General features: G+C 38.5%; 7 protein-coding genes across 18 annotated transcripts; 3 read left to right on the top strand and 4 right to left on the bottom strand.

Annotated features, from left to right (window-relative positions):
* The first annotated feature begins 282 nt into the window (after nucleotides 1-282).
* Nucleotides 283-2,416, top strand: LOC124402165 (red-sensitive opsin). Its single transcript, XM_046874950.1, has 6 exons — nucleotides 283-528; nucleotides 617-913; nucleotides 1,002-1,170; nucleotides 1,270-1,435; nucleotides 1,519-1,758; nucleotides 1,862-2,416. Exons 1-6 carry the CDS (start codon nucleotides 426-428, stop codon nucleotides 1,961-1,963), a joined length of 1,077 nt encoding a protein of 358 aa, XP_046730906.1. The 5' UTR covers nucleotides 283-425; the 3' UTR covers nucleotides 1,964-2,416.
* A 2,799-nt stretch (nucleotides 2,417-5,215) lies between these two features.
* gnl3l (guanine nucleotide binding protein-like 3 (nucleolar)-like) lies at nucleotides 5,216-32,563 on the top strand. Its single transcript, XM_046875150.1, has 15 exons — nucleotides 5,216-5,364; nucleotides 5,454-5,494; nucleotides 9,632-9,742; nucleotides 10,137-10,253; nucleotides 12,067-12,150; nucleotides 12,248-12,383; nucleotides 12,583-12,686; nucleotides 17,232-17,376; nucleotides 17,453-17,540; nucleotides 17,626-17,803; nucleotides 30,432-30,574; nucleotides 31,478-31,614; nucleotides 31,715-31,863; nucleotides 31,984-32,152; nucleotides 32,339-32,563. Exons 1-15 carry the CDS (start codon nucleotides 5,352-5,354, stop codon nucleotides 32,404-32,406), a joined length of 1,683 nt encoding a protein of 560 aa, XP_046731106.1. The 5' UTR covers nucleotides 5,216-5,351; the 3' UTR covers nucleotides 32,407-32,563.
* Nucleotides 32,564-42,382: 9,819 nt separating this feature from the next.
* ccdc120b (coiled-coil domain containing 120b) lies at nucleotides 42,383-68,684 on the bottom strand. Of its 3 annotated transcripts, XM_046874486.1 has the most exons (10): nucleotides 68,397-68,683; nucleotides 68,119-68,262; nucleotides 64,809-64,910; nucleotides 64,078-64,208; nucleotides 61,240-61,347; nucleotides 57,993-58,113; nucleotides 55,889-55,948; nucleotides 44,918-45,074; nucleotides 43,637-44,659; nucleotides 42,383-43,536 (listed from the first exon to the last, which is right to left on the bottom strand). In XM_046874486.1, exons 3-10 carry the CDS (start codon nucleotides 64,855-64,857, stop codon nucleotides 43,437-43,439), a joined length of 1,749 nt encoding a protein of 582 aa, XP_046730442.1. In that variant the 5' UTR covers nucleotides 64,858-64,910; nucleotides 68,119-68,262; nucleotides 68,397-68,683; the 3' UTR covers nucleotides 42,383-43,436. The 3 variants fall into 3 exon arrangements, with proteins under 3 accessions (XP_046730442.1, XP_046730441.1, XP_046730443.1); XM_046874485.1 differs by having other exon boundaries at nucleotides 68,115-68,683; XM_046874487.1 differs by lacking the exon at nucleotides 55,889-55,948 and having other exon boundaries at nucleotides 68,119-68,684.
* Nucleotides 68,685-76,278: 7,594 nt separating this feature from the next.
* On the bottom strand, nucleotides 76,279-88,635 carry mbd1b (methyl-CpG binding domain protein 1b). Of its 2 annotated transcripts, XM_046875575.1 has the most exons (18): nucleotides 88,429-88,635; nucleotides 88,203-88,317; nucleotides 87,565-87,663; nucleotides 87,132-87,454; nucleotides 86,854-86,991; nucleotides 86,617-86,746; nucleotides 85,064-85,413; nucleotides 84,712-84,794; nucleotides 84,470-84,501; nucleotides 84,238-84,381; nucleotides 84,080-84,130; nucleotides 83,911-83,949; nucleotides 83,137-83,166; nucleotides 82,994-83,044; nucleotides 81,537-81,698; nucleotides 81,162-81,353; nucleotides 79,517-79,654; nucleotides 76,279-77,670 (listed from the first exon to the last, which is right to left on the bottom strand). In XM_046875575.1, exons 4-18 carry the CDS (start codon nucleotides 87,428-87,430, stop codon nucleotides 77,203-77,205), a joined length of 2,307 nt encoding a protein of 768 aa, XP_046731531.1. In that variant the 5' UTR covers nucleotides 87,431-87,454; nucleotides 87,565-87,663; nucleotides 88,203-88,317; nucleotides 88,429-88,635; the 3' UTR covers nucleotides 76,279-77,202. The 2 variants fall into 2 exon arrangements, with proteins under 2 accessions (XP_046731531.1, XP_046731530.1); XM_046875574.1 differs by lacking the exon at nucleotides 87,565-87,663.
* A 766-nt stretch (nucleotides 88,636-89,401) lies between these two features.
* Nucleotides 89,402-94,788, bottom strand: cxxc1b (CXXC finger protein 1b). 2 transcript variants are annotated; one of them, XM_046875793.1, is made up of 14 exons: nucleotides 94,551-94,788; nucleotides 94,076-94,188; nucleotides 93,900-94,000; nucleotides 92,691-92,818; nucleotides 92,394-92,549; nucleotides 91,762-91,899; nucleotides 91,541-91,648; nucleotides 91,277-91,455; nucleotides 90,963-91,170; nucleotides 90,760-90,870; nucleotides 90,609-90,658; nucleotides 90,422-90,518; nucleotides 89,777-89,929; nucleotides 89,402-89,667 (listed from the first exon to the last, which is right to left on the bottom strand). In XM_046875793.1, the coding sequence occupies exons 1-14, from the start codon at nucleotides 94,551-94,553 to the stop codon at nucleotides 89,521-89,523; spliced, it is 1,692 nt and encodes a 563-aa protein (XP_046731749.1). In that variant the 5' UTR covers nucleotides 94,554-94,788; the 3' UTR covers nucleotides 89,402-89,520. The 2 variants fall into 2 exon arrangements, with proteins under 2 accessions (XP_046731749.1, XP_046731750.1); XM_046875794.1 differs by having other exon boundaries at nucleotides 94,076-94,183.
* Nucleotides 94,789-95,126: 338 nt separating this feature from the next.
* mon1bb (MON1 secretory trafficking family member Bb) lies at nucleotides 95,127-106,099 on the top strand. 4 transcript variants are annotated; one of them, XM_046874892.1, is made up of 5 exons: nucleotides 95,127-95,258; nucleotides 97,398-98,021; nucleotides 98,250-99,042; nucleotides 99,380-99,527; nucleotides 102,646-106,099. In XM_046874892.1, the coding sequence occupies exons 2-5, from the start codon at nucleotides 97,451-97,453 to the stop codon at nucleotides 102,811-102,813; spliced, it is 1,680 nt and encodes a 559-aa protein (XP_046730848.1). In that variant the 5' UTR covers nucleotides 95,127-95,258; nucleotides 97,398-97,450; the 3' UTR covers nucleotides 102,814-106,099. The 4 variants fall into 4 exon arrangements, with proteins under 4 accessions (XP_046730848.1, XP_046730846.1, XP_046730844.1 ...); XM_046874890.1 differs by lacking the exon at nucleotides 95,127-95,258 and adding an exon at nucleotides 96,181-96,960; XM_046874888.1 differs by lacking the exon at nucleotides 95,127-95,258 and adding an exon at nucleotides 96,913-97,049.
* brpf3a (bromodomain and PHD finger containing, 3a) lies at nucleotides 105,554-118,897 on the bottom strand. 5 transcript variants are annotated; one of them, XM_046874885.1, is made up of 14 exons: nucleotides 118,534-118,893; nucleotides 118,347-118,444; nucleotides 113,194-114,697; nucleotides 112,912-113,065; nucleotides 112,476-112,607; nucleotides 112,100-112,228; nucleotides 111,654-111,692; nucleotides 111,215-111,527; nucleotides 109,476-109,748; nucleotides 109,146-109,221; nucleotides 108,930-109,015; nucleotides 108,759-108,826; nucleotides 108,522-108,676; nucleotides 105,554-106,940 (listed from the first exon to the last, which is right to left on the bottom strand). In XM_046874885.1, exons 3-14 carry the CDS (start codon nucleotides 114,678-114,680, stop codon nucleotides 106,742-106,744), a joined length of 3,111 nt encoding a protein of 1,036 aa, XP_046730841.1. In that variant the 5' UTR covers nucleotides 114,681-114,697; nucleotides 118,347-118,444; nucleotides 118,534-118,893; the 3' UTR covers nucleotides 105,554-106,741. The 5 variants fall into 5 exon arrangements, 4 of the variants coding, with proteins under 4 accessions (XP_046730841.1, XP_046730840.1, XP_046730843.1 ...); XM_046874884.1 differs by having other exon boundaries at nucleotides 118,347-118,893; XM_046874887.1 differs by lacking the exon at nucleotides 109,476-109,748 and having other exon boundaries at nucleotides 118,347-118,895.
* Between the last annotated feature and the right edge of the window lie 417 nt (nucleotides 118,898-119,314).

The raw sequence follows: 119,314 nt of genomic DNA, 5'->3' as shown, positions 1-119,314 counted from the left end.
TAAAAGTCCTGGCTAAAGCTCCATGGCATGATGTTTCGACTTTATCTACACTTTAGCAATCCTACATACTGGAAGTAAAAGTAGCTTAGTCCTTTGTAAGCTAATATATTAATTGGAGTCTCCTTTTTTCCTAGTCACCTTCTGTTTTTTTTTTTTTTTCAATACCACATGCCCCCACTGACTTTATCCAGTCAGAAGTACCAATCCTGACCCTGTTTGTAGGTTAGTTTGACTCCACCTACAAATTGTCAGATTGCATATAAAACCACATAAAGATACAATAGGAGATCTACAGGTACCCTTCAGAAAGAGATAGCCGAGGGAATAACAAAAAACGTTGTGGGAATAAGAAAGTTGCAGACAAATTAGAGGGTTAGATAAGGAAGCAATCCAGGACACAAGTAAAAAACGTTTAAATCCTTACAATGGCAGAGCAGTGGGGAGAAGCTATGTTTGCAGCCAGGCGACGAGGTGATGAAACTACACGGGAAGCAGCCTTCACATTCACAAACAGCAATAATACCAAAGGTGAGAAGCCCTCCAATACATAATGTTCTCTGTATCTGCTATGAAGTGCTTCACTGAACTTGACAGAAGCTTTCTCTTTCTTTTTTAGATCCATTTGAAGGACCCAACTACCACATTGCCCCACGATGGGTGTACAATGTTTCCACAATGTGGATGCTTTTTGTGGTTGTTGCCTCAACCTTCACTAATGGCCTGGTACTGGTAGCCACAGTCAAATTCAAGAAGCTTCGTCACCCTCTGAACTGGATTTTGGTCAATCTTGCAGTAGCTGATCTTTTAGAGACACTGCTTGCCAGCACAGTTAGTGTCTGTAATCAAATGTTTGGCTACTTTATCCTTGGACATCCACTTTGCGTATTTGAGGGTTTCACTGTTGCTTGCTGTGGTAAGCAGTCTTGATTAAATATGTAGGCAAAGTACTAGCACCAAACTGTCTTTCTGATTCATAAAAACCCTGCTAATTAATTCTGTAGGTATTGCTGGTTTGTGGTCTTTGACTGTCATATCATTTGAGAGATGGGTGGTGGTGTGCAAACCTTTCGGAAATGTAAAATTTGATGCTAAATGGGCCGCTGGTGGCATTATCTTTACTTGGGTCTGGTCTGCATTTTGGACTTCACTTCCTATGTTTGGATGGAGCAGGTACGTTTACATCTTAAGTGTTAATTGGTATTTCATTTATATAGCTAGTAAACTAATGTAAAACAGAAAAATTATCTTTACATATTACTTGTCTTATAGATATTGGCCTCATGGCCTAAAGACCTCTTGTGGACCAGATGTATTCAGTGGAAGTGAAGATCCTGGAGTCCAGTCTTACATGATTGCACTTATGATCACCTGCTGCATTATACCTTTAGGCATTATCATTCTCTGCTACTTTGCTGTGTTGATGGCCATTCGTGCGGTAAGAAATCCCATTTTCAATACAATGTAACTATATTCACCTCATTAGAGTTCAGTCATCCTTAGCATATCTATTTTTCCCAGGTTGCCGCACAACAGAAGGAATCTGAATCAACACAAAAGGCTGAAAAAGAAGTCAGCAGAATGATTGTTGTCATGATTGCTGCTTATTGTTTTTGCTGGGGGCCATACACTTTCTTTGCCTGCTTCGCCGCTGCTAACCCAGGTTATGCCTTTCACCCACTTGCAGCAGCCATGCCTGCTTACTTTGCAAAAAGCGCCACCATCTACAACCCCATTATCTATGTTTTTATGAACCGACAGGTAACAAATGAACAGTCACTGTTGTAGATGTCTAGATAGTGATATTATTGCATTATGTTTAAATATGTTCAATCAATAAAAAAAAAATTCTCTTTCTTTGTAGTTCCGTTCATGCATCCTGCAACTCTTTGGGAAAAAGGTTGATGATGGCTCTGAAGTGTCGTCTACCTCGAAAACAGAAGTCTCCTCTGTGGCACCTGCATAAAAACTATAAAAATCTACTTTGTGAAAATGAAATGAAAAAGATTTTAGCACACTGAACATTTCGATTTCTTCACTTTTTGTTACCCTTAAGTCTGAAATATCCAAGATTACAGAATCAAACTGCAAACTGTGTCAGATTTATGTATTTTGTAATTTGTATTTTTGCAACCAGATTTTTGGGTAGTTCAGTGGAAAAACTGAACTTCACCGAATTTTTACACGATAATATTGTGGATGAACTGTTCCCCATAATTATTTGTTTATACAAACATACTTTTAAAACAATGATACTCAGTATAAATATGTATTGTTAATGGATTTCTGTGATTGCTGTCAAGTTTTATAATTTATGTAGGATTGCAAATTATCGAAAACAAAACAAAAAAATAGAGAATATACAATTTTTATGTAAACATGTTTTATGTCTCAAGTAAATATGCAGCAGATGACTATACTAAAGTGGTCTCTCTGTCAATATAAAGTCCATTTCAGAACAGGTTATAATTTGTGTCTATAATGATATGTATTCTAAAAATACATTTTGTGAGCATTTGGAAAAAAAAATAGACCCACAACAAATGGGGTTTAGAAACCTTTCTATATAACCATTAGAAGTTATATTTTTTAAAGGTATTATTATTATATTATTAGAGGGACAGTGCATGTAGGACATTTTGGAGACAAGTTGAGGGAGGTGAGATTGAGATGGTTTGGACATTTGCAGAGGAGGGACATGGGATATATCGATAGGAGAATGCTGAGGATGGAGCCACCAGGAAGAAGAGAAAAATAGGAAGGCCAAAGAGGAGGTTTATGGGTGTGGTGAGGGAAGACATGCAGGTAGTTGGTTAAAGAGAGGACAGGGGGGTATGGAGAGGGATTATCCACTGTGGCGACCCCTAATGGGAGCAGCCAAAAGAAGAAGAAGAAGAAGAAGAAGAAGAAGAAGAAGAAGAAAAGAAGATTAAACAGGACCTCATGAGTGAGCTCATATAAGCTCCTAAACACTCGTGCATACATTGTGTACCAAAAAAAAGCGTTGGCGATATAAAAAATCATGATACAGATTTTTGTTTTAAAAAAATTCTTTAATTTTTTAATAACTGTAAGAGTTAAGATATCTCAATTTACTTTCAGTTTGAGATTAAGCTAAAGTTATTGTTATTTTAGCTGTATACCACAATATATTGGAGTTTTTATTAAATAATGGTTATGAACGTGTGATATTTTCATCTTTCTGATAGATTTCTAAAATCTTTTGTGGTCTTAAAGATGATTTGCTTTGGAATTTATTATGACAGATAAAAGCAATATATTTCAAACATAAATTTCATACTTTCTTTTAATCGAAATAAGGAGCGAAATACACACTTGGTGCCTCATTTATCAACAGCATTTGGTACATACACACATTTTCGTGCAAGAATTATCAGGTTTTGCTTGTTTCTGAGGAAACACATAGTCCTTCATGAGCAGGAACCTTTAGTGGTTAAATAGTGTAATAGTGGGTAAAGCTTAGTGGATATTGGGTAAAAAGGATCTGTATCTATAACTGTTGAAAGTAGTGAGTGGATCTTTAATTGATGCAGTTTTGTCCCTGGGTCTACTTATGGTAAGTATTACCCTTATTCATGTTGCTTATGTTGTATTACATTAATTTTCCAAATCCAACAGAGAAAATAAAATGCAAACAAGTACACTCTTTTGGCATCCAGACAGTTCAAATGAAATACTTTGCTAGTGACTGGGCCATGATGGATAACACTTCAGCTCTGTTTGCTCTCTAAATAACATTTACAGGGCTTGGAAAGTATGCTTTGAGTCATTGTCTTGTATGCTAAAGTTGGTCAGAACGGAACTGCATGCAGTTAAATTGTGGCATGATGAAATAAGATATACCTTTATTTTTCCCACAGTGGGAAGATTTCTCTGTTACAGCAGCAAAGAAAATTAAATGTGCAAATATATAAAAGAATAGAGAGATAATACAGTATACAGTATATACACAACACAATATAAATACAAAAATAAGTAAAAAGAGACCATGTTTTGTTTTGCACAGTTAAACAGTAATAATAGTGTGCATTATGGTGACTGGTTCACTGGGAGCAGCTCTGATTGTAAAGTCTAATAGCAGCAGGGAGAAAATACTTTCTGTATCGCTCCTTCAGACTCTTAGGATGTAACAGCCGGTCACTGAAGTAGCTCCTCAATGATGAAACTGATTCATACAGGGGGTGAGAGTTGTTCTCCAGCAATGATGATAGTTTAGGTACCATCTTCCTTTCTCCCACCTCCTGTACAGTGTACAGGGGAATCCCCAGGACTGAGCTGGCCTTCCTTATCAGCTTGTCCAGTCTCTTCCTGTCTGCGGTAAAGATGCTGCTGCACCAGCAGACCACACCATAGAATATGGCTGAGGCCACCACAGAGTTAGAAAAGGTCTTTAGTAGCTCTCCCTGCACTTCAATGGTAGATGTCAGTTCAGTATTCCTTTTACCCAGAATAAGTCTACAATCTTTCATACTCCAAAACAACCCCAAACCATCAAGCTTTTAGCTCCATGTTCGACTCTGGATGTGAGGCAGATTATTAACATCTGTTCTGTTTTCTGTCATAGATCAGTTCTGTTCAGTTCAGGCCCAACAATTTCTAATTTCGACTCATCTGTCCACAAAACTTGCATCCAATCATTCACCGTGCTTGTGTGTTTTTGCCTTTTACCTAGTTTGTTGTATATAGACAAAAGGAACAAACACATAGATGTTTCCAAACTATTTGAAGGTGCTGTAGAAATAGCTGTGAAGGGTCAGAATTATGAAGATGATTACTGAGGCTTTTGGTGAACTTTGTTTTTATGATTTTACCATGAATTTCTCTGTCGCAGGTGCTGTTGACAGAATATAATTCTTAAAACTCTCCAAAAAATTAAAATAAAATAAAAAATGTCAACTTTTTTAGAAAAGGTGAGCAAAGTATCAGGAAGTGTGGATTATGTAATTTATTCATTCTTATTTAAATGAACATGCAGCTTTAAATTCTAAAACACATACAAGCTTGTAGTCAGTACAGGTTTTTAGGCCTACTGTTGTGGTAACTATCAGGTTCGTAGGAAAACCATTTTTAGAAAGGAAAGTGTTTTTCTAAAAGAAATGTTACTGAAATTTTTTTTTTTTTTTTTTTTTGCAACAGTGACGAGGAGTAAAAGACAGGAAATACTGTACTAGAGTTGCTTTACGCGTCTTTCAGCTCGGTAGGTGGCAGCAAGTCTTCGTGTGAATATGAAGCTGTTTCAACCGGAAGAAGTCTAAAAGACTTTTACACTGCAGTAGATTGATAGTTTTGCTGGCATTTCACGCCGATGCTATTTTATAAACACGTGTGAAGCCATGTCCAAAGCTAGTGAGTACACTTTATATTTGTATGTTATTTTTGTCAATCCGACATACTATAATCATAGCGAACTTTACATTGTTTTATTCATTTTACAGAACAAAAGCGAGCAAAAAGACTGGGGTTCCTTGGTAAAAAGGTGCGTAGTTCGTGCTTACAAGCTTCCCAAGAAAATAACTGTGATTAAGCAGGTCGCTCTTACACCTCAATCACCACGCTGTTTTTCACAGAAGGCACGTCAGTTGCAGCTGTTTATGTAGCGTATCTCTGGTTTATCGACCCGAGTGTGTTTGTGGTCATGTTCAATGTAATGATGTCATCGGCTAAAACACACGTGGAGTTCACTTTCCCGGAGAAGTGCGCACCAGGGTACGAGTTCCGTTCAACTCCCGGTGATCGCAACACGGTTCCAGTGCAGTCAAACCAGTCGTGTGCTACCTGAACCAGTTTACCGCTTAATACCATTATTATTATTCTCGCCTCGGTTATATAAACCATCAATATTATACAGACAAGCACAATAACAGTGCTCTATCACAGACGGGTATCTAAACACTCAACAAGTCTCCTTTCATTGGAGCCACAGCTGCATCTCCCGCATACAGCATCTCTAGCAGAAGCATCAATATAAACCCAATAAAATGACAAAAAATCGAGCCACCCCAGGTTCTTTGTACATTTTTGTAGTACCATTTCAGTTCTTTGACTATGGAAACCACAGGGATTACAGTTATTCTGGGGATTTGAAATTAAGCCAAAATATTTTTTGTGCAAATTATACAGGAAAGAAAACATGATTCTAAGAGCCTTTGTTGGTCATATATACACTGGAGATCAAAATTAGAGAACAATGTGTAAACAATTGAACAATTCTGAAATAATGTCATCTTCACTGCTCAACAGTTGGAGTTTTTGTCCTGTCTATACCATGCTACCAGAACACCTTTTCCACAAAATAACTAAGGCATTAAAAAAAAAAACATTATTTTGCACAAAACACACTGATCAAAATTATAGAACAACAATGACAGTAGCATGGAAAAAGATTACAACAAAATTTTCTGAAGGTTACAACAGACAGTCCAGGTGTTACCACTTCAACATCTGATTGGTTAAAGCAAGTTTTGAAACTCTACCGTAAAACATACACTGCTGAAAGCAATGCAACCAAGAGAGCAGCTTATAAAATCAAGAGAATAGACTATTGGGAATAATTTAAAACATATTCATTAAAAAATGTATGAAAATGTAAGTCAATGATACTGGTAGAGCAGAGAAGAACCTTGCTGGTTCTAATATTTAGTCTTGGTACCGCAGTACACATCCCGAAACGTACACTCACTTTTTAACTACTTGTTCTTCATGTCTGTTTTGGACCAAAATGCCATCATGATCCTGAAAGACGCATAACATTCGACAAGCTTAATCGTGATTTCAGGAAGAGCATCTGGCTTAACTGTAGTTGAAGACATGGCATGTAAATATTTATTTTCTGAAGTTTTTATTTGTAATGTGTAACTCTAAAAGTTTAATGGGTCAGTGTTCTTCTGAGGGACAGACTTTTTAATTTTTATAAGAAGAACTTTATTTTGTCATTTAAATTACAGCACATTGAAATTCCTTTTTTTGTATAGCCATGCTTTTTAGGAACATTTGCTTATTTAAACCTGCGTTCTGCCCCAAATGTTCCTAAAAAGCATGGCTATACAAAAAAAGGAATTTCAATGTGCTTAATTATTCCTCTTGAACAGATAGAAAAAAGGTCCTTTCTCTTTTTCTTACCTTCTAATCAATAACCCAGCATCTTTACTTAGTGTCATTTATTTTGTGACATTATCAACAATCATTATATCATTCATAAATTAGGAGTGCTTTTTTGTGCAGATGTGAAGCTTCTACAAAGTGCTGCTTTTCCATCTTTAACCCATGATATGCTCTTTTATTGTCACCGAAGCAGTCATGTGTTTTACTTTTGCAAGATTTAAGTGAGCGAAAAAGTCATATGTACATGAAAATAAGCTACAATTATTTATTTACTTGTTCAATCAATCTTTATTTCTATAGCACCTTACATCTACCAGGTAGCGCCTACGTGCTGAACAAAGTACAAGAGGCCATGTGCAAAATAGTAATAAACAATTGTTAATTTGAGAACAAGATATGAACAAAGTATGCATGGCCTTGGACATAACTGTACATAGCAACTGCAAAGCATTTAAGAACATCTTGAACTTAAACTTAAACGGTCACATACTCTATAAATGTTCAGTCAGAACTGCATAACATGCATAACATAAAATTGCTTATCGTTTTATTAACGCAGCTTATTATTATTAACATTTGTGATCATCAGTAGTGCCTGCTTGGTTAAAAAATATATGAAATAATGTTTTATAAAAATAAAATAGAATAAATCAAATTAATTAAATTAAGTAATCAAATTAGCACAAATTAAATATTTTGTTAGACCTCATTTGGGTAATACAGATGTGTGTGTCATACAGATGTGTTTTACATTTAATATTTAATTTCTACATAAAAGTTGTGTGCATTCTGTGTTGCCAATTCTCCTTCTCGCCTTCTGTGCTTCCACAATGTGTGTACACAGTGCTGAGTTTACTTACAGGAGCACACTTTCTCCCGCCAAGTTTTTTAAAATTATAATTTTTTTTTTTTTTAATAAATCACAACATTTCCATGGAAAGTGGCACACGTTTATAAATGAGACTCCTGAACAGGTGTAAACACAGAAGGACATTCTGGCCAAAAAAGCAAAACACAGTTTCCAAAGTTTGCGATCATTTCAAACTAAAACTTTAAGAAAACACCGTACCGTGCATTTTTATTTTCCTTTTGAAATTTTTTTTTTCAAGTAATTTGAAATATATTTATTTTTGTTTTTTTATTTGTATAATTTTTATTTGCATTTTTATGTAATATGGCAATTAAATGCACTAAAGAAGTTTAGTTTTCACAGATTGCGATTTGTAAAAATTTTTATTTTTTTAAAAAGGAAAGAAATGACCCATTCATTTGAAGCGACCTGTCTTATTTTCTCCTGTATATGTAGTATTGCTCTTTAATGAAGAAAAATACTTCTTATCTGATGAATTGATGGATTCATTGGTAAAGTACTTGATTACTAAAATAATAAATAGCTGTAGCCCTACTGTCTTTTCTCCTTGTACAGTAGCTGTAGTAGCACTAACAGGCTATTGACTCTGTACCCACCCCCTCTGCACAAGAAAACTGATGGTCTAAAGTGCATTAAGATGGCAAAAAAAATCATAAATCAACTCCAGTACACACGCATGTGAATTGAAAACCATTTAAATTAAATCGAATTAAATCGAATTTAATTTGTCACATACATACAGAGTACGACATGCAGTGAAATGCTTTGTACGACTGTCTGGCATGAGGGAGTAGGATGGGGAGAAGAAATGATACAAAGAAAAAAGAAGGCAGATAAATAAAGAGAATAAACTATGTAAAAGGTGACTACCGTGTAGTCTTACTTTCAGGTGACTACCTTGTGAATCTGATGAGAGCTTGGTACACTCATGGCATTCTCTCATCAAAGCTAAATGTAGCTATTTGTAGCCACAATCTAAAATATAAAACAAATTTTGGGTTGTTTAGTCCTTTTTATTTTACTACATAATTCCATACATTATTTAATAGGATGCCTCCAGTTTGAATTTACAATGTTAATAAAAAAAATAAATAAAGAAAAACTACTTAAGGAGTGTGTCTAAACTTTTAAATGACCATGGGGATCATTCAAAGTTGGGGGATCAAGAGATGTGTGCATAAATGAACTGAAACTGTTATATGGAATGGTGGACCAACTAAGTATGAAAGCCTGATGATCTCCTACTGCAAGTTAATGTTGCTTAGTGGTTGGTTAAATTGTAGAAATGAATTACACAGTGTACTTGTTTTCCCCACCTAGTTTCTATGTTATATATGAGAAAATAAATCCTACGGTTGCGGTTTTTTTATTGTCATCTGAGGTTATTTATAGAAGTTGTAGGCTGTAGTGCAATAATAATAAAAAATAATAATTCAATGTCAGGTTGTATAAATACAGGTCTGCAGTCTAAGAATGTTCAGAAATGAGGCACAATCAACAAGCACAAGCTGTGACTGGCATGAATGTGAAATTTGGGCCAAAACTGAAACAAAATTGTAGTTTGGTAGGTTATTTGTTTGTTTAAATTGACACTTGTCTGGGCAGGTTGATCAAATGTCCCCTATGTTTCTCTCTGTAAAGGCATCTGAACATCAGACAAACCCAAAAGGGGGAAGAAAAGATCCTGGATTGCCCAATATTCGTGACTTTAAAGAACATAATCGGAAACAAGCTGAACTTCGAAAGAAGAGGGTGAGCCACTTTAATGGGAAACAAAGATCATGTGTTTATGTATTCACTAGTTTACTATCTTGTTGTATAATCACAAAAGTTGATCTTTTTGCTTTCAACCCATATCCTGGAAACATATTAACATTTCAAACATTTTAACAGACTGCTTTTTGGCATCTTTTTTTGGAATAGTACATGTAAAGTGATAAATTGTGACGCTCTGATATAAAATGCTAACGGTTGGCAGGTCTGATGTCACTGGATAAATTTTAAAGTAGTGTAAGATTGTGTGGGTACACCGCATCATCACTTTATAACACAAGCCTGGTGTGTACACCTACTTATAAACTACAGGTGTATTTAACATTTGGCCTGAATCATAGTGTCTAAAGATTTATTTTCTGTTGTGTCTCAGCTGGAGGAGCAGAACCAAAGGCGGCAGCTGTCAAAGGATAAAGAACTCATGAAGAGAAGGAGTCTTGATAGCTTCCAGAAAGACATACAGGAGCGTCAGCAAGAGTTTGAACAAAGGGTTGGTGGCCATATCGGTTTGCATTAACACAACTGTACTTCTTCAGAATCATCTTTATTGCCAAATATCATGGGCTGCATAAACAAGGAATTTGTCATGATGTGCTGCTGCTATAAAAATAGAAAAACCAGGAAAATAAAATAATGAAGTAATAAATAAAGCTATAACCATATTGCCTCGAATATAAGACCATATTTGTTAATGGAAAAGCATCTCAATAAAGTCTGCTATTCGAGCTCTAGACTATTGTCAAGTCAAGTTTATTTGTATAGCGCTTTTCACAACAGACATTGTCTCAAAGCAGCTTTACAGAAATCAACATTTAAGGTGAATGGTGTGCATTTATCCCTGATGAGCAAGCCTGCGGCAAGGAAAAACTCGATTAGATGTAATGAGGAAGAAACCTTGAGGGGAACCAGACTCAACAGGGGAATCATCCTCATTTGGGTGACATTGATAATTTTTGTCAATAATACCATACACCCGTGAAAATAGGTGGCACCAAAAACAGGTAAACGAGTTTCTTTGAACTGAAGCAACCTGATAAACTACGGTCATTTACAGTACCAGGACTGCATGACGGAGAGTGACTGTCCAGAACATAGCGGTTTAAAAGTTGGCCAAGAAACCAGCATCTGAGGCGAGCTTATGATGCTAATTTTATACTCATAGGGATAAATGCTTATTTATCTGTTAGTTATCTAACAACTGCCAAGCAGCTATGAAATACGGCATGTCGGAATGTAATGTCAAGAGATGGCGAGCCTAAAAGGAAAGTCTTAGAAATGCTAATACCGGTAGTCAAAGAAAAGCTTACCATGGTCCTAAAAGCAGCCGGTCGAACATAGTGTTTTTTTAAAGGTACACTTTAAAAGGGGTCGTTTTATAATCAGGGTCGTCTTATTTTCGGGACAATACAGTAACTATAGTATTGAATAAAGCACTGTACTATAAATATTGTCGGTAAAGAAGGAACGAGTCAACAGCAGAGTCACACAGTATGACTGGAGAAGGTGGGGCTAGTTGTCATTTAAGTACATTAACATCTCCACTGTTTTAGTGTTGAGCTCCATGTTTTCTGACTGCATCAGGTTAATTTCCCACCTGTAGTCAGAGCTGAGCCCAATGAGGGTGGTGTCATCTGCAAACATAAGTAGCTTTACAAACTGGTGATTAGAGGTGCAACTGTTGGTGTAAAGGGAGAGGAGTAAAGGAGAAAGAACGAAGCCTTGAGTGGAGCCAGTATAGGTTGAATCTGGTACACTTATATGGGAGAGCCTACCCTGTAGCAGACTGGGGATGATGATGCTAAAGGCTGATGGTCCAGGAGTGGGTCTATGATCGATTTTATGTAGGGCAGCACCAGACAATTAAATTACTTTATTACCACAGAAATCAAAGCGTATGGGTATGTAGTCATTTAGTCCTGTAATTCTGGTTTTTTTGGGATCAGGGATGATGGTGGAGGTTTTGAAGCTGGCTGGTATATGGCATATCTCCAGTGAGGTGCTGAAGATGTTTGTAAACGCTGGTGAAAGCTGACGAGCACAGTTCTTCAGAGTTCTTCAGAGTGGATGGAGAGTGGATGGAGAAATAGAGTCTGGTCCAGCTGCTTTGTGGGGGTTCTGTTTCTGAAAGACTTTACAGGATGGCGAGAGTTGTTGTTGCAGCAAGATCTGCTGTGTGTGTGTGTGTGTGTGAACAGAAAGATGGGCAGGTTTACTGTTAAGCCTTGGGTGCAATGTTTTCACTTATTGTTCTTATTGTTTTGCATTAATAAACTCTGTGTGTGTGTCTGTGTGTGCGTGCGCAGGAAATAGAAATGAAAGATTTGGAGAAACACATCAGTTTTGAAAATGAGAATTCAAGAAAGACCTATTACAGAGAATTTAAAAAAGTAAGTCTCTTCTTTAATTTATTTTTTTTCTGAGGTAGTATTCTCAGTCTCAGGATATTTTAGATTTAATATTCACTATTTGTACGTGTTTATTCAGGTGATTGAAGTCTCAGATGTTATTTTGGAGGTTTTGGATGCTAGAGACCCTTTAGGCTGCCGCTGTCGTCAGGTTGAGCAAGCAATCATCCAAAGTGGAACCAATAAGAAAATTATTCTTGTTCTTAATAAAATTGGTAAGTTGAAATTTTAGAAGCATGTGATGTGAATTTGATTGTCAATGAAAGTCGAACTACACAAGAATAAAATCAGGAGCATCTATTATATGTAAGAAATTAGATAAAAAGATGCTTTCATTTCTGTTCATTTGCATTTAGATATGTTGAACAATCAATATCCATTTATCAACCAATGTCATTTATGTTATTCTTTAAGATCTGGTGCCCAAGGACAATGTGGAAAAGTGGATTAAGTATCTTCGCAATGAGTTTCCCACAGTGGCCTTCAAATCTTCAACCCAGCAACAAAACAAGAACTTGGTGAGAATGCTGTTGTATAATTGTCATTTGCATTCAATTGATTTAAACTAATGACTATTTAGGTTATTCGTTGTATGTTATGTGTGAGGTTGTGTGTGTGTGTGCATTTTTTAAGCTGCTAATCGCAGTAGATAAAACAGAATGGCCAGCTATGTCTGTCCATCTTAGAAGATGAACACTATGTACACATCTAAGATTAAATACAGAATGTGCAATGTAAAATGGCTTTATTGACTAATTCAATGTGTTAAGTACAGTGTTAAATTATGTGTAGTGCTGAAAATATATGGTGTGTGTGTGTGTGTGTGTGTGTGTGTGTGTGTGTGTGTATATATATATATATATATATATATATATATATATATATATATATATATATATACATACACACACACACACACACACACAAATATATTATATATGTGTATATGTGTGTGTATATATATATATATATATATATGTATATGTATATGTATATATGTATATAATATACAGTGAGGAAAATAAGTATTTGAACACCCTGCTATTTTGCAAGTTCTCCCACTTGGAAATCATGGCGGGGTCTGAAATTGTCATCATAGGTGCATGTCCACTGTGAGAGACATAATCTAAAAAAAAAAAAAAAAAATCCAGAAATCACAATGTATGATTTTTTTTAACTATTTATTTGTATGATACAGCTGCAAATAAGTATTTGAACACCTTGCATCGTGTGTGTGTGTGTATGTGTGTGTGTATGTATATGTTTTTACTTTGCAACTTAGCAGACATGATTTAAAAAAGCTACACATATCCGTTAGTAATGATCACGGCAGGTGGAAACACTCCTTGCTTTGGATATTTATAGTTTTAGCTGTTCTGGTTTTCCTGTTTGGATGTCAAATACAGACTACTGCCACCTGCTGGTATTAGTTATGTTCTCTCCCGCAAGTGCAGAACAAACACGAATGGTTTGGTGTCTCAGATGCACCTGCCTAATAATTGGCCTAATCTGCAGCCGATCACGATTATTTAAAAAATTACAAAAATCTGATTAATAGGCTAGCCCAGGGGTGACCAACCAGTCAGAGACCTTTTTTACTGTGTTACCGCAAAGAGCCACATCATACACATGGGCACACATTAACATCACCCATCCATTCCTCACACACACACACACACACACACACACACACACACACACACACACACCTTTGCTCAGCCAGATTTATTGTAAATGTCACACACCAACATGATAATGACAGAAATTGACTCCTACAGTTCTAAGACCACAGGAGTCATTTTCAACAATGAACATTGTGTGCACTGTCTCACACACACAAACTCTGTTTAACCAAGTCCACAAACAAAAATATCATAATTTACAATAGTGTTTTTCTTTTACTATACATGTTGCTTAGTGGGATTTCTGGCATTCTTTGCCTTGAACAATCCCCTTCAAATCTGCCTCGTATTCCGTTGTTGCTACTCGAAGCAATTCTTTTATATGGGTGTCAGTCAGAACAGATTGATGCTTTTATTTCACGTGTTTCAGGGTAGAAAACACAGACTCGCAGACGTATGTTGACCTCCTGACAAAGATCGATCATCTCCAACTCAGCCGCAGCCTCATCTGTGACTAGCGGGGCTTTCAAACAGTCCGTCTCCGCATTAAATGGGTCGACGAAGAACGTAATCTGTGGCCTTTTCAGTTGTAGATCACGGAACCGGGATCACAAAGCTTTCGTGCAGGTTTTCAACCAGTGTTGCATATCTGGCTCTTTGCTTATTCAGGGCGAGGCTGGTGACTTGCCCGCTGGTTTTTAGCAGAGTGGGAAAATGCGTTAAATCTCCCTTTTGAATATGCGCCTTGAACGGCAGTTTGTTGACAAACGCAAACACACTTTGCACCAGGTCAGGCAGCATTTTTTATTTACCCTGCAGGGTCAGGTTCAGTCTGTCCAAGTGACAAAGCATGTCGACCAAAAAGGCCAGATCCATAATCCACTTGATGTCCGAGAGCGCGGGATAGTCCTTGTCCTTCTCTTCCATTTACAGTTTCACGGCATCCAAAAGCTCAAAGAAGCAAGAGAGTACCTGTCCTTTTGACAGCCACCTCACAGTGCAGTGCAGCGGCAGGTCACCTGGAAGCCCTTGGTCCAACTCAGCGATGAGATTCTTGAATTGCCTGTGGTTAAGCGCATGTGTGCGGATGCAGTTGACGATTTCCATCACAGGCTTCATGACGTTGTCTAAATTAAATTTTTTAGACACGAGTTGCTCCCTGTGGATGATGCAGTGGAAATTTCAAAACTCGGGAAATGTTTGGTTAGCTTTGCACAGCCCCATAAGCCCGTTCACAGATCAGATCATGGCTGGCGCTCCATCCGTGGCTATTGCGGTTAGTTTCCATATAGGCAGAATGTCTTTCGCAAATGCAGTCATCATTGTTTTTTTTCACATCTATCCCACGGATTCTGTCTTTTAATGGCACAACATCAAGAAGTTTCTCAGTTGGCAAATATTGCCAACTGAGGCTTGTCTTGTATGTCACAACTCTCATCCAATGCGACACTAAAATACTCACATGCTTGAAGGTCAGAGTGCAACTGTGATTCAATAGCCATGTTAATGTCCGATATTCTGTGTTCAACAGTGTGGCGGGACAGTTAGGCGTCTGATACTATGCGTTTTAGTTTGTTATTTTCAGGAGACAAGATTTCAACAACGTTACTGAGACATTTCTTAACAAACTCCCCTTCATTGTATGACTTTTTAGCCCATGCAATGTTCCAAGCCAGTTGATATGATGCAAGCGTTACAGTCCCTGAGCGCTTCGTAAATTTTTGGAAAAACTGTATCTGCTTTTCTGCCTGACTTTTTAAAGTGACCAACTTGTGCTTGCCAAGTTCAGTCCCTTTTGTAAATTCCTGGTCGATGTTAGCATGTGAGCTGAAGTGACGCTGAAGATTTGAAGCTTTGAAATGCGCTAATGATGCCTGACATATAAGGCAGAATGTCTTGCCATTACATTCAACAAAAAAAATATAAACTCTCCCACTCTGTTAAAAACATCCTGTGTCATCTTCATATTTTTGTTTTGCTGTGCATTTTTTCCTGCCATTTTGAGAGCGAACTTGACACATTGTTTATTTAAAATTTAAGTAAACAATTTGCATATCGAAGTTTGTTTGTGGGTTTGTTTAAATGCGCGTTTGCTTCGCTTGGGTTCAATACAGTATTTTCGTCAAATGTGCATGTGCGTGAGATGAATATACCGCAAAGTTTCCCAGTAGGGGCAAAATAATTTACATCTTAACAATACCGTATTGAACTCAAGCTAAGGGAACATGCACATAAAAAAAACCCCCACAAACACTAACTTCGATATGAACGTAAGAAATGAAACCAGCCAAAGAGTCGCATGCAGCTCGAGAGCCGCAGGTTGGCCACTCCTGGGCTAGCCGATCATTCGGTCGACCTTTAGCTTTGAGTACAATTCTTCCATACTGACCACTGGATGTTCAACATGGCACATCATGCCAAAAAACTCTCTGAGCATTTGAGAATGGCCAAAAGATTATCTGTAACACCCTGAAAGTGATTACAGTACAGTGGCCAGGGTCATACAGAGGTTTTCCAAGACTGGTTCCACTCAAAACAGACCTCGCAAGGGTCGATCAAAGGAGTTGAGTCCTCGTGCTGTGTGTCTGGCTTCAAAATACAGAGATGAGTGCTGCCAGCATTGCTTTAGAGGTTGCAGAAACGGAAGGTCTGTTTGTCAGTGCTCAGACCATACGCTGCAGAATCACAGAAGAAAGCCTCTTCTGAAGCTAGATCACAAGAAAACCTGCAAACAGTTTGCTGAAGACAACCTGTCCAAGAGCATGATTTACTGGAACCATGTCCTGTGGTCTAATGAGAAATGTGTCGTGCCTACAGTCAAGCATTATGGTCTGGGGCTGCTTGAGTGCTGCTGGTACTGGGGAGGTGTGGTTCACTGAGGGAAACACAGATTTCAACATGTACTGTAACATTCTGAAGCAGAACATGACGCCCTCCCTTCAGAAACTGGGCCAAACTGCAGTTTTCTTACATAATAACAACCCCAAACACACCGCCAGATGACAACTGTCTTGCTGAGGAAGCTGAAGGTGAAGGTGATTGACTGGCCTAGTATGTCTCCAGACTTGGACCCTATTGAGCACCTGTGGGGCATCCTCAAGCTTAAGGTGTAGAAGCACCAGGTGTCTAACATCCAGCAGCTCCGTGATGTCATTATGGAGGAGTGGAAGAGGATCCCAGCAACAACCTGTGCAGTTCTGGTGAATTCTATGCTCAGGAGGATTAAGGCAATGCTAGATACAAATAGTGCTCACAAAATAGACACTTTGGACAGAGTTTTACATGTTCCCTTAGGGTGTATTTACTTTTGTGGCCAGTTATTTAGACAATAATAGGTGTACGTTCAGTTATTTCAAAACGACAGGAAATCTGTACTGTTATACATTGCCGCACATTGACTTTGACAATCACTTTTGTACATTTATGATATACTTTATACAGAAACGTACCCATGTGCCTATAAGCCAGGCCACTCAGGAACTTTTGGGGAGCAGTGCATGTGTGGGGGCTGACTGTCTCATGAAGCTCCTCAGCAACTACTGCCGCATCCAAGACATTAAGACTACCATAACCGTAGGAGTAGTTGGTAAGTGCTTAACATCATCACAGCAAGGCATTTTATCAGGTCAATTTTATTTGCCACAATTTCTTAATTATTCTAGGATTTCCTAATGTTGGAAAGAGCAGTTTGATTAACAGTTTGAAGAGGGCAAGAGCTTGCACTGTAGGAGCTACCCCTGGTTTAACAAAGTAAGTAAACTTTTTGAAACATTGTGTTCTTTCATCTGTGGTTGTTTGTTCAATGAATTTGTCATAGCAGAATTCTTGTTGCCAGGTGCCTACAAGAGGTGCATTTAGACAAACACATCAAGATTCTGGACTGTCCTGGCATTGTGATGAATTCATCAAACAGTGATGCTGCTGTGATTCTTCGGAACTGTGTAAAAATCGAACAGTTAGTTGACCCAGTCCCAGCAGTTGAAACAATTTTACGACGCTGTAGTAAAAAACAGGTGGGTATTTCTCATTATATACTGATGGTTTTAAATTCCAGACTGACACAAAAAATGTTATAAAATTATAAAAAAGTATGTAAATATTTTAAATGTTACTTTTTTTAGTCAGTAATATAATTGGCAGGGGAATTGTAATAAATTTTAAAATAATGCAAAATAGAATCATTTCCACCTGTGATTTCAGATTTCAGGTATGCTTCAAATTTAGACACTGACTGACCTGTGGTCCTTCAGCCCTAAGAGCAGCAGGCTGCTCGAATCTATGTGACTCCTTGATTACTTTCATATAGTGCATTGCCTTGAGCTCATCTCACAGACCACTATTTTGGGTTCGTTTGCACTACTAACCAGCTGTACACAGCTTGGTAGAGGAAAGTTTATTTCTGAATTGGGAGATTATTCTGGCATGCTGTCCTGTTGAGAATGTGTGAAATGGTCTCCACATGGGATTGGGGTGAATTGGATTGCACATTTTATAGTTGCCCCTGGCAAGTCTCATTTCTAACAGAGACCACCATCACCAGACCCACTGGCTTGAGGTGGTATATTTGACATGCGTTACCTCTATCCAAATGCTTGTCCTTATAGCCGCTTTTAACAAAACTGTAAAAAGGATTTTTACACTAACAGTAATTTGAAACTTGACAAGAGAAATAAAAACAAAATCAAATACCTGTCATACAGCTAGAACTTTAATCAAATACCTGTGTTATACAGCTAGAAATACAATTAAATACCCGTGTCATACAGTTAGAATTTGCATTCTTGTTCCTGTAGCAAATTCTCCTGTGTTAACTACCCTAATGTGTGGAGTTTTGCTTTCAGGTGAAGAACATTGTGAATTTTAATTTATTAATTTATTTATTTTTAGCTGATAGAAGTTCTTATCTCTTAAATTTACCATAATTACCTGTAAGACACTATACGACATGTACACAAAAATACAATAATTGTCATCTAGTGGCACTGCAGAACTGCCTTTTTACACTGGCACACTCCAGATATGGTAATTGATTCCATTAGGTTTAGGAGGTTTGAGTGTTGCAAATGTTTACTTTTTAAGATTAAGTTTGTGACTGTTTTTGTCAGGAGTTTCTTGAACTTTGTCTCAAGAAAGGGATTGCTTGCCTGCAACATGTTAAGCTTGTAGCAGGTAGTGTGCAGTGCATGCTGGAGTCTCCATATTAATAAGTTCTCCTTCCCGATCCTGTAGATCGAAACTTGGAAAGACCCTCCTAGCAAATTGTACGAAACTTTGCAGGTCATATCTTGTTTGTTGTCGGCCACCTGAATCGAATGCAAACATGCATGATCATAAGTAAAAACTAGGGCATTCAGATGAAAAGGTGACCTAACTCTGATCTTACGGTAGAGAGAATCGAACCAGTGCTGAATGTTACTGAGCAATATGTACAGCCACATTTTTAGTTACTTGCTAGAACTGCAGTTATTCCAGATGTCTGTGTGCACCCTACTAGTGCATCACACCCACCACAAAAAAATGAGTTCTTTTTTCTGTAAAACAAGTGCATTGCTTAAACAACAGACCAATATCCAGGGTACTTAAAGATTGAGTAAATTTTGGAACAGTGCCCTAAAAGATAATCACAATTTGCTCACAGTTTGGGGTAGTGTAGTGCCATGGGGGTCAGCCACCATATTAACTAGCTTTGGCTCTGGAAAGCCTGTCTGGCTTTTGGAGTTATTCTTGCTGGTTTTGGGACATTATTTACTGGTCCACTCAAAGATATTTTGAAATGGCCTGCATTTCCTCAGCTGTTCGAATTAATATGTGGCCTCAGTGTCTGCAACTTCTGGGTCAGCACTGTACCATTATGAAGAAGATATGTATGAGAGATGGTAGTTCAAGGTGGGGATGAATATTTGTCACTTGAGAGAATTACTTCAACATAGGTTTTGCCTGGGCATGTTCATTTGCAAGCACAGATGCTGTAGTGTGGTAGATTTATTGATATTGTTTCTATGATGATGGAATTATGAACATGTATTGATAGCATATATTATGAACATGTATTGATAGCATATATAACTACTGTATTAGGAAGTCAGGTGTGTCAGAGAAGTATGTGTGGGTGGTGCAGGACATGTATGAGGACAGTGTGACAGCAGTAAAGTGTGCAGTAGGAACGACAGACTGGTTCAAGGTGAAGGTTGGACTGCATCCAGGATCGGCACTGAGCCCTTTCCTGTTTGCAGTGGTGATGGACAGGTTGACGGACGAGGTCAGACAGAAGTCTCCCTGGACTATGATGTTTGCGGATGATATTGTGATTTGTGGTGAGAGTAGTGAGCAGGTGGAGAAGAGCCTGGAGAGGTGGAGGTACACGTTGGAGGGGAGGGGTATGAAGGTCAGTAGGAGTAAGACAGAGTACATGTGCGTAAATGAGAGGGAGGGCAGTGGAGTGGTGCGGTTGCAGGGAGAAGAGGTGGAGAAGGTGGTGGAGTTCAGGTAACTGGGGTCAACAGTGCAAAGTAATGGGGAGTGTGTTAGGGAAGTAAAGAAAAGAGTGCAGGCAGGGTGGAGTGGGTGGAGGAGTGTGACAGGAGTGATTTGTGATAGTAGGGTATCTGCAAGAATAAAAGGGAAAGTTTATAGGACTGTGGTGAGACCTGCGATGTTGTATGGATTAGAAACAGTGGCATTGCGTAAAAGGCAGGAGGTGGAGCTGGAGGTAGCAGAGCTGAAGATGTTAAGGTTTTCGTTGGAAGAGACGAGGATGGACAAGATTAGAAATTAGTTTATTTGAGGGACAGCGCATGTTGGACATTTTGTTGACAAGGTGAGGGAGGCGAGATTGAGATGGTTTGGACATGTGCAGAGGAGGGACATGAGTTATATTGGTAGGAGAATGCTGAGGATGGAGCCACCAGGAAGGAGGAAAAGAGGAAGGCCAAGGAGGAGTTTTATAGTTGTGGTGAGGGAAGATAGTGCAGGTAGTTGGTGTGAAAGAGGCAGATGTAGAGGACAGGGTGGTATGGAGACGGATGATCCGCTGTGGCGACCCCTAATGGGAGCAGCCGAAAGAAAAAGATGATTGATTGCATATATAACATGGACACAGTGGTCTATATCATGCCATGTTTAAACTCACCAAGAACACACCCTGTTTGCTTAGAATGTATGTAGCAGACCTATTAGTGAATTATATGATTTCACTAGTATGTTTATATAATTTGCTTATATTGTTTATTTCCGACTGAGCGCAAGCATTTGTCTGACCCTGACACCTTTTTTTTATTTTATTTTATTTTATTATTTTTTTTATTATACTTTTATTTATTTTTCACTAAAACAAAATAACAGAGCCGAACAGTCAACAAAAACTCAAGCATATTAATAACAACAATATAATGCTAATATGGGAAAGTGACCACGGAAAGGCAAAGGGCAAATCAAAACAGGATGGAAACAACTACAAATGGGTAAACAAAACAAAACACAAAAAAGAACAACATAAATCAGGGCTAGGGTCTTGCCTGCAGAGTAAGTAAATCCCACAAAGGGGCCCATAGCTGCCAGAATACATCGGATTTATTCTGTAAGTCGTACGTAAGTTTTTACAAAGGGAGAAGATTAGCCATTTGTGCTAAACACATCTTTAAAGTTGGTACCTTTGGAGATGACCAGAGAATAAGTATGCATTTCTTCGCCAGATAAGTAATTATATTTAACAAAGACTGTGAGTCAGTAGAGAAATCCAATGATGTTTTGCAGTTTAGTAAATAAATAGTTGGAGACAAAGTAAATTGTCTATCCAGGGTCTTCTGAACCATATCATGTACCTCCTGCCAAAAAGGTTTGATGTTCTTACAGTCCCAAAATAAATGCATCAAAGTTCCTATTTCAGATTTGCATTTAAAACACATCCGAGATACATTTGGGTACATTTTGTGGAGGCGTACTGGGGTAAGATATACCCTGTATATAAATTTGAAGTTTTGTTCATGCACAGAGCTTGAGATTGATTTATGAAAAACCTCCTCCCGTATGGAGAGCCATTCGTCATCAGTAACTGACTGGCCCATATCCCTTTCCCAAACCTTTCTCAAAGGATCCAATGGAGAAGAGATCCCTGATAACAAAGAATACAGAATACAGATAAGAAATCTGCCCCTTTAGTGCCCCCGGAAGAAGAAGATTATCTTTAACATCAGAAAGCTCCCAGCGAATTTTTCCCTGTCTCACTTCAGACTGAATAAAATGACGTAATTGGAGAAATTTGTAAAAAAAAAAACTGTTTTGGGGATTTGGTAATCTATCCTAAGTGTCTCAAAAGATTTAAAGACCTTTCCTGTAAATAAATCAGCCAAATTAGATATACCCTTTTCTGCCCAGGCCAGAAGGCCAATACCAGCTAACGAGTCAGGGAAGTCAGGGTTCAAAGCAATTGGGGATTGCATGGACAAATTCTTGGGGACATTGAGATATCTCCTGACATCAAGTCAAGTCAAGAGTCAAGAAGCTTTTATTGTCATTTCAACCATATATAGCTGATGCAGTATACAGTGAAATGAAACAACGTTTCTCCTGAACCCAGGTGCTACATAAAACAACATAAAACAACAGTCACAGAACAGAAGAACACAGGGCCAGGAACTAAGATCCTCGCCACATAAAGTGCATGTGTGCAACTGGTGCAAACAGTGCAAGAGACAACACAAGACAGTGCAAGACAACACAGGACAGTGCAGGACAATACACAATACACAAAATATAAAAATAAAAGCAGCAGTAGCTCCAGTAAAACCTGTCGTGACAGGATAAGGTGCACAGTAGCAGAAATGTAAACAAATATAAACAGAATTTTGCAATTCTATAATAGTGTAAAAATATGGTAGCAGCAATCAAGATAAAGTGATCCGTGACCAAGGGATTAACAGAATATTGTGCAAATAGAGCAAGTCCCGGAGATCAGCAACAAACGGCATGTAAACATTATGCTATAATGAGAGGTGTGAATGGTGCTGAAACCTGGGTGTGTGAAGTGTATGTGTGTTGAGTCCGGTTGTACAGATCAGTCACTCAGTTGTGTGTAAGTGTGTGTGTGTGTGTGTGTGTGTGTGTGTGTGTGTGTGTGTGTGTGTGTGTGTGTGTGAGAGAGAGAGTTCAGTCCAGATGTTTGTTCAGGAGCCTGACGGCTTGCGGGAAAAAACTGTTGCACAGTCTTGATGTGACGGCCCGAATGCATCGGAACCGTTTCCCTGATGGTAGGAGGGTGAAGTATGTGTGTGACGGTGTGTGTGGTCGTCCACAATGCTGTTTGCTTTGCGGATGCAGTGTGTGGTGTAAATGTCCATGATAGAGGGAGAGACTCCGATGATCTTCTCAGCTGTTCTCACTATCCTCTGTAGGGTCTTGCGATCCGAGACGGTGCAATTCCCAAACCAGGCAGTGATGCAGCTGCTCACGATGCTCTCGATGGTCCCTCTATAGAACATGGTCAGGATGGGGGAGGAGATGGGCTTTCCTCAGCCTTCTCAGGAAGTAGAGACGCTGCTGGGCTTTCTTGGTGATGGAGCTGTTGTTAAGTGACCAGGTGAGGTTATCCGCCAGATGAGCACCAAGGAATTTGGTGCTCTTGACGATCTCCACTGAAGATCCATCGATGATCAGTGGAGAATGGTCACTCTGTGCTCTTCTGAAGTCAACAACCATCTCTTTGGTTTTGTCCACGTTCAGAGACAGGTTGTTGGCTCCACACCAGGCTGTTAGCCGTTGCACCTCCTCTCTGTATGCTGACTCGTCGTTCTTGCTGATTAGACCCACCACGGTCGTGTCATCAGCAAACTTGATGATATGATTTGAGCTGTGCCTTGGTGCACAGTCGTGAGTCAGCAGAGTGAACAGCAGTGGACTGAGCACACAGCCCTGAGGGGCCCCAGTGCTCAGTGTGGTGGTGCTGGAGATGCTGTTCCCGATCCGGACTGACTGAGGTCTCTCGGTCAGGAAGTCCAGGATCCAGTTGCAGAGAGGTGTTCAGGCCCAGTAGGCTCAGCTTCTCGATCAGGTGCTGGGGAATGATTGTGTTGAATGCTGAACTGAAGTCTATGAACAGCATCCTTACATAAGAGTCCTTGTTATCCAGATGGGTGAGGGCCAGATGGAGGGTTGTGGAGATGGCATCGTCCGTGGAGCGGTTTGGACGATACGCAAACTGCATGGGGTCCAGTGCGGGTGGGAGCTGGGTCTTTATGTGCCTCATGACAAGCCTCTCAAGCACTTCATCATGATGGGTGTGAGTGCAACGGGACGATAGTCATTGAGGCAGGACACAGAAGACTTCTTCGCACAGGAATGATGGTCGTCGCCTTGAGGCACGAAGGAACAGTGGCGCTGCTCAGGAGATGTTGAAGATGTCAGTGAAGACATCTGCTAGTTGTTCTGCACATTCCTGAGCACTCTGCCAGGAATGTTGTCAGGTCCAGCAGACTTCCGTGGGTTAACTCTGCATAGAGTTTTCCTCACTTCAGCTGTGGTTAGACAGAGCACCTGGTCACTGGGAGGAGGGATTGTCTTCCTCGCCACCACGTTGTTCTGCACCTCGAACCGGGCGTAGAAGTCGTTCAGCGCGTCACGGTCACAAGCAGGTGATGTGGTCTTGTAATTCGTGATCGCCTGGATGCCCTGCCACATGCGCCGGGTGTCTCCGCTGTCCTGGAAGTGGCCATGGATTCTCTTGGCGTGTGCGCGCTTCGCCTCTCTGATAGCACGGGACAGTTTGGCCCTTGCTGTTTTTAAGGCCGTCTTGTCCCCTGCTCTGAAGGCAGAGTCTCTTGTTTTTAGCAGCGCACGAACCTTGGCGGTCATCCATGGCTTCTGGTTGGAGCGTATAGTGATGGTCTTGGAGGTAGTCACGTCATCAATGCACTTGCCGATGTAACTGGTCACTGTTGACGTGTACTCCTCCAAGTTGATGAAATCGCCATTGGTTGGAGCTTCTCTGAACATGTCCCAGTCAGTGCATTCAAAACAGTCCTGGAGAGCAGACATGGATCCTGCTGGCCAGGTTCTCACTTGTTTTTGAGCTGGTCTTGAACGCCTGCTGAGTGGTCTGTATGCTGGGATTAACATAACAGAGATGTGGTCTGAGTACCCGAGGTGGGGGCGGGGCTTCGCCCGGTATGTGCCCCGAATGTTTGTGTAAACAACATCCAGCGTGTTTTCTCCTCTGGTTGCAAAGTCCACATTCTGATAGAATTTGGGAAGAACAGTCCTGAGATTTGCATGATTAAAATCTCCGGCGACTATAAGCAGTCCGTCAGGGTGTGTGTTTTGAAGTCCGCTAATGGTCCCGTAGAGCACGCTGAGCGCTTCCTTAGCATTAGCGCTAGGTGGTATGTACACTCCGAGCACAATAGCGGTGGTGAATTCCCGGGGTAAATAAAAAGGTCTACATCTCACAACAATAAACTCCAGCAGCGATGAGCAGTAGGTAGAAACAAGCACAGAGTTTTTACACCATTCCGTGTTGATGTAAACACACAGACCGCCGCCGCGAGTCTTACCGCACAGAGCTGCATTTCTGTCGGCACAGAACGCGGCTAGCCCGTCCAGCTGGATGGCGGCGTCCGGAACTCTGTCGCTCAGCCACATCTCAGTAAACACAAAAACGCAGCAGTGTCTGTACTCACGCCGAGTAGCTTGTTGGAGTCTGATGTAGTCTAATTTATTGTCCAGGGAGCAGACATTTGCCAGCAGTAGTGATGGTAGAGCGGGCCGGCTAGGGTTAGCTTTTAGCCTAGCATTAGCACCCGCTCGCTTTCCGCGTTTCTGCTTCCTTGCGCAACGCTTCCGATTCCCCCTCCTCCGTCCGTCCTCCGCAGGCGATGCCGAGGTCTGGAGGCCTGGTTCTCGGAGCACGCCGAGGTCGCGTAGCTTCTGCCGCAGGCCATCATTAATGGTGTTGTTTGGGTTGTTTCTGAGTTCTTTCAATGTTTTGCGGTTGTACACAGGGACACCGGTTGCTCCGATGTCCATGTGTTGTGTAGGGCAGGCTACAGAATAACGTTAGCACCATTTTGGGTCCGGAGCGGCCGCTGCGAGCTACTGCCGCACCGCCATCTTTGGCTCATCCCAAGCCAAAAGAGTGTTCAAAAGCAAAAAATTCCCAGCTACTGGGCGGACCTCCTTAAAGTTATGGATAGATGGAAGGGATGTTAGCAGTCTTGGCGCACATGCAAAAGATTCCATACTGACCCACAAGGAGTCTGTATCATTTAAAAACCACCTAAGCATTTGGTTAATCTGAGCAGCCCAATAAAATAGCTGCATATTGGCAAAGAACCAACCCCACACTCCCTCGGCTTCAAATGAGAAGCAAGTTTAAAACTAGGTTTTTTTTATTGTCCCATACAAACCCTGCCAATAGCTGCTTTCAGATCTTTAAAAAGTTCTGGTCCAAGTAACAGGGTAAAAACACTGAAATAAATAGAGTAAACGAGGGAGCACATTCATTTTGATTGTATTAATTCTTCCAAAGAAAGAAATTGGTAAAGAGGCCCATCTAAATATGTCTTGCTTAAGTTTCGCCATTAAGGGTAAGTAGTTCTTACAGAATAAATCCTTTAAGTCAGAGGTTATGTGTATGCCCAAATAAAGAAACCCAGAGTCAGTGATGTGAAAGGGACAATGTAACTTAACCGGTTGTGGGGGATTTTCCAAAATGTATTTTATATCCAGTAAACTGACCAAAACGATTAATTGTCTCCAACAGACTGTGAATGGATAACTGTGGCTGTTTTAAGTAAAGAAGAACATCATACGCATATAATGTAAGACGGTGTTCCATCCCACCTGCTATTACCCCCCGGATGCCCCCATGCATGCGAATACTTTCCGCCAAAGGCTCGATATATAAGGCAAACTAGAGTGGCGACAGGGGACAGCCCTGACGGCAACCTCTTTGAATCGAAAGTCTACCTGATAGTAAACCATTAGTATTAACCACAGCTGACAGGCTAGAGTAAAGGAGCCTCACTAATTTGATAAAGTTAGACCCCAAATTGAACTTGTCCAACACTTGAAATAAAAACCTCCACTCAACCCTGTCGAAAGCTTTCTCTGCATGAGAATATTATAGCAGCTGGGTCACTATCTACAGTCAGATGTTGTATTATGTTCAACAGACGACGAACATTGTCTGAGCCATAACAGGATTTAATGAAACCAGTCTGGTCTGGTTTAATAACTTAGGTAGAATCTTCTCCAGGCGACGAGCTAAAGCTTTAGCCACAAGTCTACATTAAGTAAACTAATTGGGCGATACGAGGCACAGTCTAACGGGTTCTTCCCTTTTTTGAGGATCAAGCTAATAGAAGCAGTCCTCCAGGAATCTGGAGTAAGACTGTCTTCCAAAAGGTTATCAACTACTGGCATGAAAATAGGGGACAGCACATGCCAACATTTTTTGTAAAATTCCGGAGGAAAGCCATCCAACCCTGGTGCCCTCTCACTAGGCATAGACTGAATAGCGGCAAAGATTTCACCTTTTGTCAAAGGGGTATTGAGAAAAGCCTGGTCCTTGAGGGTAGGGGTATCCTATCCAAAAACGCGGCAGGGTCTTGGGGTGCGCAAGAGGAGGTGTACAGATTCTTATATAAATCTTTAAAACTGGAGTTTATTACAGCAGGATCATGTGAAACTACTCCCTCAGTGATTTCAATGGCCCTAATGGGCCTTTCAGCCTGTTCACATTTAAGTTGATATGCCAAGAGATGACTGGGTTTATTCCCAAACTGATAAAACCTTTGCCTGTTGAACATCACTAACTTTTTTACGTTCCGAATAGTTTAAGTTTAGTTTAGACCTGGCACCAATTAGAAGATTCCAGTTGTTTTGCATGGGTGAAAGTTTATGAATCTCTTCCAATCTTTTAACCTCCTCCTCTAATGTTTTCCTGTTCTCTGCCTTCTGTTTTTTACGCCACGTGGTAAAAGAGATAATGTGGCCCCTTAAGGTGGCCTTAGCCACATCCCATTTAGTGGTGCTGTCCACTGGACAGAATTCGTTATCCTGCCAGTACTGGGATATTTCTTCTTCCAGAAACTGTCAGAACGCGTTGTCATTAAGGAGAGAACTATTAAATTTCCAGTAAGGTGATTTTGGGGTTGAAAATCCTGTCAAATCTAAATACACTGGGCTATGGTCCTGAATTTGGACCGATTTCACAGGATCTCACACAATTAACAAATCTGGAAGGCAAGAATAAATCTAATCTGGAATAAGAATTTATGGGGAGAGAAATAAAATGTAAAATCCTTGACCCCTGGGTGCAGCTCCCTCCATATGTCCACTAAGCCTGAAGCATGACACATATTTTGCAGAGTTCTTGAAGAACGGGCAGATGATCTTGTGAAAGATGATCTGTCCAACCTACCATCCATGACACAGTTAAAGTCCCCAGCCATAATCCCCAGGCCATTACACTTGTGATTAAACAATAGGACCATCTTTGATATAAAGTCAGGGCTGTCCTCATTTGGGGCATACACATTTAAAACAGTAAGAGGTTTTCCTAAGATGCGATCAGTAATCAGAACAAATCTGCCTTCCGGATCTTTTTCAACCTGTTCTAAGATGAAAGGAAAATTTTTATGTATCAAAATGGCCACGCCCTGTTTATTCGACGAGAAAGAACTAAAATATACTTCTCCAACCCAGTCCCTTTTAAGCTTTAAATGTTTGGCGTCTGAAAAATGCGTCTCCCTTTCCTTCTTCAAGAATGTCAGAACTTTCTTTCTTTTGACTACGTTACCCATGCCCTTCACGTTCTATGTGACCACCCTAGTCAGATCAGACATACATCAGTGCTGTTTAAAGTATTTAAATGCTGTGGACGGACAGAAGTAAGATTAAGACAACATAACTCCGTAACATAACCGGCTCTCCTAAACATAAACAAAAACCCCCACCAACCCTTCCCCCTCTGCCCTATCCCCAAACGATAGGACTGACATATCAACTCGTCACACACACCATCCACCAACACCTCCATTGACCACCCAGAAACACGACAGACAGAAAGAACCCCTTAAAAACTCCTAGAGATAAACAAACAAAGTCCACCCTAAATTACCTTAACAAGAAAAAATATCAATTAAATACAACCTATAAAGAAAGAGAGGAAAAAAAGTTGTGGACATGTAATTAAATGGCTTTTTAAAACTAAAAAGGAAAAATAATAAAATAAATAAATAAATAAATAAAAACTTTAGTGCAGACCGATATAACAGTCTTAAATATAGAACCTAAGTTCGTCCAAATAAACAAAATTCCACCGAGTGGTCCTGCAACAAACTGAAAAAGCCATATAATCGTGTTCAAGTTCAGTAAGGAGAAACATGAAACGCCCTTGAAGTAATTGAAGGAATGGGAAAAAACGGGAATAATCCTATTGTCTACAGAAAAGCAAAAGATCACTCGGCTGCATCCAAAAAGTTAGTAGCTGCCTCCACAGTGTCAAATAGAATTATCTTTCCATTGTGTAAACAGCGGAGTCTAGCTGAATAAGCAAAGCCATGGTATAACCCTCGATCCACCATTCTTTTACACACGCCTCCAAACGCTCGCCGTTTCCTTACAATCTCCGCCGATAAATCTGGGAAAAAGCGTAACGTGGCACCATTATGGTTTACCGGTGTTTCCTGGCAGCTCTCAAAACTGCCTCTTTTACTGGGAAGCGGAGGAACCGCACATTAACACTCCTCGGCGGCGCGTTCGGTGTTAATTTAGACGGAAGGGGGGCTCTGTGCGCTCTCTCGATCTCAATAGCAGGGAAACCTGTGGGAAGCGGAAGCCAAACCGGAAACATAGACTGTAAAAAAGTAGTCAAAGATTCACTGCCTTCCGCTTTCTCAGAAAGCCCAACAATCCTCATGTTTTTACGGCGACCCCGGTTTTCCAGATTATCCACTTTAGCCTGCAGTTGCTCCACTGTAGCACGCAAATTAGCCATCTGATTGCTATGTGCACTCCCTGTGTCTTCCACTACAGAGATCCGCTGCTCAGCTGCAGTTACACGGGTCTTGGTGCCAGTGACTCGTACAGTGAGAGCAGCGAATGCATTCTCGAGGACTGCAACAGAGAAAGCAATTTTTCCTAACTGTCCCTCAATACCGTCTAGCCGCGTGCCCACAGCCCTAATTTCACTCAAAATAAGTGAAGTGTCCGATTGTAGGCCAGCACTAGCCTCTTCCCCTTCTCCATCATGTGCAGCGGTGTTTTTCTTTTTCTCCTTATTTTTCTGTGACCTTGTAGATGAAAAAATAGGAAAATCCTTATCCCCACCACCTTCCATTTCCTTCCACGCTATCAAAATGGCACAAATTATGCAGAAAATAGGGCTGAATAAAAAAAAAATACGGAGTATCTTAAGCTGCCATCTTGACCAGGGTCACGTGACCACCCCCTCTGACACCTTTTAACCACACCTTTATGCTGTGATCTAAGTGCCAAGTTTTTTGAAGTCTTAATTACAATTTACAAAAAAAGAATTATTATAAACTATTAATACAGGTTAATTAATTAGGTTGCAGCATGAAAATTTGATTCATGAATCATATGTATGTAACGTGATTTGTCTTTTTTTTTTTTTTTTTTTTTAAGATTATGGAGCACTTTAATGTTCCAGACTTTCACACAACGCTCGACTTTCTGGCACTACTTGCCCATCGTCAGGGCAAGCTGAGAAAAGGTGGGCTTCCTGACAGTGACCAAGCTGCTAAGAGTGTTCTTATGGATTGGACAGGGTAAGTATTTTTTCCACAAACTAAGTTTCAAGCAGGGTAACTTTTACATACACAATATTTTAAACAAACTAAATTTAAAAAGTGCTTTTATTATGTATATTTTAATATATCAGAATAAACCCAATCAGGCATTACTTTACATCCTGCCTAATACTGTGTTAGTTTTGCTGCCAAAACAGTCCTGACCTTCGAGCATTACAGCATTAACTTCAGCAATATGAGCTTCAGTAGCTCGTCTGTTCAGACCACACAGGTCAGCCTTCTCTCCCCCATGTGTATTAGTGAGCCTTGGCTGCCAATGACCTTTCAGTGGTTCACCATTGTTCCTTCCTTAGAGACCACTTTTGATAAATAGTGTCCACACAAAAGAGAAAACCCCACAAGTGCTGCAGTTTTGGAGATGCTCTGTCATCTAGCATTCCAATTTGTCAAACTAGTTAGAATACTTACGCTCGATCGCGTTAACTTGCTGCCTGATATATCCAACCCACTAACGGGTGCGATGATGAAGAGATAATCAGTGTAATTCACTTCACTGGTCATAATATCAATGTTGTGCCAAACAATGTATATTGCACCAATTATGGAATTTGTTGTAATAGGACTAAGGATTGGTTTATGAATTAGAACATATACCATATTTTCCGGACTATAAACCGCTTCTTTTTTCGTTAAAGCCTGTGTAAAGCTCATTAGTTTCAATGAAGGCGGCTTATAGACAGGTGCGGCTTATTTATGTTCAAAATAATCTTTGTCAAATTCAGTGGGTGTGGCTTATATTTGGGTGCGCTTAATAGTCCGGAAATTACGGTAAGTAAACTCTTGTTAAATCAATAGTTTAGCAGAATTTTTCATCAAATATTATTTGTATATCATTTGTTTACCTTAATCATATGTTTACAGAGGGCGTATCAACTACTACACACACCCTCCTGAAACACACATACTACCAACCCATGTCAGTGCTCAGATTTTAACTGAGATGAGCAAGGAGTTTGACTGGGATGAACTGGAGAAGGACAACCAGGAGACATTAGCCAGTAATTAATCAATAAAGAGCAAAAAATAGCAATTTATATTTTATAGCAATGTTGCTACTCTAGTAGTCCTCTAATAAACACTTCATATAATGTGTTTTAGTATGTGACCCAGGAAGTGCTGAGATGGCCTTTTGCATGACCACATCAGAAATGGCTGAAATGGAACATGAAGAGCCAACAGATTTTGAATCCTTAGGCATAGATTCCCAACACACTGCTGAACCTGTGGATGCAGATGAGGATCCAGAGGTGTCACAATCCCATATAAATAAATTAGCAGGAGATCAATGAAGCATTTTTGTATTTCTATGTATTTAAATTATAACTCAAATAATTTTTTTTTTATATATTTTTTTATTTTCTTTATAGTTTGGACAATTGACTGTAGATCTTACAGCAACAAAAACAAAATCTGGTACAATGTTGGTTTCTGCTCCCAAGACTGTGGCCTTGGATATTCTAGCTGTTGATCCACTTCAACAGGGCCAGGCACTTCAGGCCGCTAACAAGAAAAGAAAAAAACAGCAAAAAAGAGCAGGTATTTATTCTCAGCCACTTATAAGCCACATAATTCACATTCAAATCCTATTTATCATCATGCAGTAGGCAAAAATTGTGTAAAAATTCATGAACAAGTTTCTTGTGACAATTAACAATGGACTTACACAGTTTGGGTGTTATTGTTAATTTTTTTCCCCCTCTCTTTTTTTTCTTCCTTCAATAGACAAACTTGCCACGAAACTCTCAGATTCTCTCACGTCAGCCATGAATTTTGCCTTTCTGGATAGCTGAAATTATGAGGAAAAAGCAAAGCTGTGCCAAGAGTGTAAACACAAATGCCTGTTATGTAAACAAGTTGAGTCATTTTTATTAGTGTGGCTCAAATACCATTAGCATTCACTTCAAAGCTATTGAAGGAAAATTATTAAACTATTTGTTGAAACTTTGAGCCTGTTTGCATAAATCCCAAAAGCCTAACCAGTTAATTTGCTTGTAATGCTTGTTTGGTCTCACATAGTGGGTGAAAGAAGTATTTAACAAATTCAATCAACATTTATTTTGATTAAACACACTTCCAATGCAGCAATTCACATGACACTTTGACCAGACATTAATAATAACTCAACTTGTATATGTAATATAATATAATTTCATATGAAATATGACAGAAAGTGAAATATGACAGAAAAAAAAATGTTAAACATGCTAAGAAAAAGCAGGAGAGCAAAACAGCAGCTGATTTTACTCAGAGATGTTTTACTGTTCCGTATACAGGTGCAAATTAGAATCAGCTGGGTAAGTGCATGTTTATAGGTTAGAACAAGACTTGCCCATCTCTGAATAAAATGTACAGACATCTCATTATAGGTAGAGGGAAAGTGTTCTCCCAAGATCCTCCTAAGGTTTCCCTTTTCAGGGGTTACAGTAAGAGTGTAGTGGAGGTTTAGAGAGTTTCTGATAAACATGTAGCTGGAAGTTGAAGGGGTGATGAGCATAAGCACTGATGACATTTATCCTCAAGTGGGTTGAGAGATGGAGGAGAAGGAACATTTCTGGAGTGAGTTAGATTAAGTGGTAGAAGGGGTACATAGGAAAGAACAATTGGTGATTGGGGCAGATTTCAAAAGCCATTTTGGTGAAGAGAACAGAGGTGATGGGTAGGTATGGCTTTAAGGAGAGGACTGTGGAAGGGCAGATGGTGGTAGATTTTAGCTAAAAGTATGGAAATGGCAGGGGTAAAAACTTAGGTTAAGAAGGAGGAGCATAGGGTAAAGAGAGTGGAGAAAGTTGCACAAAGGTGGACTATGTTCTATGTAGGAGATGCAACCTGAAGGAGATTGGAGACTGTAAGGTGTTGGCAGGGGACAGTGTAGCTAGACAGCATTAGATGGTGATCTGTAGAATTTGTTTGGAGGTGAAGAGAGTGAGGAATGAAAAAAGGAATAAGTTGGGGGAAACTGAAAGAGAAAGACTATTATGAGATTTAGGGGAGAGGACAGAAAAGGGGCTTAGTTGTAGTGAAGAGGTGCTGGATGATTGGGCAACTACTGCTAAAGGATAAGGGAGACAGTTAGAAAGGTACTTGGTGTGACATCGAGAAAGAGAAAGGAAGACAAAGAGACAGTGGAATGAGGAGGTGCAGAAGAGCATAAGGAGCAAGAGGTTGTAGAAACAGGATTGGGATCGGCAGAGAGATGAGAAAAGTAGGAGTACAAGGAGATGTGGCAGCAGGTGAAGAGGGATGTGGAAAAGCAAAGGAAAAGGCAAACAAGGAGCTGTATGAGAAGTTGGACACTAAGGAAGGAGAAAAGGATTTGAAACAATTGGCCAGGCAGAGGGACCAAGCTGTGCTTCAGGTTAGAGCAATAAAGGATGGAGATGGAAATGTGCTGACTAGGAGAGTGTGTTAAGATGATGGAGGGAGTATTTTGAGCAGCTGATGAATGAGGAAAATGAAATAGAGAATGGTGGTTAATGTGGAAATAGGTGCAGCAGAGAAGTATGTGAGGGTGGTGCAGGGCATGTGGCAGCAGTAAAGTGTGCAGTAGGAACGACAGACGTTGGATTGCATCATCGGCTCTGAGTGATTTCGTGTTTGCAGTGATGGACAGGCTGATGGACGAAGTCAGACAGGAGTCTCCATGGACTATGATGTTTGCAGATTATATTTGTGGTGAGAGTAGGTAGCAGGTTAAGAAGAGCCTGGAGAGGTGGAGGTAGCACCTGGAGAATGAAAGTCAGTAGGAGTAAGACAGTACATGAGCATGAATGAGAGGAAGGGCAGTGGAGTGGTGCGGTTGCAGGGAGAAGAGCTGGAAGAGTGATTTGTGATAAAAGGGTAACCTGGGGTCAATCTAAATAAACACAAAAGAAAACTAAATAAATGCAGACAACTTATGTTATAAGGAACTAATAAGATAAAGAATAATCAAGGTCAGAAACAAGGCCAATAGCTATATGAAGCTAATATTAAAATAAATGTTAAACAATACCTACCAGGGAATCATCACCGAAACGGGTCATATGGTTGTTCACGGCACAATTCACCACAGCTTACACGAATGAAAGGCATTAAAACAGCTGTAACAAATGAAACACTAGTTATCGTAGCCAGCACGGCACCAATGCTAACCGATAGTCAAACTTAACCTTCCTGGGGATAAAAGCAGCCTGTGCACCACCACGAAGCCTCAACATGCTCTTACAGCTACAACAAATCAATTGAATTTACTTCTTCTTCTTCTTCTTCTTTCTCTTTCGCATGCTCCCATTAGGGGTCGCCACATTGGATCATCCGTCTCCATACTACTCTGTCCTCTACATCTGCATCTTTCAAACCAACTTCCTGCATGTCTTCCCTCACCACATTCATAAACCTCCTTTTCTTCACCTCTTTAACATACTCTCCATTACTTTGCACTGTTAACCCCCAGGTACCTAAACTCCTAGACCTTCTCCACCTCTTCTCCTTGCAACCGCACCACTCCACTTCCCCTTCCTCTTATTCACACACACACACTTACTCTGTCTTACACCTACTCACTTTCATTCCCCTTCTCTCCAGCACGTACCTCCACCTCTCCAGGCTCTTCTCAATCTGCTCCCTACTCTCACCACAAATAACAATATCATCCGCAAACATCATAGTCCATGGAGACTCCTGTCTGACCTCGTCTCTCAATCTTTCCATCACCACTGCAAACAAGAAAGGGCTCAGAGCCGATCCTCAATGCCTCCAACTTTAACCTGTCTGTCGTTCCTACTGCACACGTCACTGCTATCACACTGTCCTCATACTTGTCCTGCACCACCCTCACATACTTCTCTGACACACCTGACTCTCATTTAATACCAAAACGCCTCTCTCTGCAACTCCTTCTGACCTTCTCTATACTGCTCCATCAACATTCTCAAAGCAAATAATGCATCTGTGGTGCTCTTCTTTGGCATGAAACCATACTGTTGCTCACAGATGGTCACCTCATTTCTCAGCCTGGCTTCCACTACTCTTTCCCATAACTTCATGGTGTGGCTGATCAGCTTAATTCCCCTGTAGTTACTGCAGGCCTGCATTTCTCCCTTATTCTTAAAAACCAGTACCAGCACACATCATCTTCATTCCTCAGGCATCCTCTCATCTTCCAAAATCTTGGTACAACCTGGTTAAAAACTCCACTGCCATCTCTCCTAAACATCTCTATGCTTCTACTGGTATGTCATCTGGTCCAACCGACTTTCCACTCTTCCTCCTCACTAATCCTATCCACTTCCTGTTTCACCATCTCCACATCATCCACCCTTCTCTCTCTTTTATTTTCCTTATTAATCAGCTCCTTAAAATACTTCCTCCATCTTCTTAACACACTCTTCTCACTAGTCAACACATCTCCATCCTTAATTGCTCTAGCTTGCAGCACATCTTTTCCAGCACGGTCCCTCTGCCTGGTCAATTGGTATAAATCCTTGTCTCCTTCCTTAGTGTCCAACTTCTCATACAGCTCCTCATATGCCTTTTCCTTGGCTTTTGCCACATCCCTCTTTACCTGCTACCGCATCTCCTTGTACTTTTGTCTATTTTTTCCAATTCTGTTTCGCCAACCTCTCTCTCCTTATGCTTTCCTGCACATCCTCAGTCCACCACCTGTCTGTTTGTCTTCTTTTCTATTCCCAGATGTCACACCAAGTACCTTTCTAGCTGTCTCTAGCTGTCTTATTTTAAGGAGGAGGATCGTAGGGTGACGTATAAGAGTGGTGGAAGGTGCAAACAGGTGGACTATGGTCTATGTAGGAGAGGCTTTGAGTTGCTTTGATGATTGGCAACTACTGCAGAAGTCCATCACTTCTGCAGTAGTTGCCCAATCATCAAAGCAACTCTTCACCACCACGAGCTCCTGTCTGACCTCTTCCCTGTACCTTACACTGCAGTCGTCCTCCTTAAGTTTCCACCATCTTATTCTTATTTCAGTCATCACCCTCGTCCTCTTCTTCTTCAACTCCACAGCATCCTACAGACCATCATCTGTTGATACTGTCTAGCTACACTGTCCCCTGCGAACACCTTACAGTCTCTAATTTGCTTCAGGTTGCATCTCCTACATAGAACATAGACCACCTGTTTGCACCTTCCACCACTCCTATACATCACCCTATAATCCTCCTTCTTAAAATACATATTCACCACTGCCATTTCTTTTAGCAAAATCTACCACAATCTGCCCTTTCACATTCCTCTCCCTAAGACCATACCTACCTATCACCTCCTCATCACCTCTGTTCCCTTCACCAACCTGGCCATTGAAGTCTGCCCCAATCACCAATAGTTCTTTCCTAGGTACACCTTCTACCACTTGATCTAACTCACTCCAGAATATTTCCTTCTCCTCCAACTCACAAGCCACTTGTGGGGCATAAGCACTGATAACATTTATCATCAACCCTTCAACTTGCAGCTTCACATTCATCACCCGATTCATCATCAGAAACTCTCTTCAGCTCCACTACACTCTTACTGTACTCTTCCTTGAGGATCAGCCCTACACCATTTCTCTTTCAATCCATACCATGATAGAACAGTTTAAACCCCCTTCAGTGTTCCTGATCTTACTCTCTTTTGCCTAAACAAACATGTCTACATTTTTCCTCTTCATCATATCAGCTATCTCTCACCCTTTACCTGTCATAGTACCAACATTTAAAGTACCAACCCGAACCTCCACTCTCCTACAGTTCTTTCGCTGCTGTCTCTGTAGAAGTCTTCCTCCTCTTTCGGACTCGATCGAATTTACTAATGTACATAAATGCACTAAAACATTAGCCGGAGAGCTAAAACTTACCTTTTTTTTTAATGGAAGCTCGCAAGCACCGAAGGGGCGGGGCTCTAGCAATGACGCATCTCAGGACACGTGATCACCGTAATAGACCATGACACAAAAAATGCCTACCTGATTAGCTTGTGGTTGGTGTCCAAATGCACAAGGGACCGATGTGCTTGAACTGAACATTATGGTCTCACAAGTTGAGACATTCCAGCAAGGACTCCAGCTGAATCAGCTTTATTCATATTGTCCAAGACTCTGTTCCACTGGACTTGATGACAAAGAGCTTACATGTATTTTTTCATCATTCTGTAACCCCTTATTATTCCAAGTGTATCACAAAATCTGTCAAATCAAAAGCTGGAAATAGTAAAGGCTTAGAGCTGAAATTCATCTAACAAATTCAAGCTTTAAGTTATTGTTGGTCTTCTAAATATTATTACACAAAATGTGTTATTACACACATTTTGCAGATAAGCTTAAATACATTTTAAAATACTTTTTTTATGGAAATAAAAATATATAAATTTCCCAGAGTTACGATGATTCATCTTGCAATTTTTCTATCTTACGAAGACAATAGCAATATGACAAAATTGTAAAAAAAAAAAAATTGTTACTTTCTGTAAATGTAGTAGCTTGTGATCCACCCTCCACACATGCTCCACCACATTTCTCTCATGCTCATCCATGCACATGTTGCCACATACATATATACTGTACAGTACTGTACTGTACATTAATGAAACAAACATTTAACTCAACCACAGATTGCACAGTCTCCAAAAAGTATTTAGGACTCAGCTACACTCAATTTTAAAACTACATATTTTACTTACACAGAATCAGTTTTGAACATGGGACAAACCAGGCTACTTCTAGTTCACTGTGCAAAACATCTGCTTTATGCAGTAAATGATTGTTAAACATATTGGAATCTTCATTAACCAGCTCATGTCAATCAGATAACTAGATTATCTTCGAAAGTTTATTTAAATCTTTGTACATTATCGTTTTATTCTAAATACCACTGACAATAATGTTTAGTCAGTTTATGATTATTATTCCCTCTCTCAATCAAAAGTACAATAATAGGTCCAACAGGAGGAGGTGGACAGGTGGAACTGAAAAAAATGTTTGTCCTAGTACATATACTGAAGGAAATCAAACAAGCATGGATGTGTAAACTGTATGTAAGTAATTTTGATAATCATCTGAATGTGCAAAAATATTGACTTATATTAACTTTTTAAATAAAACATTTGCCAAGTCTGACTTTAGCCCTTTAAAGTCAATTATAACAATGATTAATAAATAAAATTACATATGGTTACAACAAATTGTAAAGTAATGGTGAATTAAATGTTTTAATTAGCACAAGAAAAACTGACATAGGTTTAACCTCAGAATTCCAGATAACTGCACTCACTTCTGTCCAGGCAGCATGCAAGTCTCTGGTTCTGTCTGAGGTCTGAATACAGACATGCGCAAATTTAGTATAAACCCACAACCTGCACATAATTCAGCTGAAAATATGACCAGAAATTTACATGTGTGGAGAACATATTTGGATAAAAGGCTAGTTTCCAAGACAAACATTAATAATGAAAATGATAGATAATATTGCATTTCTTTATTAAACAATGTATAATTTAATGCCACTCCAAGATCACAGTACAAGAGGTGTGCAAATTAAAAAAATAAATAAATAATTTTCTGGACAATAAGACACCATAATATCCAAAACTTACTCACTACGTTTTGTCTGCCTAAAAAGAAAATGCTGAAACCTGATAAATTCCCCCATGGAAATGTGAAACAGATGTGAATGAATGAATGACACATGAAGACCAGTGAGAGGATGGGGATGGAAACCTGACATGGATAAACACACAAGCACATGGCTACATAAACATGGAAGCAAAGAAGATCGTATTAGCAATTCAAGCCAGCACACACTAATACGTGAGCAGGTCATTGAAGGAGGCCGGTCCGACCGGCCCCCGGCATGAGCAAGCTACAATGTTGACCTGGAGCTTGGCTCAGAGAGCAGCCTCATCCACCTCTGGAGCTGGAGCTCGTTGTGGTGGCTGTAAACTGTGAGCTCCTCATGGGTTTTAGCTATCTTTCCCTCATAAAACATGAAAATGGGGTAGCACATCATTCAGGCTGAACTGCCGTAGCAAGGTGGGCTTAACCCTCATGTGCAGACAAACCCAGCCAGTGTGCCAATCTTCCTGTTACCTTAGGTGATCAGGGGTTCCACCCAAAGAAGAGCTGGACCACTGAACTTTGAGAGCAGGGACACGGGCCAACGGGTCATCTCAGGTTTGGGATCAAGTTTCGTCTAAAAATTAAATATGGTATTGCAACTTGACCAAAACAACTGGTTACTATTGGTAACCCCACAACTCTGAAACATTAAGTGGAGAGATCCATCTATGCGAAGGGCATCTCTACCCGACATCTGCAGAAGCATCCAATTGCACCAAGTCTTGCTTGACAGACAGGAGCGCATGCCCAAAGGCAGGAAAGATACCGTCCCTACACCGACTGCATAAGGCAAGTGCACATGCTACCTTTCCTCACTGAGCATATTCGCTTCTCGGCAAACCTGGAGGATTTCTCCACTCCATGTTTCAGAGTAGTGGGGTTACAAACATATTGTTCTCTTCATCTCAAGCTCGAGATGCACCTATGGGAGATATAAACAGCTTCCTGGTTGCCCAATGTATATTGAAGAAATGTTTGTGTCTAGTGAGGATACCAACTAACATGCTTAACAACATGAATAAACTGGGCTGGCCAATCAGGACTAAAAAAAGTTGAGGACCTAATAGCACAAGGTTACAAAGAGCCCACCCCTAAGGCAGTATGAGCTTCTGGGGTCTAAGTAACATCAAGCCGGTAGTATCTAACAAATGTATGTTGAGAAGCCCAGGTTGCAGCAGCACAAATGGAGGAAGGAAGGAAATCCCTCTAACAAGAAAACCCTCTAACAAAACCTAAGAAGCAGTTATGCCTCTGGTAGAGTGTGCCCTGATGCCCCTGGAGGCTGCACTCCCTTAGATTCATATACCAGTGAGATAGCTTTCACAAAAAAAGTTATCTCACTATCGAAAAAGGCTATCTCACTATCCCTAAATGCAAAACTTTGCGTTTCTCCAATGGTGGAGCACTGCTCTGTATGTGCGCATCACCATGACATAGCAGCAGAGATCGCGTAGCAGGCTGAGCTGAAGAGATAAAATCCACTCCCAGGATGCAGGGAGAAGCTACCTTCTAGGGCCTGGGAGGGACGATAAATTTTCCATCATAAACATCTCTCTCTTGATCCAAAGCTTTCAGAAGAGCCAGCCATTTGATGTTGAGGCATGCGGCAGCTCGTTCACAGGTACCAATTGGGAAAGGCAGTGGGAGCGAAAGTGGATGACCGGATGGCCATGTCCTTATTCCCAGAGCCTGGCAGTCCATCGATGAGATGCTGTTCGCCCGCTAATAAATCCTTGAACGGAGACGTGAATTAGTCTGCCCAGTTTGTGGAAACTGCACCATGAAAGGCCCCCGGATGTGCAGTGGCATCGCATTTATCCTCCTCTGAGTCAGAGAACTTAAAATTGACGCACTGCGTAGCAAGCACTTTGAGCATGTGATGCAGGAGATTTTTTGGCAGTGCCAAGCATTGGGTACAATTATTGGGTAAGCCAATCGCTTTCTGAGCATGTTTAAGTCCCAAGCAGACAACACAGAAGGGACGGGGGTTCCCTAGCGACAATGAGAGCACTGCACGCAGCCGGGCAGGCTCATGACTGGTTGTCCACTTGTGTAGCCGGTGCCAACTTAGAAAGCGCCATGAGAAGTTATGAAATAGGCGGGCAGCCTATAAATGGGCGTAAACGTGGGAGGCTTTCAAAAACCTAACCAGGCCAAAGACAAACACGTCTGGCGGAGGCTAATCTGAATATGTCCTCCTGAAGACAAAGGTGAAGTCCAATAACTAGAGAACTGTGAGGCTCTCTTGAAGTATACAGATGTTCGCGAGAAGCGAATGTCAACTAAGGAAAGGTAGGTCTGTCATGCCAGACTTGGTGCAATCGGATGCTTCTGCAGAGGTCAGTACCTGATGTCCTTCCCATTGGTGAACACAAGATGATGAGAGAGAACAAAAGCACATGGCTATATAAACACAAAAAGGAAGTCAGTACTAGCACTGCGAGCTGGTACATGCTACATGCTGCAGTGAACTTTGGCCCTGGCAAAGCCATGGACTGTACAGATTTTTGCTGGAGCTTAATGTTTATACACACAATTGCTCATCACACATATCTAACATACAGTTGTTGATGTGTTGAGTGTTGCACGGAATCTAGGAATGTAGAGAGCCATTATTTTTTTGTTCTTATATGTACAGTACAGACCAAAAGTTTGGACACACCTTCTCATTCAAAGAGTTTTCTTTATTTTCATGACTATGAAAATTGTAGAGTCACACTGAAGGCATCAAGGGCTATTTGACCAAGAAGGAGAGTGATGGGGTGCTGCGCCAGATGACCTGGCCTCCACAGTCACCGGACCTGAACCCAATCGAGATGGTTTAGGGGTGAGCTGGACCGCAGAGTAAAGGCAACAGGGCCAACAAGTGCCAAGCATCTCTTGGGGAGCTCCTTCAAGACTGTTGGTAGACCATTTCAGGTGACTACCTCTTGAAGCTCATCAAGAGAATGCCAAGAGTGTGCAAAGCAGTAATCAAAGCAAAAGGTGGCTACTTTGATATGTATATTATGTATATAATTCCATATATAATTCCACATGAGTGAATTCATAGTTTTGATGCCTTCAGTGTGAATCTACAATTTTCATAGTCATGAAAATAAAGAAAACTCTTTGAATGAGAAGGTGTGTCCAAACTTTTGGTCTGTACTGTATATATTTTTGTATATTATAAGTTTTGTAAAATGTTTGTCCCTGTTGTTTCTGTCTTTTTGTGGCTTTGTAACACCAAATGTATAATACATTTTAAATTCAAATACAAATTAATAAAGAACTTTCCACTCTTCTCTACTCTACTTCCAGTGATAGCAAATTGAAGAGCTACAGAATTTAAAATGATCATATAGAATTGTGTGTTTCTAACTTTGTGGCAACAATTTGGGGCAGGTTCACATATGGTTGTTATGGATATCAGGTATCCATAAGCATTTGGGCAAACAGTGAGCCTCTATTACATAAATTTATGAAATCTAGAATAAAGATGTTTACAGTAAGTGCTCAATCAGTGATTTTAATATTGCTACATGTTGCTGATTGCTACTTTCTATCATGACTGTTTTGTTTGTTAACATAATAATAATTTAAGTGTGATTTTGGGTTTGCCTACCAATTTTAACCCTAACAAATAAGCAGCCATTAAAACGTTACAATTAGGTATAATAGCATTAGGCTTATCCCAAATTAAACTAATAAAATCAAAACTTAATCACATTTAAACTTGCAGAACACAATGGAAAGCAAAAAATATATATATATATATTTTTTGTTGTCTGCCGGCCAATGCATTTACACAATAACCCTTCTGCCCATTTTTGGGGTTCACTCTATTGACTGGTACATTGCAATATTAATAGCTACATTTAGATATTAAACCAAAATGTATTCTACACATTCAAAGTTGTATTATACATTTCAAATACATACATTCATTTAGAGAACTCCTGTTTATAATTCTGTAATATTAGTTTCAAAATAGTTATTTGTATTACATACATCTATATCTTTATATACACTGAAAATATATCTGAAAATGATGGAAAGTTGAGCTTATTACAGCTGTCCAAATCATATACAAAATATAATCGTGATGTAATAGGTATAGTAGGGCAAAGATTTTCAAAATTACCTCTATAAAACCTTTATCCTACTTTTACAACTTGAGCTTGTTTTCTGAAAACTGTTATACAAATATATGGTTTTAGATATCAATGATTATAGTGTACAGTGATCTGGCAGTTATACCAGAGTTCCAGGGGCAGGTGGATCTGAGCTAGGCCCCTTCTGAGCAGTTTCCTTGGAGGTAAATTGCTCTGGATAAAGAGAGAGCTCCACAGACCTGACAGAAAGAAAGATCAGATTTACACACAGAATGAAGACACTGACCATACTCTTAAAAAAAAATGCAAAAAAAAGAAATAGTGAGATTTGTGATTTACCTTCCATGCAGTGAGTGACCATGAAAGGAGGATGACTGAGGAATCTGTGGATGTGAATACAGTGGTCCCAGTGGGGCAGACCATGGAAGGTGCACCAGATGGGGTGGGGGGCGCAGACGAAGTCCATCTTGCCCACTGGCTGCAGTGGGGTAACCCAGTGCATTCCTCAGATACCAGTCCCGGAGTCCCTCCAATGCCAGAGCTTTGTGAAGACTACGAGTAGAGTCATCCAGGGCAGGCAGGGAGAAAGGTCCAGGTTTGCTACTGAAATTGACAGTGGAATTGGGCATCTCTGTTTGGTGGGGTAGTAGGTTTGGAAAGGAAGAAGCAGTGGAGCCAGATAAAAGATGTGTAGGCTCATAAGCATATACCAGTAAATGGTCCAGACTATGCTGCTGGAGGGGGGTAAATGGACCACAGGACTTAGTTCGTGTGACTTTGACTTGACGTGGTTTAGGCTGGTAATTCTTCACAAATATAGGGCTATATGAGGGTGTGGCAGAGGCTAGATGCATCTGGGAATGAGCAAAAACATTGCAATGAGTTGAGGTTCCAGATTTGGGAAGAGCAGAAAGGTCAGACCATATTTGCTTTACTGAAAAGTGTTCCTGGGGCTTAACTGGTCTTTTCTGTGACTTGCTCATACAATCTATTAGTGCCTCATCATAGCTTGCTCCGTTTCCTTTATTGACTGATGAATGCATGTAGCTTTGTTCTTTAGATCCACCCATCTGTCTCTGTGGGCTCCCACGATACATGCATCTTAGCTTGCCATCAGTCAAGGACTCTGAGCTCTTATATGGTCCAGTTTTTTGGGGCATGCAATTTTGGGGAGCCACTAACTGAGAATGGCTGGAACGATCAAGCAATGCCTCAGAGCTGTTGCTACGGCGGGCAAGAGAATTGTATGTGTAATTTGTACGCTCTGAGGAGAAGCTCTCCATAGATGCTAGTGGAACAATCCGAGCAATCTCCTGACTTCCATCCCACTGCTTTAGTGCTACATCATTCGACAGACCAGACCTAACAGTGATAGAGAGATGCTGCTATGAATAAAGGTGTCAGAAAGTGGATTACCTTAAAAGAAACCATTACATCTGCAATCTCAAAACCGCATGCATTTAACCATAACTGAAATACACTAAAATTATATATTAAACACTGTACCTTACATGAAAGCATGTTCTGTGATACACTAGGTTAACTATCCACATTGTATGTACTTCTTGGCAGGGAATGACTTGGGCTAAGATGCTGCGAGCAAAAAATTATCATGTTTACCTGACAGAGTTAGAAGCAGAGTCACAGCAAGTCCTCATCTCGTAGTAAATCTCCACTGGAGACAGAGTCTTACACAGGTGGCTGTCAGGACTGCATGAGGCCAGGCGAGGGTGAGAAAATGAGCGATGCTCAGAAACCACACTAAAAGACAAGTCCTCTGTGTGCCACAAAAATAAACAGGGTTGGTGGTGTTTAGAGGATTTCAAACTATGCAGTTGAGAAACTTTTTGGGGTGTTTAATGCTTGAAACCTTACTGGAACTGTAAGAATTTTCAAGGTCCAAGGACGTAATACTGGATTTTTTTTTCGATTTTGGTTTTTGAAGGGTTTTTTTTTTGTGTATTTGTATAACTGTTACTGGACCCCTATTGTTCTTGTTTCTGTTTCTCTAGGGGAAAAATTGTGGTCAAACACTGAAATTATGCATGACAGCATTCCAATTCACCCAAAAAAGAGTCAAGTTGACGTCATTAGTCTAAGTAGGTCATTAGAATTCTGTAATAATTCGGAAAGATTACAATAAGTGCCCAGTCATAGATTTTAGTATTGCTACATCTGGCTCAGGATGGCGGCGTGTGCAGATACAGCGGCTCCGAGCTCTTAGATATACAGCAGCGTGGTTTTTTTGTTTTGTTTTTAGTGTGTTAAGTTTACTTTCAGGATTGTTTTTGAAAATACAGACATGGAAAATTATTGTTAATTTGTTTTGGCCTACATAGCCTTTTGCACTTTATTAACCACCAAGTTCAACAAGGTGTTCCCAAACCAAAAACCATGGCTGGACAGGAATGTGGGGTCTCTGCCTAGGGTGAGGAACAGGTCAAGGGACAGGCTGGCTTACAGTAATGCCTGAAAAGCAACCCCACAGCATGTGTAGGGGTATTAATGCCCTAATGGATTACAAGAAAAGCACCTCATTGACCAGCAATGACGCCACACTTCCTGACGCCCTGAATCAGTTCTTCGCTCGCTTTGACAACCACACCAGCAAAGTGGAAACTCGGACAGCACCATGACCCAGAGAGGAGCCGGTACTCGTCTTTGAATGTCATTGGGTGAGATCCACTCTAAAAAAGGTTGACATTAACAAAGCGGCAGGACCAGACAGGATGCCAGGATGCACACAGAAGTCATGTCAAAGCAAATATCCCCACTGATCTGGACAGCCACCAGTTGGAATAGTGGGAACAGATCAACAAAGGATGCAATATTAATCGCACTCCACACAAGCTTGTGCCATCTAGAGAATCCCAACACATATGTTTGGATGTTAGTTGTAGACTTTAGCTCTACATTTAACACAATAGTGCCCCACAACCTAGTGAACAAGCTGAGCAACTTGGGCTTAACCACCACACTCAGACCACAAAATGTCAGAGTGGGCAACTACACATCATCCATTCTCACCCTAAATACAGGTGCACCGCAGGGTTATGTCCTTAGTCCAGCCCTTTTCACCCTATTCACACACGACTGCAACGGATATGGACAGAGGATATATGGACTTTGATATAACAAACCAGGCTGTCTGCCTCTCTTTTCTATGTTGCTTCTAATAAACCAAAGCCTTTATACCCAGGACTGTATTTTTTAAGTTTTATTATTATTATCATGATTATTACTATTATTATTACTAAACTAGTTAGCAGTTATTTTTGTAACTTGTGCAATATTTCCTGATTCTGACAATCATGTTTGCACTGTGTTGCACTCTACTGTTTGATCCAAGTTCCACTGCACATATATTTCATTGTACATATTATCACATATTTTATAATATTATTCTTTAGTGCTTTTATCTTTTGTTTATTCTTTTGTTACTCTTACATTTTCTTTCTTATTGCTGCTGGTTTCTGAGAGCTACCAAACAAATTTTGTTTAATCACTACAATGAAGATAAAGTCTCTAAGTCTAAGACTAAAATGTTAATTCTAATAGTAATTTCTATTTGCTATCATGACTGTTATATTTTCAATGACATTATGTTTTTGTGAGGTTTTGGATCGCCTACCAATGTTAAGTTAAACAAATAAGAAGTTAATCATTAAAATGTAAAAAAATATTGCAATTAGGCATACTACCATCAGGCTTATACCATATTAGACCAGTACAAAAAAAAATCACATTAAATCTTGCAGAACTCAATGGAAAACAGAGCCTGCCAAGGCTTTCATAAATTATGCCACCCAATAATCATTCTACCCACTTTTGAGGTTCTTTTAGTTGTTAAGATTTGTTAGAACTTGTTGAGGCACTTATTGTTTGTTATTTTGAATGACTTCTTCTTCTTTTTTAAATTCTTAGCTGAAGTGAATTGTGCAGAGCAAACCACAAGTAAAAAAACTTGATCTTCTTTTACTTCTTTTGGCTGCTTCCATTAGGGGTTCCCTTAATTGATCATCCATCTCCAGATCACTCTGTCCTCTACATCTGCCTCTTTCAAATTAACCACCTGCATGTCTTCCCTCACCACATCCTTCCACTTTTCCTCCTGCCTGGTGACTCTGTCCTCAGCATTCTCCCACTGATATACCCCATGTCCTATCTCTGCACATGTCCAAACTGTCAATCGCACCTCTCTCACCTTGTCTCTAAAACATACTACCTGTATGGTCCTTCTTATAAGCTCATTTCTAATCCTGTCCATCCTTGTCACTTCCAATAAAAATTGCATCTTCAACTCTGCCACCTCCAACTCTGCCTCCCATCTTTTTGTCAATGCCACTGTCTCTAAACCATACAACATACCAGATTTCACTTATAAACCTTCCCTTTCACTCTTGTAAATACCCTTCTATCACAAATCACTCATGTTACTCTTTTCTACCCACGCCATCCTGCCTGCACTTTGCTTCACTTTTCTAACCCATTAAATTCAATTCAATACATTTTTATTTGAATAGCGCTTTTAACAATGGGAATTGTCTCAAAGCAGCTTCACACAGATAATGTAGTAAGAAAAAATGAATAAGAATGTTCTTTAATAGTGAAAGTTAGTCCCTAATGAACAAGCCAGAGGGGACTGTGGCAAAGAAAAGATCCCTGAGATGGCATAAGGAAGAAACATTTAGAGGAACCAAACTCAAGAAGGAACTCATCCTCATCTGGATTGCACCAAATGTCCATTCAACACACTATTCATTACATTGCACCCCAGGTATTTCAACTCATCCACCTTTACCACCTCTACTCCTGCACTACTACTACTACTACTGCCCTCCTCTCATTCCCACACATGTACTCAGTCTTCTGCTTCTACTGACTTTCAATCCTACATACCTCCAACACTCCAGGCTCATCCCAACCTGCTCCCTACTCTCACCACAAATCCATGAACATCATTGTCCATGAAGACTCCTGCCTGACCTTATGTGTAAGCCTGTCCATCACCATTGAAAACAGGAAAGGGCTCAGAGCCGATCCTTGATGGAATCCCACCTCCACCTTGAACCAGTCTGTTGTTCCTACTGCACATCTCAATGCTGTCCTCATACATGTCCTGCTCTCACATACTTCTCTGCCACACCTACTTCCTCATACAATACCACAACTCCTCTCTTAGCACGCTTTCTCAATAATGAAATTCGTTGTGATCGAATGCTGTTATTGATTAGTGGGGCTACTTAAGTTACGGGTTAGCATGACTGCAAGATAACGTCTGCCTGCGGAAATGGCGGACAGTACAGGGTCAACCGGTAGCAGAAAAAAAAAGGTGTGCATCCCAAGTCATCCAAGGCATGGGAACATTTTATATTAAACGCAAAAAAGAAAACTGTACCTGGAAGTTATGTAAAGCAGAGCATGTGTGGGATGGAGGTACCACAGTGATGCACGAGCATGTGAAAAGAAAACACACTCGTGTCATAGATGAGTTTAATGAAGTGCAACATAGTTTAATGAAGTGCTATTGTGTAAACTGTACGGCACTGGATCAATTCTGTCATAACTTGTGAGCATCAGGTTGCACAATCACCTCGCTCCCGACATAGTGATGGATTCAATTAAAACAGTACGAACAAACACTATATCTAGAAGCAGCAAATAATAGCAGCGGTAAAAGATTATTTTAGTCACTGTTGTGATTTCCTGCAAACGCTTATGCATTGGTCCACCAATGCATATTTTTTTCCTTTTTTTTAATCAGGCCTGTTATCTCAGGTCTATTCTCTTTTTATAGCATTTGTCTACTATAACAGTAAATGTATCTGTTTTCCTGTGGCCTTACTACGTTCAAATGTTTGTTTTTAATGATTGTATATTTACTTCATGCATATATAATTTAATTTGATACAACATTAAATTAATTATATATTTTAGATGCTTACATCTTCACAAATAAACAAAATGTCTGTATTTTTTTTACAACAGTGTTGTATTATATTTTATATAGATTTTTTAAACTTGGCTGTCAACTTGCTATCCATAAAATACAATGCAAATAAAAAATTGTCAGATTAATCGTTTAATCAAAAAAAGAAAACGTCAGATTAATCAATAATAAAAATAATCATTAGTTGCAGTCCTACTTCTGACCTTCTTGTTACTTCTCCATCAGCATTCTCAAGGAAAAATATTGCACCTTTGGTGCAATATCTTTCATGGCATGAAACCATACTGTTGGTCACAGATGGTTACCCTCTTCTCTCAGCTGGCATCCACTACTTTTTTCTATAACTTTATAGTGTGGCTGATAAATTGTATTCCCCTGTAGTTACTGCAGGTCTGCACATCTCCCTTATTCTTAAGAATCGCTACCAGCACACTCCTTCTTCATTTATCAGATACCCTCTTACCTTCCAAAATCTTGTTAAACAATCTAGATAAAAACTCCACCGCCATCTCTCCTAAATATCTCCATGCTTTAACTGGTATGTCATCCGGTCCTTCCGACTTTCCACTTTTCATCCTCTTAGCACATACTTCCCATCTTAACCCCTCTGCCTATGCTACAAATCCTTTTCTCTTTTTTTATTGTCCAACTTCCTATACTGCTCATCATTCCGCTTGACCTGTTGCCTGTTAATCTCCTTGTACCCCTGCCTCCTGCCTACTTTTTTCATCTCTGTCTAACATCGGATGTTTTTAGCTACACTATCCCCTGCTAACACCTTACAATCTCTTTTAAGTTGTATCTCCTGCATAGAATATATTCCAGCTGTGTTCCTGACTCTTTTTCCACTTGGTTTCCTGAACACACAACATGTCCACCTTTCTCCACTCCATCATATCAGTTAACGCTCTCTCTTTACCAGTCATAATATCAACGTTTAAAGTACCAACTAGGTTTTAAACGATTCCTTGAGTAACTTGAGTAATTTGAATACAAAAAGTCATTGAGACAAATTATTCGTCTAGGCCATTTAACTATACACGGAGCATTGTGTTTTTCCACGGACCATTATTACTGATGCACCACCTGCTAAACTATGGAGTGCTCTGAACTGTTAAAACACAGAATCAAAGAAACACGCTGCAAAATAAAAATAAGGGAATAACGAAGAGAAAAGATTCAAAGGGAAGATTTATAAAAAAGGTTTGCCTAATTCCAACTTTTTTCTCACAATTCCATTTTATTTCTGTCAATTCCGAGTCACCAAGTCACCTCTTCTCTAAGCCTGGCTTCCACTACTCTTTCCCATAACTTCATGGTGTGACTGATCAATTTAATTCCCCTGTAGTTACTGCAAGACTGCACATCTCCTTTATGCTTAAAGATCGGTACCAGCACACTTCTTCTCCATTCCTCAGGCATCTTCCCACCTTCCAAAATCCTGTTAAACAATCTGGTCAAAAACTCCACTGCCATCTCTCCTAAACATCTCCACGCTTCTACCGGTATGTCATCTGGTCCAACCGACTTCCCACTCTTCATCCTCTTAATCGCTGCTCTCACTTCCTACTTACTAATCCTATCCACTTCCTGCTTCACCAACTTCACATCATCCAACCTTCTCTCTCTCTCTGATTTTCCTCATTCATCAGCTGCTCAAAATACTCCCTCCACCTTCTCCACACACTCTCCTCACTAGTCAACACATTTCCTCTCCATCCTTTACTGCTCTAACTTGCAGTACATCCTTCCCAGCTCGGTCCCTCTGCCTGGCCAATCGGTATAAATCCTTTTCTCCTTCCTTAGTGTCCAACCTCTCATACAGCTCCTCATATGCCTTTTCCTTGGCTTTCGCCACATCCCTTTTAACCTGCTGCCGCATCTCCTTCTACTCCTGCCTACTTTTCTCATCACTCTGTCTATCCCACTTCTGTTTTGCCAACCTCTTTCTCCTTATGCTCTCCTGCACCTCCTCATTCCACCACCACGTCTCCTTGTCTTGCTTTCTATTTCCAGATGTCACACCAAGTACTTTTCTAGTTGCCTCCCTCATCACTCCTGCAGTAGTTGCCCAATCATCCAACACCTCCTTAACACCACTGAGCCTCTGTCTGACCTCTTCCCTGAACCTCACACTACACTCTTCCTCCTTCAGTTTCCACCATCTTATTCTTCTTTCAGTCCTCACTCTCCTCCTCTTCTTCGCCTCCAAAACCATCCTACAGACCACCATCCGATGCTGTCTAGCTACACTGTCCCCTGCCAACACCTTACAGTCTCCAATCTCCTTCAGGTTGCATCTCCTGCATAGCACATAGTCCACCTGTGTGCACCTTCCTCCACTCTTATCGTCACCCTATGATCCTCCTTCTTCTTAAAATAAGTGTTCACCACTGCCATTTCCATCCTTTTAGCAAAATCTACCACCATCTGCCCTTCCACATTCCTCTCCTTAAAACCATACCTACCCATCACCTCTGTTCCCTTCACCTACATGCCCATTAAAGTCTGCCCCAATCACCAATCGTTCTTTCCTAGGTACACCATCTACCACTTCATCTAATTCACTCCAGAATCTTTCCTTCTCCTCCATCTCACAGCCAACTTGTGGAGCATAGGCACTGATGACATTTATCATCATCCCTTCAACTTCCACCTTCACGATCATCACCCTATCAGAAACTCTCTTCACCTCCACTACACTCTTACTGTACTCTTCCTTCAGAATCACCCCTACACCATTTCTCTTTCCATCCACACCATGATAAAACAGTTTAAATCCATCTCCAATGTTTCTGGCCTTACTCCCTTTCCACTTGGTCTCCTGAACACACAGCATATCTACCTTTCTCCTCTCCATCATATCAGCTACCTCTCTCCCTTTACCCGTCATAGTACCAACATTTAAAGTACCAACCCGAACCTCCACTCTCCTACACTGCTCCTTTCCTGCCGTCTCTGTAGGCGTCTTCCCCCTCTCCTTCTCCTCCTTCGGCCAACAGTAGCCCAATTTCCACCGGTACCCTGTCGGCTAACGATACCAGTGGCGGTCGTTGTTAACCCGGGCCTCGACCGATCCGGTATGAAATTCTCATTTGTGATCCGCATATTTGATTTGGCACATGTTTTACGCTGGATGCCCTTCCTAACGCAACCCTCACCATTTACCCGGGCTTGGGACCGGCACTAAGAGTGCACTGGCTTGTGCATCCATAATGGCTGGGTTTTAGTATTGCTCTTTATTAAAGAAAAAATACTACTTATCCGATTACTGGATTCATCGTTGGAATAATTGGTAGAATACTCGATTACTAAAATAAACAATAGAAACAGCTCTAATTATGTGAATGACAAGATTTTGATCATTTTTGCAAAGACTGGGGTCTGTTCATCATTAGGGAGCAAAGTAAAATTTTAATAGCTGTTTTTAATGATTGGAAGGTCTAATATGCAATGCTTTACCAGGACACACCCCCAAACCATGACAGACAACAGCTTTTAGTGTCTTTCCAGATGTGAAAGCTGCCCATTCCATAGACACTAATGCATCCCCACACCATCACAGATCCAATTTCTGAACTGAGTGCTAATAACAAGCCAACTCAATGGTTTTATGCAGTGCCAATTGAGGGATCAAAGGCATCCAGTATTTATTTTCGCTCTCAATCAATTTAAATTAGCTGCAAAATGTTATTCCAGCTGTTTCTTTATTTCTTTTTTGAGTTGTGGCCATCTAAATAAAATGTACCCTATGTTTTGCCTTAAAATGGTACATTTCCTTAAACATTTGATATGTTTTCTATGTTCTATAGTGAATAAAATAAGGGTTTTTGAGATTTGCAAATCAGTGTGTATTTTATCTGTATAAATAAAATGTAAAAAAAAAATCTGTATTTTATTTACATTTTACACAGCATCCAAACTTTTAAAAAAATAGGGTTGTATATGCTCTACTGTATGGAGCATGCCAACATACAGGTTAGCTGACAGCCTGCTTAGAACTACAATTTTAGAACACAGAACACACCCTTAACTTAAATAGTAAAGTTGCAGCACTTTACAAGGATGCTTACTTGATGCAATATTTTGAAGTACAGTGGTGTGAAAAAGTGTTTGCCCCCTCCCTGATGTCTTATTTTTTTGCATGTTTGTCACACTTTAATGTTTCAGATCATCAAACTAATTTAAATATCAGTAAAAGATAACACAAGAGAACTCAACATGCAGTTTTATAAATGAAGGTTTTTATTATTGTGGGAAAACAAAATGCAAAACTACATGTCCCTGTGTGAAAAAGTGTTTGCCCCATAAGCAAATAACGGGTTAGGCCACTCTTAGCAGCAACAACTGCAATCAAGCGTTTGATTCTGCCTCAGGATTTTTTGGTAAACACCAGAATGCATGGTTCCATTTATCACAGCAAGTCTTCCAGGTCCCAAAGCAGCAAAACAGCCCCAGACCATCCACACTACCACCACCATATTTTACTGTTGGTATGATGTTCTTTTTCTAAAAGAACTTTTTTAACTGGTGTTACTTTTTTACGCCAGATGTAATGAGACACACACCTTCCAAAAAGTTAAACTTTCATGTCGTCAGTCCACAGAGTATTTTCTCAAAAGTCTTAGACATCATCAAGATGTTTTCTGGCAAATCTGAGATGAGGCTTTATGTTCTTTTTGCTCAGCAGCGGTTTTGTCTTGGAACTCTGCAATGCAGACCATTTTATTTTTGCCCAGTCTCTTTCTTATAGTGGAGTCATTCCCAAGACTTTTGGGAAAATACTCTGTGGACTGACGGGACAAAAAGTTGAACTTTTTGGAAGGCGTAAAAGTAACACCGCATTTTAGAAAAAGAACATCATACCAACAGTAAAATATGGTGGTGGTAGTGTGATGGTCTGGGGCTGTTTTGCTGCTTTAGGACCTGGAAGACTTGCTGTGATAAATGGAACCATGAATTCTGCTGTTTACCAAAAAATCCCGAAGGAGAATGTCCGGCCATCTGTTCGTGACCTCAAACTAAAGCGATTTTGGGTTCTGAAAAAGGACAATGATCCAAAACACACCAGCAAGTCCACCTCTGAATGGCTAAAAAAAAACAAGATGACTTTAGAGTGGCCTAGTCAAAGTCCTGACCTGAATCCTATTGAGATGCTGTGGCATGACCTTAAAAAGGCGGTTAATGCTTGAAAACCCTCCGATGTGGCTGAATTACAACAATTCTGCATAGATGAGTGACCAAAATTCCTCCACAGCACTGTAACAGACTCATTGCAAGTTATCGCAAATGCTTAAATGCAGTTGTTGCTGCTAAGGGTGGCCAAACCAGTTATTAGGTTTAGGGGGCAAAAACTTTTTCACACAGGCCATGTAGTCTGGGATTTTGTTTTCCCTCAATAATAAAAACCTTTATTTAAAAACTGCATGTTGTGTTTACTAGTGTTATCTTTCACTAATATTTAAATTAGTTTGATGATCTGAAACATTAAAGTGTGAGAAAACGTAAAAAAAAAATAAGAAATCAGAAACAATTTTTTACACCACTGTAGCTATTTTAAAATATTTTATTTTATAGTTTACATTTATGTATATAGTACAATGGCTATTGCAGCCTTACATGTATACCAGATATACCCTGATGGCTTTATTATATCAAATATGCAATTTGCAAATCAGGTGGCAGCAGCACAGTGCATAAAATCATGCAGATACTGGACAAAAGCTTTAATTAATGTAGATCATCAGAACATCAGAAATGTCATCTCTGGTTTTTTTTTTCCAGTTTTTAATCATCTAGTGTTCAACAAACTGTGTCTATGATAGCCTTAAATTATTGTTCATGGCTGAAAAAAGTATAATCTATTGTGGCTCCTGCTGTTGTAACCCTCAAGGTTTGATGTGTATTGCCTTCTGAGGTGCTGCTCACCAGAATTGTAACGAGTGCTTGTTAAAAATTACTGTACTACTTCCTGTGAGACCAGTCTGGTAACCCGTTTTGACCGTTCTCATGAACAAGGTTTTTTCAGCCTGCAGACTTGGTTTTTCACAGCGTTCTGTGTAAACTCTGGAGTGTGTGTTAAATTCCCAGAAGATCTTTTTAGTTTTTGAAATATAATAAAAGCACTATGGCAACCAATATGCACTGGAGGAAGTCATAGATTAGCTCCCTGCCGACTAAAAGAAAGGTGCTTTATACATGTCACATGTACTTTACCACACAGTGAAATTGTTTCTTCGTATATTACAGTGATGTTAGGAAGCTGGGGTCAGAACGCAGGGTCAGCTATGTTACAATACCTATGGCGCACAGAGGGTTAAGAACCTGCCCCAAGGTCCCCAGGAGCAGCAGCTTGGCAATACCACGGCTTCCGTTCAGTAACTGAGCTACCACCTCCCACCACTTTACCACCTTCCATATAATATTGACCAATATATGTGGGAATAATGTAATTTGCTGCTGCCACATGATTGGCTGACTGCATAAATCAAATGTATATTGTAAGTAGACAGTGAGTGTAAATTTGGGTGGCATCAACAATGACAAGAAAACTTCTCTGAGATTAAAAGAATGTCAATAATTATCAAAAAAGTTTTTGTGAAAATTCTTGGAAATATATTTATGTGCCATTACTGACTCACCGTTGTCTTGGACGTGAGTAGAGTCTGACATGGAACTGCTCTCTAATTTAACTGTTTCCTCTGCAAATGTAAAAATATGAAATCTTACTTTAGATAGCGATAGATTACAGATACTGGCAAAGCATAATGTCACAAAACAAGATTATGAAAGGAAAAATGTCTCAATTTTACACAGTCAGGCACAGATATTTGGACATTGATAAAAGTTATATTATATTATTTATTTAATCTGTCAATCACAGGATATTTAATTTAAAGTCAGGTGTACAGCATAGGAATTGTAGGAATTGGTGTATAGTATTTTATTTTCAGTCTAACACCAATTCTTTTGTTATTGCTATACACTTTAGGCATTTGGGTTTTAGATAAAAAAAATAATAATTTAAGAAAATAAATATACAATTTAGCAGTCATTTCCTAATATTTGTATCTGAATATGTTAAAAACTTAAAAATAATATCTTGCTTTCTATAAGGCAACCCACTGACCTCAAAAAATTATTGCATTCTTCTTTTGTGATGCTTGCCCCTTTTTCCTAGTACTACAGCTTCTATTAGTTGTTTATGGAGGATTTCCCCCTTGCTGTTTCATTACTTTTACAAGATGACTGTATGTGACCCGTTTTATGTAACTAAAAGCAATTGGACATATTTTTCACATTTTGTCAAAAATGTGTAGTTTTGGATTTTGTTTTCTCTCAATAATAAAAACCTTCATTTAAAAACTACATGCTGTGTTCACTTGTGTTATTTTTTTGCTAATATTTAAATTCGTTTGATGATCTGAAATTTCAAGGTGTGACAAACATGCAAAAAAAAAAGAAATCTGACAAACACTTTTTCACACCACTCTATATACGATGAATTGGGATGATTCAGATCATATGCAGTTCCTTCCACTCTCTAGACACTTTTTCGCAGGGCATAGATAGCAACGTACACACTTCCACTAAAGTAGAAGTATAGACAATCAGGTTTTAAAAGACTGGTAAAAGTAATGACTACACTTTGTCACTCAAGCTAAAGTAAAGAAGTACGGGCTCTGACATGTACTTAAGTAAAAATATTTGTACTTTTTTACTTCCCATCTCTGCTTCAGGGACAGAGTGGAACTGATTTTCAGCCTGGGAATGTCATCTGATTGACCTATGTATTGGCCCAATATGCAGTCAACACAATCATTTTGTGATGTCAACAATGTTAAATTCACTGTTTAAACATTTACACATTACAACTTATTTGCAAAAATAAGTAAGCAATTGCAAAAAAAAAGTTAAATATAAATAAACTAACCAAGAGTTTAAATTGTCAGCAACATATTAACTAAGCTAATGATTATCAGTTTAAAACAAAAAAGAAATTCAACATAGACACAAAAGTAAATTGCTGGATTTCTAAATAAAATATTTGGCATTGCTTTCCATAATTTTAGCACAAACTAATCTTTGTCTCATCTGTCCAGCATGGTTAAACTTTTATTTAGTTACTTGTATGTGAAATACACACCTGGCCATGTAACAGTTGAGCAGCCAATTTTGCAATTACTTTTAGTTCTTAAAATAATTAAGATTTGCTGAAGTAATTTAAGTTTAGTAAATCTGTAATTCCTAGAACATTCACAAATTTGAATAAGCATACAAAAAAAGCTGAAATAAATTTTTTTTTAAATCATAATTTCATTTACAGTGGCAGTTTGATGGTGGTGGGATTTGAACTTGTGACCTTCTAATCCAAAGTCCAATGCCTTAACCACTGAGCTACCACCTCATTTCACTGACTCTACTCTGACTATATGTACACAAAATGTAATGTAGGCTAAATTAGTTTTAACATCTCCTAATATTATTTCTGCATGTGTTTCTTATTAAATGTGTTCTGTATTGCACATTCCATACAGAATATACCACTACAAGGACAATAAAATGCTCATCAGGGACAAACTTACTTACAAAGAACATATTTACGTTTTATCACCACATTATCTGTGTAAAGCTGCTTTGAGACAATGTTCATTGTTAAAAGCGCTATACAAATAAAAATGAATTGAATTAAATTGAATTAAATTCTCATGTCTGACTTGTATCTCTTTTATGTAGGTGCATTACCTGTGTGACATCCACGATGAACAGTCCTCTTGTTATGTAAAGTGTTTTTGTCTGACTCAGTGCTTTGACGGAGGGTGCAACTAAACCCGGTTTTCCCCTGTTGTCGCTGGCCCAGGTTATCCTGCATAAAATTAAAGTTACAAAAACACAGTCAAATTTCATTTACCAAACAATAAATACATTTGCAGCATTTGGTTAATTCAATTGGGATCTACCAACCTGTCTTTCCAAATAAAGAATGTGAATAGCAATATTTGTCTTAGATATTGTGTGTTTGACCTTGCTCATCCAAAACCTCACCACCCAAGTCTAATTATTAAATGGACAATGTGTATTTTATGGCCACATTTGGTGTTTTTTTTTATATAAATGTTTTGTAAGCCCAGACATCAAAAGCTAATTGGGAGTATTTGGTATTCTCAAGGGTAACATAATTTGCAAGAACACTTTTAATGCATAGTTTTATTTATAGTTTTAGTAAACACACACAGTAACCCATAATAATTCTGTGACTTCATATACTGTCTCCTTCTTCTTTATCTTTCGGCTTTTCCCACCAGGGGTCGCCACAGCAAATCATCCATCTCCATACCCCCCCTGTCCTCTACATCTGCCTCTTTCAACCCAACTACCTGCATGTCTTCCCTCACCACATCCATAAACCGCCTCCTTGGTCTTCCTCTTTTCCTCCTTCCTGGTGGCTCCATCCTTAGCATTCTCCTACCGATATACCCCATGCCCCTCCTCTGCACATGTTTAAACCATCTCAATCTCACCTCCCTCACCTTGTCTCCAAAACATCTTACATGCGCTGCTCCCTTATAAACTAATTTCTAATCCTGTCCATTCTCATCACTCCCAACGAAAACCTCTCAACATCTTCAGCTCTACTACCTCAAGCTCCACCTCTTGTCTTTTACTCAATGCCACTGTCTCTAAACCATACAACATCGCAGGTCTCACCACAGTCCTATAAACTTTCTCTTTCCCTCTCGCAGATACCCTACTATCACAAATCACTCCTGTCACTCTTCTCCACCCACTTCACCCTGCTTGCACTCATTTCTTCACTTCTCTAACATACGCTCCATTACTTTGCACTGTTGCACTTTGCACTTTGCCCTCCCTCTCATTCACACACATGTACTCTGTCTTACTCCTACTGACTTTCATTCCCCTTCTCTCCAGCACGTACCTCCACCTCTCCAGGCTCTTCTCAACCTGCTCCCTACTCTCACCACAAATAACAATATCATCCTCAAACATCATAGTTCATGGAGACTCCTGTCTGACCTTGTATGTCAACCTGTCCATCACCACTGCAAACAGGAAAGGGCTCAGAGCCGATCCTTGATGCAGTCCAACCTCCACCCTGAACCAGTGTGTAGTTTCTACTGCACACTTCACTGCTGTCACACTGTCCTCATACAAATCCTGTACCACCCTCACATACTTCTCTGGCACACCTGACTTCATTATACAATACCACAACTCCTCTCTTGGCACCCTGTCGTACGCTTTCACTAAATCCACAAACACACAATGCAATTCCTTCTGTCCTTCTCTATACTTCTCCATCAACATTCTTAAAGCAAATAATGCATGTGTGGTGCATAAAACCATACTGTTGCTCACAGATGGTCACCTCTTCTCTCAGCCTGGCTTCCACTACTCTTTCCCATAACTTCATGGTGTGACTGATGAACATAATTCCGCTGTAGTGACTGCAGTTCTGCATATCTCCCTTATTCTTAAACATTGGTACCAGCACACTCCTTCTCCATTCCTCAGGCATCCTCTCATCTTCCAAAACCCTGTTAAACAATCTTGTTAAAAACTCCACTGCCATCTCTCCTAAACATCTCCATGCTTCTACCGGTATGTCATCTGGTCCAACCAACTTTCCACTCTTCATCCTCTTAATTGCTGCTCTCACTTCCTCCTTACTAATCCTATCCACTTCCTGCTCCACCCACTCCACACCATCCAACCTTCTCTGTCATTTTCCTCGTTCATCAGCTGCTCAAAATACTCCCTCCATCTTCTCAACACACTCTCCTCACCAGTCAACACATTCCGATCTCCATCCTTTATTGCTATAACTTGCAGCATTGCTGCCTTCCCAGCTCGGTCCCTCTGCCTGGCCAAAAATCCTTTTCTCCTTCCTTAGTGTCCAACCTCTCATACAGCTCCTCATATGCCTTTTCCTTGGCTTTCACCACATCCCTCTTCACCCGCGGCCACATCTCCTTGCACTCCTGCCTACTTTTCTCATCACTCTGTCAATCCCAATTCTTTTTTGCCAACTTCTTTCTCCTTATGCTCTCCTCCACTTTCTCATTCCACCACCACGTCTCTTTGTCTTCCTTTCTATTTCCAGATGTCACACCAAGTACCTTTGTAGCTGTCTCCCTTATCCTTCAGCAGTAGTTGCCCAATTATCCACCACCTCTTCGCCACCACCGAGCCAGTCTTCCGCCTTCAGTTTCCACTATCTTATCATTTTTTCAGTCCTCATTCTTCTTCTCTTTTTCTTTACCTGCAAAAGCATTCTACAGACCATCATCCGATGCTGTCTAGCTACACTGTCCACTGCCAACACCTTATAGTCTTTAATCTCCTTCAGGTTGCATCTTCTACATAGAACATAGTCCACCTGTGTGCACCTTCCTCCACTCTTAAACATCACTCTTTTAGCAAAATCTACCACCATCTGCCCTTCCACATTCCTCTTCTTAAAGCCATACCCACCCATCACCTCCTCATCACCTCTGTTCCCTTCACCTACATGCCCATTGAAATCCGCCCTAATCACCAATCTTTCATTCCTACGTACACTCTCCACCACTTCATCTAACTCACCCAACAAATTTTCCTTCTTCTCCATCTCACAACCCACTTGTGGAGCATAAGCACTGATGACATTTATCATTGCCTCTTCAACTTCCAGCTTCATGTTCATCACCCTATCAGAAACTCTCTTCACCTCCACTACACTCTTACTAAACTCTTTTTTCAGGATCACCCCTACACTATTTCTCTTTCCATCCACACCATGATAGTTTAAACCCACCTCCAATGTTCCTGGCCTTACTCCCTTTCCACTTGGTCTCCTGAACACACAACATGTCTACATTTCCCCTCAATCCGGTATGAATTTTTGCCCAAACAATGGCCACTGGGGGCACTATTTGCATCACTACCTTCATAACCCTGACTGTACAACAAAAAACAAGGCTTCACGTACCTCCAATTTTGAAGTGGCATTTAATGCCTTTCCAATTCTTCGCTGAACAACAGGGGGCTGTTCACCCACTTTCAGAGGAAAATCAAATGGAAGTTTACCTGTCAGTTCCTGCAAATACAATAATGTATGATGATTATTATGCTGATTAATTTTATTACAAGAAGTACCACTAAAGGTAATATTAGACTGTCCACATGCAACTGATTACTTTCCAGTATCAGTGTATTCTGTGTGTGTGTAACATATTACAATGTGATTTATTAGTTGTAGAACCACCTTTAGCAGCATTAACTTGAAGTATTGTGTATGACTTTTTCAGTCACTCACATACTTCTGGAAGAATTATAGCTTGCTTTCTTTCAAACCAGAGGGTATTGCATGGTACTGCAAAATGTAGTGGTAATAGTTTTGCTCAAGGTGCCCCTCTGTGTAAGTCACAAATTCTAGAATCAGCAAAAGAACCCAAGACTATCACACTTCCTCTTCCATGTCTGACAGTTGGTGTCACACTTTGAGGAACCATCCAAAGATTACAATTTTTTATTTATCGACCCATAAAAACGTTCTTCCAGTGTTCAGTAGATTACTTTATGGCCCATGGAACCTCCATGAGGTTGTTGAAGAGAACTCCATCTTACAGGTCATACACCATTGCAAGACTGAGCCCAGCAACATGACACGGACACGAGGTACTTATACTGCATCAACAAAGTTTTTTCTAGGCTAAGATTTCAAAGCAGACTGGGGGTTTCAAGATGGGCTGTACAAGCTATTTTGAAGAACCAAACCAACAAAAAAACAGGTAATGTTGAGGATTGTAGACACAGTAGTCAGCCAAGAAAACATAATGCAGCAAACAAAGGACACATCATAGTTACTTCCCTTCAACATTGACATCCAGCATTGCTATCAGCCCCTGGCGGACACAAGTGGTACCCAAGTACACTCATCTATGTGGACACAAGGCTCAGCAACTCAATTATGAATGAAAACATAAGAACTGGGAGGCAAAAAAAATGGCAGCAGGTACTCTGGACTGATGGGTCAAAATTTCTATTTGGCTGTATCAGGGGACAGTTTGTTCACCAAAGGACAAGAGGACAGTGCAATAATGAGTGTATGCAGGTAACAGTGAAGAAGGATGGAGGTTCCTTGCAAGTTTGGGGCTGCTTTTCTGCAAATAACGTTTGAGATTTGGTCAGGATTAATGGTGTCCTAAATGCTGAGAAATACAAGTAGATACTTAACCATCATGCAGGTATCTGATTGGCCCCAAATTTATTTTGCAGCAGTACAACAACCCCAAACACACAGCCAAAGTCATTGAAAACTATCTTCAGTGTAGATAAGAACAGAGTCCTGAAAGTGATGGGTTGGCCCCAACAGAGCACGGATCTTAACATCATTGAGTCTGTTCAGGATTGCATGACGGCAGACCTACATCCACAGAAGATTTGTGTTTAGTTCTGGAACAAACTACCTGCAGAGTTCCTTCAAAAACTCTGTTTTGCTGGAAAATGGTGTCACACCAAATATTGATTTGACTTGGATTTCTTTTCTGTTCAATTACTTTCCATATTGTTAATTGATAAAAAAAAATAATAATAATAACAATTATATTTTTGAAAGCACACCTACCTTTTGCACAGTACAGTACTCTATGGATATATACATAATCATAACATTTAGTTACTGTACAATCCCAATTTAAAAAAAAAGGTTGTGACAGGGCCAGTTTTACCATTGTGTAGCACCCCCTATTTTTATTTGTATTTTTTAAACAGCATGTCTGGAAACTGAGGAGACCAGTTGCTGGAGTTTTAGGAATGTTGTCCCATTTGTGTCTGCTACATACCTAGGTCTTCTTTGTCATATTTTTCAGTACATGATGTGCCAAAAGTTTTACATTTTTGGTATTTCACAGATGCCATTATCCAGAGTGGCTTACATCCTATTCATACAACTGAGCAGTTATGAAGCTATGGACCTTACGCAGGAGTCCTGGAATGGCATCTCATGACCTATGGATACTAAGTCCAATGCCTTAACCACTAAGCTACCACCTCCCCAAATGATGAAATGTTTGTACTGCAGGCAGTCCATATTTTAAATGAGCGTTGGACTGAAAAACACAGCAGTGTTTGTGGATCATGTATCCACTTATGTCTTGTTCACAGAGAGTTGAAAACTGCATTTGTGGATGGCATAGCAAACTGTGTTTACAGACAGTTTCTGTGCCCATGCAGTTATCACAATTACAAAAGCACACCTGTTTTTAATGGTGTCAAATGAGGTCCCAAAGATATAGAGATTTTTTTGCAGATTCTAGGAAACCTTTAATGATATTATGCGCTATTGATGATGAGATATTCAGTTTTTACAATTTTATGTTGCAAAACATTATTTAGAAATTTTCCACAGTTTGTAGACACAGTTTTTCACATATTGATGAACCTCTGCCAAACTTTACTTCTAAGGGACTCTGCATGATATAATTTTTCCCCCAGTCATGTAACTTACCTGTTGCCAATTAAACTAATTAGTTGCAAAATGCTCCTCCAGCTGTTTAATTCAGTAACAGTTACTTTTCCAACCTTTTGTTGCTTTTATGAGATGTGTTATGGCCATCAAATTCAAAATTACCCTATTTTTCCAAAATGGTGCATTTTTAAAGGAAAATATTTAAACATTAGATATGTTCTATTGTAAATAAAATGTGTTTATAAGGTAAAGATAAGGGGAGGTAAATCATTGCATTGCTTTTAACATTTTAAACCGAGTCCCAACTTTTTTGGAATTGGGGTTGTACTTTCAGTGCTCTAATATTATCTGACGTACTGCCTCCAAAAGACACACTTCTCGTAGTTCCTTTTCCCTACTGCTTAAAAGTGTCTGCAAGCCCCGCTTCTTCTCCTGCAAGTCAGAGATCCTTTCAGCCTGCAGCTTGCTGTTCTGGCAGCCCTGGAATTCTACACAGGAACACAGTGCACTTAGTGAACGGGAAAAGTGGACAAAAACCTCACACAGAAATAGCACAAACATAAAACTATGCAAATAATATCTACATACAGATTTTTTTTTACATAAAATAAAACCAATACCTAATTAAAGGACAGTTCCCATAGAATCTTTTTAGCTTAGATAGCTCATAAAAGGAACAAAACTCTAGAGGAGAACTAGTTAATTCGCAGTAACGAGTGACGTAAACCTTCTTATTAATTTGGTAGAACAAGCAACATGCCCAGCATAGTGTAAAACAAGTTTAAACAAATCAGTTTAAGCTAAAGAAAGCTGCATATGATTAACAACAGAACTAACTAAAAGCAGATGTTAATTTTTCCCCATGCTTGTCCCCATCACCTCATTAAAAGCCTTGCTAGAGAGTTTAATAAGCCAAATTCAGTTTTATTATACACTGATAAGAGTCTAAAGAGAATGGACAAAATACATTATTATTGTTTTACTTATATGAAAATAGATACCAAATAAATATATTCAGGCAGTGTATTTTTTACTGAATTAAAAATTTGTTACATGAAAACATAATAGTTTTTTACACTTCTACTCACCAGGTACACCTAAACCCATGGTAGTGATCCAGTGCCCTTTGACCTCCATAAGATGTGGCTTACTGTGCCATGCCAATTATATTGAATTCCCAACCCTTACACCTGAAAGATAAAAAAGTTATATATATTAAAAGATGCAGTACACAGAGGTATTAAAAAAATGTAATTCTATATGTAATTGTAATCCACATCACTCACTTGTGTGACTTCAAGAGTCCTACACCAATAAAATAATGCTGCTAAACTAATTTCTTTGATTAGATTAGATTAGATTAGATTCAACTTTATTGTCATTACACATGTACAAGTACAAGGCAACGAAATGCAGTTGCTCGAGTTGCTCAATAAACCCTTCAGTAGTACAAATACTTTGTTTCTGTACTTAAGTAGATTTTTCTGGTATCAGTACTTTACTTTTTATTACTTTACTATACATTTTTCGGACAAAATTTTACTTTCACTCATTACTTTTTTTTCACGAATATCTGTACTTCCTAGCTCTTACATTTTTAAAACAGGCTCGTTACTTTATTTTTTATCTATTCATTTGGTGAAATGTCAATTTTTTTTACTTACTGCGTGCCAATTTCAGCCCATCAACATATTACCTGCCATTGCATGGCTTTTTCAACCTACCAATGGTGTATCATTTCCTGGCTCTTACACACCACAGGCGATGGCTAGTTTATGAAGCAAACAACGAGCATTGCAAAAGGCAACTACAAGTATGGGGTAAACATGGATGAGACAGAGGGAGTCAGTGATGTAAACATGACTGAGAACAGAGACATTCCTGATCACCTAATCATCATCATCATCATCTTTTCTCTACTTGTGTTCTATATGGTGGATGTTCAGCATGGACACATTCATTATGTAACAAAATTTGAAATTTGTTTTGTATTAATATTATATTAATATTATTGTATTAATATATTATTTCTCTTTTGTACATCTGGATAAGGGCGTCTGCCAAATGCAGCAAATGTAAATTTAATTATTAGGGCTGTCAAAATTATAAAGCAAATGCATTTTAAAGGCACAAAATTTTTATCCATAAAGCACGCATTTCTGTTTGACCATTTGTATTAAAAATATAAATACACAAATAAATAACTAAATATAAAAGAGGCGAAATTAAAATCTTCAGCGCAACATACACTTATTCACGACATCCTTTCTTTACTCAGATATTAAATAAATAAATAAACTCTAACGAAAAATATTTATAATTAGTAAACATTTGTTTTACTGATGCGCCAAGTCTCTAATCAAACCATTCACACAAATAACCCTCTGGGGTCAACAAACGCACCAGCGCATTTTTTAGCATTTTCCTCTTAGTGACAAAACTAATTCAAATCTATTTTGATCGTACAGAAAAAAAGCAATAAAATTTTTGAATCTGTAAAGGGTCTACTTTTATTTGAATCCACTCATAATAAAACACTGTGCTTTTGTAAAGTAAAGAAAACAGACAGGGGGCGCTCTCCGCCGTCTCCGTCAGCTCCCTTCACAAATGCATAAATAGAACAACCAGAATCTCAGTAATTGCCTCACAGATATAATAAATGCATGTATGGAAAACTCTAAATGTCTTTTACATAAACCACATTCACATCGAAAAACAAATATTTTCTGATTTTGTAATCTGTATAAAAGTTAGAAGAGGTACAGTATCTCCTGTATCACCTCATTAACCATTTGTGTGGAAACCTAGCAAAAGTTCCCATTGGTGTTCTGATGATTTACGTAATTTCTCCATGTCCATGTTGCTTAGAGTATTAAAAACCTAAAGTATTGATATACGGTACATTTAGAACAGATAGAAATGTGCGATTAAGTTGTGATTAAATATTTTTTAATCGATTTACAGTCCTAATATTAATATGATGTGCAGTCCAGTTAACAGTGTGACACTAAAACAGGTAGTAGTAATGGCTACTTTTTACTTAAGTACATGTCAGAGCCCAAACTTCTTTATTGTATCTTGAGTAAAAAAGTATAGTCAGTACTTCAACTTTTCCCTGAGTATTTTGAAACATGAATATCTGTACTTCAACTTAAGTGAAGGATGAGTGTACTTTTGCCACCTCTGAATGGAAAAATAAAAACAAATCAGACATTTGACCTTGCTGTGACCTTGCTGAACATACATACAGAATTTATTCTGCTTGGAACAATTAAAAATCTAACTAGTTAATGTGGTGGTTACAGTAATAACTCCATAAGCCCTACAAACATTCAATAACTTTTTCTCAAGGTATCACACTAATGATGATCTCAATAGTTTAATTTATGGGGTATGAGGTTACTACCCGAACCCTAACCCTAATCCTAACCCTAATCCTAACCCTAACCCAGTACTACTGGTTATGGTAAAGAATTCCATATTAGCACAAATACTGTAAGTGGATAACCATGGGTAAGCTTAGATGTCTAACAATCTAATAACCAGCCCTGTTTTCTTTCAAATAGGTTTGCCAATAAGGTTACTTGTTTTCTGACTACTCAAATCTGAAAGAATATTTAATGTTAGCGCAATGATTTTATTTTATTTTATAACTACTATGAAGGGTGAAAGCAAAGCAAACCTTCAACCTTCAACCTGCAACACATTTGTGGATTCTTCTGCAACAGTGTTGGACAGAACGTTCCAAACAATATTTGATTTCTGTTATAGAAAAAATGCCACAAGTGATTTTGACTGTTAGATCTGCAAATGCTGTCTACTTTGAAAAGTCAACATTTTTTATTTAATTTTGTTAAGCAACATTCTTCCATTAAGTCCAATTGTTCTGTGCTTTAATTTCATAATGCATTACATTAGGCATTAAAGTACATACATTTAATTAAAAACAGAAAAAAATTAAATACAATTTTATTGTTGTAATAATAATAATTATTATTATTTTTTGTTTGTTTGTTTGTTTGTTTTTTTGTTTTTGCAGTGATTTTTTAAAAGATGTTTCGTGATATACTGAACCATCAGTGGGTTATTGAAAGACGCAACTAAGCGGTAGAGATTTGGTTCAGTAATTTGTGTACTGTTTTGTAAACCGAGACATCATCACGCTACCTAATGATGCCTCGAAATGGGAAAAATATATTTAATGTTTAATTGTTTATCTGAAAGACCAGAGTACAATGCAGGATTCTTTATCCAAACACACTCCAAAAACTCCGTTTAGAAAACAGTGTATGCCTGAACACGAATGACTTCACGAGACAAGCCTGCAGCCTGCAGTCACACAGAATGGGGGAAAAAATGGAATGAGACGTGGAGAAAATTGTAATCGAGCTCACTTGCCATATCTGAAGAGAAGGTGATTATGCCGATCATCGGCAATGAAGTAAGATCCTGTAATTCCCGAAGAGGAACCCAAGGGTCCCGTAACGCAGCAGGTCATGGAGCAGGTGTATTACACGGCATGGCTTTGAAAATGCGGGAAGCCTGTATATAAAAATCACCATGTCCATTTTAAAATGGCATCGCAGTCATGACACCGACATCAATGGCGGTGAAAATCGCAGAAAGCTTGCATCAACTCATCACTCCGTCCTGCAGAATCTCTCCGTCTCCCTCACCTTTGGAATAAAACCACCATCTTCTTCCTCTGATTCGAGATTAACGCATCATAAAAGTGCAGTTCAGCTTCTAATCAGGCCGACTAATATGACCACCAGGAACCGATTAGATGTTTAAGGGTACGTAACGACCGTTTTATTTTGGCCAAAAAAATAAACCACCACGTTGTAAACAGCAAAAATATCGCAGGCAGATTGGAATCAGGTCGGAAACAGCGCTGCCAGTGAGCGAGTTGAAATCCTAATGCAGGGGAGTGGCAGCTCTATAGAAGGGTTGGGACTCCTCCCGAAAAAGAGGGCAGCTGGAACGCTTCCCTGCCTTCGTCTGCTTTTACCTATTTTAACATCAATTTCTGTTCTTTTGCTATGAAGTTTGGAGCCTAATTTGATCTTCTCTTGCTGTAGGCAATGTTGGTATATACCATTTAACTCCATGGTTATTGGTAGAAAGTATTATGTCTTGTTTTTCTCAGGAAACACATTTTGCATACAAAAAATGTATGTACATGCATGTCTTCATGTTATTGAATGAAATGTATAACTCAGTGAAAAAAAATTACAAAATAACTAAATTAATGCATTTTCACTTGTTAATTGAATCCACCCAGAAATACATTGGGTACATACACAATTCTCTGTATAATCCTAGTTTATCCTCTAGCAAAATTTCACCAGATAAAAAGGACTTTCATTTGCGAATATTATGATGGAATGCTGTTATAGATAAACAATGCAAGGATTATTACTATAAACCCACTCTTTTTAAACCTGGTTTAGCAAACCTATTCTCTTACCTAAATTCTCCTACATACACCAATTAACCATAACATAAAAACCACTTGCATGTGAAGTAAATGTCATTAAGTTGTTACAGTGGCACCTGTTAAGGAGTTATATATTATATGCTATATAGTAGCCAGCATATGAACAGTCAGTTCTAGAAAAAAATGGGCAAGCATAATGCTCTGTCTGACTTTGTCAAATGGTCAATTTGTGATGACTAGACAATTTGGTCAGTATCTCCAGAGCAGCAGGTCTTTATGCATATGTACCTACCAAAAGTGGCCCAAGATAAACCAGTGACAGGGTCATGGGTGCCCAAGGCTTGTTAGTGTGTGAGGAGTAAAAGCTAGAATTTATTTGTTCTAGCCTGAATCTGGTTCCTCTCAAAGTTTCTTCCTTATGCCATCTCAGGACGTTTTTTTCATCTTTCCACAGTCGAGACTGGTTTGCTCATTAGGGACAAACTTACAATTATAAGGAACAATTTTATTAATTTTTTAATACCGCATTACCTATGAAAAAGCTACTTTGAGACAAAATTCATTGTTAAAAGCACTATACAAATGAAAATGAATTTAATTTAATGTGATCCCACAGACAAACTGCTGTAGCAGAAATTGCAGAAAAAGAAATGGATGGACCAATTAGGATAATCAGAGTTAGCATGGTGCAATTCAAGGTGAAAGGGGCTGTTTGTCTAATTGGTGCTTCATAGGTGTGCATCACAGCTTTAAATGTGATGCGGGCATTTCCATTTCCATTTACAGCATTTCACAAGATGCCCTTATCCAGAGCCACATAAAAAAAGTGCTTTGAGCCTTTATTAATGAATAAATCAACACTGGTTCACTAGATACCATTAGGCTACTAACAACTGAGGATTTTCTTTCAACTAATATAACCAAAGACACAACGCTAGTTTGTGTTTTAGGAAGAGATAGGTCTTCATCTGTCACTCGAAGATAGATATTGACTCAGCTGTTCAGACATCAGGGGAAGTTCATTCCACCACCTAAGCTACAGGAAGCGTAGCAATGGAGTTTTTTGGGGTTTTTTTTTTAAATATGAAAGGTTGAAAACAAGTCATGGATTAATTCCATAGGCTGAATGTCCCTAAGAAGCTGACTTGGCAAATGTGATAGTTCAGTCTAAATTCATTGAATTTATGGATTTCATTTTAAACCTGGTTAATTCTTCAGAGAAAACATTCATTGTATTTAATTGTATTATTTATTTAGATAAAACACACTGAGAAGGGCAGATGTGTCCACTATAGATTACTCATAATGTAAAAGGACTTACTCATAATGGTGGATACACTCGACTTAATAGTAACATTTGGATTAAATATAAAAAATATATAATTATAGTTCCACAATCACTGTTCCAAAGTTATGCCATATCATTATCTTTGCTTCTTTAAGTTATACCATAGTAATAATAAATACACTTGCCATGTTCCAATAAAAAACATACATTTATGTCAGCTTCTGCTCCTATAGTTTATAACTCACCATCTGACCCCGAACTACTAGATCAGAATGCTGAATGCTTAAAAGTTAGAATTCTGCTATACTCTGTATAATTTAGCAAAACTAATGTAATGTATAACAAATGTAGCAGTGCTGAATTTATTTGTAAAATGTAATCTATTAGGTGGAAATCCTGACTATTATTTAAACAAGACCATTTGTTAACTAACTCTGTGTATAATGATATAGCTAGTGTATATAAGATCAGCAATTAGAATGTTTTACTCCCTTTCAAAAGAAACTATTTAAAAAATATTTGGCCAGCTCCAGTCACGTCCCACCTCGTGAAGATTATGGACCTTTAAAGAAGTAGATGCTGAACTCGCAAACATCCCGAACCATCTAGAGACGTACCAGTGCCAATTGGATCCCACTACATGTGTGGAGTTTTGACATTGGACCTCCTAGAGTGTTTAAAGGCTCTGGCATGGAGAAGCTGGTTTTGGATCTGTGATGATCACAAATGTTGAGCTATTTTATGAGTTGCTCACTAGCTCCTAGTTTTATAGCCATAAAGACTGTAGAAAAAACATTACTTATAATCTTACACTCCAGTAATCATGTTAGTTCTCTCTCTCCAGTGTTCTGTATTGTTGAAAGATTTATGATCACACTCTTGATGTCACGCAAATGAGGATGGGTTCCCCTTTTGAGTCTGGTTCCTCTTAAGGTTTCTTCCTCATAACATCTAAGGGAGATTTTCCTTGCCACAGTCGCCACGGCTGATCATCAGGGATAAATGCACACCGTTCATAAACTTGACTTGATCAAAATAATTAACTAGATCCCTTAACTACATTTCAAACAGTAAATTCCAGAAGCAATTGATGCTCTTCTAAAAAATAATAAATTGTTTCCTAAATACTGGTTATACCAATTAGGAGTTATCAGACTCCTAATAAAGGTTTTTTTTACCTCAACATCAATCATCTGTCCAAATACAGGCCAATATCAAACCTTGAAAAATCCTAGAAAGGTTTATAGAATGCCGCTTATACTTACATAGAAATAACGTAGGAAATGAAGAAATAATCTAGCAGTCAGTGCATCAGTCAAGATATACTCTGAGATTCCAGGAGAGAAGCAGAATATTAAATGAGCATAATCAACAATTTAATGGAAATTTAGGCTACTTTGATCAAACTAATACATAAATGTGAAGATGTCAAACTTTATCTTTATTGAAAAATCCTCCCTAACACGAATAACAGCTCTACACACTCTCGGCATCAGGACAGTTAGTTTCTTCAGGCATTAACCTAAAATACTTTGCCATGCCGCTTGTAAAACTTTCCAATATTGTTCTCTATTTGGATATTTCTTGTGAATCATTTCATCCCAGAGCAGTTCAGTAAGATTTAGTTGCAGTGACTGGGCAGGCCATTTCATGATAGATAACACTATCTATGACTGTGCAACAGTTTCCAGACTGTGCAACAGTTCTTCAATCAAGCCATCAGGCTTCTCAACACAGAACTGAACTAAAACTCACACCCACACACACAACTGTGTTACTAAACTGTGTTACTTATCTGCACAACCCGGACTCAACACAATATCACTTCATTACTACAAACTCTTACATGCTGTTTTTGCACATCTTTTTGACTGCTGCTATTGCTGTTTTGCACAAACCCTTTTGTTTACATTTTGTTAAATTACAAGGTACACTCCTATACTCTCTGCACACTGCACTGTGTAATATACAGTTGGTTCACTATTTTATGTTTTGTGTATTTGTCCTACACTCTCTTGTGTTGTCTTTGCACTGTCTGTCTTGCACTGTTTGCACCAGGTTGCACACGATGCATTTATGTGGTGAGGACACTTACTAGTCCTTAGCGCTGTGTTTTCTGTTATGTAGCTTTATGTTGTTTATGTAGCACCAGGGTTCTGGAGGAACATTGTCTTATTTCGCTGTGTACTGTGTCAGCTATATAAGGTTGAAATGACAATAAAAGCTTCTTGACTTGACACTCCAACCAACTGTTTGCTCTCCAAACTGGAGTCATTTACTTGCTGTATGGTGAAATTGGTTCCATTTAGCCATAATCTAGATATAGAGTTGCATGTTGATCAAGTATGGAATGGTAGCCAAGTGCAACAACCCCAAGCCAATATGCTTTACCCCTTCATGTTTGATTGTGGGTGTGCAGCAGTCTGGTAACATCTTGTCTCCTGATTTGACTCTTACATAAATTCAAAAGGAACCCTGTGTGTGTATATGTATATAATATATCTCTATGTCTGTACTCTATATATATATATATATATATATATATATATATATATATATATATATATATATATATATAGTACAGACCAAAAGTTTGGACACACCTTCTCATTCAAAGAGTTTTCTTTATTTTCATGACTATGGAAATTGTAGATTCACACTGAAGGCATCAAAACTATGAATTAACACGTGGAATTATATAAATAAAAAAAAAGAGTGAAACAACTGAAAATATGTCATATTGTAGGTTCTTCAAAGTAGCCACCTTTTGCTTTGATTACTGCTTTGCACACTCTTGGCATTCTCTTGATGAGCTTCAAGAGGTAGTCACCTAAAATGGTCTTCCAACAGTCTTGAAGGAGTTCCCAGAGATGCTTAGCACTTGTTGGCCCTTTTGCCTTCACTCTGCGGTCCAGCTCACCCCAAACCATCTCGATTGGGTTCAGGTCCGGTGACTGTGGAGGCCAGGTCATCTGGCACAGCACCCCATCACTCTCCTTCTTGGTCAAATAGCCCTTACACAGCCTGGAGGTGTGTTAGGGGTCATTGTCCTGTTGAAAAATAAATGATGGTCCAACTAAACGTAAACCGGATGGAATAGCATGCCGCTGCAAGATGCTGTGGTAGCGATGCTGGTTCAGTATGCCTTCAATTTTGAATAAATCCCCAACAGTGTCACCAGCAAAGCACCCCCACACCATCACACCTCCTCCTCCATGCTTCATGGTGGGAACCAGGCATGTAGAGTCCATCCGTTCACCTTTTCTGCGTCGCACAAAGACACGGTGGTTGGAACCAAAGATCTCAAATTTGGACTCATCAGACCAAAGCACAGATTTCCACTGGTCTAATGTCCATTCCTTGTGTTCTTTAGCTCAAACAAGTCTCTTCTGCTTGTTGTCTTTCTTTAGCAGTGGTTTCCTAGCAGATATTCTACCATGAAGGCCTGATTCACACAGGCTCCTCTTAACAGTTGTTGTAGAGATGTGTCTGCTGCTAGATCTCTGTGTGCCATTGACCTGGTCTCTTATCTGAGCTGCTGTTAATCTGCGATTTCTGAGGCTGGTGACTCGGATTAACTTATCCTCCGCAGCAGAGGTGACTCTTGGTCTTCCTTTCCTGGGGCGGTCCGCATGTGAGCCAGTTTCTTTGTAGGGCTTGATGGTTTTTGTGACTGCACTTGGGGACACATTCAAAGTTTTCCCAATTTTTCGGACTGACTGACCTTCATTTCTTAAAGTAATGATGGCCACTCGTTTTTCTGTACTTAGCTGCTTTTTTCTTGCCATAATACAAATTTTAACAGTCTATTCAGTAGGACTATCAGCTGTGTATCCACCTGAATTCTGCACAACACAACTGATGGTCCCAACCCCATTTATAAGGCAAGAAATCACACTTATTAAACCTGACAGGGCACACCTGTGAAGTGAAAACCATTTCAGGTGACTACCTCTTGAAGCTCATCAAGAGAATGCCAAGAGTGTGCAAAGCAGTAATCAAAGCAAAAGGTGGCTACTTTGAAGAACCTACAATATGAAATATTTTCAGCTGTTTCACACTTTTTTGTTATGTATATAATTCCACGTGTTAATTCATAGTTTTGATGCCTTTAGTGTGACTCTACAATTTTCATAATCATGAAAATAAAGTAAACACTTTGAATGAGATACCATGCTACCAGAACACCTTTTCTACAAAATAACTAAGGCATTAAAAAAAAAAAAAAAAATCATTATTTCCCAGAAAACACACTGATCAAAATTAGAGAACAATGACTGTAGCATGGAAAAAGATATATATATATATATATAAATAAATATATGATGTATAGATGTAGAGATTTTGATAAATTAGTGGCCAGCAGAAGCATAGAGATGTTTAGGAGAGATGGCAGTGAAGTTTTAAACAAGGTTGTTTAATCAGATTCTGGAATGTGAGAAGATGCCTGAGGAATAAAGGAGTGTGCTGGCACCAACCTTTAAGAATAAGGGAGATGTGCAGATCTGCAGTAACTACAGGGGAATAAAGTTGATCAGTCACACCATGAAGTTATAGGAAAGGGTAGTGGAAGCCAGGCTGAGAGAAGAGGTGACAATCTGTGAGCAACAGTATAGTTTCATGCCGAGAAAGAGCATCACAGACACAAATTTGCTTTAAGGATGTTGATGGAGAAGTATGGAGAAGGTCAGAAGGAGTTGCATTGTGTGTTTGTGGATTTAGAGAAAGCGTACGACAGGGTGCCAAGAGAGGAGTTTTGATATTGTATAAGGAAGTCAGGTGTGTCAGAGAAGTATGTGAGGGTGGTGCAGGACATGTATGAGGACAGTGTGACAGCAGTGAAGTGTGCAGTAGGAATGACCGACTGGTTAAAGGTGGAGGTGGGATTGCATTAAGCTCTGAGCCCTTTCCTGTTTCCAGTGGTTATGGACAGGTTGATGGATGAGGTCAGACAGGAGTCTTCATGGGCTATAATTTGGCAGGTTGAGAAGAGCCTAGAGAGGTGGAGGTACATGCTGAAGAGAAGGGGAATGAAAGTCAGTAGGAGTAAGACAGAATACATGTGTGTGAATGAGAGGGAGGGCAGTGGAGGTGTGCGGTTGCAGGGAGAAGAGGTGTAGAAGGTGGAGGAGTTTAGGTACCCGGGGTCAACAGTGCAAAATAATGGATAGTGTGCTGGAGATGTGAAGAGTGCAGGCAGGGTGGAGTGGGTGGAGAAGAGTGATTTGTGATAGTAGGGTATCTGCAAGAGTAAAAGGGAAAGTTCATAGGACTGTGGTGAGACCTGCTATGTTGTCTATGTTAGAGTCTATGTGGTATTGAGTAAAAGACAAGAGGTGGAGCTGGAGGTAGCAGAGCTGAAGAGGCTGAGATCTTCATTGGGAGTGACTAGGATGGACTAGATTATAAATGAGTTTATTAGAGGGACAGCGCATGTAGGACATTTTGGAAACAAGGTGAGGAAGGTGTCATTGAGATGGTTTGGACATGTGCAGAGGAGGGACATGGAGTACATCGGTAGGCGAACGCTAAGGATGGAGCCGCCAGAAAGGGGAAAAAAAAAGGAAGGCAAAAAAGGAGGTTCATGGATGTGGTGAAGGAAGACATGCAGGCAGTTGGTTTGAAAGAGGCAGATGTAGAGAAAAGGGGAGTATGGAGACGGATGATCCACTGTGGTGACCCCTAATGGGAGCAGCCAAAAGAGGAAATGTGGCACAGAGAGTTCTTTAACCTGAAATCTTTTGTGCCTTAAATTGTTTAGTGCAACCAGTGCTTATTGCTACTGTTAATATTTAATCACACAAGTATGTTACAGAAAGAATGCTGCAGATTTAATAAGCTGATTTATTAAACCAAAATTTGTTTACATATTTGAATTGCATCTGCACAAACCTAAAAAATGCATCTGCACAAACATAAAAAAAACCTATTATTTATCTGTAACATACAAAAGTCATCATTTGGTCGAAAAAAGTTGTATTTTTCTGAATCATAAAGAATGTGTTGCTGTCTGTAGTTAAGTTTGCATTCTGAAATCTCGGCCCTGAGAAGAATAGGAACATAAAAATCATTATAAGCCAGAACAGGCATCTAATACAGATGTGTCAGGTAAAATTTGTGTGACTTCTATATACAGCAGTCTCATTTGTAAAACTTGCACATGTCTTTTAAATAAAAGGCGAGGTTTTTTTCTTCCAAACTGACAAACCTCTAGCACATTGTTAAGCAAGATACAAAGGAATGTTTTCTTGGTGAAAAAACACAAAACAACATGAACATGACTAGTCCATTACACACTATTTTCTTGAAATGACTGTTAGTCAACACAGATTCCGTGGAATAAAAAAGTTTTGCTCTCACTGCATCCAAATCAACATTAACCAAAAACAAACTTAAGTTATTGGCTGGGTCTCTCAGGTTGATCCAAACTATGATGTGGGAAAAAGGTACCACACAATGTGTAAATAAATAATGAACTTTAAAATAAATCATATGTACCTCCTTAGAAAATGGTGACTAATTATACAGTATTATAATAAAATAAAGGCTGTGCTGTGCACACTGCATGTGCATTCTGAGCAGCATAGCATAGTTAGTAGCAGGGTTCATTATCACTGGGCAAACTGAAGAAACAAAGTATTAACTTTTCTGATTTCTTAAATGTCCTTTGTTCCAGGTACAAATACTGATGTAACCTATAAGCCAACCGAGGTTGGTAGAAACGAGTGTTCTGTAGTCAATCGGTAATGCATGTTCAGTGTTTCTGTTGTGTACTCTTACACTTAGCACAGCACTGGCTCTCTGGCACCACAAGAAATTCACAAGTGGCTGCCCGGACCTGGACAATAGGCTCAGAACCAGATACAGGCTCACTTTTAAAGCCTCGGCACACAGAGTAACGCTCTAAGTCTTGTAGCAAAGTTGCAACCTGTGCCACTGAGGTGAGTCGAGCCGGGTGAGCGTGATATAGCCAGTGAGTGGGCAGCAGAGGTTGTCCCTGAACACTGATGTGGTAACGAAAGCTTGGTTCAATCTGCACCGTTGTGTCTGCCATGGCTGAGAGCTTGGAGCACTGAAGAAGCTGCAAGCGTGGGCCCTCGGCCAGCACGGCACACCATAAGACAGGCAGCGGAGCATCACGAAGGGATGCCAAGAGCTCCAGCAGCTCCAGGTCCAGGCCATCATCAACAATGTCACCCCCCAGGCTTAAAATTTGTGTGATCTGAAAAGAAAAAGGTTATTGCAGAATAGGTAAAAAAGACTCTAGGTAGAAATACTCCTAATACCATTCGCCCCTTGTATTCTACATTCTAAGTGTTGCCTGTATATCTGTATAATGCAATGACAAAGTTGTGTCGGTCTACCTATCTATACAAGAGATTTTGCACAAAAATATGCTGCAAAACATAAGAACGTGTAACAAAAGATTGTTACAATTAAATTTTTTTGCTTGAGGGGTACGAGTCTTACCACCTTATTTCTTTGTTTAATGTAGATTTTAAAATACTTGTGAAAATAAGTTGGTACTTCCACTTGAGTTGGTACTTTCCACTATTATCAACATAGATCAGACTAGCATTTTTTAAAGAGAGATTTTTATCCCATAATACTAGCTGGTTAATAAACATTACTAACAGTAACAGTCTTTGCGCAAAAGGGAGTGTGGATTTTCGTTAGATTCATTTCGTTAGGCTTTAATGTGGTTGAATGGACGTATTTATTGTCCGTGTTACATCAATTTAATTTGGGGAATATTTTTGCTAACGGTTTCAATATTTAACATACACCCCTGACTTGTTGCATAATAACAAATGGTCTCCGATCTCCCAAATCAATCTTATCTTAAGGCACTTGACAAGGGTACCCGCATTCACTATTATTTGTATTTGTCTATTGATCAATTACTACCAAAAGATGACATTAAAAGGGATCTCCTTAGGGAAAAAAAATACACAGAATCTCACAGCATGCAGAGAATGTCTTAATTTAACTTGACTCACCTAATAACTCCATTGCCAAAATAACAGATTGGATCTCTGTTGTTGGTGCTTTGTCTGGGTACATGATTCATTTTGCATAGTCAAAGGCAATGCAGCACTATGATGATAAATTTTTGGATCTGGATGTTTCCTTGCCATTTAAAAAGTCTCCCTCTAAATTCATTTATTATTATTATTATTGATAATAATAATTATTATTATTTATAATAATTATTCATTTTTGCTTACTGGGCCTTCAATAGGCATTCCCTCATGGCTTTAACAGTGTTCATCTTTTGCAAATATTGTTACACTTTGACTACAAATGTATTTTGCCACAATAGATAACGGTCACAATCCCTTCATTGGCTCAATGGATTAGTATTGCTTTCTTTTTTAAAAGATTAATCCTTAATTAAACCTATTTCATGGCATTAAGAGAAAACCTTAAAATATTACAGATTTTCGGGCCCCTTTCATTGGTACCTAGGGGTAAAGGTAAAACATATGCTTGGGAATTCAAAATCTGGATTAGAGGGGTTTGAGGTTTTTGTTTGTTCTTGATTATTTCGTTTTTTGCGCCAGTGGATATTTAACACAAATTCACATGATACTTGAATTGATATGCTTTTTGAGCAGTTTACATGTGAAGGAACTTTACATGATGTGCTTACCCCCTTTGCTCTTTTCTAGTTGTCTGCTCTAAAGTATCTCTGTAAAAAATGCATTTTATTAAAGCACTAGGAAAGAGATGGAATATTTAATTGTGTGCTACACTTGTCAATAATAAAGCCACACTGTGCAGCAAATATGAGGTCATTTGTAACAACTAAAATTCACCCAGTGATAAACCACTTTTAGCCTATTTGAGAACAATGAGAACTTAACATACACCCTACCAAATATCTGTTTGGCTCTTACAATAAGTTTGACTTTTCAGCTGATTGATCGTTAAATACAATGTCCCCAGACATTAATCCCAAATTATTGCAACAAGATCTTTTTGCACAGGTCATACAAGATTTTAAAAGTTTGTCACATATATAAAAATGCATACAACAGCATATGCTTGGTGTGTTTTGCGCTCACCGTTGGCTCCATTTCATCTTCATCGGTTTCCTCTGTGGAGCTCTGCAACGTCCGGTCATTTACTCTAGTCCACTCATCACAGAACAGATGAAAAAGATGATCACCAGAAAATGCCTGGCTTGCCTCAGTTTCTGCATTCTAAGAAGTAAACATGACACAATGCTAATTCTATAGCAATAAGCCAATCTCATTGCGCAGACCAAGATAACAGATATTAATAAAATCACCTGTACAACTTGCTAGTCACAATCTCCCTTATCCTCTGAAATTAAAAAGCAATATAATTTACTGCCTAGGTAAATTGAAGACCTTGTAATAGACATGGATTAGCTAAAATCAGTGATTCAGAACCTGAGATCAGGAAACTGAAGGTTCCTAACCATAACCAGATCCCTCGTAATAGTCTATTGACCGATTCATGATTACAGCCACTTTCTAACCTATAATTAAATATAGTTGAACTGCCATGTTCAACCATTTCCTCAGCATCATCTGTACACTGGTCGAAGTTTGTCTCCAAAAGACATCAGAAGATTACAAGTTTAAATCCTGAGGTTGATGGTGCCATTTAAGGGGCCAGGATCGAAAGGAGCAAATTGGTTATGATTTCTGGGTGGGTGGCATGACATACTCCGTCCCTTGCCAATTACAGCTACGCTAGCCAGTTATGGGCATCACAGAATCAGATCACAAGCTCATATGTGCAAGGAAGCATGCATGCAAGCAAGCACAGTGATTTGCTTTTGTTTTACACATCTCTGACACATCGAATAAACAGCATTTCTAAAAAAATGGACATTGGCCTTCACTCCCCTAGTTGGTAGCAGGTATATGATTGAGAAGAATTGGGTGGTGGGTGTGAAATCAAAAAATAAAACCAAAAAGTGCCATAGGATAATGCTGTGCATTAGTTGTGTGTCAATTCAAAAGGCCACAGTACAAGGGTTTTCATAGAGAGCTTTAAAAGAGTTAAACAGACAACAGAACAGTGCTAGGGTCTAAGACACACACATGCACTCTAGCATTTATGAATGATCAATGGCAATTTGAACTGTACTATTACTATTCACTGTAATAATCAATAAAAATTGTTTCAGCTATGAAAGACTTTAAAATTTTTCTGCCTCATGCCCACTGACAATAAGAAATTTATTTCATTTGAATGAGACCAGATAAATTCTGCCTGAGAAAGAACAGTTACAAAAATTTATATACACATTTATACATTTACTTCTATAAAGCTGATTTTGGACAAGGTCCATTGTTAAAAGCGCTATACAAATAAAGATAGAGTTGAGGATTGAAGATATTGGAGGACATTGTATCTTCCCCTCTGTCTGATAAAGAGCTACATTTGGTCTGTATGACAACGTTTATCAAGAGACATAGTCACAACAGCAAAGTAATATATATATATATATATATATATATATATATATATATATATATATATATATATATATATTTTTTTTTTTTTTTTACCAAACTAGATTTACAAGGAAATGCCAAGTGTGAATCCAGAGGACACTGGAAAAAATTTTGTTTGTCATATTATAAATAGAGCTGAGGCAAATAAAATGATCCAAAAATAATGGGAGTGATTTACAAAAACCCACACATTGCTCAGTGGACTCTCCTGACGTACCTGTCCATTGTAATTGGCGATGAAATGCTTGTCTTTCTCCACATAGCGTACCCCAACAAGAGAACCTTTTGCAATTCTTTCCCTCTCACATTCATTGTCAGAGAACTCAAAGTCCCACTTTTCGCTGTTCTGTCGCAGAACTGTATGACTGTAAGCATAATGTGGTTTTGATCTGACAGAAGTGATCCATCCCTGAGGAATTAGGATTGTACAGCAAAGCATAAGAGCATCATTGAAAAAACAGTTAAACTATGTACCATCTAGAAAATTAATCAACAATAAAGCAAAATAAAGCAACTTACATAATTACAACAAAAAGATTATTACATTTCCAAGATGAGATGGTTTACTGACTTGCTGAAGGAGAAGACCTACCTTAGCTTCTCTTCGACATTGACGCTGACGGCACTTCTGTCTTTTTTTATTGCTTCCACCAAATTTGGGTTTGTCTATGCAGTAATCACAGGTTCCACAGTCTGCTTTCGCCACACAGCCTTTACATCGTCCACAGGAGCGCCGAAACTTCCTCAGTAGTCCCTGCAAAAGACACACATATGCATGTGTAATTTTCTAAAACATTTACAAACCTTTTTAAGTAGCAGTACCGTTTAAACAACCTCTTCTGTTGCAATATTTTCTACATTACATTATTAGCAATAACAATAGTATAAATTATATGCACATTGAAATGTGGTTTCCACCTAAAATCAATAAAGAAAAAACAAACTAATTTAATTTAGAATGTCAGATAATATAAGATTCCCCTATTAATAGTGTTTTGATGTCTATCAATAAATCTAATTCTTAAACTTAAGAATATGAATAGACACAAATCAAATTTGCCTATATATTATGGCTGTCAAAATGAACGTGTTAATGCAAATGTATTTTAACTGCACAAATTTAATTAATGCACGATTAATGCAGCACACATTTCTGACCATTTTTTATTCAATATATAAATAAAAGAAGCGAAATTAAAACTTTCACCACAACACGTTTATTCACATCATATATATATATATATATATATATATATATATATATATATATATATATATATATATATATATATATATATATATATATGTGTATATATACATATATATGTATATATATAAAATATGAATTTTTTTTTCCACACAGGGCCATGTAGTTTTGGATTTTGTTTTCCCTCAATAATAAAAATCTTCATTAAAAACTGTATGTTGTGTTCACTTGTGTTATCTTTTACAAATATTTAAATTAGTTTGATGATCTGAAACATTAAAGTGTGACAAACATGAAAAAAAATAAGCCAATCAAAATCCTCTATTTTAATAAACATCTTGTATAGAAAGCTATACATAGCTGCATTGTAGGAAATGAACCACATAATTACTAGTGTGTAATTCTAAAAACCCTCTATATCTATATAATCTAAAGGTTTACAATGCTTACATCCTTATACTACACATGCTTAAAAAGTAAAAAGCTTTGTTTTGTACTTTCTGTCTCTCTTCTGTCTGATGCAATAACAAGCAAACTTTTCTTGCTATCTGAAGATAGCATACACAACAACTGTAGTGCAACACTGTCCATCATCTGAATGAATCACATGAGTAAAAATGTTTGATCAGCTTTAAATATTTGTTTTCTCAGTCTACACTAGTGTGAAAAACAGCGTTTTCCAATGTATCCATTTGGGAATACTTGGAAAAGTATTGTTATTTTTTAATCTTTTATAAAAAAAATTTTAAAAAAAATTGAAAATGTCTGTCACTAAAACAAATTCCTTATAAGTGCAAACATACTTGGCAAATAAAGCTCTTTCTGATTTTGAGAAGCCTTACCTCACTGTCATTTTCTTCATAAAATGGTGACTGGTCATCTGAGTCACTGTACTGTGAAATAAAATCTGATTATATATCCAACATGTGTATTTGTCATTTGTTTATACTCGAAGTAAAGAAATGTTGACAGTTGTCAGGATCACCTGTGATTCCTTAAAGTCTGGCAGCGATGGCTGAAAAAAAAATGATAGGCCAACTTAGTGTAGTGATCAAAATATATACAAACATTTTTTTTTTTATATACAAAGTCTACATCTGTAGCAGAAGGTGGGCTTGTAGATCACTTTTGGCTGTATTACTGTTTGTATCGTATGGCTTTAGTACTTTGTGGAATTATGGGCTTTGTAATAGAAAATATTATAGAAAGGATATATTTTAGTGTTATACGAATTTTTGAGGTGACCGTTTAGCAAACTTTGTTCTTCCATTCCTGTCAGCTCTGTATAATATATAAGGCATTTTTTCTGTCAGTGGATATAATGGGGGGAAAACAGATTTCATACATGTGAGAGTGTGCACTTTAACTTCAGTCAAAAGAGCATGTGAGAATTAACATTAGTTATTTAACAGTGATTTACCTCAAATGGCATGATATAAGAGATCTATGGGGGTCTGGGGAAACCTATTAGGCTTGACTACAATTAAACTAAATTCTGTAAAGCTGCTTTGAGACAATGACCGTTGTGAAAAGCATGATAGAAATAAAGGACTAAATAAGCATCAACTTCCAATCAGTCAACTTTGCATATTCAGACATATTTTCTGTTTAATTAAACGTGTGCAGCACCCCACCTGCCAAAAAAACCCCAAAACAACAACCCCAAACAATCATAAAAACCCCATACAAGTGCCTGCTGGCTTTCTACAAAATTAATTGAAAGGAGCAGAACAAATCTAGAGAGGGAAGGGTTGCTTACCTTGGAAGCAGTGTTTGTCGTTTCTAGTCTTTCCGGCGTCTACAGAAAATGAAGATTTTTTTTAATTTTTTTTTATCATCAACAGTGATGCAATTACTATTTAATTAAATACAAAAACTTGAAGTCAAGGTATTAACAGAACAGGCTCTAAAAGAAAGGCCATACATACATGAACTGTAGAACCACTCTGCTCCACAGGAGGCACACAATCTGCTCTTCTCTGAAAAGGAAAGAGAGATGACGGTAAAATGACAACAAAAATACAAACCAAACCAAAATAAATTAATAAAATATTTTTCACTCTGTTCTTTCTGCAATCCTCATCACCTTTAGGGATGGACACAGGCATTTCCGCTTACGACACCTAATAGGCCTTCTGTATTGAGGATTCTGTTTTCCATTCCTGCAGCTGGCACAAACCCCACAATCCTCAGTGAGCTGACACGCTTGACAAAACCCACAGGGAAGCCACTGAGAACAAAGTTACTGCTTTACTTCTGTATCTCAGAAAATACTTTTGATAATTAGAATACTAAAGAGATTCAAAAGCATTACTTACTTTTCTAAATGTAATGTTGCGGTTATCTTTAGCTACACAATGAGAGTGGGAGACAAACAAAAAGAATCATTACGTGTCAGAAGTCCACCTTAAACACCTCAAAATTGCACAAGCATATGTACATCTTTTACAAGTCTTTGTATTTCTTTGTAAATTCTTAAAAAATACGTTTTTGGAATAAAATTCTGCCATTTAAAGAGCAACTTTTTGCACTGATGAAGAACAAAACTGTAGTTACTTACAGGCATTGCATGCTTTGCTGCATTTTTCACACATAGTCCGTCCCTCTATAATGGTAAAGGGGTTTCTACATCTTACACAGACACTGAGAGAAAAGAATGCAAAGAGAAAGTTTTGGCTTTTCTACTGTAAACTCACAATTTAAAAACACAAACCACATATAATATGCTGGGGGGAAACAATTTTGTTTCAAATGTAATTTTTTTCAATGATAGAGTTGTGTTTTTTGATAAGTAAGTTTAAAACTGACTAATTTCAGTCCCTGCCTTTTGAAGAGTCAGATTTTTACACACTTAAATTACACCAACCAACATAAGAAAACATACACATGCATATGTACTGGAGTAAGCATACCCAAGACAGGAGTTAGATGGAACATAGTGAAGTACATCCGCCTGTTTAGCAGGTACTTTTAAAGTCTGCAGAAGAAAGCCTGTTCTAGAAGGGACATTCTGCTTTGTGGGGGATGCAGGTTGGATTAGGAGAGCCTGACCGGGGAGCTCGTTAGATGTGCCAGGATTGGGAACACTGCGAACATCTTTTTGATTTGAGAAAGGACTGAGCCTATGCAGAGCAGTGTGACTGAGACTATATGTAGGTCCTGGACTGTAGGTTCTGTCATAAGCCTCTGTTGCCTCATTGGGAAAACTGGACTCTGAAGAGAACCCACATTCAGCTGGGGAACTGTGGTCCAACTTCTTCCTCTACATGGTTAATATGTAAAAAAAAAAAAAAAAAAAAATTGAGTAGTATTACAATCCAAGTGTAAAAACATTTATGGTACAGTAATGCATTAGAAATGGACTAATTCGGGTTAATCAGAGTTCCCCTAATCTAGGTGTCTCCAAAAAATGGGCTGCAACCCAACCGGTGTCATTTTTTTCAAATTTAAATTAATTATTCCATTTCAATGAAAAAAATGCACAGAATTATCCCTAATAAACTAACCTGACTGTGCAGTTTTAGCATTTCATACATTTTCTGGATGCACATAAGATATGCTTTTTGCACTAGGTAGCTCTATCCTGTGTTATGTAGCACCAGGGTTCTGGAGAAACACAGTCTCATTTCAATGTGTACTGCGTCAGCTATATATGGTTGAAATGACAATAAAAAGCTGTCCAGTATGTGAGGTCACACCCTAGTGAGGATTACTAAGAAAATTGTGTCTTGTCAAGCATGGTGGTGGTGGTAGCATCATGGTCTGGGGCTGCATGAGTGCTGCCGGAACAGAGCAGCTGCGGTTCATTGAGGGGAAACATTGGATTTCAACTTGTACTGTCACATTCTAAAGCAGAACATGTTAACATAACAATAATAACAAACATAATAACAACCCCAAACACACCGCCAAGATGACAACTGCCTTGCTGAAGATGATAAAGTGGTATGGCCCAGACTAGTATGTCTACAGACCTGAAACCCATTAAGCACCTGTCGGGCATCCTCAAGCAGAATGTGGAGAAGCGCCATGTGTCTAACATCCAGCAGCCCTGTGATGTCATTATGGAGGAGTGGATGAGGAACAAATATTGTTCCATATATAAAAGTAGAGTAATCCATGCAAACTGCATGATTATAAATATATTTTTATAAATGTTTACTTTGACCTTTGACCTGCTTAGGCATACATTTACACATAATCAGGTTCAGATATAAAAGGTTTTCCAAATTTACAGGATTTTTATGAATACCAAATGTCTTGTGCAAATGCCAATGCTAACAATTCACAAAAATCCATTTATATCCAGCTTGATTAAAGAGTCCTACTGTTAACAACAATGTGAATTGTTTTTTATATATTAGAGTATGTGTACAGTACTGCAAATGCTAGAAAAGTGGCAGCAAAAAACATTTCAAATAATTACTTCCTTATATATTTTTATATCTTCAGATTGTTTTCTCACCTTTGTCACTCTTTTCGAAGGTTCAAGATCCTGAAATCTTCCTGTTTTGAAGTCAAAGTTTGTAAGGTCCACAGTATTCCCAATGGCTTTGAGCAGTTCAATCTTACTTCTCACTCGTTCACCTTTAGGGCTTCAAATAGGCATTACATTTCTCATTAACAGTAAGAAAAGAAATGAATATAGGTAGGCAATGAAGAACACTGGAAAGCTTCTGGCAAATAAAATTGTAAAACACACCTTAAGTAGTAGACGTCTCTCTGCCCCACACTTACACCAGAACGTCGGAAAACAACTTTGCGTTTCCAGCCGTATCCAAGATTAGTACAATCCTCCCAACCGTCATAGGAACCACATCGCCATTTCCTTTTTCTTTTCCTTAAAAAAAATAAAATAAAAAAGATCTACATATTCATTTGTGACAATAAGCTGAAAAGCTAATGAATAAATAATTCCACTGACGTTCCAAATTTTTTTGTATCAGACAACAAATTCATTCTAAACCAACATGAACATACCGTATAGCAGTACCACTGCTTTTTCCCTTGTCATTTCTCTCACTTCCAGCGAAACTGCCGCTTCTTTCACTCTCTCCTGCTAGACTTTCGATCTCAGCATCCCTGGCCCCATCTATATCCAAGCTCTGTGAATCGTCATCAGCCTCCCAGTCCTCCTCCAGAGGCTCAAACCAGTCCACTGAAGGATCATCCAGGCTTTTCACAGGATCACTTCTGGCTTGTCCGACACTGGTGTCAGAAATGTCTGTGGTACCTGTCCTGCTGAGCAGCTGCTTGTCATCCACACCTTCTTTCTCCATCACAGAACAGTCTTAGAAGGTGCTCTATTCCACACAAAAAGAACAATACAATCTTTACAACATTTTAAGGTTACAGCCAGCAATAGAAAATAAACACACAGACACGCATCTGCCATAACATTAAAACCACCAACCATCTTTTGGCACCTGTCAAGGAGACAGACATACACTGGCAGGTGGATCAGAGTGACTGTCAAAGGCCAGATTGCTGTGGCTGGATGACTGAGAGTTTGCTATCCAAATAAGACAGGTGGTTATGTTATGACTGAGTGTAAAAAAGTGATTTGTAATATAGACATATGACGTTTGGATGCATTTGCAAATCACCAAAATGTGTAATGGGTTACTAACAATTTTGGGTCAAAACGCTTGACTAACATGACATTTCAAAACAATGATAATATTTGAATTCTTGGGCCTCTACTTTAAATGGCTTGGACATCCCTTCTGGCTAGTTCCTATTTGACTGTTCTGAGGATAAACAGAACAGTTCTCTGTGCAGATAACCTGCAAGAGTCACTTTAATAATGTTAGCAATCAATGTTTACTAAAATTAAATTAAGCAAGTTAAACTATACTTGTTTGATTGCTAGACAGAACTGCATTCTGGTTTTCTGCTCATGCTAGAACTAGAACAAGACACATTGAGTCAAATCTTTAACCAAACAGCTGGCCCAGAGAATTCTATGTGGATAACTGGCTCAACGTAGCTAACCTTTACCACCTTCAGGAACACTGTTACACAGCAGTGTAAGCTCTGCTCAACGCTTACCTGTGACACGTTTCTGAAAGAGCCGCTTATAACACGCTGGTCACTGTACCATGCTCAGGTCAACAGCTCACTGAACCAAGGGTCGCTTTAGCATTAGCGCTAAACAGCCGATTGTCTGAATGTGAGAATAGAGATGGTTAAAGCCCAAACAGCTCCCGGACACGCCAATGTGTTCGGATTACAGTCTATTACACGAAATGTAAATGATCTAAAAACGTCAACTCACATTCTATTACATTTTGCCAACACATCCGGTAATAATTCAAAAAGACCGGAAGCGGAAATGTGTTTTTTTTTTTTTTTTCCTCCAGGTGCGCAGATTCTTTAACTCGCTCTGTCATCTGCTCCTGCGCTCATTTTTAGTTTTAAAAATGTAAACACGCAGCAATAAAAGTCAAAACACACACACACACACACATCTGCTATAACATTAAAACCACCGAAAGGTAAAGTGAGTAACACTGATCATCTCTTTACAATGGCACCTATCACACTAGTAAGTGTAGTCAGTTCTCGAAGTTGGTTTGTTGGAAGTAGGAAAGGCTCAGTGACCAGATTGTGGTCTCTGGATGACTGAAAGTGTGCTATCCCAATAAGACAGGTGGTTATGTTATGACAAATATACACAAATTTGAAGGTTAAATGCATTGACAAAAATCACTAAATGTGTAACTTCAAATTGTTAGTCAAAATACTTGCCTTACATGACATTTAAACACAATGGTTATCTTTTAATTGCTTTACATCCGTTTAACGTGGAATTCTTGGGCCACCACTTTAACTGGACACACCCCTGGCTAGTTCCTATTTATCTTTTCTGAGGATAAACAAAAACAAAACCAGCAGTGAGATTGAAGTTTACAGCAAAGTTTATCTATTTTTATTTGTATTTAATTTGAGAAAATTGTGTGCTTGTTAATGTGCATTGACTCAGCACTCACAAACCTGAGATCTATCTACTTTGTATACCTTTTTTTTTTTTACCAAAGAAAATGAAATCTCCACATTGATCAGTTACTTTGGTAAAACTGCTTCTTACAAACTGGAAACCAATCAAAATGTAATAACCTCAAAATAACACCATTTGAAGCACAATTTTTGCCCATTTATTTTTTTGGCTGCCTTTGCCACAACATAACCACGCTTTGCATCATAAATAAAAATGGAGCACCAAACAGAGTATAAATGAGATATACAACTTGTGTAAAAAAATTTTACTATATTCAGTTTCACACACAAAAATACATTAATGAACACTACAAAATAACCTTTATTAATTACAACACAAAGGGTAGGTTGGAGCTGTAACTGTGCATCGCTATCTGTCTTTGTTGCTGCGTAAATCGGTGGTCAGAGGATCATGCTGAATAGTTTGGTGCAACATGAGAGCCAGCAGTCCGGCTCTGTTAGTCATCGCTGTTCTTACGTTACGTTCCTGCTCAAACAGCTCATCCAACTTGTACCACTGTTAATAACAGAAACAAAAGAAGAAAAAGACAAAGAAACCTTAAAATAAGGGGCTGTAATAGCTGCACAGGCAGAGGTTAATCAGGTCAGTATTATGTTTAACTCACCACTCGAACACGCTCGAGATCTACTTCTGCTCGTCTGAGTTTCTCCCAGCAATAGTGTCTGTTGCATCTGCGCTTAGACATTCTGCAGTACTCTCCCGTGGGCTCAAAGACATTGCGCACTAGAGGACATCCACACACTTCATCCACTGGCACCTGCAAAAGTGACAGAAAACAAGGAAATGATAATTTTTTTTTTTTTTTTTTTAAAGAGACACTGGGGTAAAAACCATGATATAACCACTTATACATGCACCGATCAACCATAACATTAAAACAATGGTGAGTGATGTGAATATCATGGATTATCTCACTGGGTGGGCAGGCTGCCCAACAAAAAATTACTTTTTGTTGGGCAGCAAATGAACAAGTAGTTATCAAAGGTAACTCCAAGAAGTGTTGAAAACATCAAAAGGGGCAAATGTAAAGATCTGAATGGTCTCAGTTTTATTTTTCTTACTGCTTTTTGCACCTGTTTTTACCATGATGCATTTGTGTGTAAATTGAATTTTTGTGAAAACACAATGCTATATATGATCCACTAGACAAAAGGGTTACTGCTAATGGGTCACAGACAAAGAGAGAAAGACACACAAACAATTACTATTCCAGTACTATAAACTATAAGTTACAGGACTAGGTTTTCACCTTGGGGTCTCTGGAATGTTCCGGACATAAAACCTGAAGCCTCTTGCAGTATGTTTTGCTCTGAGGGTTATACACATCGCAAAAAAGTCTTGTTGCTCTGGTAACACAATAGACAGCATATTTGTAAACAATGAAGATAACATTTAAATGTATTTCTTTAAATAATTATTATTGCTAATATTCTTACCCTTCTATTCGTGTTGGGAAAATAGAGCCAAAAGACGTCTGGCTTTCATACTATGTAAACAAAAGAAAAGTGGTAAAACACCTTGCTTGTATTTAACATTAAATGATAGAAACAAAAGACTGAGGTGAAGGAACACCTGAGCACTATTTACCTTGGCATAACACCTCTCCATGTGTCTCATTGCTACTTTAGGGTTAATGGGGTGACTGCAAGATACACAAAAGATTTGGAGATCTGTATCCTCATTCTCCATCTCATTTACCTGCAAAAGGAAACAAAATACAAACACCATTGCCAATGCCTCCTTAACCAAAGAAATGTTTGTGCAGGACTACTGGGCCAATGAGTTCCCACCTCCTCATCCTGCTGAACCACTTGCTGCTTGGCTTTAGCAATGATTCCCTCTAGGTCATGAAAGCGGCGCTCCATTTCAGCAAGTCGCATGCGAGCAGCCTGCTGCTCCTTTCGAATTCGCTCCAGTTGCTTCCTGCCTTGTTCCTCAGCGATGCACGGACTCTGCTGCCACTGCTGGATGCGCTGTGGAAGAATCTCGTAGATCCGACTGCAAAACCAGCAAACACTCAAACCAGTTCATTTTGTAGCTATGTTTTGTTGAATGTACTTTTAAAAAGTAAAATGTGAACGCACAAATAGAAATGGGGACTCACTTGGCTGCTAGCTTCATGCCACAGTCCTCGGAGCAGTATTTTGAGTTAGGACGTGCCAATTCAATACAGCTAGGTCCCAAGCACTGGTGCAAATCTCCAGTGTAACGGCAATCACTTTTTTCACTGTGCCTTGTACGGTCTTTATGCTTTTGTTTTTGCTTGTGCCTTCGGGACTCCTTCTGCAAAGGAACACCACAATGTAATGTCCCTGACCAAAAATAATGTTGTAAGAAGCATGCTCAATATAACACTTGCTTTTTGTACCTTTTTGTCAAATTTCTTCTCTCTGCGTTTAACATGCTTGACTTTTATAGCTTTCTTGCAGTGGGCAGGGCTGTAAACTAGACCTTCATCATCCTCACTGCCCCATGGCTACACAAGGACAAAATCATTAACAAGGCACCACTTTTTTTTTTGTTTTTAAGTGTTGGTCATAGACAAAGTAAACTGAACAGCTCTTCAGTTTCACTTTTAAATTTTATTACCATGTTCTGGTCCTTGTATTGTGAGTACAGCTCCATCTCAACATCATTATAATCATCTGAGTATCGTCTGTCTCTGTGCATCCTATTTTCTGTCCTCTCGTGCAGGAAATACTCCTCATCTCGAACACGCAGCATTTTCTAAAGAGATCACATTTAAGACGTATAAATACAGTCACGATAACTGATGTTAAACACCAACTTTACAAACTGCACCTGCTGCTTTGTGTACAATTATCAAGCTGAAATTGCCTATAGCCAGGTGACAAAAGAACGAAAATGGATAAATGAAAGTGGAAAATGGAATGGAATTAAAAAGTGAACACTTCCACACAGGTGTGCTACATTTTACAGTTAAGCATTTATCTGTTTGACTGGTCTGCAGAATGTTTTGCACATCCAGTTCAATTCAATTTAGTCCAGTTAACCAATGGTTTTGGATCAAGATTAACAGAGGAAAACACACTAGGGACCACAAACACACCAGAAAAACATACACACCAACAATGGGAATGCAAAGTGTCAGAGCCAAAGGAACAAAATACGCAGTGCTCTAGGCGGGCACTGTGCTGGTTAATCAAAGTGTTCACATCTTACAACAGCACAAATAATGAATCATAGCAATTTGCAATTACCCTTGCACGAACTACACACTGCCGCAGGCGACATTTTTGCCGGATTTTGTTCGGGCCCCCAAATTTCTTCATGTCCTTGCAGAAGTCACACTGCGCACAGTCTTCAGTACGTCTGCAGGGTTCACACTCACCACACATGCGTGCGGACCGTTTCACCTGTAACAAAAAACTTTCCTGTTCCTTATATCATAGCGAAATATTACAGTGATTTTAACAATGCATGTTTACCTACAGCAGAGAAATTTTGAAAGAGAAACAAGAAGAAATGTGTGTGTGGGGGTAAACCTAAGCCCTCACTTTGGATCCACGGCGCTTGTCCAGTTTAAAGTCTAAAGAACATGATCGTTTTTCAATTCTCTCTGGTTCAATCTCTTTCTCACGCGACTTCTTTGAGCGGTATTTTAATTCCAGAGAGGGATCCATTTCTGTCAGAAAGAGAAATACTAATTATTAATGTAGTTTTAATAACCCTGGACGGTTAATCCTCCATGTTCTGTGAGAATAATGTTTCATGGCTTAGTATATGCAATAACTACTGCAATATGTTTCCATATTTCAATAGGACCTTCATATTGAGCTTGTAGCACTGAGGGGGGGGTGACGTTAACTTTTAAGAACTGGATAACACACTTCAATGTTACATTAAATTACCTCAGTTTGTACATTTGATATGCTTTCTATGTTCTACAGTAAATAAAATATTTTTATATATTTTTATATTTTATACAGCTTACCAACATCAACATTTAAATGTACTCCAACAGGCATATACAGCTTTAAAAACTTTATATTCTTTCAATTGTTAATCAATAAAAAGATTGTTGGGAGAAACATTGTCCTTTGAACATGTATTTATAATAAGAACAGATTTACTCTGATAATTGTAAAAGTAAAAAGGGAAAAATCCATTTGTTTCTTTTAGGCAAAAAAACTACCTAAATTATAAAAAAAAATTTAAAATAAAACTCTTGGCAAAGTCCTTGCATTTTAGCATAATGAATTTTTCCTCACATTTAGACGCTATAGAGACTGAAGTTGTGACTCTTTAGACAACTACTTTGTACGTCACTTTGGACAAGGGCGTCTGCTAAATGCCGCAAATGTAAATTTTTCACTAAGCCACAAATTCCATGTTTTTTGCTGAGCAGGAAAATAAAAACTGTTATGCCAACTTCAGTCCTAGTGCCATATATCATAGCATCCACTTAAAGCTGTAGAGAAGAGCACATGTTAAAGCCAGGACCTATCAGCCCATGTAAACAGTGATACACAAAAGCTTGTTCATTTGTACTTCAGAGCATAATCAGATCCACAGGGTGCACATGTGTGAGAAGTTTAGAGAGAGGTGGCTATATGGCAGCACATATTTGTATTACATACACCCAAGTCAGTTTTGGAAAGTCTGCACAAACAAGAAAACAATTAATCACACCCTAGCAGTCATCTTGCAAACAAGTGACTATGTCCCAATCATTTTGACTGAACGGAAGAAGGCCGAGTACTTACCCTGACACTGCTGGCAATACCACTCTCTGATACCCTTGGCCATTTTCTCAGTCACATTTATGCAATGTCCATGAAACCACTCGTTACAGTTATCACAGCCACTGTGGACACAACACTGAGTAAACTAGTGCAAAATAAAACACATACATAAGCTGCAAACTGCACATTGAGCTCACATCATGAAACAATTGATGTCTGGCTTCCGACAAATGCAGTACAGAGGCTTCTCCTCTTCTATACTGCTGTTGTCCAATGCTGCCACTTGGTCCATATCTGAGAATTCACTATCCTTAGGAACGAATAAACACAAAAGAACACAAACGTGGGGTTACTGGTGAACTAATCAGTCAGTCATTATATTATTTAGGGTAATTTCACAACTCGGTATAAATATTATACATAAAATGTATACGTGTTTATCTCTGCACATTAGCAACAATCCCAATAACGATTTAATTAAGAAAAATACCCTAATTAAGAGTATAGGTAAGCTTGCTGGGAATCAGAATGACAGCTCATCCAGTCAGTTGTAAAAACCGGCACATTCCGTTTCATTATACAGTAAGGCAAAACTTCTACAAACCAATTTATATTACAAGATTCTTCATGTTTTGTAAGATTTCTACTGTTAGCCTAGCTTAGCGCACTCACCATCGGCGCGAATTAGCCGCAAATATACGCAAAACAGTCTCGACTGAGAGAAAAAAAAAACTCTCCAGCGGAAGGAAATGCTTCCGCTTCACTTGGAATTAAATTGGAAACAGTCTCGGTTATTCCTTATTTCGAAATATAAGACTATACGTTAAATAAAGTAATAGCAGCAACAACAACAAAAAAACACAACACCAAACACAGCGGTTAAACAAATTCCGCTTTCATTTCTTCTTCGATGATTTATATGGGGGTTCGCCAGACCAGCTTTCTGCTGCATTACCGCCACCAGCTGGACAGGTGCCAAAATAGCTGACGATGGGGTTGTTTCCGTTCATCTTCTTTTTCTTCATATGCTTCCTCTACTTCTTCTTTTTCTACTTTATTATTATTATTATTATTATTATTATTATTATTATTATTATTATTATTATGTTTCTTATTCTTCTTCGGTGTTTAACGACGATTGGCACCCAACTTCAATGGTGCATTACCGCCACCTACTATACTGGAGTGTGGACCCAAAAGTATAAACTATATCCTCAGTATTTGTTAGACCAGTGTCCTTTAGAAAGCTTAATAAATGTGAACTAATGTAATTTGATGTTTTTCCCAGTAGTTCATTAAATGAAATTCCTTGTTCTTTCTTTTATCTATTTTCTTTTTTATATTTATTTTTTTCAAGGACCACATGTTCAACAGATTTAAGTAAGTACTTATTTAATCCGCAGTGTCCAATCCTTAATCTAGAGAGAATAAGGTTTTCTCTGTAATTCCTCCCAGTGGTCCTGGCTGTCCCACCTTCTGTTGTATGCTGTATAAATGTCTCCCTTTCTTTGCTCTAACTCAACTTCTCTGCGACTTTCCCATAATTTTCTTTCAAATGTGTTTGCTTTGGCTTTTGCTTTACTTATTAAGATTGATATTTCAGCATCTCTTTTACTGGTTAGTTTTGCCAAACCACCCACCATTTCATCAAACAAATCCATGTGTGACATTCCAGTACTTCATATACTAAGTCTTGCCTTGATTGTGATTTAAACGATTGCAAACTCTTTACAACCGCACTAGAGTCTGAACATATTACCATATTACACTTTATTGGTCTAATTTCTTCTGCTCAATGTAATACTAACTAGATACCAATCAGTTCCACTGTAAATACAGGTACATGATCAGACATTCTCTTCTGTACCTTGATTCCCATCTTCCCATTCCCATCTATAAAAGACTTAATCAGTGCAATTTATATATTCCCCAGTGGGAGGAAAATATATCTCCGTTTGCTCCCTAATCCACTCCTGTCAGGTGTCTAATCATATTTTAAATCTTTTTACACTTAACTATGACTTTCTCTATGAGGATAGAAAACTTACAATGGGTAACTCGAGACAAGACACGAGGCACAGGGAAACACCAAAGTTAGGCTTCACAATGTTAAAAAAAAAGAGCCAAGAAAATACACAGGAGTAACAGATCTTTAGACAAAAACTAAAAGTTTTACTTAAATATAATCTAATACTCAGTAAAAATGACTTCTTATTAAAAGTTTATGAATTATAAAAGTTTTTCATTATGACAAAAAGATTAATAAATACACAGTAAAACACAGCACTCATTTCTTGCAATAGCACAACAATAAATAATAATAATAGACATAATTACGATAATAAAAACAGCATTTCTAATAATAATAATAATAAAACAAAAAAAAGTCTATCTTATTTACTATGGAAGTCTTAAGAGGCCATGTATTATAATATTCTTTCTTTGTTTTCTTGTGATCTCAACATAATCACTACTTCATTTTATGTTATCTAGACATTGTTTCTTCGCGATCAGTATTAAATTTTTCTTTATATTCGGCATAAGATCATGTTCTAAAGCAGCACCATTGATTTCAACCATAACCATCTGTGTGCAGCGGCTCGTCCATCTTGTCCATAATCTCCACTTTCCTCATAATCACTCATTCATTTTTCTGTGTATTCGGCATTAGAGCATGTTCTAGACGCAGCATCATCGCAGAATCATCGATAATAACCGATCACGAGAAAACAAGAAAGAAAAATATATTACAATGCACGGCCTCTTTGGACTTCCGTATATTCAATAAAGAGATGCTTATAAAATCCACCAGTGCCTTATTGCACTGCAATATTGAATTATTTTCATTTAATGCGTAGAAAATAAACATTTTATACATATAAAAAAAGGTAATGCATATCAAATTGATCAATGGATTTGTTATGCATTATATTATTATTTTATCATGTTGCCTGTGTGTTTCATCCGTTCACCTTTCCTTACAATGATTCAACGATTTGTATCGGCTCTTGAGTTGTGCGCATGCGCGCCGGAAGTCGCGGCGGAAGAGGACGGGAGTAACGCTGTCAACAACAAATCGCCGGTACCGATATAATATATTAATATTAATAAGTCTTTTTTGTTAGAATCCTAGTGTAATACTTTCTGCCTGAAGGATGCCTTTCATAGACAGTAAGTTGATAAATTAATTTATCTGAGAGATTGAAAAGAATCTGCTTGGCAAATAGCATGTACGCTAGCTAGCTAACTTGTTAGCATAAGAAGAGAGAGTCTGCTGCTCTTTATTTTAAACAGTACATTGAACAGCGTTTGTACATTACAGGAGAAGTTCTCTGCGTTTTATCATTCTATATGTAGTGTAAAGCTGTTTTCCGGTTACATTTATCTGCTTGTGAAATGTCTATAGATTGTGTCACTGAAGGTGCGTATAATTTGTCAGCTCGTTTCTTTCCTTGACAGGTTTACTACTTTATGAATTGAAGCTTTTGTATGAGAAACATCTCTCCTCTGTTTCCTCAGTACCTGCTCTGTTGACATGACAAAGGGTAATCCTCACAGGGAATCTGAATAAGATGGAGACAACGGACTCACCTATCACCTCTTTAACCCCAAGTGATCAAAATGTTCTGTCTGAAAATGATATAGACAGTATTTCAGAGCTGGAAGACCTCCTGCCCCCCTCTAAAATGGAAAGCAGTAACGAGTCAAAAGCGATAGACACGTCCTCAGACAATTTAAACCCAAAAGATGTTCATGTGGAGAGTCAACAAGATGACGCTGTTGTGTTTGATGGCTCAGAAAAGCTTGTTAACGCTTCAAAGGACAATGGCCCTGAAGACACAGGCGAAATTGTAGTGACCATGTTGGGTCGAGGAAAGCTGGATGAGCAGGGTGTGTGCGCAAACAGAATTCCGTCGCCTCTCTCTGAAACTTCTCTAGAGGCTTCCTCTCACTGGGACGAGGATGTGACTGCAGAGAGCTGGAGACAGCACCGGAAGCATGTTTTTGTTTTGAGTGAGGCTGGGAAGCCCATCTACTCCCGCTACGGCAGCGAGGAAGCTCTTTCCTCCACCATGGGCGTCATGATGGCTCTGGTGTCTTTCATTCAGAGCGGGGACAACGTTATTCGTTCTGTCTACTCAGGTATTGCCTTTCCACCCAGAGTGAAATAGTAACTGCATCAATCATAAATCAATTATAAATAAATAAAAATGGTATGAATACAATATTAATGGGCTAACAAGATGATTGCATGTAACTAATTTTTAAGGTAGAATTCTTCTTTACGCCATCATTTGCAAATTAACGATAGGCCCTTTATTTGAAATGCTGTTTTATAACCATTGTTGTTTAAATTTTTTTGTGCTATAGATGAACATACAGTGGTTTTCATGCAGCAGGGGCCTCTGGTGCTTGTCTCTGTCTCCAGCACCCATCAGTCTGAGCAGCAGCTACGCAACGAACTAATTTATGTCTATAACCAGATTGTGTGCATGCTCACTCAAGCCAGCATCACCCGCATCTTTGAGCACAAGAAGAACTATGACTTGCGCCGCTTGCTAACTGGCTCAGAGAAGATCCTAGATGGTTTACTAAACCTGGTTGACTTTGACCCTAGCTTCTTTCTTTCAGCTGTGCACTGTCTACCTGTTGCCTCTTCATTCAGAGACTCTCTTAGCCAGATACTTCAGAAAGCTATCACTCCCAACCTAGTCTTCTCCATCCTCGTTGCCAAGAACCAGCTGCTCACCATTGCACAGGAGAAGATGGTTATTGAGGATGCCAAACTGGACCCTGCTGACCTTCACCTGCTGATCAATCTAATTGGTGCCTCCTCTGCATTCCAGGCCGGTGAGATCTGGACCCCAATCTGCCTCCCTAGCTTTAACCCTGACTGTTATTTTTATGCCTACATATCCTACTTGGACCCACCTGAGTGCACCGTCTGCCTGCTGCTGCTCTCCACGGACAATGAAGCATTTTATGCAGTGGCAGAGTGTAAAAGGAAGATTGAGGAAGCAATGCTGGCCCAAAATGCTCTTACCTACATTGCCAAAGCTCAGTCTTACAGTGTTAGTCAGGTGGGAGTGTCTGATCTCCGGCACTTTATGTACAAGCCATTTGATGTTCCGGACAACCACCATCAGCTAACACAGTTCACCAGGTAACTCAAATGCAATGAAATGAAATGATTATTGTTATGTCTTTTCTACACACACATTTAAGATAGCCAAGTGATTAGTTTACATGAATTTTACAGTTAAAATGTACAAAACGGCACATAAATTCTTTGTATCTTTTTGTAGTTAGTGGTAATGATTGTTTTATTTTTGTGCTCTCACTTTCTCCTTGTTGCAAGATTTAGTTTGATCTAGGTTATGTATTAGGCCTTATTGTGGTTAAACTGACAATTAGTATAAAAATGTAGATATCTGAACCACATTTATCATTTAGACATCTCTTGCACTTGGATCACACTTCTTTTTGCTTGTGGCTCTTAGCCCAGAGATGGAAGCTCCTTATGACAGTGATGAGGAGAAGATGAGGCTGCTGGACCTTTACAGAGATATGCATGGCCGCATACACAACACTTCACGCCCTCTTAAGCTCATCTACCATGTGGCAGCGCGAGAGACCCTGCTGGCCTGGGTATGATGTTCTACAACATATTGGTCTTTGTCTGGGTGCTTTAATGCAGTCTCTTCTAGCGCCATTTTTATTTCATTTTATTTCTTTTTATCTATCAAAAAACTATATAATTATTAATTAGCTTTAGTCCACATTGCACAATTCACTAATCAGAAACTGGATTCATTTTCTATAACAGCAGCTAACAGTTATGGCTAAACCTTAAACAGCCAGGAATGTGGTATTATAGATTAGAAAAAAATTACATATATAGCAAAGCAGGCTGTGGAAAAATTACCTTTATTGTTAAGGTTTTTAAACGTTTGTTTAAAAAAATCACAAGAATACTGTAATTTCATGAATATCAAACAATTGCAGCAGATTATCGAAAATAATCTTTAAATGTTTGTGTACCACAGTTATTGGCAACCTTTCAGTCAATACATCTTCCTTTTTGTCAAGAGAACTTTTTTCCTATAATACCTCAGCAAGTTGTAGAATATATCTCAAAGAATCTAAAGCAATTCCTTCCTACAGAAACTGTCCAGTTCATTCCAATTTCAAGGTGTAACGTTCACCTAACAGACAGGGGTATAAATCAGGACTGGGATGGAACCTCAATTTTATGTTCAGTAAACCATTTTTGTGTTGATTATGTATGTTTGGATCATTGTCCTGCTAGAAGATTTAACCATGGTATATTTTAAGCTTTCAGGCAAAGGCAATCAGGTGATCATTTAACATCTGTTGAGATTTGAGGAAGTGCAATATGTAATGTATCCCAAAAATGTCCAGGAGTCTTTTCTTCATACATTGCTAACTTAATTAGAGATCAAATGACACACCCAAGATTTTCTCATTGTGGTAATTAAGTTCTGGCTAGTTAGGTTCTTCAAAGACATGTGCGGTGGTGATTAGTATAGTGGGATTATTCTTGCTACTACATAAGGTACTTTTCCATATGGCTAATATAATAAATATTTTCAGACTGTGTAACTATGACAAGTTTTCCTATATTCAATCCAAATATTTATATTAAATTAAGTATACGTATTAAATATCTCCTTACATTAAAACTAGGATGGACACAACTGCTGTTCTTAGATGGGCTACCTGGTTTTCTAAATGTATATTACAATCACTTCAATTTTTTGTCTCATGTGTTCTAATTGAAATTCACAAATTCTGCAATAAATACTAGTATGAATATTTATAGAGAGAGAGAGAGAGAGAGAGAGAGATAACGAAACAAATTTTCCGGAATAAGTCTCAGACCTTCGCTGTTTAACATTGTAGTTTCAATGTTTGAAAGTGGGTGGTGGGAGGCAATCTGGTTATATCAGAATCAGGTTTTCTAGGCCAAATGTGTTAGCACACACATGGCATTTGGTTCCATCTGTTGGTGACCCTTAAAAGTACAGATATAAATAACAACACTATACATTTAGCTTATAGACAAGACTACAAGACAATAAAAACTGAGACTATACATATGATACAGATCAAATAAAATCACAATATACAGAGTATATGATAGTTCAGTAATGTAGTATATGACAGATTAGTAATATGTAATGTATATGTAACATACTACATTCTCATTATGAAATATCTCCCCCCTGTACTTCTTACATAAATTCTTCTGTTATGGCAATACATTTGTACTTAGACATGTATTCAAGAAACCTAACTAGCCGGAATGTAATTACATTATAGGGTTCCCTGGTGGTCTAGTGCTTATATATATATATATATATATATATATATATATATATATATATATATATATATATATATATATACATATATATATATATATATACACACACACACACACACACACACACACACACACACACACACTGGAGATCAAAATTAGAGAACAATTTATAAACAATTGAACGATTCTGAAATAATGTCATCTTCACTGCTCAACAGTTGAGGGAGTTTTTCTCCTGTCTATACCATGCTACCAGAACACCTTTTCCACAAAATAACTAAGGCATTTAAAAAAAAATATATATTTTACAGAAAACACACTGATCAAAATTAGAGAACACTTTCAGATACCTCCCAGTTATTGGTGTTAATTTGGCACCTGGTGCTAATTTCCTTGATTATCTGTAAACCCCTATTTAACTGGCAGCCTAACTTCCAGTTTCACTGACTCTGCAAGATGGTGGGCCGTTCTTAAGTGACTGAAAGCCTCCGGCAGCAGGTTGTCCAGATGAAGGTCAAAGGGATGACTCTATCAGCCATAGCAAGACAAGTTGGTCGTTCCAAATCTGGGATTTCAAGAATATTGAATCTTTACATCACAAACTCATTCAAGTCCACCAAGAAGGCTGGTCGTCCACGGAAGACAAATACAAGAGAGGACAGGATACTGCGGAGGATCTCAATGGGCAGTCGTTTCCACACTGCAGCTGGAATTGCTCACCAGTTCAGCGCTGAACAGGGTAAGGATCTGTCTCGTCATACAGTGTCTCGACGTTTAAGAGCATTTGGACTGAAAGCCCACTCTGCAGTGACCAAACCTCTCATTAGCAGAAAGAATCAAAAGGCTAGACTAAGCATGTTGTGTGGACAGAGGAGAACTGGTCCAAAGTTCACTTCAGTGATGAAAGCAAGTTTAATTTATTTGAGTCCGATGGGAAACATTATGTTCGGCGACAAACTGGAGAAAGACAGAACCCAAAGTGTGTAAAGAAGTCAGTGAAAAGTGGAGGAGGAAGTGTCATGGTTTGGGGCATGTTTTCTGCAGCAGGAGTTGGGCCTCTTATACAGCTACATGGCAGAGTGAATGCAAATGTTTATCAGAGCCTTCTTCAACAAAATATGGTTCCTTCCTGTAAGGTGAATGTAGCCTATTAATGTTAAAAATGTATTAATTAAAAAATATATTGCTGGCACATTGTTGTGGCAAGCATAAGGATGTGCTGTTCTAAAAAATGAATCCATTTCATATTTGCTCTTCTCTTCACACTTTACTTGATTATGATTATAATGGTTGCAATTCCAATGTAATTCCTATGTAATTAATGAACATTACTCTTCATATAATACCTTCATTTCATTTGGTGAATGTAAAGTGTTTGACTAATGGATTTATTTATTAATATATTTGTTTAAACTGCAGGTTACCTCCAAATTTGAGCTATATACTTGCTTTAGCCCTCTTGTAACGAAGTCCTGTGCTATTAACGCTATTACAAAACTGCTGCGATGGGTGAAGAAGGAGGAGGACCGACTCTTCATACGATATCCACCAAAATACTCAACCACATCCAATGCAAGCAAAAGCTAAGAGTGGTGCATTGTTGAACTTTGTGTTAGAACCAACACTCAGCACTCGGAAGGTTATTTGTCATGCAGAGCACTAATATCCATTACCCCAGCAGCAATGGAATCTTTATTTTTGACATTAATAATAATGATTTAAAAATACTACAGCTTAGCATGTCTTTGGATGATGGAAGATTTCTTGATTTTGTAAAAAAAAAAAAAAAAAAAATCAAATAAATCAGACATAAGGCTCCATCCATAAGGTTATCATAGAATTGAATTTCATTTTAATAATTTGTGTTTATAATAAGTTGGTTTTACTCTAAAACATTCTAAAAAAAAATTAGCTGTTTGGCAGTTGGATTGTTTAAGGAAAAATACACCAAGACTAAGCTTGTGTAATATCAGTGAGTAACAATATTATTCTATATATCTCCACATGATTCTTTTTTTCTTTGCCACAATATCTAAATTGTTTATTGTAGATATTATGTATATTTTGACACTGACCATTGTTAAGAATTTTATGTAGAAATAATAATAATAATAAAAAAGATTAAATTGTCCTTAAAGATTTATACAAAAAACTTTACAAATAATGTTAACTGTAATGATAATCAGAATGATAACATGTATGGTTTTATTTATTTCATTTCGACTGGTGTTCAACATTCAGCTGCATTTTCAGTGAAATGCCCATTTGGTCATTAAACTACTGATTTATTTTTTCTCTTCTTTAAAAAAAAAAAAAAAAAAATCCAGCTGCATTTTTGTGACTTCAAGCTGGTAATGTAATATTATTTTGCCTCTCCCCACTGTTTTTAGGCTTAAAATGTTTTTCAAATGTTTTAGACTATTGGCTCTGAAAAAAATATTGTGTTTATAATGATTCTGCATGTGGGTGGTTGTTTTTCAATCAGATTTCCAATTCTTGATAAACAAAACAAAATCACACTTCTATAGTTGGTGGTGTAGCGTATGCATATAGGTAAAAGGCATTAGTAAAAATGTACACAGTTACTTCAGAGCAGCATGTTTCTTTTTTTTTTTTTTTCCAATTGCAATTAAAATCGGTAAGAAATCAGCGTTTAGATAAAAAAAAATTTTACTTTTATACTTATTTTTAGACAGGAATTAAAAATCATAAGATTGGTTAGTAAATACTATGACATTAAGGTTAAAACCATTACTAGGTTTCAAGAAAAATATTTTGGCCATAAATAATTTACAGCCCAAGTGCAATTAACATAACCAGCTAGTTTCTGACCTTGAAAGAGCAGTAAACAAAACCAGTAAAGCGACATGATTTTAATCTTACAATCTACTTGGTTTTTCAAGCATTTCACATCTGGTGCTTTTCCACTATCAAATTACAACCCCAATTCCAAAAAAAGGATGATGTGTAAAATGTAAGTTTGATGATTTAATAGAAAAACAACATGCTGAGGAAATGTACTATTGATGAAAAAATCAAAATAAATAAGGTACTTTTGAATGTGCTGGCTTCAACACATCTCAAAGTTGGTACAGGTCCAGTTTACTATTGTGTAGGATCCCCATATACACCTGGGAACTGAGAAGACCAGTTACTGGAGTTTTGGGAAAGGGAAAGTTGTCCAATTTGTTTTATACAAGATTTTAGCTACTCAACAGTCCTGTCTCTTCTTTGTCACAATTTACATCATGATGTGGCAAATGTTTTAAATTGGTAAAAAGAAGTTGGATAGTCCCTATCCTCTTTAGTCATCATTTCCATCACATAAGCATACCTGTATTAGGCTTCTAATATAGATTTTTCCCCTTGGCCCTTGCAGACAGATTTATTCAGATTCACTGATTCTTTTGATCATATTATGTACTCTAGATCATGAAATATTCAAAGTTTTTGCTTTTTTTTTTTAAGGAAGATTATCCTGAAATTGTTCCACAAATTGTTGATGCAGTTTTTCACAGATTGGTGAATCTCTGCCCATCTTTACTTCTGAGAGACTCAACCTCAGCTTTTAAGATGCTGTTTTTATGCCCAGTCATGGTACTTACATATTTAGTTCAAAATGTTTCTCCAGCTCTTTTATTTGTTTTTCTATGATTTATTCTAAATCAAATTTCTGTTATGTGCATTGTTTTTCTTTACATTTTACACAGCATCCCAACTTTTTTTTAGAATTAGCAGTATGTATATAAATGGATTTACAAATCTGATTATTTTTACTTGTTAAATGACTCATTGATCAAATGTATTTTCATAAATTCTTTGGTAAGTTACAGTATGTTGTACAGGATCTAATCATATATATGGGTTTTCAGTGGTTTTGTTTTAGTACAATATCTTAAATTAACTTATATTTTGCTGGTGTGTATTGCTCGTTGAAAACGAATCATTTGACTTTCCATTGTGAACTCTCATTACTGACATGTAAATTTAATGTTTGTATTTTCTTTTGGAAACATGGTCTGTTCTCGAGAAAATCAGAAGAAAATGGTGCTTAAGTAAACACTCAAATTCGATGATATTTATGGGTTTTATTTTCCATTGCTTGGTCATGGGGCTTGCAAAAAAAAAAAAAAAAAACAACAAAGTGATTTGACTGTTAAAAATAAAGGAATAACATTTGTTCTGGAACTTTTTACACTTGAAAAAATTCTCGTTTGAAATTTGTAACAAAGTATGTGCCCAAAACTGCATAGTAAAAACACATTGTACAACATGAACAATAATCATGAAGACTGTTGTTCTCTTGAATAATACCAGACACAAAATATCAAACAACAGTGTTTTTATTTTTTCCTTCACAAAATACTTTCAGGCATGTTTGGCACATTGAGTTGTATTTACTTTGTTTACATGATATATAGACCTACTTACTGTTTTGACTTGTATAGGCTGAATATTGTAATGCTCTGCAGAGCAGTGCTCTAAATGCAATATTCTTAATTATTATTAAAGAATTTTGTAAACACAAAATGAAAGGAAATGTAAAAATCTTTCACAGTACTTTCTTTACATTTTAGATTTTTAAAAACATGAATATCTTCTACATACATGCTTCAATATAAACAATAGCAGGATCTGTCCCAAATTATATTTAATCCATGCACTAAATAAATAAAAATACATTGTATATAAATAAAACATACATACATGAAGATTCTCTCAAATAATAAAGCCATGACAACAAATCTGTGAATGCAAATCCAATCCAAAGCTTAAAAGTTAATATTATCTTAAACATTCTAGTAGGTAAAATGTGACATGTGAAAGCATATTCACACTGGTAAAGACCAATGTGTAAAAAAGAAAAGAAAAATTTATTTTTATTTCAGTTACCATTTTTTATCTACACATTGTGCACCCTTTGGGTAATATTAAATGATTTTACTGAGGTCAATCTTGTACATATATCATCCTCAAACATTTTGTTTGATTCAATTCACATTTTGAATAGCTTAATATTTTTATAGGACCCTATTATTCCACCAGGAAACATGAATCATAAAGATGCAAACTCGTGGGCATATTCAGAAACTAGCCTTAATTGGTTTAACTCTATTTGCATGGAAGTGTACACCTGAATGCTTTTTTTTTTATCCCGAATAAGTCATCAGTGAGATTATTAACTATTACTAGGCAAGTAAGAATAAACATAACCAGTGAGATCCTATGTGTATATTTCATTTTAGGTTTACTTTATCTTTTTTTTTTTTTTTTTTAAATAACTGGGTACATTTATTTAGTAGAATTCAGTACAATTGTTTGATCGTGTTCACATGACTATTCTATATAATAATACTATGCGTATTCCAAAAGGCCCTAGACTACTGCAGGAAAAAAAGACAATTGACTTCTATTCAATGCATAAAAGCTATCATGCTCACACACAAAATAAATATCTGAACAAATCTCAATATTCATTTTCAATCACTACATTGAAGTCTTTTTGAGTTGTGTCTCACAGTGAAGTGCTTCCAATGAAAGTGGTGGGGTTAAAGTTCATGTTTTTATGCACAAGGCTGAGGTGCTTCATTGCTCGTTCATATGCCAGGTGTACAGACTTCCGTACATTCGGTTTCTTGCCTTCCATCAGGCGAAGTTTATCCACAGCGTCATCGATTCCCAATGGATGGAGTTTACCCATTGGTAGCCACTGCCTGTTGGGTAATACAGGGAGAAACACGTAACCACCAAAGCAGCTTTGAAATGTTTGCAGTTTAAAATGTTCAGTCAAATAATTGACAGACCACCTAAGCCAGTTTGAATGCAATATTCATATGCAGTCTGTTTACTTTAACATTGGTGTTTGTTTTGCGTGTATTCCATGTGTGAACTCCACTGGCCACCCCAGTCACAACTGAATTTATAATAATTTTTTTCTTAAGAAAAATGAATGTTTTTCAGTGATCGATCTTCTCTTTACTTCCACAAAACAAAATAAAAAATCAAAATTTAATTGTGCATTTCAGTCATATATACTACAGTAAAATGCTGCAAACTATGAAAGCTATGAAAAGAACATGTATGGAATTATGTAGTTAACAAATAAATGTGTTAAATTACCCAGAATTGTTTTTTTAAATAGTTTTATATTTGAGATTGTCCAAAGTATTTACATTTAGTTTTGATGAATGCTTCATTGCATTCTCATCAGATTTATGAGCTAGTTACCTGGAATGGCTTTCACATGTGCCCAGTTAAGAGTTAATTTGTGACATTTCTTGCCTTCATAATGTGCTTTAGACCATTTGTTGTCTTGTGCAGAGGAGGAAGATACAGGATTAATAGCGTTTAGTGCTTTACAACTACTGTACAAATCCGTATAATGGCAAGAAACAAACAAAAAAAGGCAGTCCACCTGAAAAATCTCAAGAACTTTAAGTGTATCCCCAAGTACAGTCTCCAAAACCATAAAAGTTTATTAGAATTACCAGCCTCAGAAAAAATTCTGCTCAGAGTTCAAGTAGTAGACGTATTTCAACTTCCACTGTTCAGAGGAGACTGCACTACTCGGTCCTTCATAGTCAAGTTGCAGCAAAGAAGCTGTTACTTTGGAAGAGCAATGAACAGAAGAGACTTGCTTGGGCCAAGAGACACAAGAAAGACTGAACACAGGCACTCAACACCTCTGGGAACACTTCAAAATTTTCAGAAAACCATTCCAGGTGACTACTTCATGAGGCTGACAGAGAATGCTAAGAGTGTGCCAAGCTTTCATCAAATCAAAAGGTGTCTACTTTGAAGAACTGAAAATATAAAACATATTCTGGGTTATTTCACACATTTTGTTTACTGTGTATGTTTACTCGGGTATAAAACAAAATAATAAAAAACAACAATGAAAAATATTTTTTAATTACTAAACATTTGTTCTACTGATGCGCCAAGTCTCAAATCAAACACCAAAAGCTGCCATGATGCACACATCCGGCAAATTAAACCTTTATGATTGATGATTTATGTAATTTAAAACACCATCATTGCTTTAAAACATTTACAAGCATATTTTGTCTTCATGCTCTATGTTGATTTTGGTTTCACTAATAATAAACATACATTTGCATTAAGAATCCATATTTGCCTATGCCGATGTTGATTAGAGTATTCAAAACTTAAAAAAAATAAAAAAAGGCACATTTGTTTACATACATTTATATATACATTTCTTGTTATTATCATCCCTAAATCTGAATATAAGAAAATATTAAATATTCTAGCTTAGAGTTTGGGTTGCTTACCAAGTTCTTTTCGTGTCGAAAAACACCACAAGGAATAACTTGTCCTCAGTCTCCACCTGTCTGCGCTCACCCAGTTGCAGCACGTCTTGCGGTGGTACTGGGATTACAATGCCATTAGGAAGAATTCCTTCTTTGGGCATGTCAGGATCTACCATCTGCAGATAACCAGCATGATTAGGATAATTGGGCAATTTATCTGTTTTGTTGATTTAATGAGTGGTTTACAGAAAAACGTACCATTGCGGGATATGAAGGATACCCCCTGCATTTAGCCCAAACCAAGCTGAGAGGCTCCAATTTGGTCTCTTTGGGAATTAATAAACAGTCCCAAAATAAATTGTAATAATCAGTATTCCTAATATGTGGAAGCAAATATTCAAGTTTAACTTAGCTCATATTTGTATCTACCTGAATCAGCCTTTTTGTTCTCTCCCTCCACAACTGGGACCTTGTTCAAGGATGGTTTACCTCGACTGCGTTTGGGAAGTGCAGAACTAATAATTGCAAAACACATATTATAATAATACACACACACACACACAGACACACACACACACACACACACACGCACACACTCATTATATCTCTGATGTACATTAAGTGAAAGGAAGTACCTTTCTTTACCTGATGTTTTGATAAGCAGTAGAGCAATTCTCTGACTCACGAATGTAATCCTTCTTTTTAAGATCATTTTTCAAACCTGAAATAAAATTTAAAAAATGTTTTTAATTAAAAATAATATCGAAAAAAATTACCCTGCAAGCAATGATTAGGCAAAAATACCTAGTTTCTCAAAAAAAAAATTGTTTGGTGAAATATATTTAAATTTAACACTGAAGCCAGCAGAGCATAAACTCAAATTAGTTTGGGAAATCTCTTGCAAAAAAATAGAACATACAAGTTGATAAAGTGATGATAAAGCAAAAAATTAAAGATTCTAAAAGTAGGGAGCACCTGAAGTGATTGTTGCATAATTAATTTTTTTATTTGGGACTTCTACTTTCTGGCCTTCCTTTTTGGTATTGCCACCGAGTAGTCGTGAAGTTCGCTGCTGGCGGTTGAGCTTGTGACGTATACTATTGATTTCCCTGCGTAACAGTCGCAATCGTTTAGTGCGCGCTCCACTGGTACACATGGTTGTCACCATGTCCAACTTTTCAAGCAGTTGTTTCAGCTGGGCCTCTGGAGACATGTGAATTCTATTTTCAGGGTCCAAAAGCATGTCCACTATATAGAGAAATTACAGAGGGAACAAAACTGTTGGTCTGAAATGTATACTATTGATCAGTGTCTTTCAAAAACATCTCTTTTATTGTTAACACTCTGCTCCATTACACTGCAAATAAAAAGGTTTTTACATGTCTGTTAAGGTTTTAATGATGTACAATACTGAAAACCATGAGAGTGGGCTCTTATGTTTTTGTTTTTACACACAATAAAATGCACAAGCAAAACTACTGACAGCACTAGCAGTAGGAAGTACTGTAAACAATTCTTAAAAGTAAAACATTTTGAAATAAAATATATTTGTAAAAATTATTTGCACTGCTTGTTATTGTGTATATGGCACTGTAAATGTCCATGCATTAAAACCTAATGCCTTTATGTTTGACAGCCCTTCCTTTCCTCTCCATATTCACCTCTTACTTGAATTTCTGTTTCAGAACTGAAAGGTTTTTGTAGTAAACTTTTGAGTGAGTTTTTCTTAACTATGTAAAGGATCATCTACTTACTTGTCTTCCATGGTCTTCAAGAGCTTTTGGACCTTTTGCATTGCTTCTCTTAATAAACACATTGTTGACTTGGCCACTCCTAAATTTTCTGCTATCTCTCTGGTAGGAATGTGTTTTATCAGCCTTATGAATGCCTTCTTTACTTTCTCTGACTCCTCTTTGGACCACATAATGAGATACCATGAATAACCACCAAATGCACACTTGGAATAAACTACAGACCATTTAATCTCTTTAATTTGCCACAAGATAATTAAGAAACAGTCCGTGCATGTTCCTAAATGATTAATTGTATATTTTTAAAAACCCGTGAGTTAAAGCTGAAACTCAATTGCATCTTGATTGCAACACTTAAAATCTTTACTAGTGGTATATGTAAACCAAAAATTGTGTCACTATACAAACTCTTATGGACCTAGAGACAGTGGCATTGAGTAAAAGACAGGAGGAGGTAGCAGAGCTGAAGATGTTAAGGTTTTCGTTGGGAGTGACGAGGATGGGAGGATGGACAGGATTAGAAATGAGTTTATTAGAGGGACAGCCGTTGCAGGACGTTTTGGTGACAAGGTGAGGGAGGCGAGATTGAGATGGTTTGGACATGTGCAGAGGAGGGACATGAGTTATATCGGTAGGAGAATGCTGAGGATGGAGCCACCAGGTAGGAGAAAAGAGGAAGGCCAGGGAGGAGGTTCATGGATGTGGTGAGGGAAGACATGCAGGTAGTTGGTGTGAAAGAGGCAGATGTAGAGGACAGGGTGGTATGGAGACGGATGATTCGCTGTGGCGACCCCTAATGGGAGCAGCCGAAAGAAGAAGAAGAAGACAAACTCTTATGGACCTCTTTGTGTATTAACATACATATACACGTGCATGCAGGGTGTCCCAAACTACATAAGAGAAATTTGTTTTGGGAAAAAGACTGAAAGTGTTGCAGACTATTTAAAAACAAACCCTACTTACCCATGTCCCAGCAGGACTGGCTGGAGTTTACTTTGATGCCTGAGTCAGGGAGATGCATGCCTGTAGAAATGTCAAACCCTGCGCTGAGAGCCTGGCTCTGGGCATGCCTCAAGATAGCACCACCCACTTCCTTGAGCTGCATGGCTGCTTTGTGGAACACGGTGTCACTTGAATTGTACCGTAGGCAGTTAGACACCATCAAGTTAAAGTCAGCTTCCAGATCTGCCACGGAGCAGTACTTATGTGCCTCCAGCTTCTCACGCATGGTAGAGAAGTCCATTGGCTCAGAAACAAACTCCAGATAATCTGGAACCTGTGGTAAAAAATGTATCACAGAGCAAAATTCTTCCCTTTATTTTTTTAAAAGCATGTTGCCCAGCAGCTAGTTGCACCATATGAACAAATGTTGGACCTTTCAAACTTCCTTTAATGTACGTACATTCTGAATGATGTGATTTATAAGCCCCGTACATTCAACCTACAACATGGAAAAACATGGAAATACATGTTAACTAGCAACAAGATAACCACCTTACATTAGTGATCATGAGTTTATGATGCACAGTCATGTTCTATAGTTAGTTTTATAGATTCAACCAATTAATGTGTTAAATATGTTTAAAGATTTAAATAACTACTATAAACCCTTCAAATGTAGTGAAATATTTTATAGTCAGAGGTCAGAAATTAACAATAAGGTCAGAAACACATAATAAATATTAGTTAATTAGTATTACCAGGGCAGAATTTTCTATTCATGAAATAAGGCATGCATGTATGAGAATCTATAGTCCAACTACTTTGGTGTAACTAGCTGCTGTTGTAGTCTTTAGATAGGTGTGTGAACTATAAGGAAGAAGTTACTTTCTTTTATCATGTATTTACCTCAGAGAGATTGACAGGAGAAATGAAGATGCAATCGCTATCTTTCTCTTGCAGTCGCTCCAGTGTGGAGCGCAGTAGTACTAAGGAGGGTGTGAGCTGAAGCTCCAAAGTCAGCTGCTGCAGTTTTAGCTTTCACATGCAAAAAAGAGGATTACTTCTTCTCAAGAACATCTTTCTTAAGCCAGCATCACTATTTTCACAAACATGTTTAGCCTCTTTAGCAGAATCACCATTAGTTTCCTATTTGGTACATACTGAATGCGCTATAATAGTGTATGTTTTAACATTGATTCCTTAAAATAGTTGTGTAAACTGAGCTCATATTTTTCTTCTTTGTTAATCAATTTGCAGTAAGAAGAATTGTTGCATTGTGTACCTGTTCACGTTTGAGCCTCTCTCTCTTGCGGATGAGTTCAATCAATAGTCGAGCTTTCTCTAGGTCCTGCCGCTGCTTCTGCCAGTATTTCAGCTCCACCCTCAATGCCTGCACCCTCGCATCTGGCTCCCTCTGTAAGGATCAGAAGGTCACAAGTTTAAATCCCAGTACCACCAAGCTGCCACTGCTGGGCCCTTAACTGCAAGGCCTTTAACCCTCAACTGCTCAGTTGTAAGTCACTCTGGATAAGGGCATCTGCCCAATGATTTAAAATGTAAGGAGTAAAAAGATAAATGTAAATGTTTCACAAATATGTTTACATCTTAATTTTAGCTGCCATAATTAAACTATGGACACAGAGTGTGGACATTACTCAACTCCAAATACAGCGCATGAGTCTACATAAAGATACATAAAAAAATTAAAGGCTCCAGACCTTTTCAGTCTTCTGAACCTGTAGGTGGGAGTGGAGCTGACGAATAAGTGGAACTCCATTTCGAGAGTGACGTTTTAGCAACCAATAATTATGAAGCCTTTGCATGAATTGGTTCTTCCTCTGTACTGGCACACCTGTGCATATCTTATTAAGCCTGTTAAAAAGTAGGGCAAGTCAAGCAGAAATATGTTTGTTTTTCTGTATTGGTAGATAAAATTGCATATAAATGTCAAAATGAAAATGTAAAACATAGGTAGTCTGGAAAAGGAAATGCAGTCTTACCTGTAGGATGGAATTTGTGGTACAAGTAGTAGAGGCGCTGCTGACTTGCGCGATAATCCATTTGAATTTTTTTTCTTCTTTTTTTGCTGTGTGACCAAACCCTTTTTGCGTTCATGCTGATTTTGCTCAACTGTAGGCCCTAAAGTGTATGACCTTTGACCCCTACCCCCTACAAAGATTTCCCCCTTTTCACTGTACCCTAATTTAGCATCAAGGGGAGAATGGTTTCCACAGAAGACAGTCTTCTTAACAGTGAATGTGGTGGTGTTGACGTCAGTCTCCCGCACTGGGTCTATCTTCATGAAGAGCCCAGCCCGTTGAGCGCAGGTGACATGAAATGCTCGGTAGCAGTTGGCCTTATGGCATTGAATGGATGCCCCCCTCCCCCTCTGCTTGCACAAGTAGCAAGTGAGTTTCCATCTTGCAGGGGGAATGTTATTCACTCCTTCTACAGGTTCAAGGAATACTGTGTTAGCAAAGCAAACTTCAGGGATCCAGATAGCGCAAACTACGTGGGCCCAGCGACCATCACTAGCCTGTTTAAAGGCACCTCCTCTATTTGGGCAAAGGATGCAATCCACAGGCCGAGAGGGGGACTGCAGACAGCGTCGGCATAGCCACTGACCTTCAGGTATGTAGGGCACTCCATAACACTCCTGGTGTACAGCCAAGTTGCAGATGTCACAAAACAGGATGACATTGCTGTTAAGGCACTCGTCATCCATGCACACACAGCAGAAAGCGTCCTCATCAATTGCATTCTGGGACAAGACTTGGCTTCGAGACTCCAGGATAGATTCCCTCTCCAATCTCTCAATCAATAACTCAAATGTGTCCGGAGAGACAGAAGCATGCCCATCCGACACACGTTTCTGATTTACAATCTCCAGCCAAGCCATGTCTTCCTCATCCATGTCATATTCTGCCTTCATCTCCAGCTCCTCATTACACTTTTCCACATAGCGGTAGTAGGCCACAGGAAGAGGACAAGCCTCCAATGGCGAGTAGGTGTCCACCTTTTGGAAGGTGGGCTTAGGTAGAGGGCTTACTAACTGAGTGTGATGAGCTGAGCTCAGAAGGTTGTGGGTGAAGTGTTGGCCACCAGAACGCCTACACCTGCCACTATGTTTGCTTTCTTTCCTCTTGTCCTTTAGAGAGGAGACAGTGTGGTCTGGCTGAGCATAGCCTGTAATCTGCTCACTGTTCTCCTTGTTGCTGTTGCACTCTGTCAGGTCCTGTGCAAGCATTTCATCTTCTGTGATGATTTTGAGTGGATCAGAAACATTAATCAGATGAACTCTTCCCTCAAGCTCTACCTCTACAATTTTCTGAGACTGCGCATATGAGAGTGTGTCTCTGGACATAGAAAAGTTGAGTCTACATGGGGAGGGAGAACGGAGAAGAATATCCTGGTCTGTGTGGTTGGAGGAACTGCTTCTTCCTCTACTCAATGCAATCGGACAACTTCGTCTCCTTAGCTTCTTCATTTTTAAATCTTTTATACCTTAAAAATGCCATAAATAAGTGAGTGTTTTCACAAACTAAATTATTACATAAAAATAGGCTTGTGCGATATATATAAAAAATTGTTAATAATTGCGAAAAACCAAAATTAGAAAATAAATGTGCATTTCCACATCTTCAGTATTAAGAGTGCAAGCTGGAGGATGTAATAATACAGCTGTGCAATAGGACCACCCAGCACCAACTGCAAAAATGCTTTTCTTATTATCTTAATACAAGTGCCTGTTAACACAACATTTGTCTCTGGACAATAGTACAACAACAATAATCTCTACCACAGCAGACAACTAAGCCCTCAGGTTCAACACCCACAATGTAAAATGAGCACTGAGGAAGGTAAATACATCAAAAGAACGTCTTGGGACATTCACTGAAGGACCGTGCTGAACAACTGGCTCCAGTTTTTACAGGTATTTTTATTATCTCTTTAACTCAAGCATTATATCTGGGTGGGGTCTTAAATTAGTCTAGTCATCATACTAGTCTATTAAATCATACTAGTGAAAAAAAAAAATCAAGCATAACCTAATATCATAATACTTTCCGATTACGTAGCATCTCTGGATGGTGTTTCTGTTTCAGCATGTACGGCTGTCAAAGACCTTGGTGTGATTATTGACCCGAGTCTTTCCTTTGAGTCTCATGTGAATAACATCACCAGAATCGCCTTCTTTCACCTTAGAAATATTGCTAAGATTAGAAATATGATGTCGTTACAGGATGCAGAAAAACTGGTTCATGCTTTTGTTACTTCTAGATTAGACTACTGTAACGCTTTACTGTCTGGGTGTGTGAGTAAGTGCATCAATAAGCTTCAGTTAGTCCAGAATGCAGCAGCAAGGGTCCTCACTAGATCTAGGAAATATGACCACATCACCCCTGTTTTAATCAGTCTACACTGGCTCCCAATCAAATCTCGCATTGACTATAAAATATTACTACTGACGATAAAGCACTCAATGGTCTCGCACCGCAGTATCTGAGTGAACTTCTGTACCAGTATGATCCTCCACGCCTACTTAGATCAAAAGGTGCTGGCTATCTGTTGGTTCCTCAAATAATGAAGACTACAGCAGGGGGCAGATCTTTCTCTTATAAAGCCCCACAGTTATGGAACAGCCTTCCAATCAGTGTTCGGGACTCAGACACAGTCTCAGTGTTCAAGTCGAGGTTGAAAACGTATTTATTTAGTCAAGCCTTTTATCAGTAGATTTCTCTTAGGTAAAGGCACAGATCTGGAGGGAACATGGATATAGAGTGTTTGGTGAACTGGTATATTTGTATGCTGTCGTCCCTCACATTCACACGCTCACTCAGGTTTGTTGACGGTGGTGTGGTGGGTCGTCTCTTATCCCAGAGATCCCTCATGTCTGTGTTACCTTCTGGTTCTCCCTTTTAGTTATGCTGCCATAGCGAGTCTTGCCGGAGTCCAAACTGCACAGTGACATTAACTTTCGTACACCAATAGTTACACTTAATAATCCATATCCTTCTCTTCCGTCACTCTCTCTCTCTCTCTCTCTCTCTCTCTCTCTCTCTCTCTTCGGTCGAGTTAAACATGCTCCTGAGGCTCCAGTGACCAGTGTTCCTGCCCCTCTCCCTCCTTGGATCTTCACACTTCTGTGCAGCTCGGGACGGTCTCTTAATTCGGAGTAGAACGGGTGCTTTGAGGACGGATTGGACTGTAGTTGGTGTCGGCGGTCTGCTGCACTGACTCGGGAGTGCAGTTTGCTTCTGATCATCATCACTGTACCCCACAACATTGTATATCTGCTTCAAATGGACATTTGGTGCAACCCAGATGAGGATGGGTTCCCTCTTGAGTCTGGTTCCTCTCAAGGTTTCTTCCTTATGCCATCTCGGGGAGTTTTTCCTTGCCACAGTTGCTCATCAGGGACAAACATACTTACAAAGAACATATTTATGTTTAATCACCACATTATCTGTGTAAAGCTGCTTTGAGACAATGTTCATTGTTAAAAGCGCTATACAAATAAAAATGAATTGAATTGAATTGAATTAATATCAACCACTATCGTGCTTTGCACTTACACCCATCATTATAAAGTAAGAGATGTTTTCTCTCCCACACCAATGCAATTATCCCTGCCCCACTAGAGCCACATCAGTCTGCATACAAAACCAGCAGGTCTACAGAGGACACAATCTCCTTCACCCTCTACATTCTGAGCCATCTAAAACGACAGAGCACAAACACTACTTACAAACAGCATCTGCCCCAGTAAACTAACATTTATATTTTGAACACTGCTCAATCTCTGAAAATTCTGTATTTAACCAATTCCATCATAAAGTTTTTGAACTGAGGATCAGCTTCTTTCTCAGGGCCGTCACTGCAAACTTCCATATTCCCTCCATAACTTCCTGCAGTCAACAAACCTTCTTACTTTATTGAAAACCACAGCCACAGATCAACTACACAGTACATCACTATCACACATGACATTGTCTTCGATCTGTTACAATTTGGCCCATGTCAGAGTCGTTCTGATCCTCATGCTTACCCATTTTTCTTGTTTCCAAAACATCAAATTTGAGATGACTAATATATAACTGCAAATAAATGATCAATCACCTGTTAGTGGTACAAAGACAACGAAGACATTCTATTCTGATTTCAGCAGAGAGTGAGATGTGGTAAGAGTAAGACATAGAGGTGTTCTCAGTTTATATTCGTTTTTAAAACACGTTCACAAAAGTCAGTCATTCCAGACTAATGTGCTTATTCTGTTCATCTAAAAGGTTTATTGGTATTAACATAGGCATACATCTAAGTAATAACCCGTACTAACTCCAATATCACTTTCCGGATCTTGAGCACAAGTTAGAAAAAAAGGACAAAAAAATATCCACATGGTCAGATTACAAACAGAGTAAACATTTCTGGATATCGCAGCAGTGAGAATTTGTGTCCGGACAATTCAAATACTTATATCGCACAAGCCTAGTATAAATTCATATATAGCAGCCATGTTTGTTGTTATAATGCATTTGCTTACAGTATGTGCAATTGTGTATTTGACCGTGAAATTCAGCACGGTGTTAAGAGTACAGTATTTACACACGATTACTGCATTTATTTATTGGGATACGGCATGTTATAGTCCAGAAAATACATTTTACTGCAAGCAAGCCAATCAGAATCCACACAAACACCACGTGACTTTTTTTGGCCAATTGTCATGCAGAACAGTGGGATTCCTTCCTACCAGGTGATGTAGTTTGGTTGCAGAGCGGCTAAATACCAATTCTGAAGCAAGACCGGGGTGAGAGTCAGCCATTTTTAACGGCACAGAGAGTCAAGCTGCTGTCCTATGGTTTCTTGATAACAAAATTATGCTTTTTTTTTTTTTTATATCAATGTGAAAAGAGGAACAATCATACAATGCATGTTCTGATGCGTTGCGTTATCCGTGTATGTATAAATACTGTCGAGTTAAAAAGTATAAAAGAACAAACGGCTTTGCTTCTACCGGTTACTTTAACTAATGAGAGAAAAAGGCAGCAGTGCTGCTGCGCGTGTTACATGCAGATCTGCGGCGCTCCACGAACATCACCAATCACCTGAGTATCTGAACTGATTACTGATTTTAAAGCTGGAAACTTACGGTTTATTGCTCACTGGGTAGACAAGAAAAGGCGGTCATATTCAGTTAGACAGCGTCGTCTTCCGTGGATTCCTGAAGCAGTCCACTGTGGTGACTTCCTACAACAAACCGTTTTTAAATACCACCTTTGAGCCATTTGTGAAATCGGATTATTTGACCAGGCTCCATGTATGTTCCAAATACGCACGTGACATTCCAGATCAGCGCCCGGACAACAGCGGTACTCTGTCATTAAATATACTCAAAAATACGCCCCTTAATAAGAATAAAAATAAGAATAAAAGCCCACAGCGCCCTGTTTTAGTCCCGTCTTGTGATTGGCTCTACAGAGGCGCTGCATGACATCACATCTTCCGGAGGCCAATAAAACCTGAGCGCGTGTATATAAAAAAATAAAAAAATCGGGAGAGCGCCGGTTTTTCGCGCTGAACTGCCGAGTCTGATGGTTTCAATTTTATTAGAGGGAATGAAAGATTTATCACAATAACCCAAATGTTTTGATTACGTTCACCAATATAACTAAATCCAGATTTGTCTCATAATCCAGTGACTCTAAATTACATCAGTGAGCTTTAGAGAGTATTAACGAATTACATTAAATAAAACAATAAAAAGCATTGAACACGTGCATCATCAGTCATCGGTATGGAGGACACATTTTTTGTCAGGTATCTAAATATATATTCTGCAGATAAATGAATAAGTGCGTCAATACATGCATAAATAAATAAATAGATACATTTTGTTAAATTAAGATGACAATCTATGTTCAAACATGTATTGCAGAAACCATATTGTAATTGTAGGGATTATTATTATTATTACTATTATTATGCCCTAAAACTGATCGTGTAGACCAAAGCGTAAAACCTAGACATTTAAAACTTGGCCAAATGGTAGAGCTCAATTTGGAGAGAGTTTGACAAAGCATCAACCCAATTGGCCAAAGGGGGGCGCTACAGTCCAAA

This window comes from Silurus meridionalis, chromosome 19, assembly GCF_014805685.1.
Source record: "Silurus meridionalis isolate SWU-2019-XX chromosome 19, ASM1480568v1, whole genome shotgun sequence".
NCBI lineage: Eukaryota > Metazoa > Chordata > Actinopteri > Siluriformes > Siluridae > Silurus > Silurus meridionalis.
This window is presented reverse-complemented; position numbering and strand designations above follow the sequence as displayed.

Coding starts and splice junctions, on each gene's coding strand:
- brpf3a (XM_046874884.1), bottom strand. CDS start 114,680: ATGAAGAAGCTAAGGAGACGAAGTTGTCCGATTGCATTGAGTAGAGGA. Junction 112,229..112,475: donor AGAGGCTCAAACGTGAACAG/GTACACAATGCA, acceptor TGCATGTGAAAG/CTAAAACTGCAGCAGCTGAC. Junction 108,677..108,758: donor ATCCTTCATATCCCGCAATG/GTACGTTTTTCT, acceptor GGTTATCTGCAG/ATGGTAGATCCTGACATGCC.
- gnl3l (XM_046875150.1), top strand. Junction 10,254..12,066: donor AGCAAGAGTTTGAACAAAGG/GTTGGTGGCCAT, acceptor GTGCGTGCGCAG/GAAATAGAAATGAAAGATTT. Junction 12,687..17,231: donor AGCAACAAAACAAGAACTTG/GTGAGAATGCTG, acceptor TACTTTATACAG/AAACGTACCCATGTGCCTAT.
- cxxc1b (XM_046875793.1), bottom strand. Junction 91,171..91,276: donor GGCATGAAGCTAGCAGCCAA/GTGAGTCCCCAT, acceptor CTGGTTTTGCAG/TCGGATCTACGAGATTCTTC. Junction 90,659..90,759: donor TGGAGAGGTGTTATGCCAAG/GTAAATAGTGCT, acceptor TTGTTTACATAG/TATGAAAGCCAGACGTCTTT.
- ccdc120b (XM_046874485.1), bottom strand. CDS start 64,857: ATGGAGGTCAAAGGGCACTGGATCACTACCATGGGTTTAGGTGTACCT. Junction 64,209..64,808: donor CATGGGTTTAGGTGTACCTG/GTGAGTAGAAGT, acceptor GTTCCTGTGTAG/AATTCCAGGGCTGCCAGAAC. Junction 61,348..64,077: donor AAGTGTGTCTTTTGGAGGCA/GTACGTCAGATA, acceptor TTGTATTTGCAG/GAACTGACAGGTAAACTTCC.
- mon1bb (XM_046874892.1), top strand. CDS start 97,451: ATGGAGACAACGGACTCACCTATCACCTCTTTAACCCCAAGTGATCAA. Junction 98,022..98,249: donor TATTCGTTCTGTCTACTCAG/GTATTGCCTTTC, acceptor TTTGTGCTATAG/ATGAACATACAGTGGTTTTC. Junction 99,528..102,645: donor GAGAGACCCTGCTGGCCTGG/GTATGATGTTCT, acceptor TTTAAACTGCAG/GTTACCTCCAAATTTGAGCT.
- LOC124402165 (XM_046874950.1), top strand. CDS start 426: ATGGCAGAGCAGTGGGGAGAAGCTATGTTTGCAGCCAGGCGACGAGGT. Junction 529..616: donor AAACAGCAATAATACCAAAG/GTGAGAAGCCCT, acceptor TTTCTTTTTTAG/ATCCATTTGAAGGACCCAAC. Junction 1,759..1,861: donor ATGTTTTTATGAACCGACAG/GTAACAAATGAA, acceptor CTTTCTTTGTAG/TTCCGTTCATGCATCCTGCA.
- mbd1b (XM_046875575.1), bottom strand. CDS start 87,430: ATGGAGAAAGAAGGTGTGGATGACAAGCAGCTGCTCAGCAGGACAGGT. Junction 86,992..87,131: donor AGCAGTGGTACTGCTATACG/GTATGTTCATGT, acceptor ATTTTTTTTAAG/GAAAAGAAAAAGGAAATGGC. Junction 84,131..84,237: donor GCCTGTGTCCATCCCTAAAG/GTGATGAGGATT, acceptor TTTCCTTTTCAG/AGAAGAGCAGATTGTGTGCC.